Genomic DNA, 144,179 nt, shown 5'->3' with positions numbered 1-144,179 from the left:
TTTTTCTCTAAATGCATTTTAAATAGGGATTATTAAGAAAAAATGGAAAGAAAAAATAATTATTGCTTAGTTTTCGGCCATTATAGCCTTCAAACAATACATGCTACCATAATTAAAACCTATGTATTTTATTTGCCCATTTGTCCCGGTTATTACACCATTGAAATTTATGTCCCTATCACAATGTATGGCGCCAATATTTTATTTGGAAATAAAGGTGCATTTTTTCAGTTTTGCGTCCATCACTATCTACAATTTATAATTTTAAAAAAGTTCATAATATACCCTCTTGACACGCATATTAAAAAAGTTCAGACTCTTAGGTAACGATTTATGTTTTTGGTTTTTTTTATTTTAATTTTTTTAAATTTTTGGTGTGGGGGGTAAACAGTTAATTTTAAATGTAATAATCAGGGCCGGCCTTTGCTATGAGCGACCTGTGCGGTCGCTCAGGGCGCCGTGCTCTCAAGGGCGCATGTGCCCTGTCGCCCCTTGCCGCCCCTCGCCGCCCCGCTGTCTCCCGGTGTCCTCTCAGTCTGTCTTTAGAGCAGGACTACTAGAAAATGGCCGCCGACGTCCACAAATGCAGACAAACGGCGGCCATTTTCTTGTAGCCTGCTCTAACTACAGATGGAGCAGGGAGAGAAGAGTGACGTCGGCGCTGGAGCTGGATGTCAGGTGAGTCAGTCTCTGCCCGGCCCGCTGCCACATAAAGGAGGGGGCATACTGGGGCAAGCTACCTACGCTGGGGGCAAGCTACTTACACTGGGGGCATACCTATGCTGGGGGCAAGCTACCTACGCTGGGGGCATACAGGGGCAAGCTACCTACGCTGGGGGCATACTGGGGCAAGCTACCTACACTGGGGGCATACAGGGGCAAGCTACCTATGCTGGGGGCATACTGGGGCAAGCTACCTATGCTGGGGGCATACTGGGGCAAGCTACCTACGCTGGGGGCATACAGGGGCAAGCTACCTACGTTGGGGGCATACAGGGGCAAGCTACCTACGCTGGGGGCATACTGGGGCAAGCTACCTACGCTGGGGGCATACAGGGGCAAGCTACCTACGCTGGGGGCATACTGGGGCAAGCTACCTACGCTGGGGGCATACTGGGGCAAGCTACCTATGCTGGGGGCATACAGGGGCAAGCTACCTACGCTGGGGGCATACTGGGGCAAGCTACCTACGCTGGGGGCATACTGGGGCAAGCTAGCTACGCTGGGGGCATACTGGGGCAAGCTACCTACGCTGGGGGCATACTGGGGCAAGCTACCTACGCTGGGGGCATACTGGGGCAAGCTACCTACGCTGGGGGCATACAGGGGCAAGCTACCTATGCTGGGGGCATACTGGGGCAAGCTACCTACGCTGGGGGCAAGCTACCTACGCTGGGGGCATACTGGGGCAAGCTACCTACAGTGGTAGCATACTGGGGCAAGCTACCTAAGCTGGGGGTATAATGGGGCAAGCTACCTATGCTGGGGGCATACTGGGGCAAGCTGCCTACGCTGGGGGCATACTGGGGCAAGCTACCTACGCTGGGGGCATACTGGGGCAAGCTACCTATGCTGGGGGCATACTGGGGCAAGCTACCTACGCTGGGGGCAAGCTACCTACACTGGGGGCAAGCTACCTACGCTGGGGGCATACTGGGGCAAGCTACCTATGCTGGGGGCATACTGGGGCAAGCTACCTACGCTGGGGGCATACTGGGGCAAGCTACCTACGCTGGGGGCATACTGGGGCAAGCTACCTACACTGGGGGCATACTGGGGCAAGCTACCTATGCTGGGGGTATACTGGGGCAAGCTACCTACGCTGGGGGCAAGCTACCTACGCTGGGGGCATACTGGGGCAAGCTACCTACGTTGGGAGCATACTGGGGTAAGCTACCTACGCTGGGGGCATACTGGGGCAAGCTACCTACGCTGGGGGCATACTGGGGCAAGCTACCTACGCTGGGGGCATACTGGGGCAAGCTACCTATGCTGGGGGCATACACGGGCAAGCTACCTACGCTGGGGGCATACAGGGGCAAGCTACCTATGCTGGGGGCATACTGGGGCAAGCTACCTACGCTGGGGGCAAGCTACCTACGCTGGGGGCATACTGGGGCAAGCTACCTACAGTGGTAGCATACTGGGGCAAGCTACCTAAGCTGGGGGTATACTGGGGCAAGCTACCTATGCTGGGGGCATACTGGGGCAAGCTGCCTATGCTGGGGGCATACTGGGGCAAGCTACCTACGCTGGGGGCATACTGGGGCAAGCTACCTATGCTGGGGGCATACTGGGGCAAGCTACCTACGCTGGGGGCAAGCTACCTACACTGGGGGCAAGCTACCTACGCTGGGGGCATACTGGGGCAAGCTACCTACGCTGGGGGCATACTGGGGCAAGCTACCTACGCTGGGGGCATACTGGGGCAAGCTACCTACGCTGGGGGCATACTGGGGCAAGCTACCTACACTGGGGGCATACTGGGGCAAGCTACCTATGCTGGGGGTATACTGGGGCAAGCTACCTACGCTGGGGGCAAGCTACCTACGCTGGGGGCATACTGGGGCAAGCTACCTACGTTGGGAGCATACTGGGGTAAGCTACCTACGCTGGGGGCATACTGGGGCAAGCTACCTACGCTGGGGGCATACTGGGGCAAGCTACCTACGCTGGGGGCATACTGGGGCAAGCTACCTATGCTGGGGGCATACACGGGCAAGCTACCTACGCTGGGGGCATACTGGGGCAAGCTACCTATGCTGGGGGCAAGCTACCTACGCTGGGGGCATACTGGGGCAAGCTACCTACAGTGGTAGCATACTGGGGCAAGCTACCTATGCTGGGGGTATACTGGGGCAAGCTACCTATGCTGGGGGTATACTGGGGCAAGCTACCTACGCTGGGGGCAAGCTACCTACGTTGGGGGCATACTGGGGCAAGCTGCCTACGCTGGGGGCAGACTGGGGCAAGCTACCTTCGCTGGGGGCATACTGGGGCAAGCTACCTATGCTGGGGGCATACTGGGGCAAGCTACCTATGCTGGGGGCAAGCTACCTACACTGGGGGCAAGCTACCTACGCTGGGGGCATACTGGGGCAAGCTACCTACGCTGGGGGCATACTGGGGCAAGCTACCTACGCTGGGGGCATACTGGGGCAAGCTACCTACACTGGGGGCAGACTGGGGCAAGCTACCTATGCTGGGGGTATACTGGGGCAAGCTACCTACGCTGGGGGCAAGCGACCTACGCTGGGGTCATACTGGGGCAAGCTACCTACGCTGGGGGCATACTGGGGCAAGCTACCTACGCTGGGGGCATACTGGGGCAAGCTACCTACGCTGGGGGCATACTGGGGCAAGCTACCTACGCTGGGGGCATACAGGGGCAAGCTACCTACGCTGGGGGCATACTGGGGCAAGCTACCTATGCTGGGGGCAAGCTACCTACGCTGGGGGCATACTGGGGCAAGCTACCTACAGTGGTAGCATACTGGGGCAAGCTACCTATGCTGGGGGTATACTGGGGCAAGCTACCTATGCTGGGGGTATACTGGGGCAAGCTACCTACGCTGGGGGCAAGCTACCTACGCTGGGGGCATACTGGGGCAAGCTGCCTACGCTGGGGGCATACTGGGGCAAGCTACCTACGCTGGGGGCATACTGGGGCAAGCTACCTATGCTGGGGGCATACTGGGGCAAGCTACCTATACTGGGGGCAAGCTACCTACACTGGGGGCAAGCTACCTACGCTGGGGGCATACTGGGGCAAGCTACCTACGCTGGGGGCATACTGGGGCAAGCTACCTACGCTGGGGGCATACTGGGGCAAGCTACCTACACTGGGGGCATACTGGGGCAAGCTACCTATGCTGGGGGTATACTGGGGCAAGCTACCTACGCTGGGGGCAAGCTACCTACGCTGGGGTCATACTGGGGCAAGCTACCTACGTTGGGGGCATACTGGGGCAAGCTACCTACGCTGGGGGCATACTGGGGCAAGCTACCTACGCTGGGGGCATACTGGGGCAAGCTACCTACGCTGGGGGCAAGCTACCTACGCTGGGGGCAAGCTACCTACGCTGGGGGCAAGCTACCTACACTGCTGGGGGCAAACTACCTACACTGGGGGCATACTGGGGCAAACTACCTACACTGGGGGAAACCATGCTACTACACTAGGGGAAACTGTACTAGCTACACTGAGGGCAGCTATGCTACCTATATGGGGCAACTATACTACCTACACTGGCGGCAACTATGCTACCTATATGGGGACAACTATGCTACTTATGGGGGGGGGGCAACAAAATCCGGTTTCGCTCAGGGCGCTGTGAAACCTAAGGCCGGCCCTGGTAATAATGTGTGCTTATTTCATAAAAAATGTATGTAGATGTAGTTACTATTTGGCCAAAAGATGGGAAAAGACAATTTCATTTTTTTTAGCCCTGGAAGCAAGCACTCAAGCTTTCAGGAACTATAAGGAGGACGGGAAACTTTTTTTTTTCTTCAGAAAGATTGCGGCTTCTCAAAGAAGCCGTCAGCCTTTCTACTGGGGACTTATATCAATGAATGGGAACTATGTTCTCATTCATTGATCTCCGGTCTAACAGGGGTAGTGCGGGAGCACGTGGGAGTGCTTGCGATCGCGAGCGCACAGCAGCGTGCAGCGGCACAGTAGCAGCCCTTTGGACGTCACGTCCAAAAGGCTAAAATGGTTAAGTCCCACCACCAGCTAACAGCCTTTTGTACAATTGAAAGCACATGGGAGGCGAGAGGGATATGGAGGCAGCCATATTTATTTCATTTTAAGCAATACCAGATGCCTGGCTATCCTGCTGATCCTATACATCTCTCGACTTGGCAGCCAATCGACCATCTGATTTGATAATTATTATCGAATCAGATTAAAATAGGTGCAGACAAGAGCATGCCCAATCAATGATGTGACCAACTTCGGGACGCAATTCCGTGCGTATGGCCACCTTAACCAAGCATGCAGATCAGGTGCTCTGTCTGAGGTCAGACTGGATTAGCTGCATGATTGTTCCAGGTGTGTGATTCAGCCACTACTGCAGCCATAGAGATCAGCAGGACTGCCAGGCAACTGGTATTGTTTAAAAGGAAACATCCATATCCCTCTCAGTTAAGGTTCCCTTTGAAGCGGACCTGAACTCAGAACTTCCTCTCTGCTCTAAAAGATATGCAACGGCATAATAAGCTTTATAGAAAAACATTTCTTTGTTACAGCTGATAGAAATCCTGCAATACATTGGCAGTGTGTTTACTTCCTGCTTTCATGGAAGCAGACATAGGGTTAACATCCTGTGTTTACAAATTAGCTGTTTTGCCGAGGCAGTCAGCTGACACCGCTGAGAGATCAAATGACACTTGTGATTAAATACACACAGGATGCATTTCTCTCTGTTTTCCTTCTGTCCTGTGCAAGAGTTCAGGTCCACTGTAACTGCACCTTGGTAAATAACATGCACACACAGCTTAGGTGAGCCTCATACCTGAAACTGATTAGTGGGCTGTCATACCTGGTAATAGACACGGACGTGTGGGTTGGCCTGTCAGACCAGCGAAGGCCAGAATCTGATTGGCTGTCGGGATCTGGGCTGTTTATTAAAAGGAAAGTCCTCCTTCGTTATAAAGTCCCACAATGCAGCAGGAGTAAATATAACAGCAGCGATTGCTACTCGTTGCCAACACCTGCACTAATCCATTGACTGATCGCAAACCTTCATATTTCTATCTGTCAGTTAGCAAAACTGTGCAATGGCCGCATTTTCTGTCCATAATAACAAAACAATCAAGCCAGATCTGCGTTTGCTGTAGACCTTGCAGTCAGAGCCGGTTCAAGCTACAGTGGGGCCCTTGTGGCAAAAGTAGCTTAGGAACGCCTCTGAGCCAACTCCCAGGACCCATCTCACCACACACCCAGCCGCACAAAATCACTAGGAGTCCATCATATGTGTCCAAAAGCATTGTTGGGTACCCCATTATCCCCCTCCTCCTTTCCCTTACACATCCAGAGTGTACACACATTGGAGTCTTAACTAATCCAGGCAGGACACAGGAGGCAGCACCGCACTCTATGCTACACACAGCGGAGTCTTACCTAATCCAGGCAGGAAACAGGAGGCAGCACCGCACTCTATGCTACACACAGCGGAGTCTCGCCTAATCCAGGCAGGAAACAGGAGGCAGCACCGCACTCTATGCTACACACAGCGGAGTCTTACCTAATCCAGGCAGGACACAGGAGGCAGCACCGCACTCTATGCTACACACAGCGGAGTCTTACCTAATCCAGGCAGGACACAGGAGGTAGCACCACACTCTATGCTACACACAGCAGAGTCTTACCTAATCCAGGCAGGACACAGGAGGCAGCATCACACTCTATGCTACACACAGCAGAGTCTTACCTAATCCAGGCAGGACACAGGAGGCAGCACCGCACTCTATGCTACACACAGCGGAGTCTCACCTAATCCAGGCAGGACACAGGAGGCAGCACCACACTCTATGCTACACACAGCGGAGTCTTACCTAATCCAGGCAGGACACAGAAGGCAGCACCGCACTCTATGCTACACATAGAGGGGTCTTACCTAATCCAGGCAGGACACAGGAGGCAGCACCACACTCTATGCTACACACAGCGGGGTCTCAACTAATCCAGGCAGGACACAGGAGGCAGCACCGCACACTATACTACACAGAGCGGAGTCTTACCTAATCCAGGCAGGACACAGGAGGCAGCACCGCACTCTATGCTACACACAGAGGGGTCTCACCTAATCCAGGCAGGACACAGGAGGCAGCACCGCACTCTATACTACACAGAGCGGAGTCTCACCTAATCCAGGCAGGACACAGGAGGCAGCACCACATTCTATGCTACACACAGCGGAGTCTTGCCTAATCCAGGCAGGAAACAGGAGGCAGCACCGCACTCTATGCTACACACAGCGGAGTCTTACCTAATCCAGGCAGGACACAGGAGGCAGCACTACACTCTATGCTACTCACAGCAGAGTCTTACCTAATCCAGGCAGGACACAGGAGGCAGCACCACACTCTATGCTACACACAGCGGAGTCTCGCCTAATCCAGGCAGGAAACAGGAGGCAGCACCGCACTCTATGCTACACACAGCGGAGTCTTACCTAATCCAGGCAGGACACAGGAGGCAGCACCACACTCTATGCTACACACAGCGGAGTCTTTCCTAATCCAGGCAGGAAACAGGAGGCAGCACCGCACTCTATGCTACACACAGCGGAGTCTCGCCTAATCCAGGCAGGCAACAGGAGGCAGCACCGCACTCTATGCTACACACAGCAGAGTTTTACCTAATCCATGCAGGACACATGAGGCAGCACCACACTCTATGCTACACACAGCGGAGTCTCGCCTAATCCAGGCAGGAAACAGGAGGCAGCACCGCACTCTATGCTACACACAGCGGAGTCTTACCTAATCCAGGCAGGACACAGGAGGCAGCACCGCACTCTATGCTACACACAGTGGAGTCTCACCTAATCCAGGCAGGACACAGGAGGCAGCACCGCACTCTATGCTACACACAGCAGAGTCTCACCTTATCCAGGCAGGACACAGGAGGCAGCACCACACTCTATGCTACACACAGCGGAGTTTTACCTAATCCAGGCAGGACACAGGAGGCAGCACCGCACTCTATGCTACACACAGCAGAGTCTCACCTAATCCAGGCAGGACACAGGAGGCAGCACCACACTCTATGCTACACACAGCGGAGTTTTACCTATTTCAGGCAGGACACAAGAGGCAGTACCACACTCTATGCTACACACAGCAGAGTCTCACCTAATCCAGGCAGGACACAGGAGGCAGCACCACACTCTATGCTACACACAGCGGCATTTTACCTAAGCCAGGCAGGACACAGGAGGCAGCACCGCACTCTATGCTACACACAGCGGAGTCTCACCTAATCCAGGCAGAACACAGGAGGTAGCACCGCACTCTATGCTACACACAGCGGAGTCTCACCTAATCCAGGCAGGACACAGGAGGCAGCACCGCCCTTTATGCTACACACAGCGGAGTCTTACCTCATCCAGGCAGGACACAGGAGGCAGCAACGCCCTTTATTCTACACACAGCGGAGTCTTACCTAATCCAGACAGGACACAGGAGGCAGCACCACACTATATGCTAAACAAGAGAGGACACAGGAGGCAGCACCGCACTCTATGCTACACACAGCGGAGTCATACCTAATCCAGGCAGGACACGGAAGGCAGCACCATGCTGTACACTCCGGGCTTCTACCCACTAAGCCTTTCTTCCTCGTTCCCTGCAGACATGTATGGGGTCACCATAGCTGGAAGGGTGGGGGAACACACCTTGGGGCACCCTACAGGCTCTGGGGTAATTGCCCCCTTTGCTACTATGGAAGACCCAGCCCTGCTTGCAGTACACTGGGCCAATCTGAAACTGCTGAGCATCTCTCGACAGAAGCGGAATACCCACTTAACTTTCGGTAACTCCTGGAGAAAGCTAAACTGTTGAGCTTTGCCGTCTTTTTAACTTTTTTGAACTTTCTGGGTTTTCAGTTTTATTTTTCCACTTAAGGACGAGGCCATGGAAGCCACTGGCTTAATAATAGATAAGTACTTACGTTTCTGAGACTTATCAAGCAAATTGATGTGATTTCATTATAGCGGGGTCACCGGTCAAGCCAGATCCCTTCCAGGTGAGCGACTGCCTCCGATTCGGTGTGGAGCGGCTGTCATTAGCAGAGAGGCATCAATTAACGCTCGTCAGATCAAGCGCACCCGTCCCCTCCCCCCGTGTGTTTCTCGGCTCAAAAAGTTATTTTTAATGTCAGAACGCGGCGAATGCCTTGGGACCGGCGATCGCTGGGCTTTTAATATAAATTAGCAAATTATTTCCATGTTAATAGACCGCGGGCCGCCCACTTCTCAAGACCCCAGGTGCTGTAATCAGAGTTAAAATGAAATGACGCCCCCATGCACAACAGCCTCATTTGCATAATTAACGGCTGCCGGCAGCTAATGAGAGAGTTATTATTGGGAAGGAGAGACAGCAAATGAGAGACTAGTCACTGAGAGAGTTATAGGAGAGATGTGATAGGCGTTTAGGGGGACATTCATCCACCTGCAATTGTGCTTGTCAACGCCGTCTACGTACAAAGAGGCTGAGGGAACAGGCGGTGGAAAGATGGACAGATTAGGCGTAGATGTCTCTCGTTGATGTCATTGAAACCAGAGTGTGATAGCCTGTAGATGGATATCTACAACTCTCATCATCTCGGAGATCTACTATTGTACTCTTGACACTGTATAATTATCATCATCATCATCCTGTGAAATGTCTGGTTACAATCCTCTCGGTGTACAAGCTTCATCCTCCCTCTTTACAATTACGATCATTCTTCCATATAATCCTTACGGTTTTCCCATGCTACAACTACCATCCTTAAAGAGACTCCGTAAAAAAAATTGCATCCTGTTTTTTATTATCCTACAAGTTCCAAAAGCTATTCTAATGTGTTCTGGCTTACTGCAGCACTTTGTACTATCACAGTCTCTGTAATAAATCAACTTATCTCTCTCTTGTCAGACTTGTCAGGCCTGTGTCTGGAAGGCTGCCAAGTTCTTCAGTGTTGTGGTTCTGCTATGAATTCCCCCTTCCAGGACCCTATATGCACACTGCCTGTGTGTTATTTAGGATTAGAGCAGCTTCTCTCTTCTCTCTTATCTTTTACAAACTGGATAAATCGTCCTCTGAGCTGGCTGGGCTTTCACATAGTGAGGAATTACAGACAAGGGCAAAGCTGTTTGCAGGAAGGAACGAGCAGCCTGAAACTTCAGTGCATGAGAGAATCAGGGGGAAAGAAACACACAAATGATTTCTTGAGATTCAAAAGGAAGGGTGTATACAGCCTGCTTGTGTATGGATGTATTTTCAATGTATGGACATACTGTACATCAACCTACTTCCTGTTTTGGCGGCCATTTTGTTTGTTTATAAACAAACTTTTAAAACTGTTTTTAACCACTTTTAATGCGGCGAGGAGCAGCGAAATTGTGACAGAGGGGAATAGGAGATGTCCCCTAACGCACTGGTATGTTTACTTTTGTGTGATTTTAACAATACAGATTCTCTTTAAGGGCTCTGCCTTTGACATGGGAGACCAGGGTTTGAATCCTGGCTAGGGTACCTATTCAGTAACAAGTCCTTGGGCAAGACTTCCTAACACTGCAGGGTGGCCTCTTGAGTGGGCCCTTAGTGGTTGCAACTCTTGAGTGCTTTGAGTCCAACAGGAGAAAAGCGCTATACAAATGTTAGGATTATTATTATTAGGAGGTTTATATCTATAACTCTATCAGACCACTCCACACCTCTGAGCCTCGCACTCCATAAGCCTCATCATTATGACCAACCAAACTACCCACCCTTACTGCAACTCTCATCATCCTTCTGTATAATTCTTACTGTTTTCCCATGTTACAGCTCCCATCCTTACTATCTAAAAGCCCTATCATATTACTTTACATCTCTAAGCCTCACACTCCATAAATCTCATCACATGTTCAGTCGCTATTCAGTTATGTTCTCCTCTTTGAGACCCTATAGACATTGGCACGCCAGGCTACACCTGCTTTTGCTGGAATTCTGTTTTGTCCCCACGTTTATTGCCTGATGAAGCGGGCTCGGCCTGCGAAACGAGTTACACTATTGGGGTACTATATAATAAATGTGATTGCTACTTTTCAGACAGTCTTTCGTGTCTGCTTTATGGAGGTACGACCACCACTTCCTCCTGTTGTCCTTGTTGCCACCTCTGGCCATTATCTTCCATTGCATTCCAACTGTCTGATACTACCTCCTTCAAAGCCAAAAGGAGGAAGTACTGAAGTGACCTAAAATGCAATGTGGAGTTCAGTGGCCAGAGGCGGCGACAAGGGTAAGTTAACATCCTGTTGCTATTCTATTAACATTCAAGTTCTGATTTTTGAACTAGAAGCCGAACACGTCAACACTACTCTGAAACCATCATTACCGCCAACCAAACTACTACAAAGTTCACCATCCGCTACTACAAAACTCACCCTTTTTTCCATGCTTTTTGCTACTTTTTTTTATTATAGAGTGCTGAAAAGTTATCTAAAATAGAAGATGAAAAATTATTTTTGAGGAGAAAACTTAGAAGAAAAAGTGAATTGAATAAGGGCCTTTAATATATCCTCCTGGGCGTGGCATGTGGCTGTACATAAGGTGATCAGAGGTGGACACTGGGGGAACTGAACTGCGCGGGACAACGGCAATGGACCAGGAGGGGTAGGGAACCTATGCCTCGGGAATCGGGAGCCAGATGTGGCTCTTTTGATGGCTACATCTGGCTCACATACAAATCAGTAGGGGTTGATTCAATAAGCTACACTGCTCAAGCAGCACAGCTTAGTGTGGCAGTGCAAGTAACATTTTCCAAGTAGGCACACTACTGCTGTAGCATGCACTGCTAGCTTACTTGCGCTCCCCCAAAACTAATGACCGCTCTATTTGTCCCACTCTGGTCCCTGTCAGGTCCAGTGACTTTGTAGGACGAGATCCCATCACTTTGATTGGTCCAATAGGCTGCCTGTCACTTGACAGGCAGCCAATTGGGCCAAAGTAAAGGGATCTCGTCCCACAAAGTGAATCAACACCCAAGTCAGCTAGCTAATTGTACAAGCTGTTAGTCTGTATTTCTCCTGTCTGGCTCTCGGGGAAATTGCTGATGTTGCTGAAACCCAAGAGAAGCTGATGACGTGTCTGACATTTCCCGGCGGATCAACTGTATACACAGCACTATGGCAACAGGGACAGCCCTCTTCTGCGCATGCGCACTGTGCCAGTTTGAAGCATATTGTATGGCTCTCACGGAAATACATTTTTAAATATGTGGCATTTATGGCTCTCTCAGCCAAAAAGGTTCCTGACCGCTGCCGCTGGGCTAAAAGAAGTCCCAAGTAAGTAACTGGGCCCAATTTTTTACTTAATATTCTCTTTAAAGGGATACTGTAGGGGGGTCGGGGGAAAATGAGCTGAACTTACCCGGGGCTTCTAATGGTCCCCCACAGACATCCTGTGCCCGCACAGCCACTCACCAATGCTCCGGCCCTGCCTCCGGTTCACTTCTGGAATTTCCGACTTAAAAGTCTGAAAACCACTGTGCCTGCGTTGCTGTGTCCTCGCTCCCGCTGATGTCACCAGGAGTGTACTGTGCAGGCCCAGTATGCTCTGTGCCTGCGTCGTGCGCTCCTGGTGACGTCAGCGGGATCGAGGACACAGCAACGCAGGCACAGTGGTTTTCAGACTTTAAAGTCTGAAATTCCAGAAGTGAACTGGAGGCGGGGCCAGAGCATCGGTGAGTGGCTGCGCGGGCACAGGATGTCTGTGGGGGACCATTATTAGCCCTGGGTAAGTTCAGCTCATTTTCCCCTGACCACCCTACAGTATCCCTTTAAATAGAGGCATAGCTAGCACATCTAGTTGATCAGGAGAAACAAGTCTGAGTGTGGTTAAAGGGGAACTGAAGTGAGAGGTATATGGAGGCTGTCATGTTTATTTCCTTTTAAGCAATACCAGTTGACTGGCAGCCCTGCTGGTCTATTTCTCTGCAGTTTAATCTGAATAAAACCAGAAACAAGCATGCAGCTAGTCTTGTCTGATCTGACTTTAAAGTCTGAGCCACTGAAACACCTGATCTGCTGCATGCTTGTTCAGGGGCTATGGCTAATAGTATTAGAGGCAGAGGATCAGCAGGGCTGCCAGGCAACTGATATTGCTTAAAAGGAAATACGCATGACAGCCTCCATATACCTCTCTCTTCAGTTCCCCTTTAAAGATGTGACTGCCCTTCTGCCCACATGCTACCCTAATTAAAACCCACCTATTTTATTTTCCCGTTTCTCTCAGTTCTTAAATTATGTATAAATTATAAACAACCGCCACTCAAACGAACTGTATGCCGTACATAAATATCTTTATTGTAGAAAAATTAATTCATTTAAATTAATTTAAATTACCGGTATGTCCCTATGACAACTTGTGGCGACAATATATTATTTGGAAATATATGTGTAATTTTTCTGTTATTTTTTTTTTGTGTATCTGGTCCATAACTACAAGCCCCTATGTAGTAATATAACAGTAATATACCCTCATAAAATACTGATTAAAAATAAGTTGAGTCCCTAAGGCAACTATTTATGTATTTTTTTATTTCTTTTTTTTTTTTTTTGCAAGTATTGGGGGGGGGGGGGGGGGGGCGGGCTTTGGAAGTGGAAGGGATTAATCTTATTAATTTATAATTATAAATGTATGGTATATGTGTGTGTAATTTTACTTTAGATGGTGATGCAAACACTATCCTGTTTTTTTTTATTTTTTTACATTGAATGTACTTTTACTACTTCCTTTCTTATGAATTGACAGGGCCCCTGATCGGGGTCATGTCAATTGATTCCAGGCATTGCGATTGGTTATGGGAATGCTTGTTCCCCTTCACCAATCACTGATCTTTGTGTCTCAATGGGTACGAGCAGCAGGTGGGTGCATGGCAGCAAGCAACGCATTAAAACATCCTGGAGCCGTTAAGAGGCTCCAGCAGGATGTTTTAATGTGGCGGCTTGCTGCAACAAAGAAAAAAAGAAACACTTCCTATAGCCATATATTGCTGTATATTGGTATGTAGCCCTGCCCGGCCACTGAGGCTTAGCCTAGGCTGTTTATTATGCAGAATTCTTCCCACCCCCAGAGCACATCGGGAGACCAGAGATCTTTTCTACTAGCTTTTCGAACTCTCAGTAAATGTACATTCCGCAGGGCTGCACCTGCCAGAGCAAAAGATGTGCCCACCTGTGATAAATGTCAGAATATAATTCAGGGAGAGGAGAGATTTTACAATGGACAAACACTGACTAAATCATATATTGTAGAAAAAAATTAAAAGAAGAAGCTACATTTTCATATTCATTACACAGATGGATTAAGCTGTAATAGGGCTCTAGGCAAGGTATTAGAGTTGAAGCCCCCCTTGCAGTCCTTTTGGTAAGCTGAAGTTAAGAGAGGTCAATGAAGGCATCAAATGGGCCCCTTGACACTCACTAGGCCCTAAGCACCTGTCTAGGTTGCCTGGTGGATGAACCGTTTGCGTTTGATTACCCTTGCTCTTTATGTTGAATTGTTTGCTTTACGTTATGCTGATTCTTTCTGTGAAATCGATGGTTCCTTTAGATCTGTCCATGTATGGCCGACCATCGGAAACGGCCTCGTCCTCCGCCCATCAGGTCAGTGTTTTTCCCTACTCGTGTCCCGTCTCCTGCCTCCATGGCCGAATGCAGATGTGAAAATAAAAGGCTTGCCTCCCCCTCCTCTCCGCTCTCCTCCCACCCCGAGAGACTGCCAGTTTGCAATCATAACACCAGAGGAAAATAACTGGAATAGAGGAATCAATGAAATCTATCTCCCTGTTTTGCACCTATCCCGCTGGGCAGGGGAGGGGAGATCAACAGCATTTCAAAAAGCAGACACTTTGCAGAGCGTGGAGCCCAGAGAGAGAGAGAAAAAAAAAAAAAATAAAAAAAAAAAGCCCAACTGCTCCTGCCAGCTCCCCCCTCCTGCCCTTCCGTCTCGCAGAGCCTCGTAATTGCCTCTCAATTGTTCAACTCAATTAAAGCCAAATAGGGCCTGCCAGGCGGGGGACTCAGACTTCACAAAAAGAGCTCATTCCCAGGGCCAGAGGAAGAGGGTAGGAGGGGTAAGGGGACTGGATGGCATTTTCAATTACCAGCAAATTTAGTGCAATTTGGCCTTTTTTCTGAGGCTGCCCCATGCTGGGAATGAAATAAGAGACCTGAATCTGCAAACTTGTACCGCCGCTACATTCAGGTGGGCCGGGGGAGGAGGGGGGGTGTCGGTATCGCAGAGCTAAATGGAAGTAACCCGTACATCGCCGACGCCAATCGTTGGCGCTGCACGGGCCGGCTGCTGCTTTTATTATTATTGTTATTATGTATTTATTGGCCTGACATCTTTCCACAGTTCCTCGCGCCGGTCCTCCTGGCGTTGCTAACGCTGTAATGTGACGGTTTATAAAGATGAGGAAAGGCTGAGTGACAATTTTTTGGTCAAAAAATATTTGTTGTTTGTTTGCTACGGTCAAATACCAGCAAGGTCCATAACGGTATGCGTCCGCCATTTCTCAAGGAACAGTTATTTATCATCATTATTGAGCATATCATTATTATTATGCATTTTTATAGCGCTGACATCTTCCGTAGCGTTGTACAGAGTATATTGTCACCAGGGCCGGCGCTACCATTAAGGCAAAGGAGGCAGCTGCCCCAGGGCCCCAGAGCTTGTAGGGGCCCCCAGTGGCTACAAGAGGAAAACATTTTTTTTCAAATCGGCCTTATAGTTTTTGAGAAAATCGATTTTAAAGTTTCAAAGGGAAAAAAAAACACATTTAAAAACCTGCCGACTTTAATGGTTAATAGCAAATCCACCTTAAATGCTAGAAACCCTAAATTTGCAGGATATGTTAAGGAGATCATTAGGAATAAGAGGAAAAAACAATTTTTCAAAAAGACCTTATAGTTTTTGAGAAAATCGATTTTAAAGATTAGAAGGAAAAAAGTATACTTTTAAATGCGGTAAATGTAACTTTTAGTAGCAAACCTAACGGTAGTGTAATTTTACATGCATCAAACGAAAGCGCAATATATTTCCTGAAGGGGTTTCCAGGGGGTCTATACGCAGCCGCAGCGCTTTGGCCAGAGATAGCTATACAGCCGCAATATGGCTGTATGAAGATCCCTGACATTTTTTCCTATTTTCCCAATTTTTTTTTATGTTTAGAGTGTGGGAATTTTTTTTAAAAAAAATTATGTGGGGTCCCCCCTCCTGAAACTTTTTAACCCCTTGTCCCCCATGCAGGCTGGGATAGCCAGAATGTGGAGCTCCGACCGATTGGGACTTCACACCCTGACTATACCAGCTGCAAAAAAGGTCCCCTAATGCCGATTTTTGTTCCGGGGTATATGTTGAGGGGGACCCCAGGTTTATTTTGCCCTGGGGCCCCATTGTTGCTTAAACCGGCCCTGATTGTCACTAACTGTCCCTCAGAGGGGTTCACAATCTAATACCTACCATAGTCATATTTGTCTATGTCATAGCTCCTGTCCCTCGTTTGGAGGGACTGTCCTACTTTGGGAGCCCTGTCCCTCTTTCTTCCTCATTTGTCACTCTTTCATGCCTTTGTCCCTCTTTCTATGTAAATATGTATATTTATCTACTAAAAAAAATGTGTTTGATTGACTCTAAACTTTATTCCCATCCTTTAAATTGATAAATTACTATTTTTAAAATGTTAATATGAAGGAAAATGAAGCAGGATAGAAAGGACCAGTGTGGTGCGAATTATAAAACAACATATTTTTCTTATGAAATCTTTATGGTATGCGTGACCAGGGGTGTGGCAGGGCGTGACTAGGGGTGTGACAGGGCGTGACTAGGGGTGTGATCAGGGGTGTGGCAGGGGCATGGCTTACGTGTCCCTCTTTCTTATCTCAAAAAGTTGGGAGGTATAGTCTATGTATGTATCGTGTAGTGCATGTATCGTAGTCTAGGGCTAATTTAGGGGGAAGCCAATTAACTTGTATGTTTTTGGGATGTGGGAGGAAACCGGAGTGCCTGGAGGAAACCCACACAAACATGGGGAGAACATACAATCTCCCTGCACATAACATCCTGGCTTGGATCTGAAAAAAAAAGTGGACATACATGTTTACCCAGAAGTGCGTGGGAAAATGTCTCAAAGGTTCCTCTTTATAATGATGGCAGTGCGCTGACCGGCAGAAATAACATTTTTTTTTACAATATAAATTTATATATTATTTAGTTAGTGTTTGCCTATTTATTTACATTCTGAAATGTATCACAGGTGGAGACATCTTTAGACCTGCTCTCTGGGGAGGGAGGGGGGTTGGAGAATTCCGCATTGCTAATCAGCATAGGCTAAAGGTGGCCATACACTGGTCGATTTGCTATCAGATTCGACCAACAGATAGATCCCTCTCTGATCGAACCTGATCAGAGAGGGATCGTATGGCCGCCTTTACTGCAAACAGATTGTGAACCGATTTCATCCTGAAACCGTTCACAATCTGTGGTTCCGCCGGCGCGGCTCCCCAGGTCTCTGCTGTCTTCTCCGCTCTGGTCTGGTTTCCGGCATGCTTCACGTCTTCCTGCCCGGCAGGAAGTTTAACCAGTAGAGGGCTCTCTACTGTTAAACCAGAGCGGAGCAGACAGCAGTGACAGCGGGACTCGCGCCAGCGGAGCAGGTAATGTATACCCGCTGTATTGCGTTGGTCGGCGGGGTTTCGAACGCTGCTATCGACGCACTCCCGACCCGACGCCGACCGAGAAAATTTTTTCGCACGGATGGGTCGACGGGAACGATCGATTTCGGACGGAAATCGATCGTTCTGTCAGCGGTGATCGAAACGGCTGTATATTGGCGGGAAAATCGTTAGGTGTATGGGCCCCTTAAGCATAACTGGGACGGCGGGGCTACATTCAATATACAGCAACTTAAACATATGGGAATTGTTTCTGATCACGACCTCTAAGTCTACCACACATTTGAGTTTGTCAGTTCTATGAGGGGATCACCAGATTTTAAAAGGAAGAATGCCCTAGTCTGCAATGGAGGGCAGAGGTGTTCCACAGCCACCTGGTGTCCTCCACTCTCATTGGTTGTTCCCGAGGCTGTAGAGCAAACTGCGGCCTAGCCGAAGCTGTGAAGGCTGTGAAGCCCGAGCCTGGCATTGCAAGCAATGCACCTCCAGTGCGGACCTCAAATTTAGCCCCGGCCGACTGGGGCTTCGCACCCTGAGCTATACCAGCCCGCATGGTCCATGGTATGGGGGGACTTCAGGGGGGGAGGGGGGTTGGAGAATTCCGCATTGCTAATCAGCATAGGCTAAAGGTGGCCATACACTGGTCGATTTGCCATCAGATTCGACCAACAGATAGATCCCTCTTTCTATATAGACGCATAGACGCAACTCTCAGCTATACTTAGTATAGCTGAGAGCAGTGCGGCGGAGGCGGCGTGTGTGGCGTCGGGGCGGCGGAGATCTTCAATCAAGATGTATCAGAAGATCGCAAGATGGAGGATACTGTCGTGGGACCTGATTGGCGTGGGATTTTTTTCTTAAAGGTACAGGTAAGTATTTGTGGTTAATTTAGAACATTAAAGGACTTTTCTCGTGGTTGTGTTTTTATTTCATTTAACCCTTTGTGGAAATGGGTAAGGGGTACAAAGTAGCCCTATACTCATTTCTCCTGGGAGGGGGGTGGGCATCTGGGGGTCCCCTTCTTAAAGGGGACTCCCAGATGCCACCATGAACCCCCCAGGGAGTCGTCGCTCCCACCTCCTCCTGGGGCACCGGAGGTGGGGAAGAGCCCCTTGTCCATGGATTGGACAAGGGCTCCGGGGGGAGGGGAAGGCTTGGCCGCCCCTCCCCCCCGAAGCCCCCCCATACCATGGACCATGCGGGCTGGTATAGCTCAGGGTGCGAAGCCCCAGTCGGCCGGGGCTCCGCATTCTGGCAATCCCAGCCTGCATGGGAGACAAGGGGTTACAGAGGCTCATGAGGGGGGACCCCACGTCATTTTTTTCAAAAAATTTCCCACACTCTGAACATAACCCACAAATTTTAATAAAAAAAATAAATAAAATTTTTCAATTTTTTTTTTAAATATTGTTTCCCAGTATCTTTTTAACATATCCTGCAAATTTGGTGTTGCTAGGATTTAAGGGGACTTTGCTATTAACTGCTAAAGTCGGCAGAAAAAGTTTCCACGGAAATGTCAGTACGCGATTTAAATAGAAACATTTCCTCTTTGATGATTTAAAATCGATTTTCTCAAAAACTATAAGGTCTTTTTGAACAATTTTTTTTTCTTCGTGTTCCCACTATTCTTCTTAACATTCCCTACACATTTGGTGTTTCTGGCATTTAAAGGGGCTTTGCTATTAACTGCTAAAGTTGGCGGGCGTTTAATTTTCCCACAGTCAGAAGAAGAATATTCAAAATCGATTTTCTCAAAAACTATAAGGTCTTTTTAAAAAAAAATGTTTTCCTCTTGTTCACAATTTTCTTCTTAACATTCCCTGCAAATTTGTTGTTTTTAGCTTTTAAGGGGGCTTTGCTATTAAACATTAAAGCCGGCGGGCAGATATTTTCCAAATGGCAGCAAAGCAAGGGTTAAAACAATAAATATCGTTTGAGAGCAATACAAATATAAATATAAACGATAAATATCGTTTTTAAAGCCGGCGCCATTTTTTAGCTGTTAAAAACGAAAAATAACTAGCGATAGTGGTTCTCTATGGGGCGCCGTTTTTTAACTACGATAACTGGCACCATTTTTAACGGACCCCCCCCCTTTCACCCATGCCTAGCATTACACCCACACCTATGCCTAACACTAACCCCCCAACCTAACCCTAACACTAACCCCACACCTACACCTAACACTAACACTCCCACCTATGCCTAACATTACACCCACACCTATGCTTAACACTACCCCCCCAACCTACACCTAACACTAACACTCCCACCTATGCCTAACATTACACCCACACCTATGCCTAACACTACCGCCCCCCCCCCCCAACCTACACCAAACACTAACCCTTCCACCCATGCCTAACATTACATCCACACCTATGCCTAACACTAACCCCCAACCTACACCTAACACTAACCCTCCTAACTATGCCTAACATTATCCCTGCACCCATGAATAACACTAGCACGGTGGCGTAGTGGTTAGCTCTCTCGCCTTGCAGCGCTGGGTCCCTGGTTCAAATCCCAGCCAGGGCACTATCTGCAAAGAGTTTGTATGTTCTCTCCGTGTCTGCGTGGGTTTCCTCCGGGCACTCCGGTTTCCTCCCACATTCCAAAAACATACAGATAAGTTAATTGGCTCCCACTAAAAAAAATTGGCCCTAGACTACAGTACTTACACTACATATTATAGACATATGGCAATGGTAGGGATTAGATTGTGAGCTCCTTTGAGGGACAGTTAGTGACAAGACAATATATATACACTGTACAGCGCTGCGTAATATGTCGGCACTATATAAATACTAAATAATAATAATAATAATAAATACCCCCCAACCTTCGCCTAACACTAACTATCCCATCTATGCCTAAAACTAACCCCCAACCTACAACTAACACTAACCATACCATCTATGCTTCACACTAACCCTCCCACCTATAGCTAACATTACCCCACACCTATGCCTAATACTGACCCCCCAACCTACACCTAACACTAACCTTTGTTCCATCCCATCTCCCCACCACTAAATCATGCCACTAATTTTGAAAGCCATAGTCCAACTATAGTATAGCCAAATTCTTGCACCCTCCATAGCTGCAATTTAACCTTCACCACTACCTATATTACCTCTATCCTGTCTCCACACCGCAAAAGTACTCTGCTGCAGGCATGAGCTTCCGAATTCCGCGGAAGCTAAAATACCGAAATTCCGCCGGAATTGGGGTTTCCGCATTGTTCCGTGGAATCTGGAAATTTCAAACCGGAATGCGGAATAATGCGGAATTCTGGCAAAATCGGAATCGGAATGAATTGACCAATCAGGAGATGCGGAATGAGTTGACCAATCATGATCAGAAATGTGTTGAATGGAAGCTGTTTATCTAGCAAGGAAATATGATTGGCTGTTTGTGGCTCTGCCCAGGTGTGCAGGGGGGACACGAGACCCCCAGAATATATCATCCTAGGTAGTGAGGAATCTGTATACCAACTTTCGTTCAAATTGGTCAAGCCGTTTCCGAGTCATCGCAGCATATACATATACACCCCCAAACAGTGCGCATATAAAAAAACAGCATTTCCGTAAAAAAAGGTGGAAATTTACGAAAGTACACTTTTCAATCACGTTTCTGTAATATACAACAAATGTATTGACAATAGACAACATAGACACAATCACTCAAAAATTACGGAAGTCCGGATAAAAATTCCGGAAAATACATGCGGAATACCGCGGAATTACACGGAATACCGCCGGAATGTGCCGGTATGCGGAATTTCGGTATGACGGCAAGCGGAATTGTCCCGGAAACGGAAATGGGCTCTTCCGACCATGCCTGCTCTGCTGTCGATAACCTTTTATGGTATAGCGGAATGCCAATGCCCACCATATCCGCAATTTACCAGGCATCTAAATGACCTTACCAGTGCTGACATAGCCTCAATTTCTGCAGCGGCCTATGGAAGTGCCAAGTTATCAGGCGCAATCTGCGCCCTAAATTACTTGATCCGCAAGTCAGTGTGCGAAGCATTGGGGAGACTGCAATCCACTGATAGGGATGGCTTCCGATTCTGGCAAAATTTGCGCTTTCTGAAAAGTGTCTTTCCAATTTCTGCAGATTTCTGAAGAATCTTATTTTTTTTCCAAACAATAAAGTTAGCTACTTGTAAAAATATATTTATTTAAATTTGCGGAATGTGCTATTTTTTTGCAGTCATACGATATTGTTTTACGGAAATTGCATTTCCGTTTGGCAACCGCACTAAACCTTTGCATTCTCTGATTTCCACTGAAAATTTCTGCATTTTACGATTGGTCTGAAATGTCCACGATAATCTGATTTCCGTGGAAAAATTCTGCATTCTCTGATTGGCCCAGTGCTTCCGAGTTCTGTGATTTGGCTAACATTGGCTAACATTACCGCGTTGTGGTAACGCAACATTTCCATGGAATTCCAATCTCTGCAGACTGATTTCCGCTGCAGAAAGCCATTTCCAATCGGAAACTGGAATTACGTGGACATTTTCAGACCATCCCTATCAACAGAACACATTACTGGAATGGAAAAAAGGTGTCATACGCAGTGATAGAGTTATTGCTGTTTGAATATGAACATAGCTGAGTGTCACAAGTAGTGATAACTTTATTTTTGTTTAAATATGACCATAGCTGAGTGTCATAAGTAGTGATAAAGTTATTTTTGTTTCAAAATGACCATAGCTGCTTGTCATAAGTACTGTAGTGATCAGTGTCGTAGCTAAGGCGCTATGGGCCCCGATGCAAGGTTTACATTGGGTCCCTAAGCACTCTACACATAGCAAATGATACGGCACACCAAAACCTGCCAAGGACAACCACAGTGTCAGAGGTGCAAGAAGGGGATTGGGAACAGCTTGTTAATGATTACTATTCATAAAAGCACCAATAAAATTGATTATTACCAGCACAGGACCAATAGAGGGCTAATGCTGTGGTTGAGATAGGGCCCCTCTGGTCCAAGGGCCCCGATGCGGTCGCTACCTCTGCACCCCCTATTGCTACGCCATTGGTAGTGATATAAAGTTATTTCTGTTTCAATATGAACATAGCTGAGTGTCATAAGTAGTGATAAAGTTATTTTTGTTTCAATATGACCATAGCTGAGTGTAATATGTAGTGATAAATTAATTTTTTTGTCAATATGAACATAGCTGAGTGTCAGAATAGTAATAAAATTATTTTTGTTTGAATATGAACATAGTGGAGTGTCACAAGTAGTGATAAAGTTATTTTTCTTTCAATACGATCATAGCTGAGCATCATAATTAGTGATAAAGTTATTTCTGTTTGAATATGAACATAGTGAAGTGTCACAAGTAGTGATAAAGTTATTTCTGTTTGAATATGAACATAGTGAAGTGTCACAAGTAGGGATAAAGTTATTTCTGTTTGAATATGAACATAGTGAACATAGTGAAATGTCACAAGTAGTGATAAAGTTGTTTTTGTTTCAGTATGATTATAGCCAAGTGTTATAAGTAGAGGCGCACTGCGAGGATGAAGATGGAAGTGAACAGATTGAAGGAGGAGTGCGCCAGCTGGACAGGAGAGTACGCTCTGCTGCGCATACTCTGCAGGGACCACAGAGGACCACTATTCACACTGGGGAGGGCCTGGAGAGGGGGCCCGATAGCCAGCTCTTGGTCCCTAAGGGCCTGTTCACTCTACAAGAGCTTTTTTAAGCGCTTGTGATTTTAAAAGCTCTTGCTAATGTACACACATGCGACTATAGTCGTTTGAAACAATTGTTCCCCGATTATTTCAAACGACGATCGTTTAAAAAAAAGGAGCCAACGACCATTAAGTCTAACGACAGAAGCTAGATCGTTAAAAACGAACGATCTAGCTTGGCGGATTTTTTCCAACGATCGTTTGCAAAAGTAGTACATCGTTCATACTAGGCTTGACATGCGCATTTCGCTATTTCTCCATGGAACTTTTTGTTTTTGTGCGCAAGTGCAATAGTTGCTTCACGTGATGTAACGTTTGTTCTAACGATCAGATCGTTACACACATTTAGGTTGTTCTTTCCTCAATTAAAAGTTAGTTCGTCGTTCACAACGAACGATCGTTGTCGCATGTGTGTACGTAGCTTAAGAAGCTACGTACAAGATCAGGCACTGAATCATTTTTAATTTTATAATTGAATAAGAATAACTTTTGCAATTTATATGTTTATTTATTTATTGAAAAATTTCCACGAAAATAATGTTAAATTCAATTTCTACCAAAAATGGCATCCAAAATAAGTTTTGTTATTTTTTGAATTTTTCAAAATTTTCATGGTAAAAAAATATTAATTGTTTGTGTTTTTATGCAAATTATCACTGCAAAATATTGATTTTTTAAAGTTTTCGCCAAAATGCAAAAATACAAGCTATTTTCGCAAAGATTTTCTTGAAATCTAACAGAATTTTCGATGTGAAAATGACTTTGGCGAAAATTCGCAAACACTGTTAGGGACTCTTACTGATCTGGCTTTACTGATCGTGTGTAAATTGTACGTACTGCCACGTTATTGATGCTTACAGGCCACAATTATTTTACGATTGACAAAAAAGATCAATCTTCCAATCGATTTTAGCATTGAATATCGATCAAAAGACTTGATTTATCGATCGCCGCCGTGTTTTACAGCGAGATCTTATCACAAAAAGTAACAAAAGGACCTTTATACTCCCATTACCAGTTCGTCTTGCAGGATGTAGGCAGCGGCGAGGAAGGGGTTAACGCGGCGGCACGGCGTTCGGTGTAAATTCGCGGCGGCCCCTTTCATTCCTGCGCTGTATATAAACAATTTAAGGTCGCCGCGGGCCCAACTCGGGGAAAGCGGAGAGCTGTAATTGGATTCAGGGGGACTTAATAAAGAAATAAAGAAAACAGAATGTAAATGGGAGCCATTGATGCTGCCTGCTTTCTCTAAAGCCTGCTAGGAAGTGTAACGCAATGCACTTCATGGTGGCCTTACTGGAAGATCCAACCGGCTTCTATGTTGGACCTGTGCCCCATCTAGTGGCCAATATGGAGAACTGCATGCTATTCACAAAATTATTATTATTTATATTTTATGTAGCGCCGACATTTTCCGCAGCGCTGTGCAGAGTATATTGTCTTGTAACTTAACTGTCCCTCAGAGGGGCTCACAATCTAATCCCTACCATAGTCATATGTCTATATCGTGTAGTGTATGTATGGTAGTCTAGGGCCAATTTTAGGGGGAAGCCAATTAAAGCGGACCCAAACCAAACATTTTTTTAATTCAAAATATTTAGTTGCACCACTCTGACACATACAAAGATAAATAAACACTCCTTCAAGCCTATGATCATTTCAGTACATGCTTTTCACCCTTCTCTTTTCATAATCAGGGTTATACAGGTGGCAGCCATTAGCAATTCCTCCTTTGCCGGACACCACCTACTCCACCAGTTTGCTGGCAATATGAAAGGAAGGGAGGGGTTCCTCCAATAAATGTAAAATATTTTATATTTGTCATCGTGCAGCTGAAAAAAGGTGCTATTTATTATTATAATTTAGAAAATAGATTTTGTTTCTCAAATCTTGTATTTTTTATTTGGGTCCACTTTAACTTATCTGTATCTTTTTGGAATGTGGGAGGAAACCAGAGTGCCTGGAGGAAATCCACACAGACATGGGCGGGGCAAACCCAGGATTTTCAAGGGGGGGATTCCTGAAAGGTCTCCCTCAGCCACACGCAATACGGTATAATAATATGGTAGGACATCATGCTGGGTACACATAATGCATAAGAGCAGTTTGGATACAGATAATAATGAGGACAGTAAACATTGCTAATGTAGGGGAAAGTGAAGCAATCACACAGCAGGGGCACAGGGCTGTGCTCATGTTCACATGCTGCTGCTCCATGCTCTGTACACACACTGCTGCTTCATGCTATGTACACACGTTGCCGCTCCATGCTCTATACACATGCTGCACCTGCATGCTCTGTACACACGCTGCTCCTCCATGTTCTGTACACACGCTGCTGCTCCATGCTCTGCACACACGCTGCTGCTCCATGCTCTGTGCACACACTGCTTCATGCTCTATAAACATGCTGCTGCTCCATGCTCTGTACACACGCTGCGGCTCCATGCTTTATACACATGCTGCTCCTCCATGCTCTGTACACACGCTGCTAATCCATGCTCTGTACACACGCTGCTGCTCCATGCTCTGCACACACGCTGCTGCTCCATGCTCTGTGCACACGCTGCTGCTCCATGCTCTGTACACACACTGCTGCTCCATGCTCTGTACACACACTGCTGCTTTATGCTCTGTACACACACTGCTGCTGTCACTGTGGGTACTAGGTGAGGGAGAGGTCAGTATGGGTCCTAGTTGGAGGGAGAGGTCAGTATGCCACACTAGGATTCCTGTCTGGGCCTCTTCACTTGAAAGTGTCCCAGGCGGGGGCAGAGCTTTCAGTGGGTGGGCGGGGCTTATTGCGATCGGGGGCGGAGCTTATTTTGCACAGCGAGAGGGGCCTTTTTTGAAGATTTTTAAAAGGGGGGTGCCTGGGCACCCAGAGCACCCCCCTCTGCACGTGCCTGCTGCTGCTCCATGCTCTGTACACACACTGCTGCTCCATGCTCTGTACACTTCTGGCTCTGGTTTCCTGTTCTGTATATTTGCAGCATCACAGAGAGCTGTGATGAGATGGGGGGAGCTGTTAATGTAAGGGTATATTGAAACAGATCAGTGAATAATGGCGCACAGCGCCTATGCATAAAAATGGCGCCACATTAAAAAGATACGCTTATCGCTATTTATCGTTAGTACTGCATAATAATGGCGCACAGGGAAAAAAGAAGAAAAACGGCACACAGTAACGTTGTTTATCAATAGTGGCACACACTAACGTTATTTATCAATAGTGGCACACAGTAACGTTATTTATCAATAGCCCCCTACATAAGCCAAACTGCAGATGTTATTTAACTGCAAAATGGTGAATGGATTTAATGTAACACTGTCAAGGTTAGGGTTAGGCACCACCGGGGGGGGGGGGGGGTCTTAGGGTTAAAACATTATTCTACACACAATACAGTGATCACTAAGGAGGGTCTTAGGTTTAGGCACCACCAGGGGGGTCTTAGGTTTAGGCACCACCAGGGGGGGTCTTAGGGTTAGGCACCACCAGGGGGGTTCTTAGGGAGGGTTCTGTGTGAGAGTAGGGAGAGAGTAGGGTTAGGTATAGTTACAGTACAATATACACCACCAGGGGGGTGGTTAGGGTTAGGCACCACCAGGGGGGTGGTTAGGGTTAGGCACCACCAGGGGGGTGGTTAGGAACCACCAAGATGGGTGATTAGGGTTAGGCACCCCCAGGGGGGTGGTTAGGGTTAGGCACCACCAGGGGGGTGGGAAGGGTTAGGCACCACCAGGGGGGGTTTATGGGTTAGGGGTAGGTACAGAGAGGGTTCTGTGTGTTAACGCTAAATAACGATAAGGCTTTAACGCTAAATAACAATAAGGCTTTAACGTTAAATAGCGATAAGCGGCAAACGGATTAGCGGCAACACTGTGCGCCATTATTCTCTGGCGCCATTTTCAGATGTAAGCATATTGAAAAACTTTTTTTTTTTGTCTATATTTATTTATTTTTTAGTCATAAGAGGTTTTTTAGAAATGGTGATTTCACTTTGCACACAGCCCACTAAATAATATGCTTTTTTGATGAACTGTGTTTTGCATGGAGTTTTAGTAAAAAAAACACTAAAAAGTCACTCCAGAGCGGCGAAAATACCAGGTACAGTATTTTTTTTGCAAAATCTATCGGGAGATATGTTTATTTTGTGCCAAAGCGTTCATCTCTGGTATCCTTTAAAGAGACTTAAAGAGCTTTTTAACTTATATTCAACAGGGGCATGTTTGTCCCTGCTAAAACGCCGCTATCCCGCAGCAGAACGAGGGGTCTTTACCCCTTAAATCCCCACTGCAAAATCCACGACCAACTTGGTCGTAGATTTTGCTGCTCATGGAGGCAGAGCTTTTGGCTGTAGCTCTGCCTCCATGCGCAGGGGCGTAACAATAGACCCTGCAAGGGATGCCTCCGCAGGGGGGGCCCAGACACCACAGGTGGCCCAGTGGGGGGAAATGTTTGAGAGACTGACAGCTAAGGGCATGGAGAAAAAAAAAACTTATTCTGCTATCCTACCATTGTTATATTGACTGCATGTGTCCACTACACAGATAAGGACTCACACACACTTTGGAATTTGTACACTGTCCCTGCTCCCTAGGGTAAAAAAACACCTGTCTCTTACTGCAGCAAAGTTCTAAAGACTTGACAAAGACTTTACAACTTTTTTTTAAAAATGTGACTTGTTTGTAGACGCTCCCTTTTCAGCAAAAGGATTCCTAGATTCTTATCACACTGGCTAATGACTTTATGGCCTCTGAATACTTTTACAATGCAATGGAGTGGAGATTGATGTCTGACTGTCACTGCCTCATTCAGAGCTTGTTGTCTCATAAGATCCTGTAATAACAGTATCAATCAGTTCTGAATGTTTTGCTAAAGTTACATTGATACTATATCTTATGTTCAGCATGTCATTGTTGTTCCTCCATATAGCATGTGCTCTCATGTAGTAAAATAATAAGGCTGTGTGTGTATGTACTGGGTGCAGGGAGGGACGTGTCGGCTGCAAGGGGCTGGAGGAAGCCCTGGGTAAGTAGATCTAGGGAAAGCATAGATTGCCTGACGTTTCCTTTAAAGGGGAACTGAAGAGAGAGGTATATGGAGACTGCCATGTTTATTTCATTTTAAGCAATACCAGTTGCCTGGCAGCCCTGCTGGTCTATTTCTCTGCAGTAGTATCTGAATAACACCAGAAACAAGCATGCAGCTAGTCTTGTCGGATCTGACTTTGAAGTCTGAAACACCTGATCTGCCGCATGCTTGTTCAGGGGCTATGGCTAATAGTATTAGAGGCAGAGGATCAGCAGGGCTGCCAGGCAACTGGTATTGCTTAAAATGAAATAAACATGGCAGCCTCCATATACCTCTCTCTTCAGTTCCCCTTTAAGTGTAAGTGTTTTTATCTGCATAGGGAAAACACATTGGTCCTCAGTTTTCCTGTGCAGAAAGCGAGGGGGGTGGGGGGGCCCCATCCAAAGTTTTGCTGGGGGGCCCCATCCAAAGTTTTGCAGGGGGGCCCAGTGATGTCTAGTTACGCCCCTGTCCATGCACGACTATCAGCGGCGGATCTCCGCCTCTCCCCCGCCCCTCTCAGTGAAGGAAGACTTAGAGGGGCGGGGAGAGGCGGAGATACGCGCTGATAGACACGCATGGAGGCAGGGCTACAGCCATTAGCTCTGCCTCAACAGGAAGCGCTCCCCGGGCACCACGGAGGGGATTTGGGGGTAAAGACCCCTCGTAATGCCGCGGGATAGCGGCGTTTTAGCAGGGGCAACCATGCCCATGTAGAATATAAGGTAAAAAGCTGTATTTAATCTCACTTCGGATTCTCTTTAAATTTGCATACAAGGCAGAATTTTTTGTAGGTATCGACTGTGCATAAACATAAGCCTCAGTTGTTTTCAGTTGAAAAGAAATGTAGCATCATGCTTGATGCGATTATAATTTCTTAGAGAACAGTGGCAATGTGGGGATGATTCAGAAAGCTTTTTCTCCTGTTTTCACCTTATCTATGTTACATTTTTAATCTCCCAAAAGAGCAAAAATATGATATAATTAAGGTACGAAAAGTAATATTGAAATGAAGTTAATCAGGAAAAAAAAAGTGATTATTTTGCTTGTAAATGTTCTGAAAGGTTATCTTTATTAATTAGGTGATAAATTATTATTATTATTTTTTATTTATATAGCGCCAACCAGTGCTGGGCCGAAATTACGCATTAGCGTAATTACGCATCGTAATTCACTACAAATGCACCGTAAGCGTTACGTGTAAGGCTACGGTATTACGCGTAATTAATTACGCATAGACCGTTGGGTTACGTTTTACGCGTAACAAATTACGCGTAAGACAGTAAACTCCCATTGAAATTACACAGTCTGCCGTAATCGCGTAATATTACGCTCCCGTATAATATAAAAAAAGCCGCCGACTTTAAGGGTTAATAGCAAAGCCCCCTTAAGTGCTAAGAGCCTCAAATTTGGAGAATATATTAAGGAGATCAGAAGGAATAAGAGGAAAAAAATTTTTTTCAAAAAGACCTTATAGTTTTTGAGAAAATCGATGTTAAAGTTTCAAAGGAAAAATATATACATTTAAAAACCCGCCGACTTTAACGGTTAATAGCAAAGCCTGCTTAAAATTTAGGAACACCAAATTCACAAGGTATATTAAGGGGATCAGTGGGAATAAGAGGAAAAATTTTTTTTTCAAAAAGACCTTATAGTTTTTGAGAAAATCGATTTTTAAGTTTCAAGGGCGAAAATGTCTTTTAAATGCGGAAAATGTCAGTTTTTTTTGCACAGGTAACAATAGTGTTTTATTTTCATAGATTCCCCCAAGTGGGAAGAGTTTTACTTACTTCGTTCTGAGTGTGGGAAATATAAAAAAAAACCGACGTGGGGTCCCCCCTCCCAGACCTCTTTAACCCCTTGTCCCCCATGCAGACTGGGATAGCCAGAATGCGGAGCACCGGCCGCGTGAGGCTCCGCACCCTGACTATACCAGCCCGCATGGTCCATGGATTGGGGGGTCTCGGAAGGGGAGGGGCAGCCAAGCTTTCCCCTCCCCCTCCGAGCCCTTGTCCAATCCAAGGACAAGGGGCTCTTCTCCACCTCCGATGGGCGGTGGAGGTGGAGGCCGCGATTTCCTGGGGAGGGGTTCATGGTGGCATCTGGGAATCCCCTTTAAAAAGGGGTCCCCCAGATGCCCACCCCCCTCCCAGGAGAAATGAGTATAGAGGTACTTGTAGTACCCCTTACCCATTTCCTTTAAGAGTTAAAAGTAAATAAACACACAAACACATAGAAAAAGTATTTTAATTGAACAAAAAACATAACCACGAAAAAAGTCCTTTAATATTCTTAATTAACCATTAATACTTACCTGTCCCTTTAAAAGCCAGTTCCCACGCAATATCCTCGGAAATATACTAATCAGTTACAATGTAACAAAGTTATTACAATGTAACAACTTTGTTACATTGTAACTACGCCGCACCCGACGTCACTCACCGCCGCCGCCGCCACCGCGTCTGCGCTGCACGGACCGACAGAGCTCTGAGCTATAGCTCAGAGCTCTCTAAGCATCTTTGTATTTGGGCTCCAAGGAGCCCCATTGGTCCTTAGCAGACCAATGGGGTTCCTTCTGATTTGAAGGAACCCCATTGGTCTGCTAAGGACCAATGGGGCTCCTTGGAGCCCAAATACAAAGATGCTTTCGAGAGCTCTGAGCTAATATAGCTCAGAGCTCTGTCGGGTGAAGGGACGCTAAGTCCCCGCCGGCTCCGCTGCCCTCCCCGCCTCTCCCACATGTCACCTATATACATGCTGGCACCCATGGGTGCCAGCATGTATATGAGTGACAGGTGTGGGCGGAGTGGACGGCGGGAGCCGGCGGGGACTAGCGTGTATGCGGCGGCCGGCGGGTGAGCGGCGAGTGACGTCGGGTGCGGTGGTGTTACAAAGTAACAAAGTTGTTACATTGTAATAACTTTGTTACATTGTAACTGATTAGTATATTTCCGAGGATATTGCGTGGGAACTGGCTTTTAAAGGGACAGGTAAGTATTAATGGTTAATTAAGAATATTAAAGGACTTTTTTCGTGGTTATGTTTTTTGTTCAATTAAAATACTTTTTCTATGTGTTTGTGTGTTTATTTACTTTTAACTCTTAAAGGAAATGGGTAAGGGGTACTACAAGTACCTCTATACTCATTTCTCCTGGGAGGGGGGTGGGCATCTGGGGGACCCCTTTTTAAAGGGGACTCCCAGATGCCACCATGAACCCCTCCCCAGGAAATCGCGGCCTCCACCTCCACCGCCCATCGGAGGTGGAGAAGAGCCCCTTGTCCTTGGATTGGACAAGGGCTCGGAGGGGGAGGGGAAAGCTTGGCTGCCCCTCCCCTTCCGAGACCCCCCAATCCATGGACCATGCGGGCTGGTATAGTCAGGGTGCGGAGCCCCACGCGGCCGGTGCTCCGCATTCTGGCTATCCCAGTCTGCATGGGGGACAAGGGGTTAAAGAGGTCTGGGAGGGGGGACCCCACGTCGGTTTTTTTTTTATATTTCCCACACTCAGAACGAAGTAAGTAAAACTCTTCCCACTTGGGGGAATCTATGAAAATAAAACACTATTGTTACCTGTGCAAAAAAAACTGACATTTTCCGCATTTAAAAGACATTTTCCCCCTTGAAACTTAAAAATCGATTTTCTCAAAAACTATAAGGTCTTTTTGAAAAAAAATTTTTTCCTCTTATTCCCACTGATCCCCTTAACCCATTCAGGTTCCGTGGTTTTCACGAGAGAAATGTTCACCTCCCATTCATTAGCCTATAACTTTATCACTACTTATCACAATGAACTGATCTATATCTTGTTTTTTCCGCCACCAATTAGGCTTTATGTGGGGGGTACATTTTGCTAAGAGCCACTTTACTGTAAACGCATTTTAACAGGAAGAATAAGAAAAAAATGGAAAAATTCATTATTTCTCAGTTTTCAGCCATTATAGTTTTAAAATAATACATGCCTCCATAATTAAAACTCACGTATTGTATATGCCCATATGTCCCGGTTATTACACCGTTACAATTATGTCCCTATCACAATGTATGGCGACAATATTTTATTTGGAAATAAAGGTGCATTTTTTCCATTTTGCATCCATCACTATTAACAAGTTTAAAATAAAAAAAATATAGAAATATTTCATCTTTACATTGATATTTAAAAAGTTTAGACCCTTAGGTAAATATTTACATGGTTTTTTTTTTTTTATTGTAATGTTTTTATTTATTTATAGTAAACATTTTATTTGGGTAGTTTTGGGAGGGTGGGGGGTAAACAATAGATTTATAATGTAAATGTGTGTTGATTTTAATTCATTTTTATTTTCAGGTGTAGTATTACTTTTTGGCCACAAGATGGCGGCCATGAGTTTGTTTACATGACGTCACTCTAAGCGTAACACACGCTTAGAGTGGCGCATCAGGAAGTGAATGGCCAGAAAAGGCGCAGCTTCCGAGAGAAGCTGTCGCTTTTTCAGCGGGGGAGAGGAATCAGTGATCGGACTTCATAGTCCGATACATTGATTCCCTGACTACCGAATCCGCGGCCGGGAGTGCGCGTGCACGCGCGCGATCGGCCGCGGGGGCGCGCGGCAGCGCACATGGTTTCTGGACGTAGTTTCTACGTCCAGAAACCAAAATAGGTTAATATACCCTGTGAATTTGGTGTTCCTAAATTTTAAGCAGGCTTTGCTATTAACCGTTAAAGTCGGCGGGTTTTTAAATGTATATATTTTTCCTTTGAAACTTTAACATCGATTTTCTCAAAAACTATAAGGTCTTTTTGAAAAACATTTTTTTCCTCTTATTCCTTCTGATCTCCTTAATATATTCTCCAAATGTGAGGCTCTTAGCAGTTAAGGGGGCTTTGCTATTAACCCTTAAAGTCAGCGGCTACCTAACATTGATCCATGCGTCAACTTTTCCGCTTGGCAGCATGACCTTACGCATTAATTGCTAGTAGGATTTTACGCGTAAACCTATAACGTAATAACCCGAATTACGGTATACTTACGCGTAATTGCGTAAGTGCTATGCGTAATTATAGACATGTACCGAAATTGACTGTCTATGCCGTAAGCGTAATTTCGTAATGCGTAATAGCGTAAAATTACGCGTAATGATCCGTAAGCGTAGCTTTCTCCATTACGACCAGCACTGCCGCCAACATCTTCCATAGCGCTGTACATAGTGCAAACAAATAATGGGGAACAAATATACATAAGGGCTACAAGACACTGTACAGTCATGACATTGAATAGAATAAATACATGTACATATGTTAAAATTACAGCAGTATGAGAAACACTAGGAGGAGGGCCCTGCCCTTGCGACCTTACAATCTAGAGATTGACTAAATAAGTCATTTATGAGAAGTTTTGTGGATAGAGCCCAATGTAGGACAACGTGTGTACTTTTTCAAGACACATGGGTCTTCCTTTGTGTATCATTGGTTACTCTGTGTCACATGATATTCAGATCCAGGAAGCAGGGCCGGATTTACCATAAGGCACTGTAGGCACATGGCTACAGGCGTCTGATGATGAAATGCAGCTCACTCCCCTAGTGCCTCCTTCCCTGTGCAGAGTCCCGAGCGGAGTGTAAACGAGAGGTTACTCACCCAGCTCTCAGCATTCCACTGATGAGATCTCCCTTCAGTTGGGCCACCGCTAGCTGCTTAATATTGAGGGCATCTCTGGCTACCTAAATCTAACCACTTTGTCCTCCTTGATGTATAAAAACGTCAAGGAGGACATGCCCGCTCCTGCGGCCGATCGCGCGCGTGCACGCGCACTCCCGGCCGCGGATTCGGTAGCCCAGGAATCAATGTATCGGGCTATGGTGCTCCCCCCCCCAAGAAAAAGCGACAGCTTCTCTCGGAAGCTACGCTTTTTCTGACTCTATGTCACTCTAAGCGTACATTGTACGCTTAGAGTGACGTCATGTAAACAAACTCAAGATTACCATCTTGTGGCCAAAAAGTAAAACTACATCTAAAAGTAAAAAAACATTGCAATACACAAATATTTCCCCAAATAAAACACTATTTATATCCCACCCTCCCAAAAATACCCACATAAAATGTTTAATAAAAAAAACAAAAACATTACTATAAAAAAAAACACAAATATTTACCCAAGGGTCTAAACTTTTTAAATATCTATGTAAAGATGAAATATTTCTATATATTTTTTTTTTTAATAAGCTTGTAAATAGTGATGGATGCAAAATGGAAAAAATGCCCTTTTATTTCCAAATAAAATATTGTCGCCATACATTGTGACAGGGACATTATTTAAACGGTGAAATAACCGTGACAAATGGGCAAATACAATACATGGGTTTTAATTATGGAGGCATGTATTATTTTAAAACTATAATGGCCGAAAACTGAGAAATAATGATTTTTTTCAGTTTTTTTCTTATTCTTCCTGTTAAAATACATTTACTGTAAGGTAGCTCTTAGCAAAATGTACCCCCCAAATAAAGCCTAATTGGTGGCGGAAAAAACAAGATATAGATCAGTTCATTGTAATAAGTAGTGATAAAGTTATAGGCTAATGAATGGGAGGTGAACATTGCTCGGATGCATAAAGTGAAAACGACTGAGGGCTTAAGTGGCTAAGGACACCTGCAGCTACTTATGATGGGCAAGGCAAGTAAGGAATATGTGACAGCTGGGACAGCTAGAACATTTACAGTGTGGTTCGGTGGGGGTTTGTAGGTTCATGAAGGGTGAAGTCTAGAGTGGCAGGACATCTGTGCCTATAGGCTCCTGTGATGTAAATATGGGCCTGCGAGGAAGTGTATAGTGAAGAATAAGGTGACGATTGCCCAAAGAAGATCAGAGACCAATAAAGAAATCAAGTGCTATTTTAACCACTTCACAACTGAGGGGTTTTACCCCTTGAGCACCAGAGCAATTTTCACCTTTCAGTGCTCCTTCCATTCATTCGTCTATAACTTTATCATTACTTATCACAATGAAATGAACTATATCTTGTTTTTTTCACCACCAATTAGGCTTTCTTTAGGTGGGACATTATGCCAAGAATTATTTTATTCTAAATGTGTTTTAATGGGAAATTAGGAAAAAATGTGGGAAAAAATTCATTATTTTTCAGTTTTCGGCCATTATAGTTTTTAAATAATGAATACTACTGTAATTTAAACCCATGAAATGTATTTGCCCATTTGTTCCGGTTATAAAACCGTTAAAATTATGTCCCTATCACAATGTTTGGCGCCAATATTTTATTTGGAAATAAAGGTGCATTTTTTTCAGTTTTGCGGCCATCCCTAATTACAAGCCCGTAGTTAATAAAGTAACAGTGTTATACCCTCTTGACATAAATATTTAAAAAGTTCAGTCCCTAAGGTAACTATTTATGTATTTTTTTATTGTAATTTTTGTTATTACATAAAAAAGAAATATTGGGGAGTGTGGGAGGTAATGAGTTAATTTTTTGTGTAAAACTAATGTATTTGTATATGAAAAATGCTTTAGGGTGTAGTTTTACTATTTGGCCACAAGATGGCCACAGTAACTTTTTGGTTATGCGACCTGCAAGCGTAGGAAGTACGCTTGCAGGAAGTTCAGGGAGGCTGGGAGACTGTTTTTTTTTCACAATGATCGCGCTGCTTCTCATAGAAGCAGCCGATCATTGCGGGGGGCTTAGATCAACGAACGGGAAAGGTTTTTCCCGTTCAATGACCTCCGGCCGAGCGGGCGGCTGTGTGCACGGGCTCGGAAGCGCGCGCACAAGCGAACGGGAGCACGGGCAGCGGCGGGAGGTGCGGATATCTCCGTCCCTGGGGGTGAAAGGATGGAAAAAGGGACGGCGATATCCGCACCGCTGGGGGTAAAGTGGTTAACAACGAATGATAAATTGACTCCTTTATGCACCATGTGACACTGCCACTGTTCGGCACCCACACTCTAAGGGTCCCATACAGCAGTACTACTTGTGCTGCCCTGATGGTGCACTTGTGTGCTCTCTTCAACGAACGTAGAGTTCCACAATTCCCGCACTGATAAGCCACATGGAAAGAACAGTAGCCAATTCAGATATCCAATGCACTGTGTTCTCAGACTAGTGAAAGGCGGACTCTTGATTGGTTGTTGAAAACTGTTTAGAAAGCGGGCCTTTGTATCGCTGTAAAGCCCCTGGCTTTCCGTGTTCAGTGTGGTCTGCAGCAGATGAAATATGCCAGGGCCGGTCCTGGACTTCATCCAGTGGACAAATCCTGCTAATATCAGCTCACACGGGGTCAAATTCCGATTGACACTTAATTCACTGTAGAATAAACCTTGGCTAATACTGTTTACAGCGCCGGTATAAACACTCCGCTGAAATGCAACTTTAAAAGGGTTTTTTTGTCACCGAATCAAAGAGGCCTCTTCTGCGCTGTGCCAGCTGGGGTGTGAAGAGTTTTAAGGAGTTATTAGGAGCAGGGAGAGACGTGAAATATGGGCTGGTGGGGTTTTTTCAGCATGATACATTTTTCACTTGGACTCTACATAACCCGGGTGCTGTTCAGTCTTCGGGCACGGGAGTCACTGACAGACTCAGTCACAGAAGCGCCAAATGTAGCCGATCCTGGACGCTACATGTAGTTTTGCGTTTACGCAAACAATGGGAAAAGTTTAAAAAGCACAACCATTCACTTCAATAGACAGTACTTAAAGGGAACCTGAAGCCATTTTTTTAATTATGTGCCAACTGAGATATGTGCCTTTAAGGCTTATATACCTTTGTGCTGTGGACCTTTGTTCCTGCAGCCTCTGCCAATCCTTGAATCCAGCCAGTAAAATCCTTGACTAAGAAGTCGATGGTTAGCAGACAAGAAGAGGCTGTGCTCTTCTGTCTGTTACTCCCCTTTGCTAATATTGCTATACATCTCACCTTTTCCGCCACCCCTCCGTGGGCATTCTTGACATATATATTTTAAAGTAAAGGTGTTTAGAGTACCGTAATTTTTCTTTACAATGTAGCCACTTTTTTGCGAACTTGCCTAATGTTCTGGTTGTCGGCTGTGACTGTCACCGATAGTTGGGAACTGAGTCGGCACAGTGCATGGGCAAGCTGTCAGTCTGTCAATATGGAGTACATGAGAGGACAATCTGGGCATGCTCAGTGCTGGAGTCCCCTTATGCACATTTCTGTACTTTTTGTAGCACACATTTCCAGTACATTTTAAGGTATGGTAAAACGCAGGGGGGGGGGGGGGGTGTTAACCACTTAAGGACCGGGCTATTTTGTAAGATTCTGTGCTGCGTGGGCTCTCCAGCCCACAGCACAGATCGGGAACCACGCAGGGTGACCAGACTTCCCCCCGCCCCCTTTTTCCCCCCTAGGGGGATGATCGCCGCTGCTCTGTGTGGCCGAGCGGGAGGAGCCCCCCTCCGCAGCGATTTTCTGCCTCGCTCCCTTTCCCTCCCTCCCCTCCTTGCTGTGGGCGGCACAGGACGGCGATCCATCCTGCGCCGCCTCTGATAGGCTTCAGCTATCAGACTGCGGCGATCCCCGGCCAATCAGAGGCCGGGAATCGCCGATCTCCTTTACGGCGCTGCTGCGCAGCAGCGCCGTATGATGTAAGCACCGGGGATTTCTTCTCCGCGTGTTTACAATTAGCCTGCGAGCCGCGATCGGAGGCTCGCAGGCTGTTCATGGAGACACCCTCCGTGAACGAGCAGCCGTTTCCATGTAAAACCACTAACGACCTGCCGACGCCTATCGGCGTTAGGCGGTTGTTAAGTGGTTTTTAATATGGTAATGTTCCTTTTTTTTGACTAATAGATAGGAATTGGGAGTGGTTATGCTGTACCAAGCAATTTTGTATCCATATGGCCTAGTTTAATGTACCGCTTTATTTTTAATGTACTGTTTAATGTTAATGTACCATTTTACATGTTTACGTTAATGTACCGAATCTACTGCTAAGTTACCACTTGGTCAGCATGTTTGAAGCCCTGCTTTTAACAGGAAGTCCGCAAAGATGATGCTGAGGGGAGGAGCAGGAAGTTTAGGCAATCCGCTTTGGCATACGATTTGTGCGTAAAGTTCCTTGTGCGAACAGATGGTCCGTTTTTGCATTGGCTTCCATTGCCTCCGTGGCTATCCACTCTCCGGAAAAAAGTGACAAGTTGGGACTCTCCACTCAGTTCTCACAAACGTATCCAACGGATCCGTTTTTATTTGCAAGTCAAGACGGACAATATTTTTAACATTCCTTACTTTTTGTCTGCTCCAAAAAGTGTACCGAACGGACACTTTTTTTTTTGCAAGTGTGAACCAGACCTCATGGTAGATTGGTGTAAGAGGATGATGTTTGCTTAGAGTTTCATGATTTTACAAGAGAATTTTTGTAAGATCATTGAAAACAAAAATACTGCACCTACTTTTTAGGTTTAGGCTGATGAATCGTGTTGAGCTCCACTTTTGGAGTTACAATGTGAAATCATAATGCAAGATTTTGGGCAAATTCATAATTCATTTTGCGTGTAACTGTAATAATGCTCTGTAATTTTGCGATTACATTATAAAATCACATTTTGATGTGGTACACTTTAATATATATCGAGTTCCATATACACATTTTATAGGCTAGGATAAAATAGGTTAAAACAGAGGCGTCAGGAAAATTAAAATGCACTAAAAACAGTTTAAAATTGGAGCTAGTGGTGGCCTTACCTCCACATTGAATACTCAAATTGTCTAATTAAGGCAAATGTTATTGTATACGCCACAAAACAGTGTGATGCATTTCACAGGTGTTTCACTTGCTTCTTCAAGCAATGAACAGGAGTAACTGATTACGCCTTCTTATTAACCCCTTGTCACCCGTGCAGGCAGTTATAGCTAGAATTCGGAGCCTAGACCACGCGGGGCTCCACACCCTGAGCTACACCAGCCCTTGGTCCTTGATGTACAGGGGGCTCTGGAGGAGAGGGGCCACAATGCCTCCCCTTCTCCCCCAAAGCCTGTGTCTGTAGACTCCATACCATGGACAAGGAGCTCTTCCCCACCTCTGGTGCCTTGTATAATTTAATTATACAGAACTTGGTAGTTTTGGAAGTGTATTCAAAATGGTATCACGTAATAATGGCGCCTATTAAGAAGGGCTATTTTCAACTACCGTATGTTACAAATTATCGTTTTTCAACACTTACTTAACCACTTCACCCCCAAGGGGTTTTTACTCTGAAGAACCAGAGCAATTATCACTTGTCAGCGCTCCTCCCTTTTATTCGAAAATAACTTTATTACTATTTATCACAATAAAATAATCTATACCTTGTTTTTTTGCCACCAATTAGGCTTTCTTTGGGTAGTACATTTTGCTAAGAATTTTCTTCTAAATGCTTTTTAACGAGAATAATATGAAAAAACTGAAAAAAAATATTTCTCACTTTTCAGCCATAATAGTTTTAAAATTAAACGTGCTATCATAATTAAAGCCCACTTATGTTATTTGCCCATTTGTCCCAGTTATTACACCATTTAAATTATGTCGCTATCGCAATGTATGGTGACAATATTTTATTTGGAAATATAGGTGTAATTTTTTCTGTTTTTGTTTTTTGTGTCTGGTCCATGATACAAGCCCTTGCACAGTAAAATAACAGTAATATACCCTCATGACTTACATATAAAAAATAGTCCCTAAAGCAGCTATTTATATTATATATTTTTTAAAGGACCACTAATGCAAAAAATTGCAAAATTTAAAATACATGTAAACACATACAAATACAAAGTATTTTTCTTTCAAAGTAAAATGAGCTGTAAATTACTTTTCTCCCATGTTGCTGTCGCTTACAGTAATTCGTAGAAATCTGACAGAACTGACAGGTCTTGACTAGTCCGTCTCCTCTTGTGGGAGTCTCAGTATTTAATTTATTCTTTACAAAAGTACTCCCTGGAAAGGATCTATACACGGGTGTAGCAATAGGGGTTGCAGAGGTTGAGACCGCACGGGGCCCTTGGGCCAAAGGGGCCCTTAAGGACCCGCCCTCAGCGACAGTATTAGCTCTCTACTGGTCCTATCCTCATAATAATCACTTCTATAGATACTTTGAATAGTGGTAATCATTAACAAGCTGTTTCCCATCCCCTTCTTGCACCTTTGACACTGTAGTTGCCATTGGCAGGTTTTGGTGTGCGCGTTTAAATTTTTATGTATAGAGTGCTTGGGGGGCCCCATTTTAAAACTTGCATCGGGGTCCGTAGCTCCTTAGCTAAGCCACTGTCTTTACACAGTTGCAGGCCACCCCCTACCTGTTTGCACACTATTCTGGCAGTTGGACTGAACAACTGCCTTTCACTAACTGCTTTTGAAAATACAGAAAACCCTGAGAATCCCCCATGAGGAGATGGGCTAGACCAAATAACCTGTCAGTTCTGTCAGACTACTATCTACTGTAAGTGACAGCAACATAGGAACAGAGTTAGGAAAATAGAAACTCTATTCTATAGAGATGAATTGAGATTTGTTACTTTGTAGAGATTCAGTCAGATTTGTTACTCTGTGGAGATTCAGCAAGATTTGGTACTCTACAGGGAATCTATCCAGTGCACTCTTGAGCTATGGTCATTGCTGCAGCTGCACCACCGCCACCCTCTGGTGAAAATACATCTGGCCTCTGGTAATACCAGCTCTGGTCTCATCCCAGGCTGCATGGGGCATATATATATTATGGGGCATATATATATATATATTATCAACTGTAAAATATATTCCGGCGTACAAGACGACCCCCAACTTTTCCAGTTAAAATATATATTTTGAGATATACTCGCCGTATAAGACTACCCCTCTTGACTCTTGGATATTTGTATATTGGACTGTATGTACTGGTGCTATCTATATATATAATAGACTAAGTGCCTCAACCTTCAAACAAGAAGAAGAAGTACTTTGCATGAGAAAATTTATGCGTGCTCAAACACCAAGTTTAAGGCCTCTTTTCCACGCAGCAGCAAGCAGTTATCAGGCAGCAGTGAGCAGATACCAGGCAGCAGCAAGCAGTTACCAGGCAGCAGTGAGCAGATACCAGGCAGCAACAAGCAGTTACCAGGCAGCAGCAAGCAGTTACCAGGCAGCAGTGAGCAGATACCAGGCAGCAACAAGCAGTTACCAGGCAGCAGCAAGCAGTTACCAGGCAGCAGTGAGCAGATACCAGGCAGCAGCAAGCAGTTACCAGGCAGCAGCAAGCAGTTACCAGGCAGCAGCAAGCAGTTACCAGGCAGCAGCAAGCAGTTACCAGGCAGCAGTGAGCAGTTACCAGGCAGCAGTGAGCAGTTGTGAGAGTTTGAGAGCCATTTCACTGCCTATTCACAGTCCATGGAAAAGAGGCCTTACCCTAGCAAGTCTGACATTGCAAATCTGGCCTAATTGGCTATTCATGAGGCAATGCTCATGCAAATGCATGCACAAACCAATACCACAAAGCAGTCACCCTGCTACATGCTACATTAGCACTATCCGGCTTAGTGCACACCAGAGCGGTTCGGCAGCGTTTGCGATCCACTTGCGGCTTGGGTAATGTATTTCAATGGGCTGGTGCATACCAGAGCGGGAAGCGTTTTGCTGAAACGCATACTCCCGAGGTGAGGCATTTTTTGGATTGCGGAGGCGTTTCTGCCTCCAATGTAAAGTATAGGAAAAACGCAAACCGCTCTGAAAAACGGCAGTTCAGAGCGGTTTTGCAGGCGTTTTTGTTACAGAAGCTGTCCAGTAACAGCTTTACTGTAACAATATATGAAATCTACTACACCAAAAACGCTTTACAAAACCGCAAAATGCTAGGTGAAATGCTATAGAAAAATAAGAAAAAACGTTTCAAAATCTGCTTGCATTTTGCGGATCTGCTAGCAGTTTTTGGTGTGCTCCAGGCCTCCAGGAGCGCCGCGGGGAGGATTCCCAATGCCCCCTTTTTATACAACTGGGGGGACCGCAGGGTCCCAGGCTCTCTCACTGCCTGGAAACTACAGCGGCACCCCGGAGGGGGAGGCTGGGTGGCGTGGACGACCCCCCCCCCCAAGTGTGGCCAGCGCCGGGGAGAGCCGTCTGCACCCACCTCCCAATATTAAAAACAGGCACTTACCTTAACGTCCATTGCGTTCTGCTACATGCGCATTAATTTGGGGGCACCACATGAGAAAAGAGAAAAGAAGCATGGGTCACCCCGAGCTTTAGAGCTCAGGGCTGGCTCACATACAGCACTCCAGAGGGGGGGGGGGGAGGACAGGCGCACTCACTCCAGGGTTCACACCACCGGAGCAAGCCATCCACCACCTGCCTCCAAAGGATACAAACTGCACAAAATGCTTTCCATGAGAAAATTAATGCGCATGTAGCAGAACCCAATGGACGTTAAGGTAAGTGGCTGTTTTTAATATTAGGAAGTAGGTGCGGACGGCTCTCCCCAGCGCTGGCCACGCTTGGGGGGGGGGGCGGCTGCGCCACCCAGCCTCCCACTCCGGGGTGCCGCTGTGGTTCCCAGGCAGCGAGAGAGCACTTTGCAGTATTGGTTTTTTGACCCTGCATCGTTTGGCATGCGAAAGCAAATGCATATTTGCATGAGCATTGCCTCATGAATAGCCAATTAGGCCAGATTTGGAAAGCCAGACTTGCTAGGGTTAAACTTGGTGTTTGAGCACGCAAAATTTTTCTCATGGAAAGCATTTTTGGGAGTTGTATCCTTTGGAGGCAGGTGGTGGATGGCTTGCTCTGGTGGTGTGAGCCCTGGAGTGAGTTGTCTGCGCCTGTCCTCCCCCCACCCCGGAGTGTTGTATGTGAGCCAGCCCTGAGCTCTAAAGCTCAGGGTGACCCATGCTTCACTCCTTTCTCATGTGGTGCCCCCAAGTTAATGTGCATGTTGCAGAACGCAATGGACGTTAAGGTAAGTGCCTGTTTTTAATATTGGGAGGTGGGTGCGGATGGCTCTCCCCGGCGCTGACCACACTTGGGGGGGGGGGGTGGTGCAGCTGCGCCACCCAGCCTCCTCCTCCGGGGTGCCGCTGTGGTTCCCAGGCAGTAAGAGAGCCTGGGACCCCGCAGTCCCCCGGTTGTATGGGGGCATTCGGAATCCTCCCCGTGGCGCTCCTGGATAGTGCTAATGTAGCATGAACTAATACCCGCAGGGCGATCGCTTTGCGGTATTGGTTTTTGGACCCTGCATAGTTTGGCATACGAAAGCAAATGCATATTTGCATGAGCATTGCCTTATGAATAGCCAATTAGGCCGGATTTGCAAAGCCAGACTTGCTAGGGTTAAACTTGGTGTTTGAGCACGCATACATTTTCTCATGGGAAGCCTACTTCTTCTTGCTTCAAGGTTGAGGCACGTACTCTATTAGATAGATAGATGCGGCGTATGCTACGACGCGGGTTGGCTAGTACTTTATAAACAGGTACAGATACTGGTGCTGTTCTGCATGTGGTACCCAGTATACAACAAGCAGCCAATCACGGCAAGCGATGTACCTTACTGGTGATTGGCTGGATGTTGTATACAAAGCCTGCTTGGATTGGTCAGCTATCCCTGTCTCTAAGACTATCAGAGCGGTAGCACAAACATGCCTCTTTCACCCGTCTTGCCTGCCCTTGTATACTATTACCATACCTCATTCTCTGCCTCTCTTCTCTGCCTACCGTTCTCGCTGCTTTCATACGGCCACTGCATACGGCGGGGATGTGGCCGCAGACATTTTTAAGCTCCACCCACTGCATGCGGCAGCCGCAGATTCTCCAGTCCGGCTCGGAAGTTTCAGCACCTGCCCTATAAGATGACACCTGGCTTATAAGACAACCCCCGACTTTTGAGAAGATTTTCCTGTGTTAAAAAGTAATCTTATACGCCAGAATACACAGTACATCTTTGTGTATTTGCTGCTGTCTGCAAATCTTCTTCAGACAGCCTTTGGGGGAGGGGGGGATTGTCCTTTGATTCTGGATTACATTACTCCAGTGACATGACTATGGAGCCAAGGGCCTCAGTGGGAATCTTACCTTCCCCACCATCCCCGAGTCCTCGGGCCCTGTGTTTCAGGGGCCCAAGCACAGTTTTCAGCTCTGCATCCGCCTCTTGCTACCTTATTACTGCACAACTCTCTAGGGTCATCTGTAACAACCCAAAGTAAATTATATGCACAGTGATATCCATGGCCATATTTCAGGCAAGTCCATGGCCTAGGGCACCAGGAATGCAAGGGGCGGGCTGGGGCAGCAGCACTTTACCTACTGAACATTTGCAGCAGTCGGTTGAGCGCCCGAATGGACTATTCCTGATGCTGGCTGTGCTGCATTCTGCACACATTAGCAGCCAGTACCGTCCTGCGGTCGTCTTGCTTCACGGAGCTCGCACATAGGGGTGGGCAGCTACCAATAGCCATATCTGGCACTCAGGGGATGAAGGGGCAGCGAACAGGCACTTACAGTGATCTCTGAGCTGCCTGTCTCTCAAAAAAATGTGCCGCTCACCAAGGACCTTACAATGTAATCCCTGCCATCATGTCACTTACTGTCCTCAGAGGAGTTTACAATGTAATCCCTGCCATCATGTCATTTACTGTCCTCAGAAAATCTTACAATATAATCCCTGCCATCATGTCACTAATTGTCCTCAGAGGATTTTATAATCTGATCCCTGCCATCATGTCACTTTCTAACCTCAGAGGAGCTTATAATGTAATTCCTGCTATCATGTCATTAACTGTCCTCAGAGGAGTGTACAATCTAATCCCTGCCATCATGTCACTTAAGGTAGCCATACACTGGTCCATTTGCCATCAGATTCGACCAACAGAAAGATCCGTCTCTGATCGAATCTGATCAGAGAGGGATCGTATGGCTGCCTTTACTGCAAACAGATTGTGAATCAATTTCAGCCTGAAACAATTCACAATCTGTGGTGGTGGTGCTGCCACTGTCCCCCCCCCCCCCCCCCCCCGCATACATTACCTGCTCCGCCGGCGCGACTCCCCAGGTCTCTGCTGTCTTCTTCTCCGCTCTGGTCTCCGGGTCCGGCATGCTTCACTTCCTGTTTGGGGGAAATTTAAACAGTAGAGCGCCCTCTACTGTTTAAACTTCCTGCCGGGACAGGAAGTAAGTGAAGCATGCCGGACCCGCAGACCAGAGCGGGGAAGACAGCAGAGACCAGGGGAGTTGCGCCGGCGGAGCAGGTAATGTATTGCTGCTGTATTGCGTCAGTCGGTGCCCCCTACCCGCGGGCGATCGACGGTAATTTCCCGCACGGAGCGATCGACGGGATCGATCTATATCGGGATGAAATAGATCGAAATTTAGTGTGTAGCGTGAACGATGTGACAGCAGATTCGATCCCAGTGATCGAATCTGCTGTCGATTGGCGGGGAATCGGCTAGTGTATGGCCAGCTTTACTGTCCTGAGGATTTTACAATCTAATCCCTGCCATCATGTCACTTACTGTCCTCAGAGGAATTTACAATCTAATCCCTGCCGTGTTGGGGGAGAGTTTAGGATGCTGTCGGTCTGGGGTCAGCTGGTGATAGTGAACCTTGGGCGGTAAAAAGTACAAATCTGGCCATGGTGACATTATTCATTGAACAATGTCAGTGGAAAAAAATAACAGATTTTGCCACTTACTGCTGCATCCAGGCACTTGTGAGATCCCTCCAACCTCATCTGAAAATACGGTCGAAATCGTGTTTGCACATTTTGTGCATATTTTACAAATTAAACACATAGCAAATGAGCCCCCAACTACCACTAACTGAAAGAGTTATTGCCAGTCATCAGCACTTACTGGAGGAACAAGGTAACGGCAATCAGCCTCCCCACTCTACAGTGTCACACCGGGGATTCTGCACAGACCCCTCAAGTCATATATTAGACACGTTACCCCCCCATGCCACCACCCTCCGGCTCCGGCGTTCAACAGCTGGTCCCTTGCGCAATTAATGTCAGACATCTGGCAGTCCAGGCTGCAATTAAAAGTCTCCATGGGAGGGAGGAAGATGGGACATTATTCTGCTGTAGATTGATAGCGGGAATCTCACAATTGCCTGCAGAACGCACTGCAGTGACTGTATGTGTGTACAAAGCTGGAGAGGAACAAGATGGAGTCTCTCTGGACAAGTGCATAGCGGGGGAAAGGCGCACACTTTGCGAATGGGAGGGGGGGCAATATTTGGGGAGGGGGAACTAAAAATTATTCTATTTATGACTGTTATACTTACGATTTACAGTTGTTGTTTTTTTTGTAGAAAGTCTTTGCAGTATATTTGCTGGGGGTCCCTAATTCCCTATACAGTCCTATTCAGGGCCGGTGCTACCATAGAGGCAAAGGGGGCAATTGCCCCAGGGACCCAGAGCCTGTAGGGGCCCTCAAGGTGTCTCCCTACCAACTTACCTATTGCTCCCTGGGGCCCCTGCAGTGTCTTTGGCAGGGTAGTGGCTCACCTGTCCGGGCTCTATGCGCTCCTTTGTAAATCCACCGCTGGCTGCAGCTTCTCTGCGACTGAGGTAAAATTCGATTGGTTAATTTTCAAGCTGCATAAAAATTTGCATCAACTCAAAGTTATTTGTATCTACTTGACCATCACTATGAGACGGTACTCTACCAAAGACTCTGCGGGGGTGCCACGGAGCACAGTTAGAGTGAACCTCAGGTGAATATAAACTGGTGAGATAAACAATTCTATGTATCCTCCTACTCCTAAAAATGACTTTTTTTTTTCGATATCCCATGGTTTTATTTTATATTTAAACATTTACAAACTAGATTGAATGTTTTGTTGCCGCTAATCAGTGACAGCCTATTAAGTGTCCCAGAGTTAGAAAAAGGTCAATAGTTCATGTATTTTATCTCCCTCTGCTCTCAGAATTTGTATTCTGCCAGGAAAACTTTTATGGCTGTAATTTGCATATCGGTGATGTTTACTATATTCCCGGACAAAGTACCGACAAGACAGCAGCTGCCACTTCCATGCCTAGAAATTAACTCTTTCAGGCAGCAAAATAAAACAGCCTGGTTATTAATATGTTTTGCACTCTACATACACATGTGTATCTCATCATATCACCTCGGGTACATTTTAAGTTGGGGGGAGGGACAACAGAACAGCCAGCTCAGGGGCCCTAGGGGGAAATTTAGGGTTGTCTGCCCGGAGGCCCCCAGATTTATGTTGCCTGGGGGCCCCATTTGTTCTAGAACCAGCCCTGGTCCTATTGGGCTGATCTGCAAAAGTATTGAACCCTGACAGTAAATTCACTGTCCGCCAGTAAGGATCAGTGATCCATTGGAGGGTCGGCGCTTCTGTGCATGTGCAGGCGCTTGCGAGTGCTCAAGAGTGTATGCACCTACATCACCGGGCACATACTGTGCCTGCGCAGTATGCGCCCGATGACGTTGATGCATTTGTGCATGGGCACTCACAAGCTCCCGCACATGTAGAAGCATCGACCCGCCGATGGGTCGCCGATCCTAACTGGAGGACAGTGGGACACTGGGGAGGCCCAGAGCTGCGGCAAGGGACCCAAAAGACTTCTAGGGGCTGGAAGAAGCCCCAGGTAAGTAAAGATACATTTAAATTTTGACCTCAGGAATCCTTTAAGAAAGAAGGGGTAGATGATGCAACCTGCGTAGCCAAGAAGATGAGGTGCTCAGGGCCCTTTCACACTGGGGCAGTGCAGTGTGTCAAATTACTGCACTCCAGCGCAAACCTATGGGGTACCATATTACCTGCGTCGCGGTGCGGTCCACGAGAAGTCCTTGATCTGACGCTGGTCCAGAACTACGTTACCACGTGGCTTCTGCAAAGATCTGCATCGGCCCGGAAGTCATGTTAGTCTATGGCGATGCAGGGATTTTCAAACATTTTCTGACATCGCGGTGCGCATGTGCAATACGCTTCCATGCACTTCCACATACCCGGAAGCAGGAAGTGACCACAAGCGCGTGTCATTTCCTGCTTGGCCAGAGGCCAGATGGGAATTACTGCATAGTGACGCGGTATTCCCAGAAGGCCTGTTTTTGGCAGTGCAGTGCGGCTGCCACACCGCCAGTTTACAGTGTGCAACTGGCCTCAGTTGCAGAGCAACACCCTTGTCGGCCTTTGCCTAGAAACGGCCCTGGTCCCCTGCATACATGCTAGATTTTCATCTGAAATAATCACCATCCATCATTTTGGGGTACATAGCTAAACTCTGGGCAGAGATGTGTAGGCCTGTATGGGCACTCAGTGGTCGAGTAATAGAAAACACCAGATTTAGGTTTCCAGCAAACATTAGAGAACGCCATTACGCTGGAGACCTCCTCTCTGACAACAAAGGTGATTGGCGCGGACCGCGGAGACGTCACTCTCGTTAATTCCCTCACGCTTTAATAGGCGGTGATCGACCATTTGTCCTCTTCCCAACGCTTGCTTTTAGCGCGGTGCTTTCCCATGTCCAGCAGCAGCAGGCATCACCTATGATTTCAGCCCAGCTCCGTCTCTTATCGCTTGTCACTTGCCCAGCGCCTGTCGCCAAACCTTTCGGTCAATTTAGCAAATTAAGGCGTTTTAAGGAGTCATTAGGGAGACGTACTGTCACATCTCCCCTGTCACCCTGACCGGCGTATTAATCACTGCCTTCCTGACAGTTTAAATGAAGCCGACGAGGGACCTGCGCTATTATTAACGCGTCTCGCAGTGATGTGGTTTAATATTCTGTTTAAGGATGTGAAAGGCTTCAGGATGAGGAGACGATGGTCCCCGTGCACCCGGCCCCCCTCCCCTCTACAAGTGCTTCTTGTTACAACGTACTCTGCGGTACTCTACAGGGGATCACACACAAGCTCTTTATCAGGGAGTCAGTGAAGCAAAGGATTCTGGGAGGAGGCACACTAATGCCAAGGTTTTCAAAACGATTGTTTCTTTTGTGTATAGGTATTCTAGTTATATCAGTTAGTGTTGCTTGGGAATTTTTTTACCAGTCATGTTTGCATCGTAAATGCTATTTTCTATTGCGCAAACATATTTGCGAAAATACCTTGTATTTTAGAATTATGAAAAATGTGCAAAACATTGTTATTTTACCCTTAAAATGTAGGAAAAGTGCAAAAATCTTTTATTTTAGCACATACGTTCGTGAAAAAAATTACAAACTTTTCACAAAATTGTTTTTAGTGGCATTTTGGCTCAAAAGTTGAATTTTAAATAATTTTTGCATACATTAATGCAAAAAGAATATCGGCATTTTCGCTCATGTGCAGTAAACTGCCTTGAACGGAATAACGTGTTACAGGGAACCTTAACTGTGGGGAAAAAAAAAACTCACTTACCTGGGGCTTTGCCAAGCCTCCTGCAGCCGTCCTGTGCCCGCGCCGGTCCTTCGGTGCCCTCCGGTCTCCCTCCGCGGCTACGTTTCGTTTTCGGCCAACTGCCGTCCTCCGGGAAAGCATCCTCTTCTTCCGCATTCCCTGATGTAAACCGCCGTAAAGTGCGTCATCCGGACGCGCTTTACGGCTGGGTATGCGTTCCATGGCGCTTTACGTCAGGGAATGCGAAAGAAGAGGACGCTTTGCCGGAGAACGACTGGCAGTCGGCCGAAAACGAAACTTAGCCGCGGAGGGAGACCGGAGGGCACCGAAGGACCGGCGCGGGCACAGGACGGCTGCAGGAGGCTTGGCAAAGCCCCAGGTAAGTGAGTTTCTTTTTTCCACCACAGTTAAGGTTGCACAAGACTTTAGAGTAGAATGCAATGCGTTACATGCAATGCGATATGCTCGACTCATTGTGGGTAAAGGTGGCCAAACACAGTGTACCAGAGCTGAGTAATAATAAAAGTTTTATACATACCTGGAGCTTCCTCCAGCCCCATCCGCACAGATCGCTCCCACGCCGCCGTCCTCAGCCTTCTGCTCCAGTACCGGGCCCCGTAACTTCAGCCAGTCGTGGCCAACCTGACGCAAGAGAAGTGCACTCTTTACATATCTCTCCAGCAGCCGCCAGAGAGATACCGTATTTGTCGCCGTATAAGACGCACTTTTTCTCCCCCAAAAATGGGGAGAAAAAGTCCCTGCGTCTTATACGGCAAAGGCAGGGAATCCCCAACTTAATAACGCCCGCCGATCCGAACCGCCGACCCGCCGCCACGTTGGGGATTCCCTGCCTTTCTGTGCCTGCCTTTCTGTGCCCGCCTGCGTCTCCTGGCCCCCAGATTGAGTGTTAATAGTGGCGGCAACTTACCTTTGCCAGGCTCCCGCGCTGATCCTAGATCATTGCGCTGCCCCCCGCTAGCTTCCTCTGCCTCCCCCCTCTGTATCTGGCCCCCCCGGGTGAAGGAATAAGTATCGGCAGCTTACCTCCGCAGTGCGCCCGCGATGACTGCAGACGTCCGTCTTCCAGGCACTTCTCGCTCTAGTGGCCGGCTTTGAACTGCGCGTCATCAGTTCAAGCCGGCCACTAGAGCGAGAAGTGCCTGGAAGACGGACGTCTGCAGTCATCGCGGGCGCACTGCGGAGGTAAGCTGCCGATACTTATTCCTACACCCGGGGGGGCCAGATACAGAGGGGGGAGGCAGAGGAAGCTAGCGGGGGGCAGCGCAATGATCTAGGATCAGCGCGGGAGCCTGGCAAAGGTAAGTTGTTGCCGCTATTAACACTCAATCTGGGGGCCAGGAGACTCGGGCAGGTGGGAGGGAGGAAGGCAGGGGGGGCAAATGAGGGCACATGGGGGCACCGGAGCACACATGAGGAGGCACCAGAAAAACACATGGGGGCACAGGAGGACACATGGGGGGGCACAGGAGCACACATGGGGGGCACAGGAGGACACATGGGGGCACAGGTCACATGGGGGGCACAGGACACATGGGGGCAGATGAGGACACACAGGAGAACCCATGGGGGGCACATAAGGGCACATGAGGACACAGGAGAACACATGGGGGGCACAGGAGGACACATGGGGGCACAGGAGGACACACAGAACACATGGGGGCACAGGAGGACACATGGGGGGCACAGGAGGACACATGGGGGGCACAGAAGGACACACAGGAGAACACATGGGGGGCACAGGAGGACACATGGGGGGCACAGAAGGACACACAGGAGAACACATGGGGGGCACAGGAGGACACATGGGAGGCACAGAAGGACACATGGGGGCACAGGAGGACACATGGGGGCACAGAAGGACACATAGGGATATGGGGGGCACAGGAGCACACATGAGGACACACAAGGTTATGTACAAGACGCTCCTGGAATATGGACGCACCAGGTTTAGTATTTTTTTTTTCCCTGGTTTTTGCCCTCTAAACCTGGGTGCGTCTTATATTCCGGAGCGTCTTATACGGCGCGAAATACGGTATGTAGAAAGCGCACTTCTCTTTGCATATTATTACATAATAATAATATGGTAGGGCATTAGAATATGACTATGGTAGGATTAGATTGTGAGCTCCTTTGAGGACAGTCAGTGACATGACTATGTACTCTGTAAAGTGCTGCAGAAGATGTCACTGCTATATAAATACATAATAATAACATGGTAGGACATTAGGCTATGACTATGGTAGGAATAGAGTGTGAGCTTCCCTGAGGACAGTCAGTGACATGACTATGTACTATGCATAGCCCCCAACCGTCCCGTTTTCGGCGGGACAGTCCCGATTTGGGGTAGCTGTCCCGCTATCCCGTTATGACCCCCCAGTGTCCCGGGCGGCTAGGGGGTCAGATGTGCAAAAGAAATGATGGAGGCCTCAGCCGGCGGATGCGGTGTGTGGGATGCGGGTCCGGCATAATATTGTCCCTCCCTCCCTTCCTCCTCCAGTGTCCCCCCTATTTGCAGAGTAAAGAGCGCAGCGGAGCGGGCAGTATTACCATTCCTTCTCGCGTACGGGCATCTCTTGCTTCCATCTACTTCCTGTGACGTCACAGGAAGCCGAGAAGACCAGATGCCCGTACGCGAGAAGGAATGGTAAGACTGCCCGCTCCGCTGCGCTCTTTACTCTGCAAATAGGGGGGACACTGGGGGCACATGCTGAGGAAGGGAGGGAGGGACAATATTATGCCGGACCCGCATCCCACACACCACATCCGCCGGCTGGGGCCTCGATCATTTCTTTTACCTCCTCACCTATGGGCACCCTCTCCCCACCCACAAATATTTTTTTTAATAAAGGATATATATATATAATGATTGACTAGGGGTGTGTCAGGGGGTGTGGTTGGGGGTTGTGTTGGGGGCGTGGCTTAAGTGTCCCACTTTCTCATCTCAAAAAGTTGGGAGGTATGGTACTATGTAAAGTGCTGCAGGAGATGTCACTGCTATATAAATACATAATAATAATATGGTAGGACATTAGACTATGACTATGGTAGGATTAGATTGAGAGCTCCTCTGAGGACAGTCAGTGACATGGCTATGTATTCTATAAAGTGCTGCAGAATATGTAAGTGCTATATAAATTTATAATAATGACCTTCAACAGACATGGGCATGGGGAAACACACATACGCTTGAGGGGACACCAGCCAGGGGTACGTTGGTTGTTGCAATATTGAATGGCATTACTTCTTTGCGCCCAATCAAGCCCTTGTAACTGAAATTTTCCAGCATACCGGATTGTTCCTTTCTGCCCGAAATTTATTGAAAGCTTAATTGGGCAGTCATGTTACCGCACCAATTAAATCGGAAGGTCGATTGTCCCACAATATCGCATAATGTATGGGCACACTTACTTATAAGTGCATATTTTAATGTTGAGAGAGAACATGTTTTGCCTGATTGCTTATCCCTGTGCTGCCCCCTCTGGTGGGCTCTGGTATAAGCATCGGCTTCTGTAGGAGCCCGGAACGATTTTATCACTCTGCTGTCAATGGCGTTCCCAGTCTCCCCTCTTAGTCATGATCTCAGGTGGAGCCGTGGGAACGGGAGAGCTGCAGAGGTTCCACGGTGACGTTAACATGTGGTCTCCACATTCTAACACTTCCCCTCCAAACCGGGAGAGATGGTTATATGTGAGAACTTCAGCATGTGGCTACTAGGCCTCAGCCACTCAGCAGCCAGCCTCCGCTCTGGTATTTGTGGTGTGTCTCCTGCTACTGCTGTGTAAACAGTCACCTTCTGCAGTGATTTATGTACAGGAGAGTCACATTTCCCACCGATAATTTATCTTGTTTGGTTTGTCTTCCTTGTATGTCATTTTTCATTAATTCGTACTCTAACCAGTACTACATAGCTCCCAACTGTCCCTCTTTTGGAGGGACAGTCCCTCTTTGGAAGCAATGTCCCCCTGTCCCTCTTTCTCCCTCATTTGTCCCTCTTTCAGGACTGATGTACAGATCTGTGGAAATATACCGTATGTATTTATCTACTGAAAAATGTGTTTGACTCTAAACTTTATTCCCATTCTTTGAAATGACGTATTTCTTATTTTCAAATGTTAATATGAAGGAAAATTAACCAGAATAAAAAGGACCAGTGCGGTTTCAATTATAAAACAACACAACTTTCTTACAAAATATTTTAATCAAAATTTTAAGTGATGAGCTAAAATGCCGATATTCTTTTTGCACTAATTTTAGCGAAAATAACGCAAAATTCGACTTTCAAGTGAAAATGCCATATACAATCATTTTGCGATATGTTTGTGATTTTTCACATTTTTCTGTGAATTTTCCAGCTGAAATAAATGATTTTCACAAATTTTTATGGTAAAAATTCCTTTGACCATACTGCGAAAATACAATGTATTTTTGCAAACATTTTCTCGAAAATAGAAAATAGCGTTTTCGATGTGAAAGTGACTGGCTAAAATTCGCAAGCAACACTGGTGAAAAGTTACAGATTTCCCAACCGCTGTCACATCTCGCAATTTCGAGTTGAAGGTCAGATTTCACGGAATTCCGATGTGTAAATTCCAAACTTTGCGTCAAATTATGTTTGTGTAACACATTAATATTTTTTTCACATAAAAAGCAAAAAATGTCTACTGAGCGAAAATCCTATGTGCACATTACATTGTTATTATTTAGTATATATATATACCGCCAACGTCTTAGGTAGCGCTGTACAGAGTATATTGCCTTGTCACTAACTGTCCCTGGGAGGAGCTCACAATCTAATCCCTACATAGTCATATGTCTGTGTATGTATCGCGTAGTGCCGAGGTGCCCACACCTTTTTGTCTTGTGAGCTACTTTGAAGAATAAGCAAGTCAAAATAATCTACCTATGTGCAATTTTAGGAGCACACTTGTGCTTACAGAATGGAAAATGCAGTGGGGTTGGAATCTACCAAGAAGTCCTTTGCGATCTACCTAATAGGCACCCCTGGGGTAGGGTATGTATCATAGTCTAGGGCTAATTTAGGGGGAACCCAATTAACTTCTCTGTATGTTTTTGGGATGTGGGAGGAAACTGGAGTGTCTGGAGGAAACTCACACAGACACGGGGAGAATATACCACGGGGAGAATATACACACTCTGTGCAGATAATGCCCTGGCTAGTATTTAAACCAGGGACCCAGTGCTGCAAGGCGACAGCGCTAACCACTAGCACCACCATGCTGCTGTGAAAAGTTAAACTGTAACCTATTTGGAATATATTTTTTCCGCTAAATATATTCACAATAAATTACAATTTCATGATTTTGGGATGCAAATTCAGTATCCACAAAATGTAGAATTTGTTCTGCAATACAAATTATCCCTATTTAAAGAGAAACTCCAGTGAAAATAATGTAATAAAAAAAGTGCTTCATTTTTACAATAATTATGTATAAATGATTTAGTCAGTGTTTGCTCATTGTAAAATCTTTCCTCTCCCCGATTTACATTCTGACATTTATTACATGGTGACATTTTTACTGCTGGCAGGTTATGTAGCTGCTCCTAGCTGTTTTGGCTGTTAGACAGCTGTAAACAGCTATTTCCTGTCTGTGAACATTGTTACATTGTGGCAAACTGTCAAAAGTACAGCGGTCCCAGAGCTTCTTGTGGGAGGGGTTTCACCACAATATCAGTCATACAGCGCTCCCTGATGGTCTGTTTGTGAAAAGCAATAGATTTCTCATGTAAAAGGAGGTATCAGCTACTGATTGGGATAAAGTTCAATTCTTGGTTGGAGTTTCTCTTTAAGAACCCTGATCGTCCTCTTTGCCTTCAAATTTCTTCACAACTCAGGTCATAAAGATGTCAGCTATCTGAAGAACCATAGGCCATTGAATATAGGGATGGTCTGAAATGCCAATTTGCAAATCCACAGAAATTTCAATTTTCGCCACTGCTGATTACCGATTCCGCAGATTTCCGATTTCCATATTCCAATTCCCGAGGAGTCTTTTTACTGGTAATTGTTTGTACTCTCTGATTGGCCAAATACTTCCGAGTTGACTCTGCAGTCTCTGATTGGTCTAGTGCTTTCCGAGTTCTGGGATTGGGCAAAATTTACTGAGTTGCAGTACTGCGGTTTTTCCACAGAAATCCAATTTTCCGAGTTCCGATCGGAAATGTGGAAATTTAATTTATGCGGAATCCGAATGGGCGTCCCTACTTGAAAATAAGAGAAGGGAGGACAACCGAGAGGCCACTATAGTGTAGCATGTAAAGGCTTATTGTGGACAACCACACAGACAGCTGAAATAATATTCACTAGTGGGGGTTACCACTCAGGAAACCACTGTGTAGACAGGTGGGGAGATGAGACCCGACCCCACTGGGGTTAAAGGACATGCGAGGTGAAAATAAACTGATGAGAAAAACAATTGCATCTATCCTCCTTCTCCTAAAAATGACTTTTTTAGGCATCCCACAGTTTTATTTTATATTTAAATCTAGTTTTTAAGTTTTTACTGTTTCACTGCCTCTGCTCAATGACATCTTTGCTGAAGTATGCCAGAGCTCAAATCTATGAATTAATGATCTTTTTTATCTCTTTCCTGCTTTCAGAAGCCATTTACTGACAGGAAAGTGTTTTATGGCTGTAATTTCTTATCAGTGAGGGTTATGCTATAGTTTGACCCAGTCCGACCCAGATAGAAACTGTCACTTGCATACCTGATGTTTAAAGGATACCCGAACTGAAATGTGACATAATGAGATAGACATGTGTATGTACAGTGCCTAGCACACAAATAACTATGCTGTGTTCCTTTTTTTCTTTCTCTGCCTGAAAGAGTTAAATATCAGGTATGTAAGTGGCTGACTCCGTCCTGACGCAGATAGGAAGTGACTACAGTGTGACTCTCACTGATAAGAAATTCCTTTAACACTTTAACACTTTCAAGCAGAGAAAGAAAAAAAGGAACACAGCCTAGTTATTTGTGTGCTAGGAACTGTACATACCCATGTCTATCTCATCATGTCAGATGTCACTTCGTGTGTCCTTTAAGAAGTCGCTCTCTGTAGCAGCAGGAATGGGGTGACAGCCCTCCACCGAGGGTGGACAATAAGTAGGCTGGTTTAGGAATACAGAGGCGCCAAAAAAGGATAAAAAACACTAAAACCCTGTTTAAAAAAAGGGAGATGGTGGTAGACATACCTCCCAAAAGACACAATAGGTCTATTTCAAAACAGAAGACAATTTTATTGGAATTTACTCCACTTTGTTGAATTCTAATTCCGATAAAAGTGTGTTCTATAAAGTTGCATATTGGTACTTACGTCATCTGTTGGGAGATAAGTCCACCACTACCTTCCAATGAAGTGTTGATTCAACTTACTTTTTCTTCTAAGTTTTTTCCTAGGAGATAATTTTTAATTTTCTGTTTAAAAATAACTTTTGACATGATAAATGTTTTTGAAAAAGCCCCCTCTCCCACTTATGGACAGTGACACTGTGACAGTGATCTTTTTCGACCCCTTTGCGAACCAGTAACCTTCTCTGCCTAACCTCTGCACTTTGCCATCATGAAAAGACTTTTCTTCTCTCTGAGATCTCGGTAGACTGCAGGAATGAGCTTGAATTTCGCATGGTAATAATTTCCAAGGTGAAAATCGATATTAAAGTAAACCTTTAATTTTGAAGGAAGCAAAATTGAATTGAAAATTTTGTGGGATGACAAAAAAAATCATAATGGTCTGCCAGCCTCCTGCCATATATCTTGCATGGTAGAGCAAGCCTCTCCTAAAAGTAGGCTAATGGCCTCAAAGAGACCAGAGATAATTATTATTTAGTATTTATATAGTGCCAACATCTTCCACAGCACTGTACAGAGTATATATAGTCTTGTCACTAACTGTCCCTCGGAGGAGCTCACAATTTAGTCACTACCATAGTCATATGTCTATATATGTATTATAGTCTAGGGCCAATTTAGGGGGAAGCCAATTAACTTATCTGTATGACACGGGGAGAACATACAAACTTCCTTCAGATGTTGACCTGGCCGGGATTTGAACCAGGGACCCAGCGATGCAAGGCGAGAGTGCTAATCGCTAACCACTATGCCACCGTGCTGCCCGACGAATGATGAATGATGAATGACAAATGAACATTCCCTAATCCAGCTTCCTGCGGGTGGGTACATGCGATGGCACACGACGGGCGCGAACAGAAAGTCAAGTGATCAAGGTACTTCATGCAGAGTCGTCGGGGATCTTAAAGGAGTTATCAGCCGAAATTAAAAAAAGAGCTAAGGGCCCGTTCTCACCTGAGCGAGAATCGCGTGATTCCCGTTCACGGCAAACCGCTAGCGGTTCTGCAAAAACCGTTACACAATGTAGCGAGTGGCAGTGTACTCACTGCCGCGGTTGCGGTTAGCGATCGCTCCAAAACCGCCGCAGTGTCCAGTGATTTTTTCCACGCTGATTGCGGGAAAATCTTTCCCCCAAAACGCCGGCGGTAATCGACGGCGTTCTGCGATTATAAGTGTGAACGGGCCTTCACTCACTTGGGGCTTTCTCCAGCCCTTTGCTGCCGAGTATCCCACGCCAACCTGTCCGCTGCCCCCCCCTGCCGTCCCGGGCACCCCATACGCACCGTCCAACCGTGGGGGTGGCCTTACTGCGCCTGCACGAACTGCCGCTGTCAATCATCGCCACATGGTCTGCGGCGCACTGCGTAGGAGCAGAAGTACTGCGCCGCGGACCTTGTGGCGATTATTGACAGCGGCGGTTCACGCAGGCACAGTAAGGCCGACCACACGGTTGGCCTCTGCAGCATGCGCGGAGAGCGGAGAGGTCGGCGTGGGACAGTCGGCTGCAAGGGGCTGGAGAAAGCCCCAGGTGAGTAAAGCTCTTTTTTTTTTTATTTCGGCTGATAACTCCTTTAAAGATCCATTCGCTTAACTGCGCTCCAGTACCCACGTCACAAAATTGTGGAAGTGATCAGTCGCCAGATAAATCCCGAAGGCGGGTACGGGTTTTTATTATTTAGTATTTATATAGCGCCGACATCCTCCACAGTGCTGTACAGAGTATATTGTCTTGTCACTAACTGTCCCTCAGAGGAGCTCACAATCTAATCCCTACCGTAGTCCTATGTCTATGTATGCAGGGCCGGCGCTACCATAGAGGCAAAGGGGGCAATTGCCTTAGGGCCCCAGAGATTGTAGGGGGCCCCAAGGTGTTTCTTACCTTTATTGTTCCTTTCAGTGGCCTCTGCAGAGTCTCTGGAAGAGTAGTGTCTCACCTGTGCTGGAGGGCAGGTGAGATGCTACACTGCCAAAGGGCCCAAGAAGGAAATTTGGCTGCTACAATGGGCCCCTAATGCCGCTTTTTGGTCAGGGGATGTCTTTTGGAGGGCCTCCAGTTAATTTTGCCCTGGGGCCCAACTGTTACTAGAACCGGCACTGTATGTATGTATCATGTAGTGTATGTATCGTAGTCTAGGGCCAATTTAGGGGAAGCCAATTAACTTATCTGTATGTGTTTGGGATGTGGGAGGAAACTGTAGTGCCCAGAGGAAACCTACACAGACACGGGGAGAACATACAAACTCCTTGCAGATAGTGCCCTGGATGGTATACCTGCCTTTAGGGTACTCACAGGATTGGAACACATGAAAGGTAGCCACACACCAAGCAGATAGTGGCCCCCTCTCCCCACCTCCAATCGGAGCTGAAATCTTTCACAAAGTAATAGGAGGTCATTTTTAATTCCAGTCCAGGTTTGCTGGAGCACTTATGATATGTCCACTAAGATCAATGGAATTCTCTGTCCCCCATTTTGAAAATGGCCATTACCCCATAACAGCGCCCTGGTCAGCACACTGTTAAACTGTAATATAGCCCACTTGAGCCATAGGGAAACATGGACATTATCTTGCACATTCATTGGTATAAGTTCAAAGAGAAGTAACAGTACCTGGCACCAAATGCAGCAGGGCAGACACACCAGGACTGGGACCAGGACACAGAGCATGCTCATCCAGAATCCTTGTAATCCAATCGAGTTGAAGAAAAAAGCGGGGCACCACTCCTTTAAAAGTCCCTTTATTCCGGTGGGGGAGACAGCAGGTACATGCAGTGGGGGTATCAAGTGCCTGATAGCTGTTTCGCTGGGTTAAACCAGCTTCTTCACATACTGCCTCTGAAGAAGCTGGTTTAACCCAGCGAAACAGCTGTCAGGCACTTGATACCCCTACTGCATGTACCTGCTGTCTCCCCCACCGGAATAAAGGGACTTTTAAAGGAGTGGTGCCCCGCTTTTTTCTTCAACTCGATTTGATCTTGCACATTCAGTTGTAACTGAAAGCAGCTGAAATATAACTGAAAGCAACTGGTATATTTCAGTTCTGAGTTCTGACAAAATCTTGTCAGAAATGGAAGGACTCACTGTAAGAAGAAAATGGTGAGCTTCTGAGAGGAACTGATGGTGAGGTAAGTATGTAATACTCATTTGCAGCTACATCATGTGTTTATTTTCAATAATTTTACTCAGTACAGGTTCCCTTTAAGGCCCGTACACACACCTGACTAAGGCGCTGACCCCTGACCCCATCTAGTGCATCATCTCAACCCTGCAACGGCCAACCGCATTGTCTATGCTGCTGCCCTACCCACCATGTGACATCATGCACGCTGCCTTAGATTATCCCTCTGCTCCTCCGCATAGCAAAACAACGCATCATCTGCTACATAGCTGACCCGCGTCTGTACAGGCTGGCCAGCGATGTCACCCTAGCGGATCGGACCCTGAACCATGACGGGCGACGTGTGTGTAGGCACTTTTAAGGTAGCCATCAGGAGTGTAGCGATAGGGGTTGCTCCCCTGCCTGGAGTGCCATTGGTCCTGGGGGAGCTATGCCCCTGATTAAGCCCTGCCCTCTGAACTAAGCCACGCCTCTTGGATACACCATGCCTCCCAGGTGAAGCCACACCCTCCACAGGTTCTTGTGCCTCTATCTGTCCCCTTGTGCCACCTCTGCTTCCCTGTGCATCCAGAGATGGATTAAAGTGAAATGGTGCCCTATGCAAGCAACGACTTTGGGCCCACGCTTGAAAGCCACCTAGCTTTTCTGGCAAGATTTGTTGGGGGTTAGTAAAAACTGGCCCCCTAGAGTCTCTCCAGGCCCTAGGCACCTGCCTAACTTGCCTTGTGGATTATCTGGCTCTGTGTGCACCCCTCTGTCCCTCCTTCTGTCCCCATTTGAGCCTCCCTCTGTCCCCTTGTCCCACTATCTGTTCCTGTCCCCCTCCTGCGCTCCCCCAGTCCACAGTCCAGTGTGTAAAGGCAGAGCATAGCGCAGCAGAAGCTGTGCTCTAACCTCCCCTCTGAAGTCCAGCACTGTGCCTGTGTGAACATCCCTTCTGTCTCCTGCTCCCTCTGGAACATCACTCTCCTCATGTAGCCCTGGCTGGTTCAAGTAACAATTGGGCCCTAGGGCAAAATTAGCCTGGGGCCCCCCAACAGACACCCCCCGACCAAAAAGCGTCATTAGAGGTCCTTTGTTGCAGCCAAACTTCCCTCCTGGGCCCCTGAGCCGGCTGTTGACCTCCCCCAATCACCTCTCAACTTAACAGACTCTGCAGAGTCCATGGGGAGCAACAGTTGAGATGGGGGAGGGACAACTTGGGGGGGGCCCTACAGGCTCTGGGGCCCTGGGGCAATTGCCCATTTTTTCCTATGGTAGCTCTGGCCCTGCATGTAGCGTGTAATTACACTACATGCGGTAGGAGATGCTGGGCACTAGGCCAAGTGGTGGGCAGACAGGCAGAATCACAGCACTAGACTCCAGGGGAGAGGTGAGAGCACAGCTTCTGCTGCACTATACTCTGCATTTACACACTAAGCTGGGGTAGTGCAGGTAGGGGGTGTGCAATGAAATGCAACAGGATCTGTGGATTGTTTGCACCTCAGGGACTCCCTGTATTATGCATCCACCCTATACAGTGCATATGGGGCATATTCTCTAGTGTGTGGTGTTTTTATTGGGGGGGGGGGGGGGGGTAGGACTTCTTGCCTGGAGTGACAAAAAAAGCTAAAAATGCCATTGCGCAGGGCAGTAGCGGCACTTGATTTCCCCCCAGGTGGTCTTCATTGCCGTCGGGGTGCGTGTACCTACGATGTTACGCACAGGCCACCGTGTCCCGGGGTACAGACGCCTGGCAGCAATAGAAGGAAGACACAGGCCAGGGGGGTACTCATTACATGGGGAGATGAGGGCGAAGCAGAACAAATAAGCGCCAGCCGCTAGATAATTTGGGTGCACCATGTGCCGCCATAGGCTGTAATGTGATATACGGCTATAACGAAGTTTTTTCCTCGGTGTCCATGGCGGCCTGGAGGGGAAATGGTAATTAATGGTGCTGGGACGTTTGCAGGAGTAGGGTGAGCTGTTTGTCGGCCTCACCCTGTGCCCAAAACTCCCGGTGCCATTTTTACATGTATGCAAACTGGGAATCCTAGCAAGCAGAGGTAGCTGAACCTATTTCCTGCTGAAATCTATTGGAAATCTGTTTATAGATGTGTGGCAGAAATAGGTCCCTCTCTGATCAGATCCGATCCTAAGGGTTTATCTAATGATCGAATCTGCTACCCCATCTGGAAAAAATTGGGCACCTTCAGTAAGTCAAGCCCATTGTGCACTTGTCAAGTCTGGAAGTTTGAATTTGCACCCCTGATGTATTGCAAAGCGCTCTGCCTCAGCACTTATAAATGAAAAATAATAATTTCCCTCTTCACCATGTCTCCCACATGACCAGGAGAGACTTAAAGGGGCACTATGGTGAAAAATTATAAAATTTAAAATATGTGCAAACATAGACAAAAAAGAAGTACCGTATATACTCGCATACAAGCCGAATTTTTGACCCCCAAAAAGGGGGTCAAAAGTTGGGGGGTCGGCTTGTATGCGAGTCTTCCCTGGTGGTATAGTGGTTAGTGGTGGGTGTTCCGCGCCCCGCTCCCCCCCCCCTTCCCGCTCCCCCCGCTGCTATTACCTGCAGGCAGCGGCCGCTTCCTAATCCGCGTTCCCCTTCTGTTTCAGCGTGTATCACAGCAGCGCGCCCGGCGCTGCTGCTGTGACGATGCAGGGGGCAGGAAAGAGCGGTTCCCCTGGTAACGGCGATACAGATCGCCGCTATAGGGAGCCGCGCTCTTTCCTGCACTCTGCATCGTCACAGCAGCAGCGCCGGGCGCGCTGCTGTGATACACGCTGAAACAGAAGGGGAACGCGGATTAGGAAGCGGCCGCTGCCTGCAGGTAATAGCAGCGGGGGGAGCGGGGAGCGGGGGGTGAGGGCGGGAGTACTACCTACCTATGCTGGGCACTATACTGGCTAAACTGGGCACTATACTGGCTAAACTGGGCACTATACTGGTTAACCTGGGCACTATACTGGCTAAACTGGGCACTATACTAGCTAAACTGGGCACTATACTAGCTAAACTGGGCACTTTACTAGCCATACTGGGGCACTACACTGGCTAAACTGGGCACTATACTGGCTAAACTGGGCACTATACTGGCTAAACTGGGCACTATACTAGCTAAACTGGGCACTATACTGGCTAAACTGGGCACTATACTGGCTAAACTGGGCACTATACTAGCTAAACTGGGCACTGTACTAGCTAAACTGGGCACTATACTGGCTAAACTGGGCACTATACTAACTAAACTGGGCACTATACTGGCTAAACTGGGCACTTTACTAGCCATACTGGGGCACTATACTAGCTAAACTGGGCACTATACTGGCTAAACTGGGCACTATACTGGCTAAACTGGGCACTATACTAGCTAAACTGGGCACTATACTAGCTAAACTGGGCACTATACTGGCTAAACTGGGCACTATACTGGCTAAACTGGGCACTTTACTAGCCATACTGGGGCACTATACTAGCTAAACTGGGCACTATACTAGCTAAACTGAGGCACTACCTACCCATACTGGGCACTATACTGGCTATACTGGGCACTTTACTAGCTATACTGGGCACTATACTAGCTATACTGGACACTACCTACCTTTACTGGGCACTATACTAGCTATACTGGGACACACTGGGGGGCTGCACCAATCCAGCATTTCCTACCCCCGGCTTATATGGGGGTCAATCATTGTCCCCAGTTTTTTCAGGGGAAAGTTGGGGGGTCGGCTTATATGCGGGTCGGCTTATATGCGAGTATATACGGTATATTTTTTCCAGAGTAAAATGAGCCATTAGTTACTTTTCTCTTATGTTGCAGTCACTTACAGTAGGTAGTAGAAATCTGACAGAAGCGACAGGTTTTGGACTAGTCCATCTCTTCATATGGGATTCTCAACAAGGCTTTTATTCTTTATAAAGACATTCCCTAAAAAGGATTTAAACGATTTTATGATGCTGGCCAGCTTCCCTGCTCGCTACACAGTTTTTTGGCAGTTGGACAGAGCAACTGCCATTCACTAAGTGCTTTTGAAAATAAATAAATCCCTGAGAATCCCCTATGAAGAGATGGACTAGTCCAAGACCTGTCACTTCTGTCAGATTTCTACTACCTACTGTAAGTGACAGCAACATAGTAGAAAAGTAATTTATGGCTCATTTTACTCTGGAAAAAACGTACTTCTTATTTCTATATGTTTGCACATATTTTAAATTTTACAATTTTTTGCCATAGTGCCCCTTTAAAGGAACACTATCATGAAAAATTGTAAAATGTAAAATACACTTGTATAAGAAGTAAATTTCTCCCAGAGTAAAAACGCAGCACAAACTACTGGGACTTGATTCACTAAGACAAATAGCATGCCTTATCAGAGTTAATGCGCCTTATCAGAGTTAACATGCCTTATCAGAGTAGCATAGCGAACAATAAAAACTTATGCCTGCTAATTGGCAATGACAAGAGCTCAACTCGTCCTGCCCTGAGCCCCTGCTGGTCCAATCACTTTATAGGACATTATCCCCGCATTTTGATTGGCCAAATAGGCTGCCTGTCAAGTTTCCTGTCAAGTGACAAGCAGCCAGGAACTGGCTGTTTGTGTGAGGAGTAATGGCTGAGAGAAACTCCACTCTGCGTGTCTTGCACAAGCAAGCAGCAGGCACCTGGAGGTAATTTTGTGAGCTGACAAGCAAGTGCGTGGTAGAAAGGATAAAAGGCGGCTGCCGTGTAGTGTAGTTAAAAGTATTTATTCTAATAAACAGCAACGCGTTTCCGAGAGCTCAACTCTCTTTCATCAGGCTAATGAAAGAGAGTTGAGCTCTCGGAAACGCGTTGCTGTTTATTAGAATAAATACTTTTAACTACACTACACGGCAGCCGCCTTTTATCCTTTCTACCACGCAAACCTGATCCTTCCTGCACATCCAAGACACCTCTGTGCAGACACTCCTATGCATAAATGCGTCCGCCTATAGCGGTAGGTAGCATCTGCGAGGAGTGGAAATACATCTGATCCAGGACTGAAGTTCAGTGAACGGAGAAGCATATGTGCCAGTACATCTTGTGGAGGAAGATCGCTGGAAAGACCTGGTCCCCGGTTCTGAGTGGGACAAAAGCCCTTCAGCCGATCCAACCCATATGGGCTAATCGGCAAGAATCTCAGGTGAGATTATTCCACGGTTGGCTAACCAGTTTTCTCAAATTGTCTATTGAGTGCGCTCTCCCCCTCCTTTTCCCCCCCTTGTCCTCTACAGATGTCTCCTATGTTGCGGTCACTTACAGTAAGCAGTATAAATCTGACAGGGTCTGGCAGTTTTAACTGAGCAACTGCAGTCCAGGATGTGGTTTTGAAAATATAGGAAAACCTGATAATTCCCTGTGTGGAGATGAACTAGTCCAAAAGATGTCAGATCTGTCAAGTTTGTATACTATAGAAAGCCAAGAGAATTCCCCATGAGGAGATGGACTTGCCCTAAACCTGTCAGATCTGTGTGATTTTTATAACACATAAAACCCAGAGAATTTCCCATGAGGAGTTGGACTAGTCCAATAATATTAAAGAAAATCCTGAGAATTTCCCATGAGGAGATGGACTAGTCCAAAAACTGTCAGATCTGTCAGATTTTTATAACCTATTGTAAGTGAAGCAATGCAGGAAAAAAAATCGATTCTACTCTGAAACAAGTGTACATTTCATACATATGCTTATACACATGCATTTACATTTTACAATTTTTCAAGATAGTGGTCCTTTACCTCATCCTCCCCCTGCTGGGCATCGCACTGACCCACCGCCATCAGTCAGCGGATGACACTAATGTCCAAGCGCTAAAGTGTCCCCCCCCCCCCATCATGCAGGGTGTGTGCGCTCCATTAGCTCCGAGAGCAACAAGATTACCAGGCTTAGCGGGCAGCGAGGAGCCAGCACAGCGTTATGAACGGTCCTGTGCTGCTATTATTACCCCGAGCCGCGGGTGCCTAGGAGCAGGAGGCGGACTCCTAACCAGCCTAATTATCTGTACTCTCTGACACCGGGATCTTCCAAATGAACCAAAGATACGAGAGGTCTGAGATGGAGTCATTCCAATGATCTGTATACAGAACAACATGGGAAAGTAAAACTTAAAGGGAACCTGAACCCAGTAAAATTATTTTAAATAAACACAAGATGTACCTGCAAATGAATATTAGATACCTCGCCGCCGGTTCCTCTCAGAAGCTCACCATTTTCTTCTAACAATTATTCCTTCCAGTACTGGCAACATTTTGTCAGAAGTGAAATATATCAGTTGCTGTCAGTTATATTTCGGTTGCTGTCAGTTATAATTGAGAGCACAACTGACTGTGCAAGGTAATGCCCATGTTTCCCTATGGCTCAAGTGGGTGATATTACAGTGTAACAGTGTGCTGACCAGGAAGCTGTTATGGGGTAATGGCCATTTTAAAAATGGAGGATAGAGAATCCCATTGATCCCAGTGGACAAACAGGACGCGGGAGAGGAGAAAGAGATTGAGGAGCAGACTACACGGGAGGTAAGTATGACGTGAGTATGTTTATTTTGACTTTTCATCTTCAGTTCAGGCTTGCTTTAAAATTACAATAATGTAATTAATAAAATTGTTTAGAAAGGGGTTACAAACATTAATCTGGCAAGGGGTTCATTTTGAGGGTAGATTATGGTTAAGCATCACAAAAGATGTCCTCTTTGGGAGGTTAGGAGGAATTGACAATTGAAAATCGTTACGGTGAGAGATCAGGAGTGGAGATGGGGTGATTTTGTTACGCTCTTCCTATAACGGGTCCATGCCATGCACGGTGACAGTGGTTGATTCCTTGTTCAGAGCGTCTCTGTTGGGTCCATTGCATCGGCTGTGCCATACATATCATTGCTATTATGGTATATCCAACCTTCATCAGCCTCGTTTCTAGGGGCGTGCAGTGCAGGCTATGCAACCGCCCTGAGCGCTGGGGGGGGGGGGCGCAGTGATGGCGGGGGGAGCCGTGGCCACACTGGGACTCACCCGGGGGTGGGGGCGGCCCAACTTCTCCCCCCCCCTTCCTCTCCCTGGGGCTTCCCTCCATGCTCCCCCTTCTATGCAGAGTTAGCGCAGTGGGAAGCCTGGTAAGAGAAACTCAACTTCCTGCTCGCTCCAATTGTTGCTTACTTGCTGCTGATCTCCTCTGCATAGCCGCTGATATCCGCGCTACTCAAGTAGAGTGTGTGTCAGTGGCTACGCAGTCGGAGACTCCGCGGCTGACTCCTCCCTCCTAACCTATACTGGGGGCACTTACCTATCTAACCTATACTGCAGTTACCTACCTAGCCAACCTATACTAGTTTTGCCTACCTATCTAACCTATACTGGTGGCAACTATACTGGCTAGCTATATTGGAGGCACCTACCTATCTAACCTATACTAGGGGCACCTACCTATCTAACCTATACTGGGGGCACCTACCTATCTAACCTATACTGGGGGCAATTATACTGGCTACCTATACTGAGGCACCTATGCCTGACTACCTATATGGGGGGGGCTATTTTCTACCTATGCCTGGCTACCTATACTGGGGGACCTATAGCTGGCTATCTATACTGGGTGCAATTAGACCTGGCTAACCTATACTGCGGGCACCTATACCTCGCTCCATGGGAGGGGGGGTTGGCGCAATTTTTACACCCTCGCCATGGGTCTAATTTAGCCTAGAAACTGCCCTGACTTTTATACAGTGTCTTATTTTCTCAAAGATTCAAGCCCAAAACTCTCACTGTCTAGTCTAATCCACTGACAGCTGTACCATGTAAGGAATAATCGTTTCTGAGGACCAGGATCATCGATCCAAAGACAATCTATCCACATATGAGAGAAAAAGTAGTCCCCATCATATCTACAATAAAGATCATACTCAAGACCACAGTAGTGCACAATAACAATTCATATTTATTTAAACATCATGATTAAAAACAATTAAAAACAATGAGGATCCCCTGACCTCTTGCCATCCATGTTTTCCTATGTATTGTTATACAATCTATTCAAAAAAGTCCGCTCAGTAAGAGTGGGTCTCAGGGTTGTCAGCACGCTGATCACGGTATGGGGGAAAAAAAAAACAACCAATCAATGTATGCCAGTGACTAGGTATCTAAATCAGCGTTGCTGACAAACCAGGAAGCCACAAAAAACACTGTAATTGTAAAACTGCTGGTTAGGATATGTGCAAAAACGCAAGTACATAAGGTGCTGTGCAATACATCTCATATGGTAATTCATGAAAAACAACATACAATTGAATAAATGTAAGTGATAATATGGAATAAAGTGCAAATGCAATATCAAAAAAAAAAAAAGGATTGTAACCAATCGGTGGAAATGGAAACAGAAAATACAACAACCCAGTGTAAACAAGAGATTATAGCAAGCCTGAGTGACCAGAAATGAAGCACCACGTGTAGTTGACCATAGCCAGCATGAGTAGAAATGTAATGGAAATATAGTAGAAGTCACATAAGAATATGCAGCCAATATCCGCACATACGCTGAGCAGAGCTTACCCTCGTGAAAGGAGAAGGATGGGGCCGTGGGGATCCGGATCCTACCGGTTACGCCAGAAGCTACCTCAGGGATACTCCTATCTTCCTAATCGCTGTTTAAATACTGAATTTCCGCAATGGACGCGGCCGCGTCATCGGCGTGACCAGGCGCGCCGTCACCATAGCAACGGCGCTGCCGTGTCCGCCCCTACAACTACGGTGGCTATCAGATTCTAAAATACATCTGAACTCCTGAAATCGCCTAATAGTCTCATCAGAGACATCTAGTGGCACATAAGGATATTGCAACCAAGAAAAAGGAGAAGGAGAAAAGAGAGCCAGAAGAGACCAGCGAGGGCATCTAGTGGTGTAATACAGGATGGCATCTAATGGATAGATAAAGATATTCCTGTATCTAAGAAACATGTTCGCAATATAAATGAACACATACAGATCACAAGCCCAATATCAACAAATGTTAGTTCACAAGCCCAATACAAATATAGATCTTCAAAAAAAATGTGTATATATAACATTATAATAGAGTAAAAAACATATATATACAAAAATATATAGGCCAACATCTCTCTTTCAAAGGCATAAATCTGTTAGTGAATGTTGCCATAAAGGACACGTAAAGTGTGTCCAAAATCCATGTTTCTCCTGTATCTTCCATCCTTGTGTTTTCAAAAGGATAACCCCACATTCCCGAATTCAAGGAACTCCTCATCTCCTAGCACGGAGTAATCAAGACCTTCCCAATGGCATGAGATATGAAGCCCTCTAGATAGAATAAAAAGAACAAACATAACGTAAATACTTATCCCCTGGAGGAGCATATCAAAAAACGGCTAGACCTCCCACGTGTATAAAGTCAGACCGTCTTACCTCACGGTCTTAGATGAAGAAGGGGAAAGGTTTGGGGTTTAAAGATATAATCATAAGACTCAGGAAGGAGTCAAAAAGTCAGACCCTCTCACCTAAGGGTCTTAGGAAATATGATCACAGAGTTGTATTTAGTCAGATCTCCTCACCTTAAGATCTTAGAGTAAAGAAAATAGTATACAGATACATATTAGTAATACATTCCCATCTTATCCACTTAAACGTGAGAGATAGTAAAGGTTGGAAGAAGAATGTACCCATATCATAACTACTCAAACGTGACTACCACCCCATATGATATAGATCAGATAACAATCATTATGAGGGTAAAAAGCATCCAAATCCAAATTCTTCATTAAGACCCATGGGACTTCTTGTACCTAATCTATGAATCCACTGTCGTTCCATCTGTAGTAGTCTTGTTGTGTGGTTGCCACCTCTATTGCTAAGATATAATTTTTTAATTCCATAGACCTTCCATTTGTCCATGTTCCCAGGTGTGCATAATAGAGAATGTGCCGCTACTGTAGTAAGCATCTTTCCCTCCAAGCTGTCCCTAGGGGCCACTAGATGCCCTCGCTGGTCTCTTCTGGCTCTCTTTTCTCCTTCTCCTTTTTCTTGGTTGCAATATCCTTATGTGCCACTAGATGTCTCTGATGAGACTATTAGGCGATTTCAGGAGTTCAGATGTATTTTAGAATCTGATAGCCACCGTAGTTGTAGGGGCGGGCACGGCAGCGCCGTTGCTATGGTGACGGCGCGCCTGGTCACGCCGATGACGCGGCCGCGTCCATTGCGGAAATTCAGTATTTAAACAGCGATTAGGAAGATAGGAGTATCCCTGAGGTAGCTTCTGGCGTAACCGGTAGGATCCGGATCCCCACGGCCCCATCCTTCTCCTTTCACGAGGGTAAGCTCTGCTCAGCGTATGTGCGGATATTGGCTGCATATTCTTATGTGACTTCTACTATATTTCCATTACATTTCTACTCATGCTGGCTATGGTCAACTACACGTGGTGCTTCATTTCTGGTCACTCAGGCTTGCTATAATCTCTTGTTTACACTGGGTTGTTGTATTTTCTGTTTCCATTTCCACCGATTGGTTACAATCCTTTTTTTTTTTTTGATATTGCATTTGCACTTTATTCCATATTATCACTCACATTTATTCAATTGTATGTTGTTTTTCATGAATTACCATATGAGATGTATTGCACAGCACCTTATGTACTTGCGTTTTTGCACATATCCTAACCAGCAGTTTTACAATTACAGTGTTTTTTGTGGCTTCCTGGTTTGTCAGCAACGCTGATTTAGATACCTAGTCACTGGCATACATTGATTGGTTGTTTTTTTTTCCCCCCATACCGTGATCAGCGTGCTGACAACCCTGAGACCCACTCTTACTGAGCGGACTTTTTTGAATAGATTGTATAACAATACATAGGAAAACATGGATGGCAAGAGGTCAGGGGATCCTCATTGTTTTTAATTGTTTTTAATCATGATGTTTAAATAAATATGAATTGTTATTGTGCACTACTGTGGTCTTGAGTATGATCTTTATTGTAGATATGATGGGGACTACTTTTTCTTTTATACAGTGTCTGCCACAATCACACAGATTGGGACTTTGTGTTCCTTCGCTGCAACAGACACTGGGTGGTAGTGAGTCATTGGTACAGGTCTATACAGATCCTACGTTTGACATAGGATCCATGGACATGTCTGCAGGGCCGGCAATTCCATAAGGACATAGGGGGCCCCAGAGCCTGTAGGGGCCTACCAGGGAGTCTCCCTCCTCCTCTCCAGCTATGGTGACCCTATTCATGCCTGCAGGGAAGGAAGCAAGGTACCGACGTGCAGAAGTCTAGAGCTTAGAGCACGTGTTTCCTTCTGTGTCCTGCCTGGATTATGCAAGACACTGCTGTGTGTACACTCTGAATTTTGTAAGGTAAAGGAGGCGGGGCATAATGGGGACCCCAGCAATGCTTTTAAGGAAATATGATAGACACCTAATGATATTCTGATGGGGGAATTGGGGCGTGGCACTGGTAGCCAGCTCTGGGCCCTGGAGGATGAATTTGCTGTGGGGGTGGGGAGGTGCTAGGGGGGCCCCCAAGTTATTTTTGCCCCGGGCCCCACTGTAGCTAGAACGAGCATGCATGTTTATGGTGCATTCCATGAATCTGACATCATAGCCTCAAGTGTTAAACAAGCCACACAGTAATGAGAAGTAGCGTTGGTGTTTGAACCTAGCGTAGCCGATTTTGAAACATCCGAATCTTCCCGTCCATCGCTGTTCAGCACCGAAAAAGCCGACAGGGTCAGGTGTAGTTCATTGGCTTGCAAGTGATGTTGGATGTCATACCTCTTGTCACTGTCCACTTGTTCAGAGCGTAACAGTGGCAGACGGGAGTATTTGGTTGTTTTGAATCGGCTGTGCTGAATTCGAATACCAACACAGTGGAAGCGAAATGCCGAAACCATCACCTAAAAAAAAAAGTGTTCTGAGGCTAAATGCGATACCCAAATGAACGGTACTGAAACCAGACGCACCCCTTTGCGAGTGCTTGAGAGCTCCCATCGCTCTGCGGCTTTGGCTTGTGAAATATGTCCGGCTGATGTACGTTCATCAAATTATTCCATTACTAGAAACATTCCATTACGCCGTGCTAAGCTGTGGATATTTAGATTTATTCTGATCTATGTCTGTGTATATACGTTCAAACCTCTTTTGGGGGGTCCGGCACACGAGCCGCCCCCCTCCCTCCCTCTCTTCTCTCTCTCTGAGTAGGATCAGCCCCCGATTCTGTGTTTAATCAATCATCTTGGCTCTAAGAACACCCTGCTGACAATTTAATATCTTTTGGCACAAGCCACTGGTTCCGGCAGCATGCGATCAGGACTCATGCAGACAAACATATGGGCAAGCTGGGGTGAGTGACAGGCCCCCTTTTGGCTTTTCCGCCCCACGCTCGACAGGCTCCGTCATCAGACCGGACGCAGCAAGATGGGGGGCCTCAGATCCACCCCATCAGGCTTAGAGAAGGGGGGGGGGGGGAGAAGTGGGGAAGCACATAGAATACAAAGAGAGGGGAGAGAAAGACCAGGCTACTAATGAGTACATGAAATATACTAAATGAAGCAGAAGACAGAGACTTTAAAGGGGCTTTCCGCCTCTATTCAACTCCATTCAACTCTCATCTAGTGGACTACACATGGCCCTCTGTATCTTTTTCTAAACACATTGCATCATCAGTTTTGCTTCCTCTACATTTTTGGCCACTCATTTTTTTAGTCCAGGAAGTGATGTCAAGCTCTGTTGATCTGGGATATGGTTGTTTCCCAGGGCAAGCCGGAAAAAAAAGACATCCAAAAGAGAACCTCAATCAAAAAATCACAAATACTAGGCAGAATGAAGAAGGGGCTGATGTCAGGCTGGGTGCACACTTAGCAGAAACACTAGCGTTGCGGAAAACCCTGCATTTTTGCTGCTAATGGAAGGCTATGGGCCGCAGGACAAAACGCATATCAAAAACGCATATCAAAAACACATAAGCGTTTTCAATGCGTGCGTTTTCAAAAACGCTGGTTTTATTGCATAATCATCAAAAACGCACATAATCAAAGTCAATGGAAACTCAATGGTATGCGTTTTTCTATATGTTTTGTAATAAAAATTGTTTTTGTGATGTTTTTCCGCTTCCTGTTGTCTTCCTAGTGATTTGTATACAACGCAAAAGAAAAACGCATGAAAAATGCATACACTATGCGAACCGCAAATGCATTAAAACGTGCGCAAAACGCTTGAAAAACGCATGTACAGTTAAAAAAAAAGCTACCACAAACGCACCAAAAACGCATCAAAAACGCACTCAACATAAAATAAAATAAAACATGACATAAGGCAGACCACATATAGCCTTGCTTGAGAAAGGAGCTAAATGCTTTGAAACGTTGCAGATGTTTGCTATATGATTGAATCTTGAAATAAAAGAGCTATTTGAAGATGACGATGTCGGTCCCTTTCCTTCAAGCTATAGGCGATCCCGGGTGCTGCCGGATCGACCGAAGCACGTCGTAGTAAGTTTTGGGTGTTGCTGTGCTCCGGTATCTTGTACATAAAACAAGATATAAAATGCAGCCTTTAATTTTATGTTATGTGTGCACCTACCCTCAGGGGGAGGGGGAGTAGTGGCCACCCACATCCTTGAACCCAAGCAGTTACAACTCTGTGACATAGAGATGCTGACGGCAGAGCTTTGTATCTCATTGGTTCCTGACCCGTGATCAATGTGAGCCAATCACAGTGATCACAGCTCATTTTTGAGAAAGAAAAGTCCAGGGAACCAGAGACGAAGCACCCTCATGTATGTTACCATATATATCAGTGGTAACATTAGAGAAAACCCCTACCCTGCTCTCTGGTTCATCCTTCATTGCTCAGCCTGCTTGTTATCAGCCCTGATAAAATCCCCGACTGAGCATTCAGTCTGGCTTTGTTCAGGAATCTTTATAGCCGAGTCTGTCTTCTGTGCTGTCTTTTCAAGCCCAAGCATGCCCTCTTGTGGCTCTGCTCAGGAATCATCATAGCTGAGTCATTATAGCAAAGTCAGACTGAATGCTCAGTCTGGGATTTTATCATGGCTGCTAAGAAGCAAGCTGAACAGTAAATAATGAAACAGAGAGCTGGGTAGGTGTTTTCTCTAATGTTCCCACTGACATATATGGTAAAATACATGAGGATGCTTCGTCTCTGGTTCACTTTAAAGGAGAACTGTAGTGAGAGGTATATGGAGGCTGCCATATTTATTTCCACTTAAGCAATACCAGCTGCCTTGCTATTTGGCTAATCCGCTACCTCTAATACTTTCAGCCATAGGCCCTGAACAAGCATGCAACAGATCAGGTGTTTCTGACAATTTTGACAGATATGACAAGATTAGCTGCATGCTTGTTTCTGGTGTGATTCAGACACTTCTTCAGCCAAATAGACCAGCAGGGCTGCCAGACAACTGGTAATGCTTAAAAGGAAATAAACATGGTAGCCTCCATATACCTCTCACTACAGTTCTCCTTTCACCATTTAAGCCTCTACTTCTAGGAGGCCGATCGCGTGCACGGGCGATCCTGGGTCGCGGTTTATTAGCCCAGTGATTAATGAATTGGGACATGGTGCCAGATCATTGATCCGTTTCACCGGCAGAAAAAGCGACGGCTTCTCTCGGAAGCCTCGCTTTTTCTGCCTCTTACGTCCCTCTAAGCGTACATGTTACGCTTAGAGTGAACTAATGTAAACAAACTCACGGCTGCCATCTTGTGGCCAAATAGTAAAACTACATCTACATGTAAAAAAAATAAATAATAATAATAAACACATATTTATATAAAAAAATTACTATTTACATCCAACCCTCCCAAAAATATCCAAATAAAATGTTTAATATAAAAAAAAACTTACCGTAAATATTTACCTAAGGGTCTAAACTTTTTAAATATGCATGTAAAGATGAAATATTTCTATTCTTTTTTATTATAAGCTTGTAAATAGTGATGGATGCAAAACGGAAAAAATGCACTTTTATTTCCAAATAAAATATTGTCGCCATACATTGTGATAGGGACATAATTTAAATGGTGTAATATCCGGGACTATTAGGCAAATACAATACATGGGTTTTAATTATGGAGGCATGTATTATTTTAAAACTATAATGGCCGAAAACTGAGAATTAATGAATTTTTTTCTTATTCTTCCTGTTAAAATGCATTTACTGTAAAGTAGCTCTTAGCAAAATGTACCACCCAAAGAAAGCCTAATTGGTGGTGGAAAGAAAACAAGATATAGATCACTTCATTGTGATAAGTAGTGATAAAGTTATAGGGGAACGAATGGGAGGTGAAAACTGCTCGGATGCATAAAGTGAAACACGACTTAACCCTCCTGGCGGTTAATTAAAACCGCCAGGGGGCAGCGCAGCACTATTTAAAAAAACATTTTTTTTTTTAAACATGTAGCTAGCCTAGCGCAGCGGCATCTCCCTACCCTTTTCGATCGCCTCCGGCGATCAAGCCCGTCCGGAAATCCCGTTCCGAACGGGATTTCCATTAGGGCTTCCCCCGTCGTGACGTCAAAGGGAGTCTCGATCCACCCCTCAGCGCTGCCTGGCATTGATTGAACAGGCAGCGCATGGGGTCTGGGGGGGGGGGGGGCGGCGCGGCGCGGAGCGGCGGCGATCGGAGTGCACACGCAGCTAGCAAAGTGCTAGCTGCGTGTAGCGAAAAAAAATTATGCAAATCAGCCCAGCAGGGCCTGAGAAATCCTCCTGCGCGGCATAGCCCGAGCTTAGCTCGGGCTTACCGCCAGGAAGGTTAAAGGAGAACTGTAGTGAGAGGGATATGGAGGCTGCCATATTTATTTCCTTTTAAGCAATACCAGTTACCTGGCAGCCCTGATGGTCTATTTGCCTAAAGAAGTGTCTGAATCACACCAGAAACAAGCATGCAGCTAATCTTGTCATATCTGTCTAAATTTGTCAGAAACACCTGATCTGCTGCATGCTTGTTCTGGGCCTATGGCTGAAAGTATTAGAGGCAGAGGATTAGTTGAATAGCCAGGCAACTGGTATTGCTTAAAAGGAAATAAATATGGCAGCCTCCATATCCCTCTCACTACAGTTCTCCTTTAAGGCTGAAGTGGCTAAAGGACCCCCAATGTAAGTTAAAACTATATACATTTCTACTTACCTGGGACTTCTCCCAGCCCTTATAAGTCACATGTGTCCCTCGTCACAGCTCCGGTCTTCTCCCCTCTCCCGCTGGCAGCCTCTGAAGATCGGTCGGCAGGGCCGGCCTTAGGTTTCACAGCGCCCTGAGTGAAACCTGATTTTTGTGCCCCCCTTCATCCTCTTCACGCATGCGCGCACACACACGCACTCTCACACACACAGGCCCATATGCAATTCACCTTTTCTCCTGAGATATCTCCTAGGACAGTGGTTAGCAACATTTTTGACGTCGTGACACATCACGCCAAATGCTCAGATCTCTGTGACGCGTCACATATGTATTATAGAAAAAAATACTATTAATAACCACGAATGGATGGAAAGAGTGCATTATCCTGAATATACTTAAAATGAAGGCTTGAACCTTTCAGGAATATTAATAAAAACAATCAGTGAGATAGTTAGCCGCCCCCCCCCCTCATTGAGAATGATAGCACCACACCGACAATTTGCACCACGCGTTATATTAGCAGTGCGCCCCCCTCCAAAAAAAAACGTCCCCCGATCTCATGTGTAGGTGCCCTCAGTATAGGTTGCCAAGCATAGGTGCCCCCAGTATAGGAAGTCAGTTGAAGGTCTCCATCTCCCCCATAGGTAGCCAGGCGTAGGTGCCTCCAGTATAGGAAATCAAGTGTAGGTGCCCTCAGTATAGGTAGCCAGTTATAGGTGCCCCCAGTATAGGAAATCCGGTGTAGGTGCCCTCAGTATAGGTAACCAGCTATTAGGCTCCCCCTTGGAAACTGGCGCCCTGTGCGACCGCTCTGGTCGCACAGGTCAAAGGCCGGCTATGTCGGTCGGCATCTTCTGTGTATGCGTGAAGGCAGCGTACTGTGCTTTTAGCTAGAGTGGACTTTCCATTAAAAGCCAACATCTAGATTTTTATTTTATTTTACATTGAAATAGCTAGAAACATTTGTCTTTTGTTTTACTGCATACGTGGCTCTGATTCACTTTATTTATTTTTCCTGAGTTTTTGCTTAGATGGTTTTTCATCTTCTGTGTTGAATAATTTTTCAGCACTTCAATTCAAAAAGTACCAAAAAGTAGGTGAAAAAATACTGTCTATGATATTCTGAGTGTTGTCTTGCTTGCTGGTGGCTTAAAAGACATTTTTGATTAGGTGTAAAATATCACCTAGGAGAAAAAGTGAATTGAGTAAGGGCCAGTGTGTCAGATTTATTTATTTATTTTATTTATTTGTTGTATTTATAAAGCGCCAACATATTACGCAGCGCGTAATACAGCGCGATACATTTATAATGATGGCGCAGGGTGATGCCACTGATGACACTTTGTTACTAATGTTGTTTAATGTTTTAGGACATTTCTAAAACATTAAGTAACATTGGTAACAAGATGGCATTACCGGCATTTAGCATTATTGTACATTACCTGCTCCCGGCGATCGCCTCTCTTCCACTTCCTGGTTAGTTTGCAGGTGTCCTGCAGCCAGCCAATCATTATGCGGGGACTGAAGCCACATGCTGATTGCCTGGCTGTATGATAGCTGCAAGCTAACCAGGAAGTGGAGGAGATGCAATTGCTAGGACCAGGTAATGTATGATAAAGCCCATGCTTACTCTCACACTGAAGCCTCCCTCTACCTAACCCTAAGATCCCACCTGTGGCTAACCCTTAACCACTCCACCCCGCTGCCTGACCTTAACCACTAGCTAACCTTATCCACTCCACCACCTGTGCCTAAGGTTAACCACTTCACTGTGATGCCCAACCTCAATCACTCCACCCCCATTGCCTATCAGGACCACGCTAGTTTGTAATGATCGGTGCTGCGTGGGCTCTCCAGCCCGCAGCACCGATCAGGAATGTGGCAGGGCAATCAGACTTCCCCCCCTTTTTTCCCCACTAGGGGGATGTCCTGCAGGGGGGGTCTGATCGCCTCCGGCTACTATTGATTTGCGAGGGGGGCTCCTCAAAGCCCCCCTCCGCAGCGTTTTTCGGGCTCCCCTGCTTTCCCTCCCTCTCCCTTCTCCTCTGAGTGGCGCAGGACGAATATCCATCCTGCGCCTGATAGGATATGCTTCTGCCTATCAGATGCCGGCGATCCCCGGCCAATCAGAGGCCGGTGATCGCCGATCTACGTCACGGCCCTGCTGCGCAGCAGCGCCGTGTGATGTAAACAGCGGGGATTCCTTCCTCGCGTGTTTACATTATGCGTGAGAGCCGCGATCGGCGGCTCGCACACTGTTCACGGAGACAGTCTCCGTGAACTGGCATGGAGCGGCCGTTTCCATACTATACCACTAACGACCCGCCGACGCCTATGGGCGTTAGGCGGTCGTTAAGTGGGAACTAAGCATCTCCTGGCTTCAAATATCTGCAAGGGCTGCCATTGTTCAGAAGCTCAACCCCTGCTATTTTACAACTAGCATTGTCCAGGCTAGGTGTGAAATTCTTCAACTGTAACTGATGTTTTCTGTTTGAAGTACAATGGGGGTTTGCTTGTGGTCAATTAGTCTAAAGAGGTGATTTCTTATCTGTCTTCCACCATCTCCTGCTCAGGGACCGCAGGTCCTTTGCGGACGGACAAAGTGGCTAATTTAACCCTTAGATGTAAAAAAATGAGGTAAAATTAAATGTTTTTTTTTAGTAATAAACCACATTTTTAGAATGCATTTTTAATTTGCTATAGAGCTGCCCTGGGTGTTAAAAATGATGCTCGGTTCACTTTAACTACTCTGCCCCCGCTGCCCAGCCTTGACCACTCCCCCCCCCCCCCCCCCCACACACACACACACCTAAATGTATCTAACCTTAATCCTCAAAGAAGGGAGCACAGGAGAGCAATAACAATCCAGGCAAGATAATGACCCTTAACCACAATGGCCTCAATTCACTAAACTTATCTCCTGTCTTTAATAACTCTTCTAGAGTTGTTACCATGGTGATAAGGCATGTAGTATTCAGGAAACATTTTACCTCAGGCAAACGTAAAGTTAACTCTTCTGTCTTTAAATTAACTCTCCAATCCTTAAAATAACTCCAGAGTTAAAGACAGGCTTTTAATTAACTGCGTGTGAAATTAACTACAGAGGAGGTAAATTAACTACAGAGGAGGTAAATTAACTACAGAGGAGGTAAATTAACTACAGGAGAGGTAACTTAAGGAATGAAGAGATAAGTTAACTCTCTCGTATGTGGAGGTAAGTTTTCTCTTGCTTTATTACCTCTAGCATGATCTTAGTGAATTGAGGCCATTGTCCACAAAAAGAAAAAAACAATATTGGAAATGAATGGACTTTATATCTTTATTGATAACCAGGGATTTTGTGAATTTTCAGATGAGATGCTTGTGTTGGTATTGCCAGATATGAATCAGACAGAATCTCACTTATTCCTGTAAAGCTGACAATACATTCAGGTTTCTAATGAGAGCGGCTGGGACTTCCTAGAATAGCTGTAGTCATTTCTGGATTTATCACAGCTGGGCCACCAGAGGGCAGCAGGAACCCATATTATACCCATTAATCTTGCCACTGAAAGGTTCTTCTTCCTAGAAAGGGGAACCTTATAGATGTAACACCTGCCTGTGCCTTGACGTAACCCCTTTCATTCCTGGTGTGTCACTGGCATCTTGCCTGGGAGGGAGATAATAAAATAACAGCCACACTATTTAATTCATTGAGTTATTTCCAATAATTGCAAAATGCACAAAATATCACCCAGCTCTGCACAAAGTTTTTATACACTATTAATAATACATTATTTAAAATTAATTTTGAATAAAACATCTTTGTCAACCAAAAAGTTACAGTTTTTTCAAAATTAAAAAACAAAATACTGTATGAATTGCAGCAATTTATGGCCTCCTTAGTAACCACCAGCTGCCTGATCACCCCCCACCCGACCAGTCAGTGTGATGCCACGCCTCCCTAAAAGAGTCTAACAAGCATGATAGACTATCACTTAGCAGGTAGGCGTGGCTTCAGCAGACTGAGCCATCCAGGGCCAGCGTTACCATAGAGGCAGGGGAGGCAGCTGCCCCAGGGCCCCAGAGCTTGTAGGGGCCCCCAGTGGCTACAAGAGGAAAAAAAATTCTAATCGGCCTTATAGTTTTTGAGAAAATCGATTTTAAAGTTTCAAAGGAAAAAAAATACACATTAAAAAACCTGCCGAATTTAATGGTTGATAGCAAATCCACCTTAAATGCTAGAAACCCTAAATTTGCAGGATATGTTAAGGAGATCATTAGGAATAAGAGGAAAAAACTATTTTTCAAAAAGACCTTATAGTTTTTGAGAAAATCGATTTTAAAGTTTCGAAGGAAAAAAGTATACTTTTAAATGCGGTAAATGTCACTTTTGGTAGCAAACCTAACGGTAGTGTAATTTTACATGCATCAAACGAAAGCGCAATAAATTTCCTGACAGGGTTTTCAGGGGGTCTATACGCAGCCGCAGCGCTTTGGCCAGGGATCGCTATACAGCCGCAATATGGCTGTATGAAGATCCCTGGCATTTTTTTCTATATTCCCAATTTTGTTTTTATGTTTAGAGTGTGGGATTTTTTTATTTTTTTTTAATTATGTGGGGTCCCACCTCCTGAAACTTTTTAACCCCTTGTCCCCCATGCAGGCTGGGATAGCCAGAATGTGGAGCTCCGACCGATTGGGACTTCACACCCTGACTATACCAGCTGCAAAAAAGGTCCCCTAATGCCAATTTTTGTTGCGGGGTATATGTTGGGGGGGCCCCCCAGGTTTAATTTGCCCTGGGCCCCATTGTTGCTTAAACCGGCCCTGGAGCCATCACTCTCTGCCCAAAGGGGGATGGTGTCAGACTGACTACTGGTAGTAAGCAGACACACAAGGGGCAATCAGGAGATTAGAATCTGGAGGCTCAGGGCGTAATTTACCCACTTCCCCCCCCCAAAAAAATGTCTAATTTAGATTTTCCTTTTTAAAAAAAAAAAATGCTAAAATGTAACGCTCTAAATTCAGCCTTATCAATTTCAAGGACTGAAAATATTTTCTCAGCTTTTACCCATAAATTCTGAGCTTTCCCTAGTGTTGGGCGCCACTGTTCGGGTTCTGCAGAACATCACCCTGTTCGGGTGATGTTCGAGTTCGGCCGAACACCTGACGGTGCTCGGCCAAACCGTTCGGCCACATGGCCGAACTAAGAGCGCATGGCCGAACGTTCCCCGAACGTTCGGCTAGCGCTGTGATTGGCCGAACGGGTCACGTGGTTCGGGCCCGAACGCGCTCTGATTGGCCGAACGGTCACGTGGTTCGGGTAAATAAATACCCGAACCACGTCATATCTCCGCCATTTGTCTGTGGGTTTAGCTTTGGGTAGGCAGGCAGGGTAGTTCGCTCTCCAGCCACGCTAGCCAGGGTCCCCCCCAGTCATTGTGTGTCGCTGCTGGGAACAGTAGTACACCGCTCGCTCAGCCACACTATATATAGCATTGTTTACTGCCACTGTGTACCTCGCTCAGCCACGCTATATATATAGCATTGTGTTTTCTGACACTCTGTGTACACGGCTTAGCCTGACTAATATAGCATTGTGTGTACTGCCACTGTGCACCTCGCTCAGCCACGCTATATAGCATTGTGTTTTCTGACACTCTGTGTACACGGCTTAGCCTGACTAATATAGCATTGTGTGTACTGCCACTGTGCACCTCGCTCAGCCACGCTATATATAGCATTGTGTTTTCTGACACTCTGTGTACACGGCTTAGCCTGACTAATATAGCATTGTGTGTACTGCCACTGTGCACCTCGCTCAGCCACGCTATATATAGCATTGTGTTTTCTGACACTCTGTGTACACGGCTTAGCCTGGCTATATAGCATTGTGTGTACTGCCACTGTGCACCTCGCTCAGCCACGCTATATATAGCATTGTGTTTTCTGACACTCTGTGTACACGGCTTAGCCAGACTACATAGCATTGTGTGTACTGCCACTGTGTACCTCGCTCAGCCACGCTATATATAGCATTGTGTTTACTGCCACTCTGTGTACACGGCTCAGCCAGACTATATAGCATTGTGTGTACTGCCACTCTGTGTACACCGCTCAGCCAGACTATATAGCATTGTGTGTACTGCCACTCTGTGTACACGGCTCAGCCAGACTATATAGCATTTTGTGTACTGCCACTCTGTGTACACCGCTCAGCCAGACTATATAGCATTGCGTACTCTGCCAGTCAGTGTGTATATTGCTGGGATCAGTAATACTCCACTCACCGCCAACCACTATATGAGCTCACCATGAGTTCCTCAGAGACCTCCGCTGTGAGCAGCACTCCCAACAACAGCAACAGCCAACGCCCCACGCAAGCTATAACATCCACTACAGCAGCCAGTGGTCAGCAGCAGCCCTCTCCGGAGGAGAATGTTGTGTCCATCGGTCCGTCGCCAGAACGATTAATGAGGGCTGCCATTGAGGAGATGATGGGGCCTGATGTGGAGGAGGAGGTCGGGCTCAGGCCAGCATCCCAAGTTAATGTTGAGGACGATGAGGGGTCTGTGTCTGGGGATGTTGGGGTGGCAGAGGTGGTGGGTGGGTCAGACTCAGGAGAAGAGTTGTATGATGAGGATGATGATCGGGACCATCTGTATGTGCCTCAGAGTCCGACCCCGGAAAACATGTTGTATCGTGTGTTTAGGTACTAAAATCTGCGTTCCCACTTCCCAGTACTGCCTGCAGTGCCCGGGTCCACGGATCCATATAATTTTTTGGGCAGCACTATCAAACTGTGGTACTATGAGTGAGTTGCCATGGTCCTTCTGTGCTGCCTGTCACACTCACCGTCTGTCTGCAGATGGATTGTTCAACACAGCTACGCCATCTGACATGTAGTCCTGGACCTTGACCATCTTCTCTAGGCGATTGGTGTTGGAGGACGTGGAACTGCCCGATTGCTGTTCTGTGGGCTGCTGCATGGGTGTCAGAAAATGTTCCCACTCCAAGGACACTGCCAATACCATTCCCTTTTGGGCACTAGCAGCAGCTTGTGTTCTTTGCTGCCCTCCTGGTCCTCCTGGGTTTGCTGAAGTCAGTCTGTCGGCGTACAACTGGCTAGAGAAGGAGGAGGATGTCAATCTCCTCTCTAAAGTCTCCATCCTCAAGGGCCTGCTGGAATTGTTCCATTTTTGACCTGTCTGACACTTTCTTCAATCAGTTTTTTAACATTGTGTTTGTATAAACTGGGTATAAACCCAGTAATTGGTGTTGTCCAGATTCCAGAATAATGAATAATAATGAATAGTGAATAATGCGCGGGCCGCGTTCAATGCAGTCTAGCATGAATTGAGCCATGTGTGCCAGAGAGTCCTGCCAGACTCCTCTATCTTCATGTTCTTGTAAGCGTTGTGATTGTTGTGATGCACCATATTCGTCACCAGCATCACTTTCTTCCTCTTCTGCTGTCCTTTCCCGCTAAATTGTGGAAGTCCAACGTGCACCGCTCTGTCCCTCGGCAGTGGGGGCATCCAATTCCTGCTCCAACTCCAGCTGTTCCTCGTCCTGTTCTTTGTCATAGCTGGGACCAGCGTTTCCTGAGGCAGGTTGCCTGATGTTGGTATCATCACGCTGATCGTTTTCATCTTCAGAATCCCCCACTTGCATCATGCCAGCGGTTTCCATCTTCAACATTGATTTCTTCAGTAAACACAGCAGTGGTATTGTAATGCTGACTGTAGAGTTGTCACTGCTCAGTCACGCAACGTGGATTGCTCAAAATTTTGGAGGACTTGGCAGAGAGCCAACATGGTGGCCCAATCAGATCCACAGAAGCTTGGTAGCTACTAGCTGCTGGAATGCGCCTCGGCACTGCGCAAAAGCGTGCTAGCATGTGCAGCGTAGAATTCCAGCGCGTAGGCAGGGACATCACCCAGCGAGCGATGGTGCGCTGGATTGAAGCGCTCCTGCATCTCTTGGTGAGTCCTTCAGAAGCGGTACTGGACTTTTAACAATGTTTTTTTTTTTTTTCTTCAACAGAAGATCTGCCACGTTGGAGTGAGGAGGACGCCGCCGACCCCGACACCAAGCTGAACCCCGGCGAACTCCAAGCAGAGGATCTTCAGGAACCCTCAAGGCTTTGAGCAAGCTGAGGAGGATCAGCAGTCCCGACGAGACCTCTCCTCATATGCGACTGAGTGCAGTGGAGCTCCCCAGAACAACCTCTCAGTTGTCACTTTGTCACTGGTCACTTTGTCACTTTGTCATTTTGTTACTTTGTCAGTTGTCACTTTGTCACTGGTCACTTTGTCACTTGTCACTTTGTCATTTTGTCACTTGTCACTTTGTCACTTGTCACTTGTCACTTTGTCACTTGTCACTTTGTCATTTTGTCACTTGTCACTTTGTCACTTGTCACTTGTCACTTTGTCACTTGTCAATTTGTCATTTTGTCACTTGTCACTTTGTCATTTTGTCACTTGTCACTTCTCACTTTGTCACTTGTCACTTTGTCATTTTGTCACTTGTCACTTGTCACTTTGTCATTTTGTCACTTTGTCATTTTGTCACTTTGTCACTTTGTCACTAGTCACTTTGTCACTTGGTCACTTGTCCAGATGATCTCGGTACACCTCCTGAGATTCAAATTCCTGCACACATTGCTCTGGGATTTGGGTGTGATGAATGATGCATCTAACTGGCCACCGGAGGCAATTAAGGCCTTCAAAACATTGAAAGCAGCTTTCTGTTCCGCCCCCATTTTGCGTCATGTTGAGTTGTTGACGTCATGTTCATCCTCGGCCTCGCCTTGCATTTCAGTGCGAGGTGCATTTTCCACAGAAAAAGGTTGTGAATCCGGGCACAACATTTGTGGCTGTTCCATTGACCTTTCACAGGTAGAAGATTGTGGGGGTGGGAATAGCTCCTACGAATAGCCCATTGTGTCCTGAAAACTACTCATTGCATTGCTTTGCGCACACATTTTTTTGTCCTCATGCAAGGCCTGAGTTGCACCTGAAAGCGTGGCCTTCTCCTCCTGCGCCTCCTCCTGTTCCATCACGTCTGCTGCTGCTGGGTTAGCGTTGACGCCCGGTCCCTGTTTATTGAACCTCTTATCTTTATTACATTTATGACTGCATGGCGGTAAAAAGCATGCTATCCGCACGCTTCTTGTCCTCATGCAAGGCCTGGGTTGTTGTGTCTCAAAAAGCATGGCCTTCTCCTCCTGCGCCTGCTCCTGTTCCATCACGTGTGCTGCTGCTGCTGGGTTACCGTTACCGGTCCCTTTTCCTGGAACCTCTTCTCTGTATTACATTTATGACTGCATGGCGACAAAAAGCATGTTACCTGTGCAAAGAAACATGACATTTTCCACATTTAAAAGACAGTTTTTCCTTTGAAACTTTACAATCAATTTTCTCAAAAACTATAAGCTCTTTTTCAAATATTTTTTTTCCTCTTGTACCCACTCCCAAGGTGCACATACCCTGCTAATTTGGGGTATGTAGCATGTAAGGAAGCTTTACAAAGCACGAAAGTTCGGGTCCCCATTGACTTCCATTATGTTCGAAGTTCGGGTCGAACACCCGAACATCGCGGCCATGTTCGGCCTGTTCGGCCCGAACCCGAACATCTAGATGTTCGCCCAACACTAGCTTTCCCCAACAGAAAATACTCCTGCTTTTTACAGAATGCCCTGTCAGGCTTGTCTGGTCAATGACTATAGGTCAGGCTGTATGCCCATATGACTGACCTATAGCCCAGCCCGTAACACCTGCACAAACTTCTACCTAACTCAGAACTAAAATAACCCTGCAGGTAGATGTAGCATTCAGACTGACAGATAGTATTCACCAAACAAAGCACTATGAGTAATACAAGGCACAGTGTTCACAAGTGATATAGTCACCTGAGGCCTGAAGGCTGAGGTAGTCCAGATGATAGCCAGGTGACTGCAGGCTGGAGAGGGTAGGTAGACAGTTCAAACCCTTTCCATGTAGCGTGGTCAGTTCAAGCCAATGTTGGTCCAGGCTGAGTTCATGGGAGTGCTTTTAACAATCGGGCAAATCCAGGTACAAGCAGAGTCGGCAACAGGTAATCCAATCAGAAGACGTGGTCAGGAACAAGCAGTGTTCGGCAACAGGGATCAATCTAGAGTAAAGCTTGGTCAGGATACAGGCAAAGTCGGCAACAAGATCAATCAGGTGTGTGAGCGCAATCTCAGCAACAAGCCACAGCATAAGCTATCACGGGCGATGATGGAGGGCGCTCACTTTAGCTTTATACAAGGGCTAACCAATCAGAAAACAAAGGAATCCAAAGTAACCAATCAAAAGGCAGCGTGTCAGCAGGAAGTCTGACACGCAATGTGCACACGTGGTTACTGTTTACTGCGGCGGAGCGCGTACTGAGAACGGGTCCGCCACTTATCCAATGGGAGCCAAGCGCCATGCCCTCCAGTGACGTCCGATGCTTCCCGAGACCCAGAGGCTTGCGCTTCTGCGTGGGTCTTAGCGTTCCGCCACCATGAGCGGCCACCGGATATTACAGCCCCTAATTGTATGGACCATGTGGGTTGGTATTGCTCAAGATGAAAAGTCCCACGTCTGCAAGTCCCAGAAATTTCAGGGGAATAGCAGCGTGCATCAAGACAATAAAATATTGTATGCTAAAGTGAAGAGATACCAATCAGCTAAAAAATAAATCACGGTCCCCCAACCCTCCACCACCTCCTACTCCCCACTGAGTTTACAAATGTGTGCTTACATCAAAATTTTGTTGTGTGCTTACTCAAAAACGACAGATTTTTTTTTGTTTAAATAATGTAACATGGTCCCCCACAAGATTCCACGCAGGGCCAGTTCAAGTAACAATTGGGCCCTAGGGCAAAATTAGCCTGGGGCCCCCCCAACAGACACCCCCCAACCAAAAAGCATCATTAGAGGCCCTTTGTTGCAGCCAAATTTCCCTCCTGGGCCCCTGAGATGACTGCTGACCCTGCCCCAATCACCGCTCAACTTAACAGACTCTGCAGAGTCCCTGGGGAGCAACAGTTAAGACGAGGGAGGGACACCTTGGGGGCCCCTACAGGCTCTGGGGCAATTGCCCATTTTTTTTACTATGGTAGCTCCGGCCCTGATTCCCAGAGCCGGGACAAGGTCCTCTAGCACCCAAGGCTAAAACACCAAAGTGCGCCCCTCCATCCCTGCCACCCCAGCCATCACACACTGATTTCTATTAGACTAAGAGGCCCCCATGGGCCCACAACCTCTCCAACACCTTAATATCTAGTTATCTGGCTTGCAGTCACTGCCATGTATCCCCTTTTCTTATTTCTTTCTGCTTCAAACACAATTAGGAATGACAGCTGAATGAATTCTGCGCCCCCTCCTACTCTGCGCTCTGAGGCTGGAGCCTCTCCAGCCTATGCCTCGGCCCGGCCCTGCTGATTCCACAAGTGTCCCTGGCCCACATCTCAAATTTGGTGTCAATAATGTTTGGGGGCATTGCAATTTCCTCCAAAAGGTGACACCATTGAGTTAAATTCAATAAAAAAAAATGTAAAAAAACAAAATTCTGGTATTTTTGGAGTCCAACTCTTCATTTTTACATAGCTATACTGTATATAAGACATAGACATAGAATTTAATAGCCTGTATTCAATTACCTTTTTTCTCCTTGGTAATATTTTCACACCTTGTCAATAAAAGGCCTTTTAAGCCACCAGCACACAAGAAAATACTCCAAGTGATCTTTGATAATACTTTTCTACCTACTGATTAGTATTTTTTTTTTAATTGCAAACCACTGAAAAATTATTTGAAAAGATAACTGTAACCAAAAAGGTTATATTCTCACCTTAGAGCCTTCCGTGGTCTGCTCGTTCCACCACCGGGCCCCTGTTGCAGTGTTTGACTTTATTGACAAAGAAGCCTTTAGGTCTCCTTGGAAGACTAGGGAAGAAATGAAGTCTCCGAGTACTTCCGAGACTAGTAGCTCCGTACTGTGTAAGCAAAAGCATGGACTTGCGCATGTGCAATACAGAGCCACTAGTTTTTGGAAGTACTCGGAGACCCGAAGACGTAGCCGGCGAGAAATTTAAACGTGGATCCGGCGGTGGACGCAGAGAGGACGGGGAAAGCTCTAAGAGATTTAATCTTCTCTTCCCTCTACTCATGTGAGTATCTAACTTTTTTTTAGTTATCCTATAACCCTTTAGCAGCTTCAAATGAACTTTTTTGTTTGAAAGCTGCTGGTGCATTCTAAACCTCTTTTGGCAAATCTCGTTTGGCCGCCTAGTGCAGCCAAAGGAGCAGGCGGCAGGGAGCAGTTATATTTACCTGTTCCGGACAGCTTCTTCTCTTCCTCCACTGGCAACTCTGAAATTCCTACATGTCTTCCAGGTCCCTATCACATCCAATCACATGATATGACATGTGATCTGGAATCCAGGAGACCATTTCAGCGTTACAGCGCCACCCAGAGGTGGAAAAGGGGTGGTGCTGTAACGCTGTCATGGTCTCCTGGATCCTGATCACATGTCATATCATGTAATCGGAACTGAGAAGACATGTCGGGATTACATTGCCGCCGCGGTGGAGGAAGGAGAAGCTGATCCAGCCATCCAGACAGGTGACTATAGAAGCTCAGGAGTCCCTGCTGCTCACTCTGCATACCCTGCTTAGCCTGCAAGGCTGGGGAAGGCACACTTCCCTAGCTGCAGGAAAAATTGGGCCCTGCAGCCAAATAATTTAATTTTATTTGGCTGCTAAAGGATTAAAGAGAAGATGAAAAATCATCTTGTAGGAGAAAACTCCAGAGAAAAAGTTAATTAAGGACCAATTTGTATAAACACTACAGACACCTCTATCATGATAATTCTGCCTAATCCTGTCTGATATTTGTACAAAGTTAATAAGGTTAAAGGGGTTCTGTGTGTGTGTGTGTGGGGGGATGAAGATAAAAACAGACACTTACCTGGGGCTTCTATCAGCCCCCTGAAGCAGTAATGTCCCACGCCATCCTCCTCCAATCCACCGTTCTCCACCGCTGGCCCCGGTCTAGTGCGGCATGCCATCCAACTGCAACTGCGCGGCTCTCTCCCTCGCACGTCATCAAAAGTTTACTGCACATGCGCAGTTCAAGAAACCTTCGTACTGCTCCTGCGCAGTAAGCCTCCGATGACGCGAGTGGGAGCGCGCATTACTTGTCTTGTTAGACAAATAATTGCCCGGTACCGGCGGCGGGGAACGGCGGTTTGGAGGAGGACGGCGTGGGACATTACTGCTACAGGGGCTGATAGAAGCCCCGGGTAAGTGTCTGTTTTTATTTTCAACACTCCCCCCCCCCCCCCCCACAGTACCCCTTTAACTGAAAATAATTAGACCCAAGCTTACACACTAACCCTTCCCCAACTCTAGCCAGGCTTTTTTTAACCCCTAAAAATAATAATTGTCCCTTAAAAATAACAAGAACTCTCAGCACCAGAAGGCAATTCTGCGAATACCTGGCCCAGGCTACTCTGTTTCTGTGCAGCTCTCATTTTATTATGATATAAGCATTAGACGTCCTGTATCCAGAGTAATACAGACATCCCTCTTTGATTTCTATTCAGACAACATTGCTCTGCAAGTGAATTTTTATGAAGCCCTCCTGTTGCAGCATAATGTGCGATCATAATGCTCATCTCTCCCGATTATGCAGAGTTAATGTCACTCAGGAAGGAGAGGAAGATTGATGATCCTATAAGTATTCCTTATAATTATGATGGCTGCTGTGAGCCCCCAACCATCTCAGTGGTAAGTTTTTTTTATTTATTTTTTTATTTTTTTTATTACAACATTACAAACAAGTCGTTGTTTATGAGCGTCTGTTAAGTGAAAATCCCATTAGGGGACATGGAGTCGCTGATGTTCCTGCTGGTGGCATCGCAGAGCTAATTCATTTCACCGTGGAGGACGGCTGATGCATTTTAAACATAAAGCGCCTTCCTCGATGGCGACTGTTTCCTTCTGTGCTTTGTATTTATGTGTACAATTTTCTGTTTTTAAAATTCTAATTCTGAATAAACTGTTAAAATAAACAGCATTGAAGTATTTTACCTGCTAAAGCGTTAGTTTAATCACTCTTTTGACTAAAATATCCTATTATGCACTCCGGGAAGTGACTTAATTTTGGCCCTTATTCAATTCAAGCTTTCTCTCCTAGGAGATAATTTTTCATCTTCTATTTGGAACAACTTTTCAGCATTCTGTAATTGAAAAAAAAAGTACCAAAAAGCAAGTAAAAAAAAGTGCATGAAAAAGGGGACCGATGAAAAAAAGGTGCAGGGTTTCGTTAATAAAAATATTGTTAATAAAAATAGTGTTAGTATCCAGGGTTGCTCAGCAGGACCCCGAATGTGAAGTTTCCCCAAAAAATTCGGGTGTTTTTTGGGGTTGCCGCATGCGAACCCGAACACGAATGCTGCAATCCGAGGCCGAACCCGAATACGAATACTGCCGAATGTGCGCACTCGAATTCGGCCGGATGGAGCTGTGGGTTCGGTTTCGGCTTCGGGATTCGGGGATGACATGATTGGGCCAATCAGAAGTCCTTCTGCCGAGGACCTGGCAACCCTAGCAACCAATCAGAGGAGGGGAGCCTGGCCCTCCCCTCCTCTATATAAGGCGGCGGTCATGTTACGGAGCCACGCACTTGTGTGACTGCTGCTGGTACTGAGAGATTCTCCAGTGCTGTGCTGTGTCTGAGCAAGTGCTTTTCACTGCTAAACCTAGCATTTTGCTTCCTAAACACCTCCTAAACACATTTATTGTTGTCTTATATAGATAGCTAGTATTTTGATTGTTTTTAGTCAGCTGGTGTATAGTGTATACTGTGCTAGGTTAGTGTTAGTCTGTGAGCAGGCTAGGCCTGCTAGCCTAGGTAGCCTTAGCCTACTACTAGCTTAGGTAGGTTAGGGATTCTAGTTAGTTGTGTACTTAGTAGTACTAGTTTAGTTAATTATTACTGCTGTAGTCTGTTACTTTATTAGTTTCAGTACTGTGTTAGTTAGTTACTGACTGTGACAGGCCACCACCAGCATCCATTGTGAGTGACCTGACCTGTGACTGTCTGTCACCTCACCTGCCCGAGCCTATTGATTGATTGCGTCTGACCGTGTGTGACCGATTGTTGTAATTGTCACCGACTGTCTGCCGTATGACTTACTTGTAGCGTAGTACGCTAGGTGTTTCTTAGTTACCTGCGTGCGTGCATACTACTAGTGTCTATAGTACCACTATGCATTGCCTGCTGTCAGTGCCACACGTCACTCCACCTCCTCCTCCTGCTGCTGTTGTATTTATCCTGCTGCTGTCAGTGGTCCCACCGCCAGGGTCCACACTATGCATTGCCTTCTGCCAGTGCCACACGTCACTCCTCCTCCTACTGCTGCTTTTGTATTTATCCTGCTGCTGTCAGTGGTCCCACCGCCAGGGTCCACACTATGCATTGCCTTCTGCCAGTGCCACACGTCACTCCTCCTCCTCCTGCTGCTGCTGTTGTATTTATACTCCTGCTGTCAGTGGTCCCACCGCCAGGGTCAACACAATACATTGCCTGCTGCCAGTGACACACGTCACTCCTCCTCCTCCTGCTGCTGCTGTATTTATCCTCCTGCTGCTGTATTTATCCTCCTGCTGTCAGTGGTCCCACCGCCAGGGTCCACACAATGCATTGCCGGCTCCCAGTGCCACACGTCACGTTTTAGTTTTGTTTTTTTAAGTACACGTATTTCAATGTGAAGCCCCTTTAAAAAAACACACAAAAAAACCCTGAATTCGCGAACACAAATTTTTACCAAATTTTGATGCGTAATCCCGAACCGAATATGAATTCGAACCGAATTTCGTAGGCGAATTCGAATGTCATGCGGACCCGAATTCGAATGTACGCGAACCGAATTTTGGTACATCTGAGCATGCCTGTTAGTATCTACCCATATACATTCTTCTTTTTTAAGGTGTAGATGGTGTATATTATCATAATAATACTGCTGAATGAAAATTGTTAATGGTAACAAAACAATCTTACTGATATTTAACTACAGTTTAACTTAACCCTACTCTCACACAGAACCTTCCACTACAGATGTCTAACCCTAGGACCTACCCTGGTGGTGCCTAACCCTAAAAACCCCCCTGTTGGTGCCTATCCATAAGACCTTCCTCCCCCCTCTCCCGGCGGTGCCTAACCCTAAGATCCTACTCTTCCCCCCCAAAGCCCCCCCCCCCCTCGCCAATGTGCCTAACCCTAAAAACTCCCCTGGTGGTGCTTATCCTTAAGACACACACCCCCGGTGGTGCCTGACCCTAAGACTCCCCCTTCCCCTGTGGTGCCAAACCCTAACCACAACTCCTCCACCCCCACACAAGCACCCTTTCTGACGCCTAACCCTAACCATTCCCCCGTGCTCGCACACCCTTACAACCGTAAAAATTGGACATACAAACGATAAAATATTTGATATAAAATTTGACCGTACAAATGAAATAATATTACAAAAACTATAACGTGGCAAGTTTCAAAATGATAACATATTTCAAAAACTTTAATGTTCTAATGTAGAAAACGATATTTATCGAGCGCCCAATCTTGCTCTTTGGGCACTATATTAACGATATTTGCATTAGCGCCTGTGGGGCACCCAAATCTTTCATTTGCCGCCGGCGCCCAAATTTCCTGCTACCTAAAAAAGTACAGTCATGACTATTCCGGCCTAGGTATTTTCTTGTTAGCCGGTGGCTTGAAAGACATTTTATTGATAAGGGGCTTGATTCACTAAACCGTGATATGACAAATATCACACCTTATCAAAGATATCACACCTTATCAAAGTTAACATGCCTGTAAAGATAGGTGTCAGCAACCAGAGAGAGAATCTGATTCTTGGCGATCTGCAGTATCCCCAAGAATACAGATATACCTGATTATTGAGGATCTGCAGAATCGCCAATAATCAAATATATCTAACCTCTAGACACCTGAGTGTGTAAGTGTTTTGGTGCAACAGTAATCTTTGGACTACCGGGGTAGCAGGTGGTCCAATAAGTAGAGAAGACTCTACTGCAGTCAAGGACACATGGAGAGGGAGTCCCTGACTGCTAAGGAGCAGTGTCCCCTCTGTAGAGCAGGGGACCCCTGCGGGAAGGCTGGACACCCTGAGGGGGGGTGACAGCCAGAAGGTCAGACAGGCCGGGTCGGCAACAGTGTATCAGAAATGCAAGGTACCAAATCAGAGATCAGAAGAATAGTCAGGAAAGCTACAGGTCATAACAGATATCAGAACAAGGCCTAGTCTGGGGTGTGAGGGCGTGATCTCAACACCCTGGAACTATGCTAGAGAATAACACAGATGATATACAGTATTCCTAGTCTGGGGTGTGAGGGCCGTGATCTCAACACCCTGGAACTATGCTAGAGAATAACACAGATGATAAACAGTAACTGGCTAAGTGTGGATTCCCAGGTCCTCCTGGTTCCACCACACTGAAAGATCTGACTAAGGTCTGAGTGCTAACACAGAGGCATTCGCAACGCCAGACAACCAGCAACTGAACAGCAGGAGATATATATAGTAAAGCGCCCCACAGCGCCGCCCAGCTCCCATCAACCAATCACTGGCTGAGCAGGAATCAGCTGACCGCCCTGATCAGCTGATCTTCCTCCTATTGGTATAAAGAGCTTGTCTTGCAGCGCACGCGCGTAGCTCTCCATCTGTGTGCACTACTAGGTCCAGACAACCCAGACGCATGTTGCTGCGGGGTTGCTGCCCCCACGCCCTTCTTCCCATGTGCACCATTAGTTCCAGATAACCCAGATGCATGCTGACGCGGACAAACCGCCGCATCAGACGCGGAATCAGCCGCCTTACTGTCATAACATGCGGCGGCTTTTCCGCTATTCATCACAATGCCTTATCAGAGTAGCATAGTGAGCGTTACGAACCCGCAGGGGCTCAGGGCAGGATGAGTGCCATTGCCAATTAGCAGGCATACGTTCTTAGCGCTCTCTATGCTACTCTTATAAGGCATGTTAACTTTGATAAGGTGTGATATATTTGATAAGGTGTGATCTTTGATAAGGTGTGATATCAGAATCAGAATATTTATTTTCGCCAAGCATGACTGGGTCGTGCCCGGAATTGGGCTTGGCACGTACAGGGGTACTGATACATGAAATAATTACAGATACAGGACAGGAAATGCAGTAGGAACAGAACATTATATAGCATTTTTCCAGAGGGAGACAATGTGGCATAAGTACCACACAAAAAGAACAGCAAAATAACCAAAATAATACACTTGAGCAGGAAGGTCATCTATGTGCAGAGTGCCTCAGTGCGGGCATGATATTTGGGGTGGGGATGGGCATATCCATGGAGAGAGTTCAGAAGGTTGACAGCCGAGGGAAAAAAACTGTTCTTATGTCTTGAGGTCCTGGTGAAGATGGATCGCAACCAGGGTCTTCGTCTCGAGGGGAGCTGACTAAAGAAGCGGTAGCCTGGGTGTGAGGGGTCGTTGGTGATCTTTAAAGCTCTGGAGGTCAGCCTGGAGTGGTAGAGGAGGTCTAGAGTGGGAAGGGATCTCCCGATGATCTTCTCCGCTGATCTAATGACCCTCTGCAGTTTGAGCCTGTCGCTGATGGAGGAGCTGGCGTACCACACCAGGATGGACGAGCATAGGACAGATTCGATTGCGGCGGAGCAGAAGTTTGTCAGAAGCTTTTGGGCCATACCAAAGTTTTTCAGTTGGCGGAGAAAGAAACGGCTCTGTTGGGATTTCCTCTGTGTTGAGGTAGTGTTGGCTTTCGACCTCAGGTCATTGGAGATAATTGTGCCCAGAAAGCACAATTATCTTTGACAAGGGGCTTGATTCAGTAAACGGTGCTAACCTACTTAGCACGCCTAAAGACTTTAGGCGTGTTAACCAGGGTGCTAAGCAGGTTAGCACTGTTTCTACAATCAGATCGCGCGCAAAGACCCGTGCGCAATACTTTGCGCGCGCACAGCGCGGTGCGTGCGGAACGTCGCATAGATGTGAATGGGCACTTAGCGCACACTGCGCCGTGCGCGCGCAAAACTTTGTGCGCGGATCTTTGCGCGCGATCTGATTTTACCACGCCCAAACTGAGATAAGGCATGATAATGGCCTTTTCAGAAGCGTGCTAACAGTTAGCACCGCTTACTGAATCGAGCCCAAGGTGTGATATCTTTGATAAGGTGTGATCTTTGATAAGGTGTGATATCTTTGATAAGGTGTGATCTTAGATAAGGTGTGATCTTTGCTAAGGTGTGATCTTTGCTAAGGTGTGATATTTGATAAGGTGTGATATATTTGATAAGGTGTGATATCTTTGATAAGATGTGATATATTTAAAGGGAATGTCCAAGCAAAATAAAAAAATGAGTTTCACTTACCTGGGGCTTCTACCAGCCCCATGCAGCCATCCTGTGCCCTCGTAGTCACTCACTGCTGCTCCAGTCCCCCCCCCTGGCAGCTTGCCGACCTCGGAGGTCAGCGGGACGCATTGCGTACATTTTTACGCATTCCTGTTAGTGCAGGAACATTAACACATACATTTTTACGCATTACTGGTTCAATGCGTAAAAATGTACGTATTGAACCAGGTACGTGTAAAAATGTATGTGTTAATGTTCCTGCACTAGCGGGAATGCGTAAAAATGTACGCAATGCGTCCCGCTGACCTCCGAGGTCGGCAAGCTGCCAGGGGGGGACTGGAGCAGCAGTGAGTGACTACGAGAGCACAGGATGGCTGCATGGGGCTGGTAGAAGCCCCAGGTAAGTGAAACTCATTTTTTTATTTTGCTTGAACCTTCCCTTTAATAACGTGTGATATTTGATAAGATGTGATATCTTTGATAAGGTGTGATATCTTTGATAAGGTGTGATATTTGATAAGATGTGATATATTTGATAAGGTGTGATATCTTATAAAATGTGATATCTTTGATAAGGTGTGATATTTGAGATGGTGTGATATCTTTGATAAGGTGTGATATATTTGATAAGGTGTGATATCTTTGATAAGGTGTGATATCTTTGATAAGGTGTGATATCTTTGATAAGATGTGATATTTGATAAGATGTGATATATTTGATAAGGTGTGATATCTTATAAAATGTGATATCTTTGATAAGGTGTGATATTTGATATGGCGTGATATCTTTGATAAGGTGTGATATATTTGATAAGGTGTGATATTTGATAAGGTGTGATATTTGATAAGGTGTGATATCTTTGATAAGGTGTGATAGCTTTGATAAGATGGGATATCTTTGATAAGGTGTGATATCTTTGATAAAATGGGATATCTTTGATAAGGTGTGATATCTTTGATAAGATGTGATATCTTTGATACGGTGTGATCTTTGATAAGGTGTGATATATTTGATAAGGCGTGATCTTTGATAAGATGTGATATCTTTGATGAGGTGTGATATCTTTGATAAAATGGGATGTCTTTGATAAGGTGTAATATCTTTTATAAAGTGTGATATCTTTGATAAAGTGTGATATCTTTTATAAGGTGTGATATTTCATAAGGTGTGATATCTTCGATAAGGTGTGATATATTCGATAAGGTGTGATATCTTTGATAAGGTGTGAAATCTTCGATAAGGTGTGATATCTTTGATAAGGTGTGATATTTGATAAGGTGTGATATCTTCGATAAGATGTGATATCTTTGATAAGGTGTGATATCTTTGATGAGGTGTGATATCTTTGATGAGGTGTGATGTCTTTGATAAGGTGTGATGTCTTTGATAAGGTGTGATATTTGAGTTATCGTGGTTAATGAATCAAGCCCAAGGTGTGAAAACCAGTGGTGCTCAGCAGAGCTCGAATATTCGAGTAGCTCGAATATTCGAGCTCTTTTTCAGCTATTCGAGCTCGGTATTCGAGCTCCGAATAGCTGGAGCTATTCGAATGGGCTATCCGAGTACACTCGAATAGCCCATTCACTATTCGAGCTATTCGAGCAACTCGGCGCTATTCGAGCTCGGTACCGAGCTCGAATAGCGTCATAGCCCAGATTGATGTCCTTAGAGCCAATCAGAGGGCTCCCAGGCCCTCTGACGGCAGCCAATCACAGAGGGGGACCCTGGCCAGCCCCTACCCTATAAATAGCGGCCGCCATGTTCCGTTTCTCCATGCTTGCCTGAGACTTGTACAGAGAGAGAGTTGCTCCTTTGTGCTTTGGCTTAGCAAGTGCTCTATTGTGATCATTTACCTAGCGTTTTTGCTCACCTACACCTGCCATATACACCTATATTGTTGTTAGTTAGATAGACATTGTATTTTAGTTAGTAGCTTGTGTGTTACATTAGAGACAGGCAGCTGCTGCAAGCTTACAGGTTTAGGCCTCAGGGGGGCCTTGCCTCTGTGGGCAGCTGTCCTCTGTTTATTTCTCTCATCTATACCAGTATTTCTGCTGTCCTTTACTAATAGTATTGTAGTTATACTGTACTAGGAGTAGGACACTCACTGACTGTCACTGTTTATAGGCTACTAGCTAGCTCCTGCGTGTGTGCACTCACTCACTGTCTGTGTGTACACACACTCTATTTCCTTCTGATTACTGATAGATTATTGTTAGTTAGTTGTACTTACTTACTACTTACTCTTACTGTACTCGTAGGGACACTCACTGTCACTGTTCATATAGGCTACTAGCTCCTGCGTGTGCGCACTGCACTCACTGTCTGAGTGTACACACACAACACACACTCTATTTCCTTCTGATCGCTGATTGATTATCGTAATTAGTTAGTTCTACTTACTGTTACTACTTACTCTTACTGTACTAGGAGTCTAGGACACTCAGTCACTGTCCATAGGCTACTAGCTCCTGCGTGTGCGCACTGCACTCACTGTCTGAGTGTACACACACAACACACACTCTATTTCCTTCTGATCGCTGATTGATTATCGTAATTAGTTAGTTCTACTTACTGTTACTACTTACTCTTACTGTACTAGGAGTCTAGGACACTCAGTCACTGTGTTCATAGGCTACTAGCTCCTGCGTGCGTGCACTCACTGTCTGAGTGTACACACACCCACACTCCATTTCCTTCTGATCGCTGATTGATTATTGTAATTAGTTAGTTCTACTTACTGTTACTACTTACTCTTACTGTACTAGGAGTCTAGGACACTCAGTCACTGTGTTCATAGGCTACTAGCTCCTGCGTGCGTGCACTCACTGTCTGAGTGTACACACACCCACACTCCATTTCCTTCTGATCGCTGATTGATTATCGTAATTAGTTAGTTGTACTTACTGTTACTACTTACTCTTACTGTACTAGGAGTCTAGGACACTCAGTCACTGTGTTCATAGGCTACTAGCTCCTGCGTGCGTGCACTCACTGTCTGAGTGTACACACACCCACACTCCATTTCCTTCTGATCGCTGATTGATTATTGTAATTAGTTAGTTCTACTTACTGTTACTACTTACTCTTACTGTACTAGGAGTCTAGGACACTCAGTCACTGTGTTCATAGGCTACTAGCTCCTGCGTGCGTGCACTCACTGTCTGAGTGTACACACACCCACACTCCATTTCCTTCTGATCGCTGATTGATTATTGTAATTAGTTAGTTCTACTTACTGTTACTACTTACTCTTACTGTACTAGGAGTCTAGGACACTCAGTCACTGTGTTCATAGGCTACTAGCTCCTGCGTGCGTGCACTCACTGTCTGAGTGTACACACACCCACACTCCATTTCCTTCTGATCGCTGATTGATTATTGTAATTAGTTAGTTCTACTTACTGTTACTACTTACTCTTACTGTACTAGGAGTCTAGGACACTCAGTCACTGTGTTCATAGGCTACTAGCTCCTGCGTGCGTGCACTCACTGTCTGAGTGTACACACACCCACACTCCATTTCCTTCTGATCGCTGATTGATTATTGTAATTAGTTAGTTCTACTTACTGTTACTACTTACTCTTACTGTACTAGGAGTCTAGGACACTCAGTCACTGTGTTCATAGGCTACTAGCTCCTGCGTGCGTGCACTCACTGTCTGAGTGTACACACACCCACACTCCATTTCCTTCTGATCGCTGATTGATTATTGTAATTAGTTAGTTCTACTTACTGTTACTACTTACTCTTACTGTACTAGGAGTCTAGGACACTCAGTCACTGTGTTCATAGGCTACTAGCTCCTGCGTGCGTGCACTCACTGTCTGAGTGTACACACACCCACACTCCATTTCCTTCTGATCGCTGATTGATTATTGTAATTAGTTAGTTCTACTTACTGTTACTACTTACTCTTACTGTACTAGGAGTCTAGGACACTCAGTCACTGTGTTCATAGGCTACTAGCTCCTGCGTGCGTGCACTCACTGTCTGAGTGTACACACACCCACACTCCATTTCCTTCTGATCGCTGATTGATTATTGTAATTAGTTAGTTCTACTTACTGTTACTACTTACTCTTACTGTACTAGGAGTCTAGGACACTCAGTCACTGTGTTCATAGGCTACTAGCTCCTGCGTGCGTGCACTCACTGTCTGAGTGTACACACACCCACACTCCATTTCCTTCTGATCGCTGATTGATTATTGTAATTAGTTAGTTGTACTTACTGTTACTACTTACTCTTACTGTACTAGGAGTCTAGGACACTCAGTCACTGTGTTCATAGGCTACTAGCTCCTGCGTGCGTGCACTCACTGTCTGAGTGTACACACACCCACACTCCATTTCCTTCTGATCGCTGATTGATTATCGTAATTAGTTAGTTCTACTTACTGTTACTACTTACTCTTACTGTACTAGGAGTCTAGGACACTCAGTCACTGTGTTCATAGGCTACTAGCTCCTGCGTGCGTGCACTCACTGTCTGAGTGTACACACACCCACACTCCATTTCCTTCTGATCGCTGATTGATTATTGTAATTAGTTAGTTCTACTTACTGTTACTACTTACTCTTACTGTACTAGGAGTCTAGGACACTCAGTCACTGTGTTCATAGGCTACTAGCTCCTGCGTGCGTGCACTCACTGTCTGAGTGTACACACACCCACACTCCATTTCCTTCTGATCGCTGATTGATTATTGTAATTAGTTAGTTCTACTTACTGTTACTACTTACTCTTACTGTACTAGGAGTCTAGGACACTCAGTCACTGTGTTCATAGGCTACTAGCTCCTGCGTGCGTGCACTCACTGTCTGAGTGTACACACACCCACACTCCATTTCCTTCTGATCGCTGATTGATTATTGTAATTAGTTAGTTCTACTTACTGTTACTACTTACTCTTACTGTACTAGGAGTCTAGGACACTCAGTCACTGTGTTCATAGGCTACTAGCTCCTGCGTGCGTGCACTCACTGTCTGAGTGTACACACACTAAATTTACTTGTGATTACTACTGATTATTGTAACTGCTAGTTGTACTTCCTGACTGTTACTACTTACTTACTGTACTAGGGGACACTCACTCAGTCACCTCACCAACCAACCCACTCCATTAAAGTACCCCACTTTTCACCCGCCCTTTTACAAAACTTTTGTCTATACGCCCAAAACATTTAAGATGTCTGGAAGTGGCAGCCAGCGCGGTTTGGGCAAGGGGAAGGGCAGCAAGGGAATCAGGAGGAGAGGGAGCAGCATTGTGGCAAGCCGCGGCCGCGGGCGCGCCACCATGCACAGTTCCGCAGCAGCAGCGTCAGTGGCTAACATTCCTCCCATAGCCACTGGCCGTGGACGCCTTGGGCGCCGCCCAGCAGGAGCATCTGCAACTCACGCTGCAGAGACACAGCAGCAGCAGCGTGTAGCACCTGCTCCCATTTTCCTCCAGCCGGGTCGGAAACGTCCCATTGAGGAAAAGGATGCAGACACTGTGGTGCAACTCATGACGGAGGATGAGCAGCCCGCCATCAGCTCTGCATCCGAGGCCTCCACCCTCACCACCACCACCACCCCTGTTCGCAGCAGCCGCCCAGCAGGGTCTGGGGAGGAGGCCAGTTCACCGTCACTCGCCGACCTGTCATTCAGCAGTCTTTTGACCCCAGGCATCATGAGTAAATTGTCTGCTGTTGTTGGCGATCTTGAGGAGGAGATGCTGATGGGCACTTTGGGGGATGAGGGATTGGACAGCAAGACTGTGGCGACAGTCAAGCAGCCCATCCATGCATCAGGAGAGGAGTTTGGGGGGTCCTCATCCCAGCAGGACATGTTTCAGGAGGGGGAGGATGATGATGACCCGGTGACAGACAGAGACTGGGTGCCACCACCTCCAGGGGATGTCGTCCTCAGCAGCTCTGAGGAGGAGGAGGAGGATGCTCTTGTGGGCCTTGCAAGGAGGCGCATCATTGCAAGCATTGGCAGCAGCAGTAGGCAGGTCCCACAGCCTGCTGGTGTCTCAGGCTCAGCAGCAGCAGCAGCATCTGCCAGTACCACCACCAGCCGCACCCAAGCCCCCCAAGCCCCCCCCCCCAACCACCACAGGGAGACAGGCAGCAGCGCTTCCATGCCGTAGGGGGATGTTTAAGTCACCAATCTGGCGATATTTCACCATGCCCACTGTGTACAGCAAGTACGCCACTTGCAACCACTGTCAGCGGAAGTTGAGCAGAGGTGCAGACCCCTTAAAGTTCTGCACCAGCTCGCTCATCAACCACCTTGCGGCTAAACATTTCCACCAGCATGAGGAGTTCCAGAGGCTGAAGGCATCTGGTGCTGGCAGTGGCACCACACCCATCACTGCACAGCCTTCAGCAGCAGCAGCAGCAACAGCAGCCACCCGCCCTCCTGCTCCTCCAGCAGGAGTGCGGAAACGCACTGCTCCTCCCCCCTCTGCAACTCCTGCCGCCGACACTGAGGCCTGTTCTGGCAGCCAGTCCTCAGTGGCCTCCTCTGCTGTGTCTGCTGATTCCCGTGTCAGCAAAAGGCCACGCCAGAGCCTTTTGAGCGAGTCCTTCCAGGGGGTGGTTAGGGCTCTGCCTCCCAGCAGCCATCGCGTGCGGCAGCTGAACGGCTTGCTGGCACGGGCCATGTGCTCCCAACTCCTGCCGTACACGCTCGTGCAGGAGGGGAGCGACATTCGTGCGCTGCTTGCTTGCGCAGCCCCAGACTGGCAGCTCCCCAGCAGACACTTCTTTGCCCGCAAGGCCATTCCTGCACTGCACCGCTTTGTGATGGCCAATGTGGAGCGAGGGCTGGAGCACGCGGTTGGTGAAAGGGTCCACGTCACCATGGACTCCTGGAGCAGCCGCTTCGGGACAGGCCGCTACCTGTCCTTCACTGTCCACTGGGTCAGCTTGGTGGAAGGGGGTGAGGATGGGAGAGCAGCAGCGGGCACAGCAGCAGCAGCAACACAGTGGGTGGTGCCACCCCGCAGGCTCAGGGGAACTGCAGCAGGTTCCTCCGATCCTCTGCCATCCTCCGGCACACCTGGCCAAACCCCCCGCCTCAGCAGCAGCGTGAAGGCCCGCCACTGCCAAGCGCTGCTGCACTTGGTCAGCCTTGGGAAGACCAAGCTGACGGCAACCCATGTGTTGGCCAAACTCCAGGAGCAGGAGAGGATTTGGCTGACCCCCAGAGGCCTCAGAGTCGGAGAGGTGGTGGCCGACAATGGGGCCAATCTGGTTGCCGCAATAGACAGGGGAAACCTGACCCACATCCCCTGTCTTGCCCACGTGCTGAACCTGGTGGTGCAGAAGTTCCTGCGCACCTACCAGGGGATGGGCGAACTGCTGGAAACGGCAAGGAATGTTGTGCATCACTTCCGGCGCTCGGCTGCAGCCTGTGCGAGCCTGGAAGACGTGCAAAAGGAGCTGGATCTGCCACGCCATCGGCTGATCCTTGACGTTCCGACTCGCTGGAACTCCACCCTGGCGATGTTGGAGCGTCTGGTTGAACAGAGGCGCGCTGTCAAACAGTACCTTGCCCTGGCCACTGTTTCCGCAGCTCAGAGAAGGGACAAGACCAGCAACTTCCCGTCCATCGTCCCCGATGATGACTGGAGGCACATGCAGCAGGTGTGCTTAGTGCTGGCTCCCTTCCTGCAGGCCACAAACATGGTGAGCAGGGACCATGCTATGGTCTGCGAGTGGGTGCCCCTGGTTTCTCTGCTGAACAGGGCCCTCGATGCTTTGCTGGAACAGGGAGCGGCAGCCTTGGACCAGCAGGAGCGGCAACCAGCTGCGCAGTCCACCTCTGAGGGGGAGGAGGAGGAGGACTTGGTGGAGGTCCCTGACCTGGCTGCTGATGAGGGGGATCAGCACAGCGCAGCTGAGTTGGTGCGGGGGTGGAGAGAGGATGAGGCGGCAGAGGAGGAGGATGAGGACAGCACTGACGTCGATGTGCCAGCAGACGTGGCCCGCCTCTTCCCAATGGCAGCGCACATGCTGACGTGCCTGCGCAGGGACCCCAGGGTGATCCAGATGAAGCAGAGGGAGGACATCTGGATCAGCATGATGTTGGACCCACGCCTCAAGGGGAAGTTGAGCCAGTTCCTGCCGCCTGCAGGAGGAGACCCAGCGCAACAAATAAGGAGCTTGCAGCAGGCCCTTGTTGAGCGCTTGGAGGAAGCCTTCCCCCAGCCTTCCACCCCCACTATCCAGCAGCCAGCACAGAGGCAGCAGCAGGTGCCTGCATCCAGCAGCAGCAAGCGCCCCACAGACCTGCTGTCTCTCAGCCACGAGCTCTACAGGACTGTAGAGGCTCCGGCAGCAGTGACTAGAGAGGAGATGCATGCAGCAGCATCCTCCTCCGGTCACAGCCAGCGCCTGACCCGCATGGTGGCTGACTACATGGGGTCGTACAGCGGGCTTGACAGCGATGCCCCTGTTGATCCCATGGAGTATTGGGTCAAGCGCATGGAGATCTGGAGCGAGCTGGCGCAGTACGCCCTGGAAGTGCTGTCCTGCCCCCCTTCCAGCGTGCTGTCCGAGCGCTGCTTCAGTGCAGCTGGTGGCGTGGTCACCGAGAAACGCTCACGTCTGTCTCACAAGTCTGTGGACAGACTGACGTTTCTCAAGATGAACCAGGCGTGGGTGGAAGGCGAGTTCCTGGCCCCTGTTGTCGGCGAGAGGGGGACATGAACTGGCTGCCGGAACCATCGTTAATGTGCCTTACCACCCTTTACCACCTCCTGGCTCCTGCTCACTAAGCCAGCCTGGTTCACTTTGACTATTACGTCGCCTGCAGCCACACATTTTACACCTACAGTGGGCTGCTGTGTACTGCCCTTCTGCTGTCTGTCTGTGTTTCCCACTGCCAGGGTACACAGAATTACCTTCTTCTGCTGCCACTCTGCCACCAGCTATTACGTCAAACAATAGCTATATTGGTTGCAAAACCAAAAACCAAAAAACCATAAAAAAAAAAAAAAGGTTTAATTTTTCTGAGGTGCCCGGGTTGAAAACTGTGTTGTCCCAGTTGTGTATTGGACACAATGTGGGCTGCACGACCGCTGTCTGGGACCTCCTGTTGTGTTTATTTACAGCCCTGGTATCACCGCTAGGTACCAGGGCTATTATGTCACGCTGCCTACCTGCTGCCACACTCACACTGCTCCTCCATACCTCCTCCTGCTGCTGCTGCTGCTGTCTGTCTGTGTTTCCCACTGCCAGGGTACACAGATGATTTACCTTCTGCTGCCACTCTGCCACCAGCTATTACGTCAAACAATAGCTGCTCGCCTACTCCTCCATTCCTCCTCCTGCTGCTGCTGTCTGTCTGTGTTTCCCACTGCCAGGGTACACAGATGATTTACCTTCTGCTGCCACTCTGCCACCAGCTATTACGTCAAACAATAGCTGCTCGCCTACTCCTCCATTCCTCCTCCTGCTGCTGCTGTCTGTCTGTGTTTCCCACTGCCAGGGTACACAGAATTACCTTCTTCTGCTGCCACTCTGCCACCAGCTATTACGTCAAACAATAGCTATATTGGTTGCAAAACCAAAAACCAAAAAACCATAAAAAAAAAAAAAGGTTTAATTTTTCTGAGGTGCCCGGGTTGAAAACTGTGTTGTCCCAGTTGTGTATTGGACACAATGTGGGCTGCACGACCGCTGTCTGGGACCTCCTGTTGTGTTTATTTACAGCCCTGGTATCACCGCTAGGTACCAGGGCTATTATGTCACGCTGCCTACCTGCTGCCACACTCACACTGCTCCTCCATACCTCCTCCTGCTGCTGCTGTCTGTCTGTGTTTCCCACTGCCAGGGTACACAGATGATTTACCTTCTGCTGCCACTCTGCCACCAGCTATTACGTCAAACAATAGCTGCTCGCCTACTCCTCCATTCCTCCTCCTGCTGCTGCTGTCTGTCTGTGTTTCCCACTGCCAGGGTACACAGATGATTTACCTTCTGCTGCCACTCTGCCACCAGCTATTACGTCAAACAATAGCTGCTCGCCTACTCCTCCATTCCTCCTCCTGCTGCTGCTGTCTGTCTGTGTTTCCCACTGCCAGGGTACACAGAATTACCTTCTGCTGCCACTCTGCCACCAGCTATTACGTCAAACAATAGCTATATTGGTTGCAAAACCAAAAACCAAAAAACCATAAAAAAAAAAAAAGGTTTAATTTTTCTGAGGTGCCCGGGTTGAAAACTGTGTTGTCCCAGTTGTGTATTGGACACAATGTGGGCTGCACGACCGCTGTCTGGGACCTCCTGTTGTGTTTATTTACAGCCCTGGTATCACCGCTAGGTACCAGGGCTATTATGTCACGCTGCCTACCTGCTGCCACACTCACACTGCTCCTCCATACCTCCTCCTGCTGCTGCTGCTGCTGTCTGTCTGTCTGTGTTTCCCACTGCCAGGGTACACAGATGATTTACCTTCTGCTGCCACTCTGCCACCAGCTATTACGTCAAACAATAGCTGCTCGCCTACTCCTCCATTCCTCCTCCGGCTGCTGCTGTCTGTCTGTGTTTCCCACTGCCAGGGTACACAGATGATTTACCTTCTGCTGCCACTCTGCCACCAGCTATTACGTCAAACAATAGCTGCTCGCCTACTCCTCCATTCCTCCTCCTGCTGCTGCTGTCTGTCTGTGTTTCCCACTGCCAGGGTACACAGAATTACCTTCTGCTGCCACTCTGCCACCAGCTATTACGTCAAACAATAGCTATATTGGTTGCAAAACCAAAAACCAAAAAACCATAAAAAAAAAAAAAAGGTTTAATTTTTCTGAGGTGCCCGGGTTGAAAACTGTGTTGTCCCAGTTGTGTATTGGACACAATGTGGGCTGCACGACCGCTGTCTGGGACCTCCTGTTGTGTTTATTTACAGCCCTGGTATCACCGCTAGGTACCAGGGCTATTATGTCACGCTGCCTACCTGCTGCCACACTCACACTGCTCCTCCATACCTCCTCCTGCTGCTGCTGCTGCTGTCTGTCTGTCTGTGTTTCCCACTGCCAGGGTACACAGATGATTTACCTTCTGCTGCCACTCTGCCACCAGCTATTACGTCAAACAATAGCTGCTCGCCTACTCCTTCATTCCTCCTCCTGCTGCTGCTGTCTGTCTGTGTTTCCCACTGCCAGGGTACACAGAATTAACTTCTGCTGCCACTCTGCCACCAGCTATTACGTCAAACAATAGCTATATTGGTTGCAAAACCAAAAACCAAAAAACCATAAAAAAAAAAAAAAGGTTTAATTTTTCTGAGGTGCCCGGGTTGAAAACTGTGTTGTCCAAGTTGTGTATTGGACACAATGTGGGCTGCACGACCGCTGTCTGGGACCTCCTGTTGTGTTTATTTACAGCCCTGGTATCACCGCTAGGTACCAGGGCTATTATGTCACGCTGCCTACCTGCTGCCACACTCACACTGCTCCTCCATACCTCCTCCTGCTGCTGCTGCTGCTGTCTGTCTGTGTTTCCCACTGCCAGGGTACACAGATGATTTACCTTCTGCTGCCACTCTGCCACCAGCTATTACGTCAAACAATAGCTGCTCGCCTACTCCTTCATTCCTCCTCCTGCTGCTGCTGTCTGTCTGTGTTTCCCACTGCCAGGGTACACAGATGATTTACCTTCTGCTGCCACTCTGCCACCAGCTATTACGTCAAACAATAGCTGCTCGCCTACTCCTCCATTCCTCCTCCTGCTGCTGCTGTCTGTCTGTGTTTCCCACTGCCAGGGTACACAGAATTACCTTCTGCTGCCACTCTGCCACCAGCTATTACGTCAAACAATAGCTATATTGGTTGCAAAACCAAAACCAAACAAACCATTAAAAAAAAAAAAAGGTTTAATTTTTCTGAGGTGCCCGGGTTGAAAACTGTGTTGTCCCAGTTGTGTATTGGACACAATGTGGGCTGCACGACCGCTGTCTGGGACCTCCTGTTGTGTTTATTTACAGCCCTGGTATCACCGCTAGGTACCAGGGCTATTATGTCACGGCGAGCTGCCTGCCTCATTGACTGCCTGCTGCCACACACTCATCCTCCTCCTCCTGCTGCTGAATTTACCTCCTGCTGTCTTTGTGTTTCCACTGCCAGGGAGCACATACAATGGCGCTTCCAACATGCGTGCGCCCACCAGCTATTTGTTACGCTCAAAAATAGCTGCATTTCTTAAAAAAAAAAATTGAAAAGAGAAATACGTGAAGAAGAAGAAGACGATATTGAAAAGGAAGGAGAAGATGAAGATGAAGAAGAAGATGAAGAAGAAGATGAAGAAGAAGATGAAGAAGAAGATGAAGATGATGAAGAAGAAGATGAAAAAGAAGGAGAAGAAGAAGAAGAAGAAGATGAAAAAGAAGAAGAAGAAGAAGAAGATGATGAAGAAGAAGAAGAAGAAGAAGAAGAAGAAGAAGAAGAAGAAGAAGAAGAAGAAGAAGAAGAAGAAGAAGAAGAAGAAGAAGAAGAAGAAGAAGAAGAAGAAGAAGAAGAAGAAGAAGATGAAGAAGATGATGAAGAAGAAGATGAAAAAGAAGAAGAAGAAGAAGAAGATGAAGAAGATGAAGAAGAAAGATAAAGAAGAAGAAGAACAAGTATATACAGTAACACTACTGAACAAAATTAAGGACACAACTTCTCTTTCCACATTTTTTTTTAAAGGAACATCCCCACATAATCACTTGCTGTTGTTACTTGGAAAAAAAGAGGTTTCTTGCATCATTCACCCAGGTGTTGGAAGCTATTTAAGGCCAATTCGAATAGTCAGCTCGAATAGTTAGCTCGAATACCGACTCGAATAGTGAGCTCGAAGTCCGAGGTCGAATCGAATAGTAAAAATTATTCGACTCGAATATTCGACTGACCTCGAATAATTTACTATTCGAATTCGACCAAACTCGAATTTTAAAAAGGGGTATTTGAGCATCACTAGTGAAAACATCACCTTGGAGAACATTTCAGGAGAAAAAGTGAATTGAATAAGGGCCTTTGTCTGTTGCAGATAAGTGACAGAGGTCGGTCACTGCCCCGCCTTCCAGCACAACCACTCATGAATTCTGACAGAGTAGAGGGATAATGTTAGCGGCTCATTCATGCTGAAGGCATTGGCACGTATTTCTGCAAACACATGCAGTTTCGCATAGAGAACACATTTCAGCATTCCCACTAATGCTATTACACTTTGCTCTTTCCAAATACACTTTCATACACATTTCTGTATGAAAACACGTGCAGTTACATGTCAATGACTGTATGACCTATTGAAAGCAAAACGCAAATAAAATACATATAATATAGGTATGCATTTTTCTATGCATTTTGGCACTTTTTTTTGGTGTGAATGAGCAACAGTAGTGGTCATACATAAGCTGATTTTTTTAAATTATTTTTAAAATTACCAATATTATTGATTGTTTTAATATATATATTTTTTGTTCACCCTCACTGACAGATAGATAAGTAGATTATTAAAAAAAGATAAATAAAGAAAAAGATAGATAAAGAAAAGGCCATCCACCTAAACTCACAGGCCGAACAAGGAGAGTGCTGATCAGAAATGCAGTGAAGAGGCCCATGGTGACTCTGGACGAGCTGCAGAGATCTACAGCTCAGATGGGAGACTCTGTCCATAGGACAACTATTAGTCATGCACTGTACAAAGTTGGCCTTTATGGAAGAGTGACAAGATGAAAGCCATTTAGTCTAGAGAAAAGACGCATTAGAGGGGATCTAATTAACCTCCTTGCCGGTTATCCCGAACACAGTTCGGGGTAACCTGCGCAGGAGGATTTCTCAGGCCCCGCTGGGCCGATTTGCATAATTTTTTTTTTCCTACACGCAGCTAGCACTTTGCTAGCTGCGTGTAGTACGCGATCTCCACCGCTCGCCGCCGATTCGCCGCTACCCGCCGCGCCGAGCTGCCCCCCCCCGCCCCAGACCCCTGCGCAGCCTGGCCAATCAGTGCCAGGCAGCGCTAAGGGGCGGATCGGGATTCCCTCTGACGTCACGACGTCCATGACGTCGGTGACGTCATCCCGCCCGGGCGCCATGGCGACCGGGGAAGCCCTGCAGGAAATCCCGTTCTCAACGGGATTCCCTGCATACTCTGATCGCCGAAGGCGATCGGAGTGGGTGGGGGGATGCCGCCGCTCAGCGGCTCTCATGTAGCGAGCCCTGGGCTCGCTACATGATTTAAAAAAAAAATAAATTAAAAAAAAAGTGCAGCGCTGCCTCCTTGCCGGATTTTTTAGACCAGCAAGGAGGTTAACATGTATAAATACATCAGAGGGCAATATAATAGCTTGGCGGATGAGCTTTTTGTCCCTAGGCCTTCTCAAAGGACTAGAGGACATGATCTGCGCATGGAGGAAAAACGTTTTAGCCATTTATTTAGGAAAGAGTTCTTTACAGTCAGAGTGATGAAGATGTGGAATGCGTTGCCACAGGAAGTCGTTATGGCAAACTCTATACCTGCATTTAAAGGGGGCTTAGATGCTTTCCTTGCGTTGAAAGACATCCATGGCTACAATTACTAGGTTATGCCTAATGATGTTGATTCAGGGATTTTATCTGATTGCCATCTGGAGTCAGGAAGGAATTTTTCCCTTTTGGGGCTAATTGGACCATGCCTTGTGGGGGTTTTTTCGCCTTCCTCTGGATCAACAGGGGTATGTGGGGGACGGGCTGGAGTTGTACTTTGTACTGGTTGAACTCGATGGACGTATGTCTTTTTTCAACCAAAATAACTATGTAACTATGTAACAGAAAAGCATAAGAAGTCCCGTTTGCAGTTTGCCACAAGCCATGTGGGGGACACAGCAAACGTGGAAGAAGGTGCTCTGGTCAGATGAGACCAAAATGGAACATTTTGGTTGAAATGCAAAACGCTATGTGTGGCAGAAAACTAACACTGCACATCACTCAGAACACACCATCCCCACTGTTAAATATGTTGGTGGCAGCATCATGCTCTGGGGGTGCTTCTCTTCAGCAGGGACAGGGAAGCTGGTCAGAGTTGATGGGAAGATGGATGGAGCCAAATACAGGGCAATCTTGGAAGAAAACCTCTTGGAGTCTCCAAAAGACTTTAGACTGGGGCGGAGGTTCACCCTCCAGCAGGACAATGACCCTAAACATAAACCCAGGGCAACAATGGAATGGTTTAAAACAAAACATATCCATGTGTTAGAATGGCCCAGTCAAAGTCCAGATCTAGATCCAATCGATTATCTGTGGCAAGATCTGAAAACTGCTGTTCACAAACGCTGTCCATCTAATCTGACTGAGCTGGAGCTGTTTTGCAAAGAAGAGTGGGCAAGGATTTCAGTCTATAGATGTGCAAAGCTGGTAGAGACATACCCTAAAAGACTGGCAGCTGTAATTGCAGCAAAAGGTGGTTCTACAAAGTAATGACTCAGGTAGCTGAATAATTACGCACACCCCACTTTGCAGTTATTTATTTGTAAAAAATGTTTGGAATCATGTATGATTTTCGTTCCGCTTCTCACATGTACACCACTTTGTATTGGTCTTTCACATGGTATTCCAATAAAATTGCTTCATGTTTGTGGCAGTAATATGACAAAATGTGGAAAACTTCAAGGGGACCGAATACTTTTGCAAGCCACTGCATAAGGCAATCGGTATTGTAGGTTGATGGATATTTTTTAAAAGCGACCAAATTTCCATTTGTTATAAAATTACGTCAAGTATGAGTGAAAATTTTCAACCCAGTTGATCATAATTTTAATCATTTTGGTTGTCTGATGGTGATATAAACTGAACTTTAAAGCAATCAATTGCCAATTGTATTATCAAATAAAGGAATGAACTGCATTTTTTCAAAAAATTATTTGTACATTGCCACCTTTATGTAGCCCTCAATTACTTCAATTTTTTACTTCCCATAAGCCATACAATAACTGATGTTTATAAAACCCAGAAAATCAAATTTTTTCTAAATAACTTTAAAATAAATACTGATCAATATCGTTCCCCTAGTTTTCTTTTTAAAAAAATGCATAATTTCATCAATTGTTTGTTTACAACATTAAATAAACAAATATTTATGTGGTCTGAGATCTGACATACAGTGATTGGGGTGGGGGGTTACTACCTAAACTGGGGGGGGGGGGGGGCACCTGTCTTTACCTCAACTGCTGGGAGTCCCTTTCACTAAACATGGGGGGTCCCTGTCTTTACCTAAACTGTGGGGGGTCCCTGCAACTACATAACCTGGGGGTCACCTGTAGAGTTGGGCCGAACCTCCGATTTTAGGTTCGCGAACCTGGTTCGCGAACTTCCGCGGAAGGTTCGGTTCGCGTTAAAGTTCGCGAACCGCAATAGACTTCAATAGGGATGCGAACTTTGAAAAAAAAAAAATTATGCTGGCCACAAAAGTGATGGAAAAGATGTTTCAAGGGGTCTAACACCTGGAGGGGGGCATGGCGGAGTGGGATACATGCCAAAAGTCCCGGGGAAAAATCTGGATTTGACGCAAAGCAGCGTTTTAAGGGCAGAAATCACATTGAATGCTAAATGACAGGCCTAAAGTGCTTTCAAACATCTTGCATGTGTATACATCAATCAGGTAGTGTAATTAAGGTACTGCTTCACACTGACACACCAAACTCACCGTGTAACGCACCGCAAACAGCTGTTTGTGTAGTGACGGCCGTGCTGGACTGGTGCGCACCATGGCGAGAGTGCAGGTTTTGATGGCTTTACAGCCCATATGGTCGCCTGGCTGATGTAGCTGAATGACAGAACAGTGACTGTCCAGCTGATCAAATTTGGTCTGACCACAATGAGGCAACGACCTTATTATCGTGGGTGTGCCCCCCGAGACACTCATCTAGGCGCCGGTCATTGCTTCATTGTGATACGCAAGCCCCTTCACCACGGCAAGGTAATGATCACGGAGGGGAATGGGCGCATGTACATGCCTTTTCTTTTGTTGTTGCAGCTGCCCGCAGTGCAGCCAGAAAAATTAGGCAGTCATGTTCACGCACCAGAAAAATTATTACAGCGGCCATTGCTAGCAGCGGCCTAAAAAATTCAGCAATCCGCCTGGAGTCCCGGACCCTGTTGGTGGTGGCGGAGAAGGTAGTCAAGCGGCCTGCAGGCAGACATGCTGTGTGGAGGGACTGGGAGCGACTTAGTCTTCTTGGGGCAGGCCAGGCAGCCAGTCACACGGCGTGCAGGCAGAGATGCTGTGTGTGCGGGGACTGACTTAGTCTTGGGGCGGGCAGCAGCCCTCCGGGATCCATGCCTCATTCATTTTGATAAAGGTGAAGTACTTAACACTTTTGTGACTTAGGCGACTTCTCTTCTCTGTGACAATGCCTCCAGCTGCGCTGAAGGTCCTTTCTGACAGGACGCTTGCGGCAGGGTAGGAGAGAAGTTGGATGGCAAATTGGGACAGCTCTGGCCACAGGTCAAGCCTGCGCACCCAGTAGTTCAAGGGTTCCTCATCGCTGTTCACAGCAGTGTCTACATCCACACTTAAGGCCAGGTAGTCGGCTACCTGCCGTTCCAGGCGTTGGTGGAGGGTGGATCCGGAAGGGCTACGGCGAGGCGTTGGACTAAAGAACGTCCGCATGTCCGACATCACCATGAGATCGCTGGAGCGTCCTGTCTTTGACTGCGTGGACACGGGAGGAGGATTAGTGGCAGTGGTACCTTGCTGGCGTTGTGCCGTCACATCACCCTTAAAGGCATTGTAAAGCATAGTTGACAGCTGGTTCTGCATGTGCTGCATCCTTTCCACCTTCCGGTGAGTTGGTAACAGGTCCGCCACTTTGTGCCTGTACCGAGGGTCTAGTAGTGTGGCCACCCAGTACAGGTCATTCCCCTTGAGGTTTTTTATACGGGGGTCCCTCAACAGGCAGGACAGCATAAAAGACGACATCTGCACAAAGTCGGATCCAGTACCCTCCATCTCCTCTTGCTCTTCCTCAGTGACGTCAGGTAAGTCAACCTCCTCCCCCCAGCCGCGAACAATACCACAGGAAGGTTGAGCAGCACAAGCCCCTTGCGATGCCTGCTGAGGTTGTTCTCCTGCCGCTGTCCCCTCCTCCTCCTCCTCCTCCCCCAAAGAAACACCTTGCTCATCATCCTCTGAGTCTGACTCGTCTTCTGCACACGACTTCTCTTCTTCCTTCTCCTCCCCCCTCTGTGCTGCCGCAGGTGTTGAGGAAACAGCTGGGTCTGATGAAAATTGGTCCCATGCCTGTTCCTGCCGTAACGGTTCCTGGTCACGCTCATTCACAGCTTCATCCGCCACTCTACACACAGCACGCTCCAAGAAGTAAGCGTAGGGAATTAAGTCGCTGATGGTGCCCTCACTGCGGCTCACCAGGTTGGTCACCTCCTCAAACGGCCGCATGAGCCTGCATGCATTTTACATCAGTGTCCAGTTGTCGGGCCAGAACATCCCCATCTTCCCAGACTGTTTCATTCTACTGTAGTTGTAGAGGTAGTGGGTCACGGCTTTCTTCTGTTCTAGCAGGCGGGAGAACATGAGCAGGGTCGAGTTCCAGCGAGTCGGGCTATCGCAAATGAGGCGTCTCACCGGCATGTTGTTTTTGCGCTGAATTTCCGCAAAGCGTGCCATGGCTGTGTAAGACCGCCTCAAATGCCCACAGAACTTCCTGGCCTGCTTCAGGACATTCGCTAAGCCAGGGTACTTTGCCACAAATCTTTGAACCACTAGATTCATGACATGTGCCATGCAGGGTATGTGTGTCAGCTTCCCCATATGCAAAGCGGCAAGCAGATTACTGCCGTTGTCGCACACCACGTTGCCTATCTCCAGGTGGTGCGGGGTCAGCCACTCTTCCACCTGTTTCTTAAGAGCAGCCAGGAGAGCTGCTCCAGTGTGACTCTCCGCTTTAAGACAAGACATGTCTAAGATGGCGTGACACCGTCTTACCTGGCATGCAGCATAGGCCCTGCGGAGCTGGGGCTGTGTAGCTGGAGAGGAGAACTGCCACTCAGCCAAGGAGGAGGAGGACAGCGAAGAGCATGTAGCAGGAGGAGAGGAGGTGGCAGGAGGCCTGCCTGCAAGCCGTGGAGGTGTCACAATTTGGTCCGCTGCGCCCTGCTTGCCATCGTTCACCACCAGGTTCACCCAATGGGCTGTGTAGGTAATGTAGCGGCCCTGCCCGTGCTTGGCAGACCAGGCATCCGTGGTCAGGTGTACCCTTGACCCAACGCTCTTCGCAAGAGATGACACCACTTGCCTCTCAACTTCACGGTGCAGTTGAGGTATGGCCTTTCTCGAAAAATAAGTGCGGCCTGGCATCTTCCACTGCGGTGTTCCAATGGCCACAAATTTACGGAAGGCCTCAGAGTCCACCAGCCGGTATGGTAACAGCTGCCGAGCTAACAGTTCCGCCACGCCAGCTGTCAGACGCCGGGCAAGGGGGTGACTGGCCGAAATTGGCTTCTTCCGCTCAAACATTTCCTTCACGGACACCTGACTGCTGCTGTGGGCAGAGGAGCAGGAACCGCTCAAGGGCAGAGGCGGAGTGGAGGAGGGTGCCTGTGAAGGTGGAAGGGAGAAAGCGGCAGAAGCAGATAATGCACCTGATGGAGGAGGAAGAGGAGAAGGAGGGTGGCTTTGCTTTTGTGTGCTGCTGCTGCTTTTGCTCAGGTGGCCATCCCATTGCTGTTTGTGCCTTTTCTCCAGGTGCCTTCGTAAGGCACTTGTCCCTACGTGAGTGTTGGCCTTTCCACGGCTCAATTTTTGTTGGCAGAGCGAACAGATGGCTTTGGTCCGATCTGAGGCACACACATTAAAAAATTTCCACACCGCTGAGCCACCCTGGGATGTGGGCACTATGGGGACCTCAGCAGCTGATGCTGAAGGGCAAGTTGGCTGGCTGTACATAGGTGGCGATACATGGTGCCGGACTCTGCCACCAGCTGTTTCTGACGAAGAGCTGCCCCAGCTTCTTTCAGCAACTTCTCTCCTCCTACTACTCTCTGACTCCCCCTCTGAACTGTCCCCCTCTTCATCTCCTCTATTGGGAACATACAGAGGATCCCTATTACCGTCATCATCATAGTCATCCTGCCCAGCTTCGCTTGCCTTAGACAAATCCAAACTTGCACCATCAGTAGGTCCTTCATCCTCCTGACACGTTACATCCATAGTGTTGCCGCGTAACTCAGACATATGAGCTGGTGAAAATTCATCTGGCTGTAACAATGGCTGTGCATCAGTGATTTCACCACTAAATAATTCTTGCGAAGTGTCAAATGCAGCGGAAGTGGTGCTAGTAGTAGCGCTGGTGGCTGAGCAAGATGAGGTGTTCTGTGTCGCTAAATACTCAACCACGTCCTGACAATCTTGGGAGGTGATGGGACGTGCCTTCTTCCGAGCACTGTACTGTGGGCCAGGTCCACACGAAATTACATTTACACGACCTCGCGCAGACCTGCCGGGTGGCCTTCCTCTGGCTCTGGCACTACCTCTTCCTCTACCTGTTTTGTCCATATCGGGTATGCACGGAGTGGTATATCACACTGCGTGCACTCACGTAGGTAGGTGGGTTCACTTAACTGCACAGGTATGCGCACTGATGCGGTGAGTTCACTGAACAGAACAGGTATACAGTGGCGGGTTCACAGAACAGGTATGCAGTGGCAGGTTCACTAAACACAACAGGTATGCAGTGGCAGGTTCACTGAACACAACAGGTATGCAGTGGCGGGTTCACTGAACAGGTATACAGTGGCGGGTCCACTGAACAGAACAGGTATGCAGTGGCGGGTTCACTAAACAGAACAGGCATACAGTGGCGGGTTCACAGAACAGGTATGCAGTGGCAGGTTCACTGAACACAACAGGTATGCAGTGGTGGGTTCACTGAACAGGTATACAGTGGCGGGTCCACTGAACAAAACAGGTATGCAGTGGCGGGTTCACTGAACAGGTATACAGTGGCGGGTCCACTGAACAGAACAGGTATGCAGTGGCGGGTTCACTAAACAGAACAGGTATACAGTGGCGGGTTCACTAAACAGAACAGGTATACAGTGGTGGGTTCACAGAACAGGTATGCAGTGGCAGGTTCACTGAACACAACAGGTATGCAGTGGCGGGTTCACTGAACAGGTATACAGTGGCGGGTCCACTGAACAGAACAGGTATGCAGTGGCGGGTTCACTAAACAGAACAGGTATACAGTGGCGGGTTCACAGAACAGGTATGCAGTGGCAGGTTCACTGAACACAACAGGTATGCAGTGGCGGGTTCACTGAACAGGTATACAGTGGCGGGTCCACTGAACAGAACAGGTATGCAGTGGCGGGTTCACTGAACAGGTATACAGTGGCGGGTCCACTGAACAGAACAGGTATGCAGTGGCGGGTTCACTAAACAGAACAGGTATACAGTGGCGGGTTCACTAAACAGAACAGGTATACAGTGGCGGGTTCACAGAACAGGTATGCAGTGGCAGGTTCACTGAACACAACAGGTATGCAGTGACGGGTTCACTGAACAGGTATACAGTGGCGGGTCCACTGAACAGAACAGGTATGCAGTGGCGGGTTCACTAAACAGAACAGGTATACAGTGGCGGGTTCACAGAACAGGTATGCAGTGGCAGGTTCACTGAACACAACAGGTATGCAGTGGCGGGTTCACTGAACAGGTATACAGTGGCGGGTCCACTGAACAGAACAGGTATGCAGTGGCGGGTTCACTGAACAGGTATACAGTGGCGGGTCCACTGAACAGAACAGGTATGCAGTGGCGGGTTCACTAAACAGAACAGGTATACAGTGGCGGGTTCACTAAACAGAACAGGTATACAGTGGCGGGTTCACAGAACAGGTATGCAGTGGCAGGTTCACTGAACACAACAGGTATGCAGTGGCGGGTTCACTGAACAGGTATACAGTGGCGGGTCCACTGAACAGAACAGGTATGCAATGGCGGGTTCACTAAACAGAACAGGTATACAGTGGCGGGTTCACTAAACAGAACAGGTATACAGTGGCGGGTTCACAGAACAGGTATGCAGTGGCAGGTTCACTGAACACAACAGGTATGCAGTGGCAGGTTCACTGAACAGGTATACAGTGGCGGGTCCACTGAACAGAACAGGTATGCAGTGGCGGGTTCACTGAACAGGTATACAGTGGCGGGTCCACTGAACAGAACAGGTATGCAGTGGCGGGTTCACTGAACAGGTATGCAGTGGTGGATTCACAGAACAGGTATGCAGTGGTGGATTCACAGCACAGGTATGCAGTGGTGGGTTCAATGAACAGGTATACAGTGGCGGGTCCACTGAACAGAACAGGTATGCAGTGGCAGGTTCACTGAACAGGTATGCAGTGGTGGGTTCACAGCACAGGTATGCAGTGGTGGGTTCACAGAACAGGTATGCAGTGGTGGGTTCACAGCACAGGTATGCAGTGGTGGGTTCAATGAACAGGTATACAGTGGCGGGTCCACTGAACAGAACAGGTATGCAGTGGCAGGTTCACTGAACAGGTATGCAGTGGTGGGTTCACAGCACAGGTATGCAGTGGTGGGTTCACAGCACAGGTATGCAGTGGTGGGTTCACAGGACAGGTATGCAGTGGTGGGTTCAATGAACAGGTATACAGTGGTGGGTCCACTGAACAGAACAGGTATGCAGTGGCAGGTTCACTGAACAGGTATGCAGTGGTGGGTTCACAGCACAGGTATGCAGTGGTGGGTTCACTGAACAGGTATGCAGTGGTGGGTTCACAGCACAGGTATGCAGTGGTGGGTTCACAGCACAGGTATGCAGTGGTGGGTTCACAGCACAGGTATGCAGTGGTGGGTTCACAGCACAGGTATGCAGTGGTGGGTTCACAGAACAGGTATGCAGCCAGACAGGAACAAGTTAAGCCTAACTAATCTTTCCCTGAGAGACAGTCTGCAGCAGCTCGCCCTACTCTCACTAACGCAGGCAGCACACGAGTGACCGTAATGGCCGCCGCTGCCTGCCTTATATAAGGGGGGGGTGGGGCTCCAGGGGCTAGTGTAGCCTAATTGGCTACACTGGGCCTGCTGACTGTGATGTAGAGGGTCAAAGTTGACCCTCCATGTGCATTATGGGGCGAACCGAACTTCCGCAAAGGTTCGCCTGCGGGACGCGAACGCGAACCACTGAAGTTCGCATGGAACCGTTCACAGGCGAACCGTTCGGCCCAACTCTAGTCACCTGTGTGGGGGGCGTTCATAATCTAATCCCTACTATAGTCCTAGTCTAATGTCCCACCATTGCTATGTTCATGTAAATGTGGCTTCACCCATGACCACACACACACACATTTTGATTCATGGCCACGCCCATTTTTCTTGAACCCCCCCATGGAAAATTGTCTGCAGATGCCCATGGTTGCTGATCTTGCAACCCACACACTTGTGAGTACTTTTCTACTATGGCCTCAATTCACTAAGCAGTTTAGACTAGTCTACTGATGGTTTTTAGTCTACTGATGGTTTGGTGTAATGTTTTAGACCTGTTTTTATACCTGGTCTAAAACATTCGATAATTAGGTTGGTAAAGCAGGGGAAATTAACAAAAGATGCAATTCACAAAGGCAAGCAAGGAATAACCATGCCCACTTTTTCTGACAGAGATTAGGCCAGATGATTTCTGGAGGTAAAGTAATTCCGTGAGGTATTTTAGATGTGAAGATGGAACCTTTTGAATTAATTATGCAGGAGTTTAATTGTATCCAGAGGACAGCTCATCGGAGGAGAAGAATATCAGTCATAGCTACTCGTTTGTGAATTCCATCTTTTGATCATTTCCCCTGCTTTACCAACCTAATCACCAAATGGTTTAGATCAGGTCTAAAAACAGCTTTAAAACATTCAGTAATTATTAGTGAATTCCCTCTTGATGCAACTGATTTGCACAAAACCATCAGTAGACTAAAAACCATCAGTAGACTAAAAACCATCACTAGACTAGTCTAAACTGCTTAGTGAATTGAGGCCTCTATCTATACATACTGTATACATCTGGCAAAGGTAACTGCTACACTATACGGGGCTCCTGTGTTCTCTGTGTTTTTCTGGAAGGGCCCTCAGACTACTCCAGACATCCTCCTAGGTTTGCTCCCAGAGTCCTCCATTCTGACACTCCAAACATACCACATGTTAAATGTTGGAGCTCCGGGAAAAACGCCGGAGATATGACAGTGAGGTATGCGGAGGGTAACGGCTCAAAGTCGGCGCGATTTCTGCAACAAAAACACTTTCTGAGCCAGGAAAGCGGGCCGGGGGTCCGCCAGAACAAAGCGCGCTCTGTATGGCCGTGTATATATTGAGCTTTGCATTGTTTTGTCCCTGCGGCCATCTGGACGGGGGCTCTTATAAACACCATTTCATCCTCACCAGCCGTGGGATAATTATATATTTGACAAATCCTGTGAATAATGAATTTTCCAGGAAAAGCAGATCCTGCAGCAACTCAAAAAGAGAGAAAAAGGGATTAATAAAGAGGAGGCTGAGAGTGGCGGAAGACAGATTTTTGGATGAGATCTAACGCGTGGGCCAAGTCCGAATATAGCAGATTTGGCACTCCGTTCTATAATTTAAAGAGGAACTGTAACCCAGGATTGAACTTCATTCTAATCAGTAGCTGATACCCCCTTTCCCACCAGAAATCTTTACCTTTTCTCGAATAGATCATCAGGGGGGTTTGTATGGCTGATATTGTGGTGAAACCCCTCCCACAGTGTGATGTCAGCACCTAGGTCATGGCATCACACTGTTGGAGCCTTGCTGCACTGTGGAAAATCATTTCTTCCAACTGCATAGCACCCGGTATCGCCCTCTATGCATATGTATATCTATAAAAAAAAAAAACGTTTAGCCTATCGCATCAAATATCAGTCATTTCTTGAGCTCTCTTCTTTTTTTTAACTTCTCACTTTGCAATTTATAGATTTGGTTTTTTGCCATTCAAAAGTGCCACACACACACACGCCTTATTATTACTCCCATTTGCTTCGGACTACTTACATTCCTTTAGGGGGCTCCATGACCTTCTCGTCTTTCTTTGTTCCACATTACGAGATGCCATTCATCACACACGAGAATGATCTGAGGATAGCAGGTGGTGGTGGACTCTTCCCCCCACTACCTGGGCATGACTGAGATGAGTGGGAGTGGCTTCATGGAGTAGGGAGAAGGCGTGGTCAGCGAGCTTAGTCATGTGGGACAGGACCCTTCAGCTCAGCCACTCTCGGAGGCACTGGCACTTACAGAAAGGGGTCCAGCTAGAGGAGCAACAGAGGAAACCCCTTTTATTATGTAGGTTTTATGTATTTTGCCTATTAATGCCACTTATTTTTTTATTTATTTATATAGCGCCGACATATTACACAGTGCTGTACAGAGTATATTTTCTTTTCTCAAACAAAAGAAAAAGTAGTCCCCTCATATCTAAAATAAAGATAATGCTCAAGCCACAGTAGTGTCACATATCAATTCATTTATTTAAACAACGTCATGATTAAAAACACATTAAAAACACACTCAGGATCCCCTGACCTCTTGCCATCCATAAATTCCTTAGTATTATAATACAGTATGTTCGCAGGTCCACTCAGCAAGAGTTGGACCCAGGGTTGTCAGCACACTGATACAAGGGAAATAATCACTAGGTAAGTGTTAAGCTACTCAATGAATAATATCGGTAATCAGGGTTGAGAAGCTATATGCTTGTATCAGCGTTGCTGACAGTCCAGGGAGCCCCAATCGATAAGTATAATTAATAAATACAGTTAAACAAGAGCTGCTGGTTTGGAGATGTGCAAAGTACAAATATATAAAGTGCTGTGCAATATAATTCATATAGGGTCATTTCATGAACAATGAGTTTGTATAAATACGTGCGCCATAACAATACATAAGGTGCAAATGCATGTCCAAACAAAGGGACTGTAATCAATCAACAATAGTGAATATGAAAGCAGAAAAAAACTATACACAAGAACAAACCCAGTGTGGAACAAGAAAAAGATCAGAACAGCCTCAAACAAACAGAAATAGAAGACCACGTGTGGTAGACCATAACCAGCATGAGTCAGAATATAGAAGAAATCCCATCAAGATATGGGAACAATGTTCGCACAACAGCTGAGCGGAGCTTACCCTTGTATAAGGAGAAGAATGGGGTCTTGGGGATCCGGATCTTACCGGTTACGCCAAAAGCTACCTCAGGGATAATCCTAATTTCCTGATTGCTGTTTAAATACTAAACTTCCGCAATGGACGCGGCCGCGTCATCGGCGTGACCAGGCGCACCGTCGCCACGCTGCCGTGTCCGCCCCTGCAACTACGGTGACTACTAGGTTCTAAAATCCTTAGAACTTGTTGAAACCTCCGTTATAGTCTCAGCAGAGACATCTAGTGGTCATTAGGAGAATTGGAGGAATGATAGTAATGCAGAAAGAAGGGAGAAGGCATAGAGATTACCGAGGACATCTAGTGGTGTTATAGTGAACAACATCCAATCAAAATAAATATATAACAACATTCCTATATCCATAACAATTCATCTAGAGTGAATATCACAAGCCAAATGTAAATACATCTCTAAAGAGAATGAGCACATCCAAGTGTTGAGTTCTATAAGTATCTTTTTCAGAGAGATAAGTATATTCATGGATATTAATACAGGAAATCGATACAAAAATTAGTATTTCTCTTGAGTCTTCCATCGTGGCACCTAAGCAGGTAAGTCCATATTCTTGTATATAAGCCTCCTCATCTCGAAATGCAAAGTAGGTGGGTCCTTCCAGATTATGCAATGCATAGAGCCCTCTGGGTCAAATCAAAAAGAACAAAGACAATTTTAATACTCATCATCTGGAAAAATATATCTAAAGACAATTGAGTCTCCCAAGTGTATGCAGTCAGACCGTCTTACCTCACGGTCTTAGATGAGACAAGGGGAAAGACACACAACGAAAGACAACCACAAGAAACATGAAACCCAGGTAGGGCTTAAAAAGTCAAACCCTCTCACCTTAGGGTCTTGGAAAAAAGTTGATTGCAAGACTCTCATCACAATCAGATCTCCTCACCTTGAGATATTAGAGTAGAAGGATAGCATATAAAGCTTGTTACATATAGATTCCCATCTTCCCTACACAATAAAAAGGGGGTGATAAAAGCCAGAAAGGTGTTGTGCCCATACCACAAAGAAGTTGACTACAATTCCATATAACTTACATAGCAAAATCTTTATGATGGTAAAAAGCACCCAAACCCAAATTCTTCATTAAGGCCCGTGGGGCATCTTGTACCTAATCTATGGATCCACTGTAGCTCCAACTGTAGCAGTCTTATTGTATGATTACCACCTCTGTTGTTGAGGTATAGTTTCTTCACGTCATAAACTTTCCATCTGTCCATATTCCCAGGTGTACATAATAAGGAATGTGCCGCTACTGTAGTAAGCACCTTTCCCTCCAGACTGTCTCTGGGGGCCAGTTTTATTGTGGAACGATGTTTCTGTATTCTAAATTTTAGGGGATTTTGGGTCTGTCCTACATATCTCTTCCCACATATGCATTCAAGCATGTATATTACCCAGGGAGTTTGGCAATTGACAAAATCTTGTAAATAGATTATTTTATCATCTCTATAGTTGGTTATGAATTTTGTTGAAGGCATTAGATTACAAATAGAACAGTGTCCACATGGATGGCTCCCCTTTGTACCCAGAGTCCTTTTAGGCGACGTATAATGACTGTGACATAACTGATCACGTAAGGTTGGTGCCCTTTTTGCTGTGATTGTTGCTTTCTTGGTTAGGTGTTGTCTAAGAATGGGATCGCTTTGTAGGATACCCCAATGAGTCTGCATGATGTTATATATTTCGTTCCATTTGTCATTATATCTCGTTGTTAATCTGACTGTCTGGTGTGAGAAAACGGGGAAAAGCCGCCGCGTGTGCTCAGAACAAGGCGGCTGATTCCACGTCCAACGCGGCGGTTTGCAAGCATGGGCCTACATCTGATAGTATGGCTAAACGCGGAGAAACCGCTGCACGCTCTGATAGCGGTGCGACTGGTTCCGCGTCCAGCGCGGCAGGTGGTTCACAACACGTCTGGTGTGGCTGGGACTGATAGTCCACACAGGTTCAGAATGACGCGCGCGCGCGCTGAGAGGTAGAACTTTTATGACAGCCAGAAAGAAGTCAGCTGACGAAGCCGGTCAGCTGACATTGCAACCAGTTCCCATTGGTCCAACACTTAGGGGAGGCGCTGGATAGCGCTGTACTATATATACTGGGTGCTGGTCATTCACTGGTTGTCTGCCGTTGCGATCACTACGTGGAAGCACTCAGACCTTTAGTCAGAATCTGTGTTGTTATTCTGTTATACTTTAGACTAGTTCCAGGGTGTTGATGATCACGAACCTCACACCTAAGCCTAGGGACTTGTATTACCATTCTGTTATACTTCAGACTAGTTCCAGGGTGTTGATGATCAAGGACCTCACACCTAAGCCTAGGGACTTGTATTACCATTCTGTTATACTTCAGACTAGTTCCAGGGTGTTGATGATCAAGGACCTCAAACCCAAGACTAGGGACTTGTGTTACCATTCTGTAATATATCAGACTAGTTCCAGGGTGTTGATGATCACGGAGCTCACACCCAAGACTAGGCATTGTTTATTATCTGTTATGACTTTCTGCTTTCCTGACCACTCTTCTGATCACTGATTCGGTACCTCGCTATTTCTGATACTCTGTTGCCAAACCCTGCGTGCTTTGTCTGTCCATGTGTTGCCGACCTGGCTTGCCCGACCTCGAGAACTATCTTCTCAGTTAAGAGAGAGTTCACAGATCAGTCAGTGACATCCGCCGAAAAATGGGTGTGGTCATGAACCAGAATGTGGGTGTGGTCGTGGGTGGAGACAAGTTTACATGAACTAAGCAATGGTGGGACATTAGATTAGGACAGTGGTGGCGAACCTTTTGGAGGTCGAGTGTCCAAACTGCAAAGTCACTTTACTATCACAAAGTGCCAACAGCAATTTAAACTAAATACAAACGTTTTAACTCATACATGAACATTATGGAAAATTAAGTTGAAAATAAACTGTGAAGATAAACAATTTCATCCATCGTACTCCTGAAAAAAATTATTCATTTTTTTTAGAACCTCCCAGTTTCATTTTCTGTTTTAAAAAGCAGAAAAAGTAGGTTTAATGCTATTGTCTCATATGATGATGATTCAGCTTTTTCCATAGTCTCGCAGTTAGCAATCATGTGACCCCCAACAAGACAAATTCAGCAATCATGAGGCCCCCCCCCCATCAAGACAAATTCAGCAATCATGAGGCCCCCAACATGACCAACTCAGCAATCATGAGGCCCCCAACAAGACAAATTCAGCAATCATGAGGCCCCCAACAAGACAAATTCAGCAATCATGAGGCCCCCAACAAGACAAATTCAGCAATCTTGAGGCCCCCAACAAATCATGAGGCCCCCAACAAGACAAAGTCAGTAACCATGAGGCCCGCAACAAGACAAATTCAGCAGTCATGAGGCACATAAATAGACAGCTTTTCACATAAATAGGCAGAATGCCCCCTTAATATGTAGACACCTCTCACCTGGCAGCAGTTCCCCAAAATACACTCAATCTGACAGCAGTGGTTCCCCAAAAATAGGTAGCCCCAGGTCTATAGGTGTCCCCAGAATAGGTGGCCAGCGGTATAGATGTCCCCAGAACTGGTAGCCAGGGGTAGAGATGTCCCCAGAACAGGTAGCCAGGGGTATATGTGCCCAGTATATGTAGGCAAGGGTATATGTCCCAGTATATGTAGGCAGGGGGTATATGTCCCAGTATATGTAGCCAGGGGGATATGTCCCAGTATATGTAGGCAGGGGTATATGTCCCAGTATATGTAGCCAGGGGTATATGTCCCAGTATATGTAGGCGGGGGTATATGTCCCAGTATATGTAGGCAGGGGTATATGTCCCAGACAGTATATGTAGGCAGGGGTATATGTCCCAGACAGTATATGTAGGCAGGGGTATATGTAGGCAGGGGTATATGTCCCAGTATATGTAGGCAGGGGTATATGTCCCAGACAGTATATGTAGGCAGGGGTATATGTCCCAGACAGTATATGTAGGCAGGGGTATATGTCCCAGACAGTATATGTAGGCAGGGGTATATGTCCCAGTATATGTAGGCAGGGGTATATGTCCCAGTATATGTAGGCAGGGGTATATGTCCCGGTATATGTAGCCAGGGGGATATGTCCCCAGAAAAAGTGGCCATGTGTGCAGGAGGAGGGGAGCAGCGGAGAGAAGAGGGAGAGCTATGGGCACTCACCTTAGGGGGCTCTCCCTCCCTCTCTCGCTCTCCCCTCCGGAGTCCGGAATGAAGTGTGCAGCGGCTGGCAGCGGTGGGCGGAACTTACCTCCTCTCGTCGCACGCGCCGGATGGATTAGCCGCTACTCTGGCCTGATCCAGACCAGAGTGCGGCACCAGAACTTCCGGCGCAGGAGCGAGAGGAGGTAAGTTCCGCCCACCGCTGCCAGCCGCTGCACACTTCATTCCGGAGGGGACAGCGAGGGAGGGAGAGACCCCTAAGGTGAGGGAAGGGGGGGGAGACGTCCGCCCTTCCCCACTGTGCCCATAGCGCTCTCTCTCTTCTCTGCGTGTTCCCCTCCTGCTGGCTGCACGGGCACGCGGCCAGGGGGGGGCAGCGGGCGGCCAGGCTCGGGCAGATGCCCGGTTTTGCCATATGTGCGGACGCCCATGGCCGTGATACCTGTTCCCTAGGTATTCTCCTCAAAGTATTACTGTTGCACCAAACACTCATATTACTCAGGTATCCAGAGGTTAGTGATATATCTGATTATCGGTGATACTGCAGATCATCAATAATCAGGTGTATGTCTGCATTTTTGGTGATACTGCAGATCACCAATAATCAGATTCTCTCTGTGTTACACCGATCGTTACATCTGGTCCCTCCTTGTTTCCTTCCTTTTGGTTATGGATGGTTGTAACAGAGTCTCCCTACCCGTGAATCTGGCTCTTCTCCATGCCTTTCTCACATATTTATTGGGATAGCCTCGTTCGCGAAATCTATTCGCCAATTTTTCTTCCTCTTCCTCAAATGCTTATAATGTTGAGCAGTTCCGCCTCAGCCTCAAGAACTGTCCCACCGGTATATTTCTTCTTGTTGTGGGTGTATGATAGGATGAGAAGTGTAGTAAACTGTTGACAGCGGTTTTCTTCCGGTAAAGAGTTGTATTCAGATGTCCATCCTTATCCTTCACAATATGTAAATCCAAGAAATTGACTGTTGTGGAGGAGATGTCAAACGTTAGAAATATGTTCATATTGTTGGTGTTTAATATATTCAAGAACCGTTGTAAGTCCTCTTGGGGACCTTGCCATAGTATGAGGATGTCGTCTATGAAACGATGCCACCCCGCAATAGCGGGGTGGAATCGTTCCAGAGACGTCACCCACACACATTCTCTCTCCCACCATCCTAGAAACAAATTTGCCACGGACGGGGCGCATTTTGCGCCCATGGCCACGCCCCTTATCTGCAAGTAATACGTGTTATTGAATAAGAAGAAATTATGTTTCAAAATAAATTCAATTCAACGTGGGGCTGAAGAAAAAAATCCACAAATGAACAACATTTCTCACTAAGGCTTCTAATGCCCGACACAATGGGTCGTCCCGGGGGATTACGTTTATCCTTATGTACTTTAGGAAGTACATAGAAGGTGGGGGTTACAGATGTCTCCACCCACAGGTATTTGTAATCATTGTTGGTAATAAACTGTTCAGATAGACCTTCCTCCAGAAGGAACTTCAGCTCCCTCTGGAAGTGTTCCGTAGGGTTCCCTGAAAGCTTCTTATAAAAATCTGTGTTGTTCAGTTGTCTGTATACCTCCCTTTCATATTGCTCTCTTGGCCAAACCACCACGTTGCCTCCCTTGTCTGCCTCCCTGATAATAATGTCAGTTCTCTTTGACAGGTCTCTGAGAGCTTTTCGTTCCTGATGTGTCAGATTATCAAGACTTCTCTCATTATTGTTTGAGACCTGTCAGATTTCTGAGGATACCACATCGAAAAAAACCTGAATCTGTGGGCAAGTGTTAAAGGAGGGCAAATATTTTGATGCAGGTCTAAAAGGGGATTGACTTACCCCAATTTGTGTGCTTTGTTCTTCCAAAAGTGAGATTAAGTCAGAAAAAATATTTTTGTCCTGTTCATCCAATCCTAGTTCATCTAAAGGAGGGACCAAATCCTCAGAAGTATGGTACATTTTCTTAAGCATCAGCCTCCTGCAAAATAAATAGAGATCTTTAATGATCTCAAATGGATCAAACCTGTTAGTAGGTGAAAAGGTTAGTCCTCTTCTCAACAGACTTTCCTCTGTCTTAGTAAGCTGTATATCAGATAGGTTAATAATTAACAATACCTGGTCATTCAGCTGTCCAGAATTGCTGCTGTTGCTCTTATGTTTCTTTCCTATTTGTCTCAACTCTTCCAGCCTCCCCAAATGATTCAACGCACTGCTCTCAAAATCTGATTCATTGAAATCACTGGAGTCAGAAATATAGTCCCTGGGTAGCCTTCCCGCTCCACCTTGTCCAGATGGTCCCTGTGGGTTTTGAGCAGGTTTTTTTGGTTTTCTTTTTGGTTTGTAGGGAGGCCTCGGGAAGTTTTGACCCCTTCTATTATTTTTATGTCTCCATATGTAAGCTTTGAACTCTGCGTAGTCCCGTCTGTCCCTTATGAGCTTTTTCTTCTTAATTTCAATCACGTCTGTTTCTATATGTTTAATATCATTCTTTAGGCGCTCCAGAAATGGTTCTACCAACGTCTTTTGATCATATTTGAAAATTTGTTGTAATAAATCCAAACTCTTCAATTTTAATTTTGTTAGGAGTTCCCTATCCAAATTGATCAGCATTTGTACTATGATTTTTGCACATCTGTTAAGCCCGGGTCTATTTGAAAAGGGCTCCTGTAAAAAAGGGCTCCTGGTGTAGCCCATATATACCAAATTCGGCTACAAAAATGGCACCTGGTGTAGCCCATATGCCAACTTCGGCTACAAAGGGTACATGGTGTAGCCCATATATGCCAACTTCAGCTACAAAGGGCGCCTGGTGTAGCCCATATGCCAACTTTGGTTACAAAGGGCACATGGTGTAGCCCATATATGCCAACTTCGGCTACAAAGGGCGCCTGATGTAGCCCATATATGCCTAATTCAGCTACAAAGGGCACCTGGTGTAGCCAAAAAAGCTAGTTTTACTTTATTAGGCAAAATTTGTTGGGTTATAAAAGGGCTCTAGATATAGCTAAGAAAAGTGATTATTATGACCTAACTGCTCCCTACTCTCACACAGAACCCTCCCTCGATGGTGCCTAACCCTAATCCCCTACGAGGTGCCTAACCCTAAGACCCCCCCCCCCCCCGCCCCCTTGTGATGCCTAATCCTAACCTCCCCTGCACCCTCAAATCCAAATCTCGGCTATAAAATGGTGCCCTTTTGTAGCAGAATCCAAAACCTTGTAGCCTTAAACCTTGTAGCTGAATAAAAAATATGGGCTACAAAGGGGTGCCTTTTTGTAGAAGAAAACCTTGTAGCTGAATAAAAAATATGGGCTACAAAGGGGTGCCCTACTGTAGCCAAAAACCTTGTAGCCTAAAAAAAAAATATGGGCTACAAAAGGACGCCAGCTTGTAGCCTATATCAAAACTCCGGAGCCCTTTTCACCACCTTGTAGCCCATATTTGCAGAAATAACATTGATGTCTATGGAGGAGCCCTTTTCATACAGGCAGCTCAGGAGCCCTTTTCAACTGATCCCGTTAAGCCCATTTTCCCAAACCTTCCTGTGCCTATCCTCCAGTTGCCACGAAGGGAAAACTTGTACTCTGATGCCTCTTGGGTAAATACCCTCTTTGTCATAGCGCTCTAAGCTATTAATGTTCCACCACACTTTGACATAATGTATGTGTGTATCTTTAATTCGGCCACATAAACTGGTAAAGTCTTCAGGTAATGTCTCATTCCTTATTTCCTCCTCTCTCTGAAATACTTCATTTAATTTTTCATTCCAATTTTGTTCCAATGAATCTATAAAATTGTACGCCATACTGGCAACAAGCCAATAAATCAGGCTCTGAAACGAGACAAAAGGCAGCCTCAATATAAACATGTTATTTCCTCAAAAGTATAAGCCCAAACACTCACTGTCTAGTCCAATCCACTGACAGCCCTACCAAATAAGGAGTATATTTTCTTGTCACTAACTGTCCATCAGAGGGGCTCACAATGTAAACCCTACCATAGTCATATGTCTATGTATGTATCGTGTAGTGCATGTATTGTAGTCTAGGGCCAATTTAGGGGTAAGCCAATTAACTTATCTGTATGTTTTTGGGATGTGGGAGGAAACCGCAGTGCCCGGAGGAAACCCACACAGACATGGGAGGAACATACAAACTCCTTGCAGATGTTGACCTGGCTGGGATACGATCCGGGGACCCAGCACTGCAAGGCGAGAGCGCTAACCACTACACCACCGTGCTGCCCATGGTGCTTATGGTGTTAATGTTAAAGAGGAGCTGTCAGCCATACTATCTCAGAAAAAAAACACATATATAAGTAGATAAATACTTGCTCTACTTACATAACATATGTATTGCACTGTCCACGTTTTGGTTTTAGTGTTTTTTCTACAGTAAAAAACGAGAAAATCCTTCTTAGCATTTCCCATTTTAACTGTGGCTACTCTGAAGCCAATCCTGATGTCATTTCCTCTCTTACTCTCCTCTGCCTGATTGTGTATGCATTGCCCGCCCTCCACTAGAAAGTGCATTGTCTCAGCATGAGAAATATTGGCCAATCGAAGGAACAGAGGTGTGGGAGGGGAAAACAGGAGGGAAAGAGGCTTCAGCCAATCAGGCTGCATAAGTTAAAGGGAACCTGAACTGAAAATAAAAAGGCAAAATAACCATACAAAGGTCATACTTACCTACTGTGTAGTCTACTACTCAATCTCTTTCTCCTCTCATGCGTTTCATTTGTCCACTGTGATCAATGGATTTCTCGGTCCTCCACTTTAAAAATGGCCATTACCCCCTAACGGCTTCCTGGTCAGCACACTGTTAAACTGTAATATCATCCACCTGAGGCATATGGAGACATGTACATTACCTTGCACATTCAGTTGCTGTTATATACTGTGACTGACAGCAACTGGTATATTTCAGTTCTGACAAAATATTGTCAGAAGAACTGGAAGGGATCACTGTAAGAAGAAAATGGTGAGCTTCTGTGAGGAACTGACGGTGAGGTTAGTATGTAATATTCATTTGCAGCTACATCATGTGTTTATTTTAAATAAATTTCCTCGCTTCAGGTTCCCTTTAGGTCTGAGGGAATGTAGAGAAGCAAAAAAGGACAACCCAGCATGCCCTGCAACTTCCTTTGTGTGTACCAAATAAGAGTCAGGGAAACTGGGGAATGATCATTTATCAACAAGAACAGTAATAGTGATTTTTAACTTTTGGATTGCCTGGTTAGCTTCCTTATTACTTGTTTACCATATAAAAATAAAGAATTGATTTTTGATTTTATGCCCAACAGTCACGCTTTAATTGCTTACCTACCTGAAGGTTTGTATTGAATTTAAAAGTGTAGCTAAGGATAATAAAACGTCCTTGTAGTTTATGACATCTGGTGCTGAGGACTCTCTATCTTGTACCCCCTATCTGTTTGGAAGAGAACATCAACCTGTATGTGCTAGTCCTTAAAGTGGGATTAAACTCCATTAACTGAAAAAAATAAAAATGATCCAATCAGAAACGACTTATTAAGCTTACCTATCCTGTTGTTTTTAGTGTTGACTGTCAGATTTAGGAAAAATGTGATATAGGAAAAAGAAAAGACTATTTCTGCTGGTCTCCATCTTTACTGTTTCTCTGTGATGCCAAAAGTGACATGACTTCTGCCCTTTTCGGTTATGTTTACATCCCAGTTCAGCGTTAATTTTCCCTCCCTACTGCAACAATTTACTGCCCCCAAACAGCTAACATCACCCAGACAACAGGCTTGCATCACTGCGTAAACTTGATGGGAGGGGTTTCAATTACCTTCTGCTCATAGTGCCCTTTTCTTATCAGAAATAGGAAGCTTTCTCTTATTTGGTTATTTGCATGCTAAGCTTTTCACTGTAGCTAAAAAAAAAAAAAAAAAAAACTTCCCGCAATCTTGCAGGCACTTCACAGTGAGGCACAGGCATCCAGGTAAAAAGTAAAAAGAGAATCATACACTTTAACTGTCGCGATGCCCCCAGGGGCGTAGCTGGGATTTTCAGCGCCCGGGGACAAAGACAGTTTGTGCTCCCACCTCTGGACAAAACGGGCGTGGCCACACATCAAAATGTGGTCATGGGTGGAGTCAAAAGTTATTTAGATAGCCAGTGGCGTAGCTAAGGAGCTGTGTGCCTGATGCAAGTTTTACAATGGGCCCCCCCAAGCACTCTATACATAACAATTGATACAGCGCACCAAAACCTGCCAATGGCAACTACAGTGTCAGGTGCAAGAAGGGAATGGGGAACAGTTTATTAATGATTACCACTATTCAAAGCATCTATAGAAGTGATTAATATGAGCACAGGACTAATAAAGAGCTAATACTGCAGTTGAGGGAGGGCCATTCTGGGCCCCTCTGGCCCAAGGGCCCCGATGTGGTCGCAACCTCTGCAACCCCTATTAATATGCCCCTGTAGATAGCTATATGTGCTCCCTTACCCCATTCAGATGTTCCCCCCTTTATATAGCCAAATGTGTGCCCCTTTAGTTAGCCACATGTGCCCCTCTTAACCCTGTTTAGATAGCCAGATGTGCCCACTTTAGATAGCCTCATTTTGCTGCTGTTAACACTTCTGCAAAGGTAGGGAAAGAAGCGGGGGCACTTCGGGCAGCCAGCGAGCCGCCTCTCATTCACGTGGGGGTGCAGTGGCCGTGCTGAGCGCCCTCACAGTGCTGCATTCGGGAAAACTTGTCAACCCGTAGCTACTCCTCTGGGTGCCCCCGCCCGCGACTCTGAGAAGAATCCCACATCACAGCCGGTGCAGAGCCCCCACCTGCGATTTTAAACAGAGTCGTACACTACAACAATCGCAGAGCCCCCACCCGCGACTCTCAAAAGAGTCATACACCTCAACCGTCACAGAGCTCCCGCAATTCTCAAAAGAGACGTACACTACAACTGCCACAGTGCCCCGCCACCCAAAGCCTGCGTGCAGGTGCACACATCAAAGGCCGCCCACGGCACAAGCGCAGCTGTATCCGTGCTGTGCAAAATTACAACTGCCATTTAGTATTATAGATACAATACTTATCATCACCCTAAAACAGGGGTGTCAAACTCAAATAAAAAGTGGGACGAAATTGAGCTCTGGGGCCAACCTCAATGTCTAGTGGCCACCTCTCTCCCTTATAAAGTTCTCTGGTGTCAAATAGTCCCCTCCATCCCCTATACAGTTCCCTAGTGTCTGGTGCCCCCCTCCTTCCCCTATAAGCTTCCCTGGTGTCTAGTGGCCCTCCTCCCTCTCCTATACAGTTCCCTGGTACCTAGTGCTTTCCTTCTCCCCATATGGCTTCCCTGGTGATCAAGGGCTTACCCTACAATATAGCTTTTCTAGTGGTCCTAAGAGGGCCAAACATAATGCAAAGTGGGGACTGGGGAAACCACCTGAGGGCCAAATCTGATGGCTCCGAGGGCCAGATTCCGGAGTTTGACATGTATGCCCTAAAAGGAAACCAGCCATCTTTAGAATGTCCAAAGTAGACCATATATGATCGTTTTTTTCCTGTCTTCATTAAATCTAGTTTTCCTCAAAATCAAACAAAAACATCATAGTGTAGACTGTTGTAACCGTGAAGAAGGGGGTCCACTCCCCAGTGTAGCCACCAGTGATTGTTATTGGGTCACCCGCTTTCACCTTGAGCCCAACACACACTCCAAAAAATGGCTGCCCCAACTCCCAGACAGTAACTGTGTATTATCACCACCTGGACTGTCCGCACCGTGATCAGAGAGTCCAGGTGGTGATACTGATTTCCTTTTAGGGTGATAAGTAATGTTTGGACATTTGGGCAGTGCACTCTGAACCTTCTTTTGCATGTATGTTTTTGGTGTAACGTAACACTGTTGGTGGTACAGCAAGCCAGCATTACTGTTTGAGGGATAGATTGGAGCTAGGAGAACGCACCTATAAACGACCAATAATTGTTCGAATTATAGATAGCTCTTGATGGAAAAAAAAAACCGAGGAGATTTCATGCGACAAAGAGGGCATCGCGTTACCTGCTCGACCATTCGGCAATAAAAATAACTGAAGAAACTTAGCAGACCGCAAGCAGTATCAGGGAAATCTGTGAGATGTGAGCTAGGCCAAGCATGAAATGGCTTCTTGCCATTTGTCCATACGACCCCCTGAAGGCTGCCTGGGCGACCCCTTACTGAGTTGATGAGGAGAAAATGAGGCTTGGCTGGAACTCTGTGTGAGCCACAGAACTTATCGCAGTGAACACAGTCCATTAGAGTTCTTATTCATGTCTAGTGCATTCCCAGTCAGTCACAAGACTCCCTTCATCGTGAAACCATCTTGAATAGGAAGCCATCTTGCTTTAAACCTTATTTTAGCTGTGTTTTACCTCATTTGATGTGTAAGCAGGATTATTTGGTCCCAGCATCAGTTGTGTAGCTAAGGAGCTACTGTATGGGCCCCAAGTTTTTTTCATTGGGCTCCCCCAAGCACTCTATACTCCGCAAGTGCGGCGAAACTAGTCAGCTAGAGACCCCTCGCCCGGACGCCCATAACACAACCAGCACTGCTTGACTGGATGTCATCCACCACTGACGGTTCAACTAGACCTCATATACATCTCCAAGGAACACCTAATCCATGGACCTTTTGAAACCTCATGTAATCGACAAGCCACGTGAGCCAGATGGGTGAGATTGTTTCATGCTGGCAAATGACCACTGCATATTCTTCTTGCTTACATGATAAGTGATGCAATTTATGTACCCATACATCAGAAGATCTATGGCTGCGAATTGGCCTTCAATGATTCTGATCACAAAGACTAATGAGTTCAATGGGCAGGTCTAATTTACAATACAATAATAATACAATACAATAACATTTGTAAAGCGCTTTTCTCCCATAGGACTCAAAGCGCATTTGGAGGCTTGGCTGAGATTGAGCCCTTGTTGTTACTAACCGCATGGACTGCTAAAGCAATAAGTACCTATAATGGCTTGGTTTGTGGATTCTGGATTATAATCGTTTCAATGTGCTTCTTAGTCCTGCAAGCTTAACATATGCATATGTGGACTGTCTGCTTCTAATATGATGGCTCCAGTGAACCATAAGTTCAACTAACATCTGCTTCACTTAGATGCTAAAACGCTGGTCTGTTTAAATTTAGTTCAACTGGGGACGCCCAGTTTTGACATGAACAATTGGGAGGCAGTATAGCCTGGGGGCGATCCTGGTGAGGGGACTTTTTAGCCACACAAGGGGTAATACATGTGTGTGTTTTAGGGGGTGATTTCTTTCGTGGGTTAAGGATTTTGTGGGATTAAATGAATGCAATCAAATAGAAGATTATGCAGGTTTTAGCTTTTAACAATGAATAAAGATTTTGGATAATTTTATGAATTAGTTGCAATGGATTATTTTTGAACAACCAGGAGAGGGACAAATGCCTACAGGGTAATTTGTTGCTGAATCACTCTATACTCTATGCATAACAATTGATACGGCGCATCAAAACCTGCCAAGGGCAACCAAAGAGGTGCAAGAAGGGGATGGGAAACAGCTTGTTAATGATTACCACCATTCACCTATAGAAGTGATTACCAGCACAGTACCAATAAAAAGATAATACTGCAGTTGAAGAAGGGCCCCTTTGCAGGGGGACTACTCACTATTCAAAACTAAAATTAAAGTGAACCTCCGGACTAAAAATCGACTCAGCAGCACTGAAAAGGCCTTGTGTTTCTTTAACAGTTTCACAGCATTAGAACTTTGTTTCTCTTATACAAGCCTCATTTTTAGCTGCACAGAAGAAAACTGCCCGGGCTTTTTTCCTCTGATGCTGTGCAAAGCATGATGGGATTTCTGATGTTGTTGTTCTCCTTCTGCTGTTTTTGTGCAATTTTTTTTTTTTTTACATTTTGAATTTGACATTTGAAGCCTAGCGTGTGCAGCTGGGAGGGGTGATCAGGACACAGGACAGTTGGAACTGTGTCTCCTGTTCCTTGTCACCTCCTTTCAACCAAAAAGATGGCTGCCCCCATGACAAAGATGGCAGCCCCCATGAATCATAAACATTTGCCTGTTCTTTTAAAACAGGGTGGGTAAGAGATTATATTACCTATCTATTCTAATTAACATAACTAATGTAACTTAATGACAGTATGTTTGTTTAGGCTGAAGTTCCCCTTTAACATTTTTAGCCATTAAAGCAGTATTGTCAACATAAAAATCAAATTTCAACAGCAACTGGTCTGAGTGTATTAAGTGATAAAGATGCTAATTCTGCATTCAAAACTTTCAAAACTTTTTCTGCTGTTATGATTTGGAGTTATTACATACTTAAGGAGCACTGGCCCTTTAAGAGTCATTGCCATTCAGTTGCATGCTCTTTTTATCCTACTAATATAATAAATGGGAAAGTTCGGATGTTTGGATGTTTGTTACTCGATCACGCAAAAACGGCTGAACGGATTTGAATGAAATTTGGCACACACATAGTACACTACCTGGAATAAAGTATAGGAAACTTTTTATTCCCATAACCAAAAAGGGGGCGGAGACAAATACAAATTTCACTGGAAAATGTAAACAGCAGCCATTCTTACACTGTTAATGGCAGGGTTCTCAAACTTTGCACAGTTGGTCGTTGGGTGACTGGGATTAATATTCAGAAAGGTGGGTGGAGTCTATAAAAGCAAAAATCAAAATTCACCTATTGATTTTCAAGGCGAATATTTACATTGCTGCCATTCTTGCACTGTTAATGGCACAAGCCTCAAACCTGGTACAGTTGATCATTGGGTGACTAGCAGGCCCGGCCCTAGACTTTTTGCCGCCTGAGGCAATCTTGAAAGAAATCGCTAGGGTTCAATTTCAGAAAGAGGGTGAAGCCACAAACAGCCAATTAGATTTGTTTCATTCCAATGCAAATTATTGATGCCAAACACCGCAAAGCTCACAAACTTGGTGATTGAGTAATTGATTAATTGTGCGTTAGGGTTAGAAAAGTGGGCACAGCCAACACCAGCCAAATACATAATCGGGCAACGCCGGGTCATAAGTGGGTGGAGAAAAATACAAATTTCATTGGGAAAATGTAAACTGCAGCCATTCTTACACTGTTAATAGTAGGGTTCTCAAGCTTTGCACAGTTGGTCACTGGGTGACTGGGATTAATATTCAGAAAGGTGGGTGGAGCGTACAAAAGCCACTCAAAATCCACCTATTGATTTTTAAGGGGAATATTTAATTGCTGCTATTCTTGCACTGTTAATGGCACAAGCCTCTTGCACTGTTAATCACCTGTACCTGGCTGGTACACTTGGCCATTGGGTGATTTGGGTTCAAATTCAGAAAAGGGGTGCAGCCACAACCAATCAGATTTATTTTATTTCAATTCAAATTATTGATGCCAAAGACCGCAAAGCTCACAAACGTGGTCATTAAGTAATTAAGTAATTGTGTGTTAGGGTTAGGAAAAGGAGGTGGGGCCAACACCAGCCAAATACATACCCGGGCAACGCCGAGCGTCCAGCTAGTCTATAATATATTCCTCCTCTTCCCTTTATTTCCCTGCCTAACTGCTTATCTGCTTTTCATGACCCCTGCTCACTTGTGTTTACAAGCAAGGCTGAGGTGAGTCAGCGATTGGAGGAGAACAGAAAAAAAGTAAAGGGCAGAAATGACATCAGGGTTTAGCCTAAACTGTGGGCACAAGACATGGCCCCCACCAGGAACAGAATTCTCTTCATTTACTATATAAAATTCACTGAAATCAAAACATGGACAGTACAATACATGTGTTATGTAAGTGGATCAAGTATTCATTTACTTAGATATGTGTTTTTTCCCTGGCATAGTATGGCTAATCCTACTGCTTTAACATCTGTAGAACAAGTAGCATTTTAGCTAGACAGTCAGCTGTAGTGAGTGTTTACTACCTGTATCTGTAGCCTTTTGCCTCTCTTTTCCACCTCATTAGACTTGAAGTGAAGAAGTCATTCTGTAAGTGATCATATATCTTCACCACAAAGTATTATATATACTCTAACATTAGACAGTCTGGTGTAGCAATTGTCCCACCATAACTATGAGAAAAGTATATTTTTCTCAAGTAATAATGGAAGTTGTCTGTCAGTTAAATAGGTAATAAGCTGTCTTCTCTGACTACAAATCAGGATCCATCTGAAAATGGCGCCTGTGAATAATGGCGCATGGTGTTGCCGCTAATCCGTTTGCCGCTTATCGCTATTTAACGTTAAAGCCTTATTGTTGTTTAACGTTAAAGCCTTATAGTTATTTACCGGTAACACACAGAACCCTCTCTGTACCTATCCCTAACCCCTAAACCCCCCTGGTGGTGCCTATCCCTAAGACCCCCCCGGTTGGTGCCTAACCCCTATACCCCCTGGTGGTGCCTAACCCTAAGACCCCCCTGGTGGTGCCTAACCCTAAGACCCCCCTGGTGGTGCCTAACCCTAAGAGCCCCCTGGTGGTGTCTAACCACCCCCCTGGTGGTGCCTAACCCTAACCACCCCCCTGGTGGTGCCTAACCCTAACCACCCACCTGGTGGTGCTTAACCCTAAGACCCCCTGGTGGTGCCTAATCCTAACCACCTCCCTGGTGGTGCCTAACCCTAAGACCCCCTGGTGGTGCCTAAACTTACCACCCCCCTGGTAGTGCCTAACCCTAAGACTCCCCTGCTGGTGCCTAACCCTAAGACCCCCCCTGATGGTGCCTAACCCTAAGACCCCCCTGATGGTGCCTAACCCTAACCTTGACAGTGTTACATTAAATCCATTCACCGTTTTGCAGTTAAATAACGTCTGCAGTTTGGCTTATGTAGGGGGCTATTGATAAATAACGTTACTGTGGGCAATAAAGTGTGCTGTTCGGCAAATGAACGGCACTATTGATAAATAACATTAGTGTGTGCCACTATTGATAAATAACGTTAGTGTGTGCCGTTTTTCTTCTTTTTTCCCTGTGCGCCATTATTATGCAGTACTAACCATAAATAGCGATAAGCGTATCTTTTTAATGCGGCGCCATTCTTATGCATAGGTGCTGTGCGCCATTATTCACTGATCCGACAAATCAACCTGCTGGAGGCTGACACATTGGCACACCCACTGCATTGTGGGAGGAGTGTTCCAGCTGTCTTGCTGCTGGCTAGATGTGGGTAGGCTTTGCGGCTCTGATTACTGAAAAGAAGTAGCTTCAGGCCTGGAACCCACCAGAGCGTTTTTTTGAGCGTTTTTAGGAAATCACAATCGCAGGACTTGCAGCATTTTGGGAGTGTTTCCATTCTAATGACTTGTATAGCAGCAGGGAAATCCTTTTCAAAATTGCTTGCAAAACGCTATCATAAATCGCTAGCGATAGCGTTTTGCGCTTTCTAGTGGGTTCCAGGCCTTATACACAGTCTGGTGGAGAGAAAGCAGACGGTGAAGGAAGGATTGAACTGGGGGTGTGATGTCACAGGGATTGAGCCCCCACCCATAAAGGGAAATCATCAAGCCTGATCAACAGGTAGCAGAGATCATGCGGCTTCTACTTTTACTTTGACATTTGGGCAGTTAAAGCGTAATTTCATAGGATGGCGTGGCTGTGAGAGTTCTATGCAGCGGTGCCGTTACTTTATATTCAGGAGTATCGCTTTAAATCAGCGATTAGTAGGACCCCCTCAAGGAATGTGTTAAGCTGTTTGCATCACAAAGCCATTCACTTTTCACCGGCGTTTACCTTTGAATCCAAATATTTGGCCAGAGAGCGGGAGATCTATGAATGATCCTCGCGTTCTCCGCTGACGCTCAAGGAAGCAAGCCGTGGTATGTTAATCTGCGGACAAGTGCACCTGTCATTCTGCCTGATTGGTGAAGTGCAGCATCATTATTAGTCTGTTTGGTTTACAAGAAGCGGGTCGTCGGTAGCGTGCCGTGCCTCGGCATGGCTAAAAATACATCGATTTATTCCGATCACCCCTTCGGGGGTGATTCATCGCCACACTGCTGGCGTGCGCTGCGTCTGGGCCACACAGGATGCCATCATCATTCATTGCCATGTAAATAGCAAGACGGTGTGGAGCTAACTTCGAGCTGTTATATAGGCCGCTACCTGCATTTTTTTTTTTTTTTTTTTAAGTACGTGGAAATATTCGGCAGTCACGGCTGTTTCCATCGAAAAGAACACCATGGAATGTCCCTGATTTTTAAAACTGAACCACTATACTATACTATTACTTTATATCACAGGTGATCTTAAAGGAGGCCCATGGGACGCGTACATCAAAAAAAGGCACTCGGAAAATTTTGACACCTAGTAATCCCAAAAGTAAAATATCAGTATTTAATACCAATATTTTACTAAAGCTACACCTAAGCCTGTTTTCACACAGAACCCTCCGCCCTGATGTCTTACCTTTCATCCCCCGCACAGACACTAGAGATGTCGCGAACATCAAATTTTGGGTTCACAAACCGCGAACACGAACTTCCGCAAATGTTTGCGAACAGGCTAACCGCCATAGACTTCAATGGGCAGGCAAATTTCAAAACCTACAGGCAGGCCGGCCTTTGCTATGAGCAACCGGAGCGGTCGCTCAGGGCTCCATGCTTTGAAGGATGCATGCGCCCTGTCACCCCTTGCCGCCCCGCTGTGTCTCCTTGCGTCCTCTCCGTGTGCAAATGCGGACAATCGGCGGCCATTTTCTTGTAGTCTTGCTCTAACTACAGATGGAGCGGAGGCGAGGAGAGAAGAGTGACGTCGGCGCTGGAGCATGGAAGTCAGATGAGTCAGTCTCTGCCCAGTCCGGCCAGGCTCGCTGCCGCAGAAGGGGAGAATTGACTGGGGGCACGCTGCCTACGCTGGGGGCACACTACCTATGCTGGGGGCACACTACCTACGCTGGGGGCACACTACCTACGCTGGACGCACACTACCTACGCTGGAGGCACATTACCTATGCTGGGGGCACACTATCTAAGCCGGGGGCACACTACTTACGCTGGGGGCACACTACCTACGCTGGGGGCACACTACCTACGGCTTGCTGCCGCACTACCTACGCTGGGGGCACACTACCTACGCTGGGAGCACACTACCTATGCTGGACGCACACTACCTATGCTGGGGGCACACTACCTACGCTGGGCGCACACTACCTACGGCTTGCTGCCGCACTACCTACGCTGGGGGCACACTACCTACGCTGGGAGCACACTACCTATGCTGGACGCACACTACCTATGCTGGGGGCAAACTACCTACGCTAGGGGCACACTACCTATGCTGGACGCACACTACCTATGCTGGACGCACACTACCTATGCTGGGGGCACACTATCTATGCCGGGGGCACACTACCTATGCTGGGGGCACACTACCTATGCTGGGGGTATACTACCTACGCTGGACGCACACTACCAACGTTAGACGCACACTACCTACGCTGGGGGCACACTACCTACGCTGGGGGCACACTACCTACGCTGGGGGCACACTACCTACGCTGGGGGCACACTACCTACGCTGGACGCACACTACCTACGCTGGACGCACACTACCTACGCTGGACGCACACTGCGTATGCTGGACGCACACTACCTACGCTGGGGGCACACTACCTATGCTGGACGCACACTACCTACGCAGGGGGCACATTACCTATGCTGGGGGCACACTATCTATGCCGGGGGCTCACTACCTATGCTGGGGGCACACTACCTATGCTGGGGGTATACTACCTACGCTGGGCGCACACTACCTACGCTCCACACACACTACCTACGCTGGACGCACACTACCTACGCTGGGGGCACACTACCTACGCTGGGGGCACACTACCTACGCTGGACGCACACTACCTACGCTGGACGCACACTACCTACGCTGGACGCACACTACCTACGCTGGGGGCACACTATCTACGCCGGGGGCACACTACCTATGCTGGGGGCACCCTACCTATGCTGAGGGCACACTACCTACGCTGGGGGCACACTACCTACGCTGGGGGCACACTACCTACGCCGGGGGCACACTACCTATGCCGGGGGCACACTACCTACGCTGGGGGCAGACTACCTACGCTGGGGGCACACTACCTACGCTGGGGGCACATTACCTATGCTGAGGGCACACTATCTACGCTGGGGGCACACTACGTATGCTGGGGGCACACTATCTATGCTGGGGGCACACTACCTATGCTGGGGGCACCCTACCTACGCTGGGGGAACACTACCTACGCTGGGCGCACACTACCTATGCTGGGCGCACACTACCTACGCCGGGGGCACACTACCTACGCCGGGGGAACACTACCTATGCTGGGGGCACACTACCTACGCTGGGGGCACACTACCTACGCCGTGGGCACACTACCTACGCTGGGGGCACACTACCTATGTAGGGGGCACACTTCCTACGCTGGGGGCACATTACCTATGCTGGGGGCACACTACCTACGCTCGGGGCACACTACCTACACTAGGGGCACATTATCTACGCTGGGGGCACACTACCTACGCTGGGCGCACACTACCTACGCCGGGGGCACACTACCTACGCCGGGGGCACACTACCTACACCGGGGCACACTACCTATGCTGGGGGCACACTACCTACGCCGGGGGCACACTACCTATGCTGGGGGCACACTATCTACGCTGGGGGCAAACTTCCTACGCTGGGGGCAAACTTCCTACACTGGGGGCACACTACCTACGCTGGGGGCACATTACCTATGCTGGGGGCACATTACCTATGCTGGGGGCAAACTACCTACGCTAGGGGCACACTACCTATGCTGGGGGCACACTACCTACGCTGGGGCACACTACCTACGCTGGACGCACACTACCAATGCTGGACGCACTCTACCTACGCTGGGGGCACACTACCTACGCTGGGGGCACACTACTTACACTGGGGGCACACTACCTACGCTGGGGGCACACTACCTATGCTGGGGGCACACTACCTATGCTGGGGGCACACTACCTATGCTGGGGGCACACTACCTACGCTGGGGGCACACTACTTACGCCGCGGGCACACTACCTACGCCGGGGGCACACTACCTATGCCGGGGGCACACTACCTATGCCGGGGGCACACTAGCTACGCCGGGGGCACACTACCTACGCTGAGGGCACACTACCTACGCTGGGGGCACACTAGCTACGTCGGGGGCACACTACCTACGCTGGGGGCACAATACCTATGCTGGGGGCACACTACCTACGCTGGGGGCACATTACCTACGCTGGGCGCACACTACCAACGCCGGGGGCACACTACCTACGCCGGGGGCACACTACCTATGCTGGTGGCACACTACCTACACTGGGGGCACACTACCTATGCTGGGGGCACAATACCTATGCTGGGGGCACAATACCTATGCTGGGGGCACACTACCTATGCTGGGGGCACACTACCTACGCTGAGGGCACCTACACATGAGATCCTATGCTGAGGGCACCTATACCTGGCTACCTACCTATACTGAGTCTGAGGGCATTTTTTGGGGAGGGACGCACCACAGCTATAACGAGCGTTGCAAATTATTGGTGCTATACATGGGCCTGTGTGTGTGCGTGTGTATGTGTGATCGCGCGCAAAGAGGATGGGGGGGGCACCAAAATCCGGTTTCGCTCATGCAGTGGTGGTGCAGTGAAACCTAAGGCCGGCCCTGCCTACATGGACTGTTTCTGGCCACAAAAGTGATGGAAAAGTTGTTTCAATGGATCTGACACCTGGACTGTGTCATGCCTGAGGGGGATACATGTCAAAAGTCCAACCAAAAATAATGGAGTTGATGCAAAGTTGGGTTTCAATCCCTAAAGGGCAGAAATCACAGTACATTCCTAGAAATAATTCACTGGAGTGGTACTGTGCCTGCAACTTAATGTGGCCACAACAGCAGAAGTGTGCACATCTCTGGATGTCAGTGGGCTGTGGAGTGTCACACACAAAATAAAAAACAGGTGACTGATGTTCTAGCCCTCAAAGGGTCTATTTTGCATTGGGGGGGCTTCCAGCATGAAGTCAGTGAGGAATAAGAACACAGGCCTAGCTAATGCTTTCCCTACCTAGCTGCAGCAAGTATGACCCTGCTCTCACTAACAGCAGCCAGCAGAGAATGAATCCAATATGGCCACCGCAACTGCTTTTTAATA

This window comes from Hyperolius riggenbachi, chromosome 8 (genome assembly GCF_040937935.1).
Source record: "Hyperolius riggenbachi isolate aHypRig1 chromosome 8, aHypRig1.pri, whole genome shotgun sequence".
NCBI lineage: Eukaryota > Metazoa > Chordata > Amphibia > Anura > Hyperoliidae > Hyperolius > Hyperolius riggenbachi.
Note: the sequence above shows the minus strand (reverse complement) of the source record.